The sequence below is a fragment of the Oryctolagus cuniculus genome, chromosome 4 (assembly GCF_964237555.1).
Source record: "Oryctolagus cuniculus chromosome 4, mOryCun1.1, whole genome shotgun sequence".
Taxonomy (NCBI): domain Eukaryota; kingdom Metazoa; phylum Chordata; class Mammalia; order Lagomorpha; family Leporidae; genus Oryctolagus; species Oryctolagus cuniculus.
The window spans coordinates 65889358-65995904 of record NC_091435.1 but is presented as its reverse complement, the minus strand read 5'-3'; the positions used below and the strand labels follow the sequence as shown (position 1 = coordinate 65995904).

The 106547-nt window shown below is 37.0% G+C and overlaps 1 long non-coding RNA gene across 1 annotated transcript; it reads left to right on the top strand.

Moving 5' to 3' along the window:
- The first annotated feature begins 47557 nt into the window (after positions 1-47557).
- Positions 47558-105478, top strand: LOC138849488 (uncharacterized). Its single transcript, XR_011388357.1, has 3 exons — positions 47558-49102; positions 53565-53632; positions 103424-105478. It is a non-coding gene; the product is annotated as an uncharacterized lncRNA (long non-coding RNA).
- Positions 105479-106547: the final 1069 nt, after the last annotated feature.

Here is a 106547-nt window from a genome sequence, read left to right as displayed (position 1 = left end):
TAGAGTTTCTGATGAGAAGTCAGCTGTGAATCTGATTGGAGATCCTCTGAGAGTAATCTGATGTTTCTCTCTTGCACATTTTAGGATCTTTTCTTTATGTTTCACTGTGGAGAGTTTAATTACAACGTGTCGTGGTGAGGGTCTCTTTTGGTTGTGTTTATTAGGGGTTCTGTGAGCTTCCTGTACTAGGATTTCTCTGTCCTTCTCCAAACCTGGGAAATTTTCTGCTAATATCTCACTAAAATGCCTTCCAATCCTTTCTCCCTCTCCATGCCTTCAGGAACTCCTAGAACCTGAATGTTGGGTTTTTTAATAGTATCCTGCAGATTCCCGACAATATGTTTTAGATTTCTAATTTCCTCTTCTTTTCTTTGGTCTGATTGTATCCTTTCCTGTTCTCTGTCTTCTAAGTCCGATATTCTCTCTTCTGCTTCTCCCATTCTGTTTGTAAGGCTCTCTATTGTGTTTTTCATTTGATCTATTGAATTCTTCACTTCAGTCACTATCACAGTTTCCTGTTGTACTAGTTGTTTCGTTTCATTTTGATTCCTCCTTAATATTTCATTTTCACGAGAGAGATTTTCTATCTTGTCCATTAAGGATTTCTGTAGTTCAAGAATTTGTTTTTGAGAACTTCTTAATGTTCTTATCAATTTTTTGAGATCTGCTTCTTGCATTTCTTCTATGTCATCATCTTCATAATCTTGAATTGGGGTGTCTTTTTCATTTGAGGGCGTCATGGTGACTTCCTTGTTTTTATTACCTCGGTTTTTGCATTTGTTATTTGGCATATTAGAGATATTTGGTTTCTTCACTGTGGTGCATTTTCTTGTTATACTATGACTCTAGATTAAGTGGACTGTCTGTTTTTGATGGAGCCTTAGGGCTTGAGATGGGTGTGGCCTGAGAGCTCTGTTTGGTGTGCCAAAGGTGACACTCCCAGGTTAGGCATGGTAGATCTCTCTCTCTCTCTCCCTTTCTTTTTTTGATTCAAAAGGGAAGTAATTCCGCACAGCTGAATGAAGTTGGAGGTAGTTAGCAGGCAAATGATATACCCACAGGAGCCAGAGATCAGAAGCTCTTTCCCAAGGACCACACAGGGAATCTGTTCAGCCCTCAGAGTGGGTTCAAATTCTCCTTCAGTCTCCCATTGGGTTGCCAAAGTTACGGAATTGTAGCATCTCTGGAGAGTACTCACGTGAATTCTGTGAGTTCTCTCCCCCACCGTCTATTTTTTCACAGTCTCAGTTCAGTAGCACCACAAATTTACTAGGTCCTAATCTCCTGTTAATTCACCCTGCCCAGAGTCAGGTTTTACTGCTAGGCTCAGGGCCGGTGCAGACCTGAGGTCGCTCTGCTTATGAGGTATGTCCAATATGGCGCCTGCTCTTTGTCTTGCTTGCCCTTGAGAGGTGAGCAGAGAGAGAGAAATCCGTGTCCGTATCAGTCACTTTTTTTTCTCTCTCTCTCTCTTCCAGTTAGCCTGGTGAACTTTTCCCCCCGGGGTCGTTCCTTCTAGTCTCTTCTTTCCGCTTGCCTGCTGGTGTCTCAGGCTATTGAGGTTTGGCTCACCTCGCGTTCCAGCGCTGGTGTGTTGAGTCTGACGCTGGTGTCCCGAACTGTGGGCTCCCATGCTTTCCACGCAGGTCCACTGTGAATATCTCGTTCCGGAAGAGTTTCTTCTGCTGTTTCTTCCCCTAATCTTCCTTGAACCTGCAGTATCTCCACTTTTATTAAACTGTCTCTTCCTGGACTATCAGTGTGCTCCCTTCCTATTCTGCCATCTTGCCCTCCTCCCTTGTTCCAGGTTTTTAACATTTCTCCATTCAGTGTGATATTGACATTTAGTTTGAAATTAAGAGCTTTTATAATTTTATGGTATGTTCATCTACACCTAATTTTTGGAGGTAGCTTTATCATTAGGGGATGTTCAATCTTACAAATACTTTTTCCTCATCTATTGAGATGGCAATGTGATTTTTGTTCTTTCTGGTGATATGACTTGTGACATTTGACTTATTAATGTTGAGCCACACTTAGAATCTGTGATAAATCCCATATGACTATGCTGTACAACATTTTTGTTGAATTTGGCTTGCTAGCATCTTGCTGAGAATTATTGCATCTATTTTCATCAAGGATATAGGTCTGTATTTCTCTTTATGTTGTGTTTTTGTTCACTTTTGGGTCAGATTGATAAAGTGACACTGAACTCATGAAAATTGTTTAGCAGAATCCCATATTAATAAATATTTTGGAGTAATTTGAAAACTATTGAAATTGGTTCTTTTAAAGACATGGTCCTGGACCTTTCTTTGATGGAAAGCTCTTTTTTTTAAGATTTGTTTATTTGAATGTCTGGGTTACAGAAAGAGAAGAAGAAACAGAGACAGGCAGACACATACACACACACACACACACACACCGAGAGAGAGAGAGAGAGAGAGAGAGAGAGAGAATCTTTCTGCTTATTCATTCCCCAGATGACCACAATGGCCAGCAGTGGAACAGGCCAAAGTGAGAAGCTTCATTCAGATATCCCACATGTGTGGCTGGGACCCAAATACTGGGATCATCTGCTGCTATTTTTCCAGGCCATTAGCAAGGAGCTGGCTTGTAAGTAGAGCAGCTGGGACATGGGCTGCCATTCATATGGGAAGCTGGCACAGTGGGTGATAGCCACAATGCCAGACCTGATATAAGACTTTTAATTACTGATTCAATATTCTGACTTATGGAGCTGTTTCAATATTCTGTATCTTCTTCATTTCTGTATCTTCTTGCTAGGTTATATGTATCCATGAATTTATCCATTTTCTCTGGGGTTTCCAGTTTGTTAGCATAGCTTTTCAAAGTAATTTCTTATGATCCTTTGTATTTCAGTGGCATCCATTGTAACATCTACTTTTTCACCTCTGATTTTATTTATTAGAGTTCATTCTCTTTTTTTCTGTTATTCTGGCAAAAGCTTTGTCTATTTTGCTTTGTTCTCAAAATGCACACTTCAAATTTTGTTTATTTTTTTTGTATTTCTTTTTAGCTTCAATTGTTTTGAATATGATATGTTCCTGTTTTATACATCTTCCATATTCATCTTTAGATCTTTCATTTGAGACTTTTTTCTTTTTTAATGTATGCACTTAATGCTATTAAGTTTTCTAATACTGCTTTAGCTGTATCTCACCTGCTTTGATATTCATTTATTTCAAGAAAAATATTTCCTTCTTATTTTCATCATGACACATTGGTCATTAGGTAGGATGTTGTTTAATTTCCATATATTTGTGGTTTTTCTATTGTTCCACTGTTGATTTCTATTTTTATTTCTTTGTTGTCATGGAAGTTACATGTTATGATTTCAATCTTAAATTCACTGAGTTTTTTTTTCTTTTTTTCAAGATTTATTTATTTATATAAAAGGCAGAGTTACAGAGGGAGAGAGAGAGAAAAATCTTCCATCTGTGGTTCACTCTTCCTAGTTCTCATGAGGCATGCAAGGATGTTGATGGGGTTTGTGCCTGGTGGTGCAAAACCATGAGGTAGGAACTGTGAGGGGACCTTCTTCAGGTGGGGTTTGACCTCTAGTGTTGCTAGCAGCTGGTAATACTAAGAAGCTGAGGGGAACCCCTCTAGACTATGTGGAGTGAGCAAGCACATCTCGAGATATTAGGGCCAGCACTCCCATAGTTGCAGAATACAGAGGATCTGTTCTCTGCCGCTCAAGTTTCCCTGACCCAGGCTCTGAATGATTTGTGGTACCAGAAGAACAGAGACCAGCCAGCCATGGGACTCGACACAGCCAATGAAGTTTCAAGCTCTGCAGAGTTGGAGGCAATGTGGCTTTCCTTCTCAGAGTCAACCATTTGCTCAGACCCCTGTCATCTCCCCAGTCTGGAGTTAAAGTTAGTGGGGGTCTGCGGAATTCTTCCTTAGCTAAAAACTGCCAGTGGTAAGGCTTGCAGCATCTTCTTCATACCTTGAGTTAGGAAGATGACAGCTCCCAGCTGGCAGCTGTTTCTGCTGTGTGGACCACCTCAGCACCATCTCTGACCTCTTTCCTCACTGTCCCTTTGGGTCTCTGTTCTGTAACTTCTCCACAGAAAATGTAAGTCAATCTCCTGGAAACATGGGTTTTTTTGTTTTTCTCATACCCTTCTGTGACTGAAGTCAATTCGTCTTCACATTCTTCGGCAATCTGAGGTCTCTAGTTATTTATGTTTTTATTCAAGGAGGCTATTCAAATTTCACCAAGAATCCCACATATCTTTGACTTTGATTTACAATGAAATTGTAATTTTAACACAATAAATACAAACATAAACTCCAGATCACTTTTTCCAGTGCAAATTTTTTTTTTTGACAGGCAGAATTAGACAGAGACAGAGAGACAGAGAGAAAGGTCTTCCTTTCGTTGGTTCCCCCCCCCAAAATGGCCACTATGGCCAGCGCTGTGCCAATCCAAAGCCAGGAGCCAGGTGCTTCCTCCTGATCTCCCATGTGGGTGCAGGGCCCATGCACTTGGGCCATCCTCCACTGCCTTCCCAGGCCACAACAGAGAGCTGGACTGGAATAGGAGCAACTGGGACAGAATCCGGCGCCCCAACTGCTACTAGAACCCGGAGTGCCGTCGCCACAAGCAAGAGGATTAGCCAAGTGAGCCATGGTGCCGTCCTGCAGTGCATATTAAAGAACTATTAAACACTGTAACACATATATTGGTGGAATAGACTGCCAAGAAATTTAAATTAGAACAAATGTCTGTTTTCAGTCTATGAAAATTTCAGAATGTGGGTACAATTTATTTGTTGAATTAATTTGAAGGTTGAGTTTATATGAAATTTTTGCAAAATTAATGAATATAAGTTGCAATTCACAAGCCAAATTGTACATTAGAATCAACTAAGATATTTTTAATAATTATACATAAAAATATCATACCAATTAACTGAAACCTTTAATTAGGACCTGAGCACCTATATAAAATAATTGCAGTGACTCTAAAATACAATCAAGGTGAGAATGACTGATGTAGATATTTCAGTTTTTCTAATTTTGAACACATTTTTACTTTATGTTCATTAGGGGACTATATGAAAGATACGCTACACTACTGTTCAAGACACTTAACATGTACAGTTCCAGAAAATGAGTTTCACATAGATATAAGTAGTTTGACCAAATCAGTTGAAATTTATATTTTTGGTACAAAACGAAATCACGGAAAAATTTTGAAGCAGGAGTGGTTGCTATTTTAGAATGTGGCTGATCAGAAATTATGCATAACTACTGGTTGTTAAAATGATGCAATGATTTTTATAATGGTGTTGATAATTATTGAAGACAAATCACCAATCAACAAAAATTTTCAATATATTTGTAATGTAAAGGGAATAGAATTTACAAATTTATTTGCTGCTCCAAGGTATAGGCTTGAATATCAAGATAAGATAAGGAATACATCATTTTAATTGACTTTATTTTGCATATTGTAAATAAACAGTATTTACAAATGCTTGCCTGTGTGAAATAGGTTTGTGAAGATTTCATGTAACTGGACCAACATATTGAAATAATGAGATATCAAAGCTATTGCCAAGTTTAAAACCATCACTATAAGTATTCTAAGTACTCTAAACCAGTGCTATCCAAAGGTATTAATCAACTGACCATAATTTCAAGGCACAGATCTAAAATATCCACCTACCTTATTAAGGCTGAAAGAGAAGTTGGTGATTAAAACTTTATTCTGTATTTATAAGATGCAGCTCAATAAAGAACAACTTAAAAAGTCATTAAAACCACCATAATTGGGGACTGGCATTGTGGCATAGGGGGCAAATCCAATGCTTGCAATGCTGGCATCCCATATGGACTACAGCTCCCATTATGGTGATTTTAATGAATTTTAAAGTCATGTTTAATTGAGTTGCACATCATAAGTGGAAAATAACTTTATTATACTCATCAGAGGTTCTCCAGAGAAACAGAATGTATAGGTTGTATGTTCTTACATAGAAAGAGAGGGGGAGGGCAATGTTGTAGTGCAATAGGTTAAACTGGTGTCTCCAATGACAGCACCCCATATGGGTGCTGGCTGGAGTCCTGACTGTATCACACATCATTGCCCTTCTGGCTGCTCACATATCAGAGCAGCCAGAAGGGCAACGATGTAACTCCTTGATAATGGCCTAGGAAAAGCAACAGAAGAGAGCCCAAATGTCTGGATCCCTGCCACCTATGTGGGAGACCTGGGTGAAGCTCCTGGCTCCTGATTTCAGTCTGACCCAGTCGTGGCTGTTGTGATTATATCAAGGATGAACAAGCAAATCTCTCTCTCTCCCTCTCCCTCCCTCCCTCTCTGTGTAGCTCTTTCAAATAAATAAATAAATCATAAAAAAGAAAAAGAAAAACAAAACAAAAACACCATACTGTGCCTTTTCAGAAAGCACATTGCAAGGATCAGCCTTGTGGCACAGCAGGTAAAGCTAAGGCCTAAAAGGCAGCATCACATAAGAGTGCTGGTTAGTGTCCCTGAATGCTCCACTTCTGATCCAGCTCCCTGCTAACAGCACGGGAAAGCAGCAGAGGTGGCCCAAGTACTCGGCTCCCTGCCGCCCATGTATGCTATTCAGATGAAACTCCTGGTCCTTGGCTTCAGCCTGGCCCAGCCCTGGCTTTTGTGGCCACTTGTGGAGTGAGCTAGTGGATGGAAAATCTCTCTCTCTCTCTTACTTTCAAATAAATAAATAAATGTTAAAAATAATAGGAAGCGGTGAGAGCCAAGATGGCGGAATAGTGAGGGCGCGCACCGATAGTCCGGGAAAATTTAGTTTAATAAAAGGGGAGTTACGGTAGCCTCAGAAAAAAGAACCAGGAAAATATTGCAGACAAAACTCTTCTGGATCCAGTGGGCGTGAATCGGAGGACCTACTGGGAGAACAAGGTCGCCCACCGCGCGCGAAAGCCGAGCCGCAGGACCGAGCCGCGGGACTGAGCCGCGGAAGCCGAGCCGCGGGACTGAGCTGCGCAAGCTGCAGGGTCTGCGCGCAAGTGCTCGAAGGAGAGTGCAACAGCGGGGAGACTTGGGACGTCCAGGGCTCCGAGTCCACACATCGGCGCTGGAAGTGGAGCAGACCTGCGTGGAGAGCGTGGGAGCCCACAGTTCGGGACACCAGCGGCAGACTCAACACATCAGCGCTGGAACGCGAGGTGAGCCGAACCTCAATAACCCGAGACACCGGCAGGCAAGCGGAGAGAGGAGACTAGAGGGAACGACCCCCGGGGCGGGGGGGACTTCACCAAGCTAACTGGAAGAGAGAGAGAGGGAAAAATAAAAAGGTGACTGGTACGGACACGGGTTTCTCTCTCTCTGCTCACCTCTCAAGGGCGAGCAAGACAAAGAGCAGGCGCCATCTTGGACATACCTCATAAGCAGAGCGACCTCAGGTCTGCACCGGCCCTGAGCCTAGCAGTAAAACCTGACTCTGGGTGGGGCGAATTAACAGGAGATTAGGACCTAGTAAATTTATGGCGCTACTGAACTGAGACTGTGAAAAAAGAGACGGTGGGGGAGAGAACTCACGGAATTCACGTGAGCACTCTCCAGAGATGCTACAATTCCGCAACTTTGGCAACCCAGTGGGAGACTGAAGGAGAATTTGAGCCCACTCTAAGGGCCGAACAGATTCCCTGTGTGGTCCTTGGGAAAGAGCTTCTGATCTCTGGCTCCTGTGGGTATATCATTTGCCTGCTAACTACCTCTAACTTCGTTCAGCTGTGCAGAATAACTTCCCTTTTGAATCAAAAAAAGAGAGAGAGAGAGAGAGAGAGAGAGAGAGAGGTTTACCACGCATAACCTGGGAGTGTCACCTTTGGCACACCAAACAGAGCTCTCAGGCCACACCCATCTCAAGCCCTAAGGCTCCATCAAAAACAGATAGTCCACTTAATCTAGAGTCATAGTATAACAAGAAAAAGCACCACAGTGAAGAAACCAAATATCTCCAATATGACAAATAACAAACGCAAAAACCAAGGTAATAAAAACAAGGAAGTCACAATGAAGCCCTCAAATGAAAAAGACACCCCAATTCAAGATTATGAGGATGATGACATAGAAGAAATGCAAGAAGCAGATCTCAAAAAATTGATAAGAACATTAAGAAGTTCTCAAAAACAAATTCTTGAACTACACAAATCCTTAATGGACAAGATAGAAAATCTCTCTCGTGAAAATGAAATATTAAGGAGGAATCAAAGTGAAACGAAACAACTAGTACAACAGGAAACTGTGATACTGACTGAAGTGAAGAATTCAATAGATCAAATGAAAAACACAATAGAGAGCCTTACAAACAGAATGGGTGAAGCAGAAGAGAGAATATCGGACTTAGAAGACAGAGAACAGGAAAGGATACAGTCAGACCAAAGAAAAGAAGAGGAAATTAGAAATCTAAAACATATTGTCGGGAATCTTCAGGATACTATTAAAAAACCCAACATTCGGGTTCTAGGAGTTCCTGAAGGCATGGAGAGGGAGAAAGGATTAGAAGGCCTTTTTAGTGAGATATTAGCAGAAAATTTCCCAGGTTTGGAGAAGGACAGAGAAATCCTAGTACAGGAAGCTCACAGAACCCCTAATAAACACGACCAAAAGAGACCCTCACCACGACACGTTGTAATTAAACTCTCCACAGTGAAACATAAAGAAAAGATCCTAAAATGTGCAAGAGAGAAACATCAGATTACTCTCAGAGGATCTCCAATCAGACTCACAGCTGACTTCTCATCAGAAACCCTACAAGCTAGGAGAGAATGGCGAGATGTAGCCCAGGTACTAAGAGAGAACAACTGCCAGCCCAGAATATTATATCCTGCAAAGCTATCATTTGTGAATGAAGGTGAAATAAAGACTTTTCATAGCAAACAGAAATTGAAAGAATTTGTTGCCACTCGTCCAGCCCTGCAAAAGATGCTTAAAGATGTGTTACACACAGAAACAAAGAAACACGGTCATCAATATGAAAGAAGGTAAAGGAAGGAAACCAAGGAAGGATAGCTCACAGCAAAAGATCACAGGGAATTCAAAGCATATATTAGAACTTATCTTTGGCAAATGGCAGGGCAAAGTTACCACTTATCATTAGTCACATTGAACGTGAATGGCCTGAACTGTCCAGTTAAAAGACACCGATTGGCTGATTGGGTTAAGGAACAAAACCCATCTATTTGCTGCTTACAAGAAACCCATCTTTGCAACAAAGATGCATACAGACTGAAAGTGAAAGGCTGGAAAAAGATATACCATGCCAACAGAAATGAAAAAACAGTGGGCGTATCCACCTTAATATTGGACAACATAAATTTTAAACAAAAACTGTTAAGACAGACAAAGAGGGGCACTATATAATGATTAAGGGATCAATTCAACAGGAAGATCTAACAATTATCAATGTATATGCACCTAACTACAGGGCACCAGTTTATCTAAAAGATTTGTTAAGGGACTTAAAGGAGAGTTAGACCCCAATACAACAGTACTGGGGGACTTCAATGCTCCACTCTCAGAAATAGACAGATCAACAGGACAGAAGATCAACAATGAGACAATAGATTTAAAAAACACTATAGCCCAAATGGATCTAACAGATATATACAGAACTTTCAACCCTACAGCTAAAGATTTTACATTCTTCTCAGCAGTACATGGAACCTTCTCTAGGACTGATCACATACTAGGCCATAAAGCAAATCTCAGCAAATTCAAAAGAATTAGAATCATACCATGCAGCTTCTCAGACAATAAAGGAATGAAGTTGGAAATTAGCAACTAAGGAGTCCCTAGAGCAAACGCAAACATATGGAGATTGAACAACATGCCCCTGAATGAACAATGGGTCATAGAAGAAATTAAAACAGAAATCAAAAATTTTCTGGAAGTAAATGAGGATAACAGTACAACATACCAAAACTTATGGGATGCAGCAAAAGCGGTGTTAAGAGGAAAGTTTATATCAATAGGTGCCTACATCAAGAAATTGGAAAGGCACCACATAGATAAACTTTCAATTCACCTCAAGGATCTAGAAAACCTACAGCAAACCAGACCCAAATCTAGTAGGAGAAGAGAAATAATTAAAATCAGAGAAGAAATCAACAGGACTGAATAAAAAAAAAAAAAAAAACATTACAAAAAATCAGCCAAACGAGGAGCTGGTTTTTTGAAAAAAAAAGAAAAAACAAAATTGACACCCCATTGGCCCAACTAATTAAAAAAAGAAAAGACCCAAATCAATAAAATCAGAGATGAAAAAGGAAACGTAACAACAGACACCACAGAAATAAAAAGAATCATCAGAAATTACTACAAGGACTTGTATGCCAGCAAACAGGAAAATCTATCAGAAATGGATAGATTCCTGAACACATGCAACCTACCTAAATTGAACCAGGAAGACATCGAAAACCTAAACAGACCCATAACTGAGACAGAAATTGAAACAGTAATAAAGGCCCTCCCAACAAAGAAAAGCCAAGGACCTGATGGATTCACTGCTGAATTCTACCAGACATTTAAAGAAGAACTGACTCCAATTCTTCTCAAACTATTCAGAACAATCAAAAAAGAGGGAATCCTCCCAAATTCTTTCTATGAAGCCAGCATCACCTTAATTCCTAAGCCGGAAAAAGATGCAGCATTGAAAGAGAATTACAGACCAATATCCCTGATGAACATAGATGCAAAAATCCTCAATAAAATTCTTGCCAATAGAATGCAACAACACATTAGAAAGATTATCCACCAGAACAAGTGAGATTTATCCCTGGTATGCAGGGATGGTTTAATGTGCGCAAAACAATCAATGTGATACACCACATTAACAGACTGCAGAAGAAAAACCATATGATTATCTCAATAGAACGAGAAAGCATTTGATAAAATACAACACCCATTCATGATGAAAACTCTAAACAAACTGGCTTTGGAAGGAACATTCCTCAATACAATCAAAGCAATTTATGAAAAACCCACAGCCAACATCCTATTGAATGGGGAAAAGTTGGAAGCATTTCCACTGAGATCTGGTACCAGACAGGGATGCCCACTCTCACCACTGCTATTCAATATAGTTCTGGAAGTTCTAGCCAGAGCTATTAGGCAAGAAAAAGAAATTAAAGGGATACAAATTGGGAAGGAAGAACTCAAACTATCCCTCTTTGCAGATGATATGATTCTTTATTTAGGGGACCCAAAGAACTCTACTAAGAGATTATTGGAACTCATAGAAGAGTTTGGCAAAGTAGCAGGGTATAAAATCAATGCACAAAAATGAACAGCCTTTGTATACACAGACAATGCCACGGCTGAGGAAGAACTTCTAAGATCAATCCCATTCACAATAGCTACAAAAACAATCAAATACCTTGGAATAAACTTAACCAAGGACGTTAAAGAACTCTACGATGAGAATTACAAAATCTGAAAGAAAGAAATAGAAGAGGATACCAAGAAATGGAAAAATCTTCCATGCTCATGGATTGGAAGAATCAATATCATCAAAATGTCCATTCTCCCAAAAGCAATTTATAGATTCAATGCAATACCAATCAAGATACCAAAGACCTTCTTCTCAGATCTGGAAAAAATGAAGCTGAAATTTATATGGAGACACAGGAGACCTCGAATAGCTAAAGCAATCTTGTACAACAAAAAACAAAGCCGGAAGAATCACAATACCAGATTTCAGGACATACTACAGGGCAGTTGTAATCAAAACAGCATGGTACTGATACAGAAACAGATGGATAGACCAATGGGACAGAATTGAAACACCAGAAATCAATCCAAACATCTACAGCCAACTCATATTTGATCAAGGATCCAAAACCAATCCCTGGAGTAAGGACAGTCTATTCAATAAATGATGCTGGGAAAATTGGATTTCCACGTACTGAATCATGAAGCAAGACCCCTACCTTTCACCTTACACAAAAATCCACTCAACATGGGTTAAAGACTTAAATCTACTACCTGACACCATCAAATTATATGAGAGCATTGGAAAAACCCTTCAAGATATAGGTACCGGCAATGACTTCTTGGAAAACACCCCAGAAGCACAGGCAGTCAAAGCCAAAATTAACATTTGGGATTGCATCAAATTGAGAAGTTTCTGTACTGCAAAAGAAATAGTTAGGAAAGTGAAGAGATAACCCACAGAATGGGAAAATATATTTGCAAACTATGCAACTGATAAAGGGTTGATAACCAGAATCTACAAAGAGATCAAGAAACTCCACAACATCAAAACAAACAACCCATTTAAGAGATGGGCCAATGACCTCAATAGACATTTTTCAAAAGAGGAAATCCAAATGGCCAACAGGCACATGAAAAAATGTTCAGGATCACTAGCAATCAGAGAAATGCAAATCAAAACCACAATGAGGTTCCACCTCACCCCAGTTAGAATGGCTCACATTCAGAAATCTACCAACAATAGATTCTGGCAAGGATGTGGGGAAAAGGGACACTAACCCACTGTTGGTGGGAATGCAAACTGGTTACACCACTATGGAAGTGAGTCTGGAGATTCCTCAGAAACCTGAAGATAACCCTACCATTCAACCCAGCCATCCCACTCCTTGGAATTTACCCAAAGGAAATTAAATTGGCAAACAAAAAAGCAGTCTGCACATTAATGTTTATTGCAGCTCAATTCACAATAGCTAAGACCTGGAACCAACCCAAATGCCCATCAACAGTAGACTGGATAAAGAAATTAGGAGACATGTACTCTATAGAATACTATACAGAAGTCAAAAACAACGAAACCCAGTCATTTGCAACAAGATGGAGGAATTTGGAAAACATCATGCTGAGTGAATTAAGCCAGTCCCAAAGGGACAAATATCATATGTTCTCCATGATTGGCAACAACTAACCGAGCACCAAAGGGGGGAAATTTGCTGAAGTGAAATGGACACTATGAGAAACAGTGACTTGATCATTTCTTAGCGTGACGGTTGATGTACAATGTAATACTTTATCCATTTTAGTATTTTTTTTGTTCTAGTACCATTGGTTGAACTCTGTAATTAACACACAATTATTCTTAGGTGTTTAAATTTTAACTGAAAAGTGATCCCTGTTAGGAATTTGGAAAACATTATGTTGAGTGAAATAAACCAATCCCAAAGGGACAAATACCACTTGTTCTCCTTGATAGGTGACAACTAACTGAGCACCAAAAAGGAAACCTGTTAAAGTGAAATGAACACTATGAGAAATAGTGATTGATCAGCCCTCACCCTGACTGTTGATGAGCAGCTTAATATGTTATCCCTCTTAGTATTTTTTTTGTTTGTTCTACTTAATACTTTTGGTTGAATACTGTAATCAATACACAATTCTTCTTAAGTGCTAAGTAGTATTTCATTGTATGACCATATCAGTGCACATCTGAGTAATGTGGGTAAAGTTGTTATAAACATTCTTGTGCAATATTTTTATAAGAATGTGTTTTAATTTCTGTTAGATAAATCTCCCAAAATAATTGCCAGACATAAAGCATGCAAATCATTAATTTTTAAAGAAATAATGGAAGCATTTTGAAAGTGATTGTACTATTTTATGTTTGACCTTGCAGTGTAGGAGAGCTATGTTCACCTCACTGTTTTCACCAAGATTTGAGGTTTTATTGTATTTCATTTTAGCCATTTAATAAGTATGAGTGAGATCTAATGATTGTTTTAATTCGCATTTCTCTTAGCCTAATAATGTTAGGCGCATGTTTTTGTGTTTACTGTTTTATAAATTATTTTTTAAGTTTTCTATTCAAATTTTTTATCCATTTATTTTGGAGATTACATGTGTTTCTATTACTGATTCACAGCACAGTTCTTCTTTATATATTCTGAAAATGGTTCCTGTTAGATATTTGTATCTGGAATATGTCTACAGTGTTTTAGCTTGTTTTTCTGTTAACTTTTTATGGTGTTTTTTATCAGCCCAACTTTCGGTTATGACCAATTTTTCATTTAACCTTCTATTGACAGTAAGTAGTAGATAGGAAGACTACGTTTGTCAGCCTAATTTATAATGATATCATAATCTGAGATATGAAAGATGAGAAACTTATGTTTTTTATTGTGTGATGTTTCCAAGAATACATGCAGATGTAATATAATGAATTCTTCAAAAATTATTACTTGAAGTGTCAGTGTAATTCAATTATTCTGTTTATCTGAGATGAAAAGTTTTTGAAAGTAAGATTTATCATTTCTTTTCAAAGGTAGCTTTCTAAAATCACTCTCTTTATGATTTCCTTTACGTAAGAGTATGCTGGTTGAGATTTAAAAAAGGAAATCTCCAGGAAGATATTATTTTGAAATTAAAGAACACATATAAAGTAAACTTAAAGTAAAAGATCAAGGATTATAATAAATTTTTTCCAAAAGATGGATATTTGTATGCATGCGCATATGCATATGTTGTGTGTTGATATTTTAGCAACATCTTGGCACTATCCTTCCTTTCAAATTATCATCAAATAATAGAGAACCTGCATGCCTCTTTGAAAATCAACACTTAAAGGGAGACACTAAAGAGGAAAAAATCTTCAGTTCAAATGTGGATTTGTCACTTTTCATGATTATGCACTTATCTTAATCAGGCTACGATCTCCTGTGGTTTTATTTCATGAATAAGAATGCACAAATGATTGTGCATGAACTTGAGTTAGGAAAAGGTTATCACCTTGGAGCAAAATTCTAATAGTCTAGCTCTAATAACATCAAGTTAGGCTTGTAATTCACAAATAATTATTTTATTGATGTTTTAAATGGTTTTCATCTTCATTACTTCATAGGATTAAAAGCCTGCAATTGATAAGTTGTTCCAGTATTAATGTCTGAACAAAGGTGAGGAAGAAAACAAGACCCAAGCAAAGAGCTAACAGCAAGTACCACTGGCATGTTTAGTGGAAATATTCAAATTTGATCTGATTTATAAATGCATTAAATGGCTTATCTGCATTTTCTATTGAGTGTCAAAGAAGCATATAATTAAGAAAATTTGTTTGTAATTGTAGAGCACCCTATCATTGCTTAATTATCTTTTTATGCTTTGTTTAATGTTTAAAATGTTTCTTTCTGTGGATGGGTCATGCCCTCTTTCAAAGATGACTAACTGTATCCAAGCACAAATTTCAAAATTATAGGGGTTGGTTTTATGTTGATTCTATACATTAGTAAATACCTACCAGATGGTTATCTAATAAAAGGACGGTAGGTTAGAATAATCTATGCAACTGCAGGAAGAGAACACTGTGAAGGAAAAAACAAAGTAAAATATATATTTTTTTATGTTTCATTTGTAACATATCAGGCTGCTGGGGGCAGCTTTTCGTCTGTATTTGAACTTAAAGTTAGAGGAAACACATGAAGCAGTTATAAAAAAAAATTAAAATAGGATGATGAAAGGATGACTTTAATTTCACATTGGAGATACTATTGTGGACTGACCTCACCTTCACCATCACCCCAATTCCCCATGCTGTAGTCCAGTATGAAAGTATTTGGAGATAGGGCCTTTAAGGATATAATTTCGCTTACGTTATGTCATAATAGTGAGGGTTCAATCAAATAGGACTGATGTACATACGAAGAGGAAGAGACATCAAGAGTGTGTAGATCTACACAGAAGGTGGCCATCCCCAGAGGGAAAGGAGGCCTCGCCTGAATCAACTCTACCAACAGCTTGGTATTAGACTTCCAGCTTTAGATCATAAGAAAATACAGTTCTGTTGTTTAAGACACCTAGTCTATGGTGTTATCTCAGGCCAACCTGAGAAGACTAATAAGAGAGCTGAGTAGAATCTTGCCCCAGGAATTTCTATATCATTTCTTTACCTTAGTGCAAATTAAATCTGTATTAGCTGGACACAGCCATCCTGTTTACATTTATACTCAAAGGTACTATTATGTTACTCAAATGTTTTATGCTTAAAAGAACTATTAACATGAAATAATTTTGAGCTTCTAAAATATTGTCACATTCATTAATTCATTTACTATAAAATGTGATATTTTTAAATAAATTTGGAATAAATTAACGTGAGCACAAATAGAAATCTCTGATAAAGAATTAGCCTATTTAACATAGTTTTATAGCTCAGAGGCAATAGGAAGAAAGATGACTTATAAATAGATTATAAATTTGCTGAAAGTGTGGGCCACAGGTCTGCAGCATTCATATCAAATGCAAGTTTGTCAGAAAGAGTTCTACTGAATCTTGTAGAGTCCTAACAAGATCGTAAATTGCAAAGTTTGTAAAGCACTTACTTAGGTCACACAGTAATAAGTCAATCTGGTACAAGAACTAAAATGGTGAGCAGATGAACTAAGGATAGAATGTTAGGTATGCATTATAATGGGCCTCTGTGTTGCAGGTAAGTTTTTTTTTTGACTGCAGAAATGTGTGTTTTGTTCCAACAGAAGGGATTGGGTTTACAGTGAGAGGAGCATGAGTGATGTCACTTTTGTAGTTGGAGAATATATACTAAAGGAGGATATCTAACAATTCATTATGGTATTCAGAATTAAATTTATAAAACAGTGCCAGTTAGGAGAGCAATAGGAAGAAAAAACAAGTGCCCACTTTGTCCCATTTACTTGATGATGATCTATCTGCACACTGGAAAGACATGTATTATTACTTTCACAGTTAATCAAATTATAATGATTTAGGTGTGAGGTATGAGGTAACAATTTACTTACTGTTTCTCTAATTGTTAGTAAAGTATCCCAATACAGCTTATCAAATAATGCATATTTTAATTAATTTAAAGAAAACATTAAGTACATACTAAATTATCTTTTCTTGTACCTTAAAAATTTTAATCTGTAAATCTTTTCCAGCACCCATGCCACACTGTTCAACTTTCTGAAGCTATGGAAGTTTTAATACCCTTTAATGTCAATTTTCCATCACTAGTATTTTTCAAATGTAAAAAGCAATCTCCTCACTTGGTTTATCTTTAAGTGAGATTAACATTATTTCAGCATGTTTCAATAAACCCTGTTTGTGTTCAATAGAATTGCATTTAATATACTTATAATGCAAGGATAATTAATATCTTCTCTGTATTCAGAAACATAGTATTATCCTTAATTTGTTCTTATATTTTACAGCCATCAGACAGTTTAGTAGTAAGTTTGAAAAAATATATTATTCAGCTAATTGGTTGAGAATAGTTCCTTTAATAAAATAGATGCTCATAACCTGTTTACCATTTGACATTACTCATTACACAAATACTTAAGATTTCTTAAACAATTTAAATATTACTTAATTGTATAACTCAATTTTCAGAAATGTAGGATATAATATTATATTGTATATATTATGAAGTAGGTTGATGTGACCAACTCTGAGAATATTTTAAAACATTCTCCTAAGAAGGGAGTTTTAGTAAATATGTCTTTTTCCAGTTACTACTGATTGAAGCTCTGAGATAAATACCTTTCTGTTACACTTAAAAAATATTGCAGGGGGGCCAGGCACTGTGGCATAGCAGTTAAGCTGCCACTTTGGACAACTTCAGACCATATCAGAGTGTGGGTCCAAGAACTGGCTGCTCCAATCTAGATCCAACCGCTGATATTGTGCCTGGGAAGCAGCAGATGATAGCTAAAGTACTTGAGTTGCTGCTACACACATGGTTACCTGAATGGTTGTACTTGCTTTTTTTTTTTTTTTTTTTTGACAGGCAGAGTGTGTGGACAGTGAGAGAGAGAGACAGAGAGAAAGGTCTTCCTTTTTCCATTGGTTCACCCCACAATGGCCGCTGCGGCCGACGCTGATCCGAAGCCAGGAGCCAGGTGTTTCCTCCTGGTCTCCCATGAGGGTGCAGGGCCCAAGCACTTGGGCCATCCTTCACTGCCTTCTCAGGCCACAGCAGAGAGCTGGACTGGAAGAGGAGCAACTGGGACAGAATCCGGTGTCCCGACCGGGACTAGAACCCGGGGTGCTGGCACCGCAGGAGGAGGATTAGCCAAGTGAGCTGTGGCGCTGGCCGTTGTACTTGTCTTCACCCTAGATTGGTGCTGGCTGTTGTGGCCATTTAGGAGAATTAGTGGATGGAAACCCCCTCCCCTCTTTCCCCATACTCCATCTCTCCCTCTCTCTCACAATTTTCCTTTCAAATAAAAATGGATCTTTTTTGCAAAAAAATCCCAGGGTAAACGTTTTATTTCTCAAAATCAGTTAATGTATCACATCATATTAAGAAAGGACAGCACATCACTATTATTTTAACTAAATTAGAAAAGGATTTAACAAAATCCAATTCCCCTTCATGATAAAATCGCTCATCAAACCAGCAACAGAAGAGAAATACTTTAAATTGAATAATTGTCCATGAAAAACTCATAATTAACATCTCTATTGTGAAAGACTGAATGGTTTTCCCTTAAGGACAGGAAATAGACAAGGGTGTCCATTTCTGTCACTTCTGTTAACCATTTCCCTGGAGTTTCTAGCCAAAATAATTAAGCAAGAAAATTAAATCAAATGTATCTAAACTACAAATGAGGAACTAAAATGATCTCTACTTCCAGGTGAAATGCTCTTAAACAGAAAATCTGAAGGACTTCACATCACCAGAAAGTCTATTGGATCTGACAAGCAGTCATCAAGGTCATACTGTAAAAGGTAAAGATGTAAAGCTCAATTTTGTTTCTGTACACTAGCAAAGGACAATCTGAAAATAAAATTACAATAGCATCATAAGCAACATATTTTTGAATAAATTTAGTAAAAGAAGTATGGTAATTCCTTACATAATATATAAAATAACTCATAATACATGAGATAACTCAAAGTGGATTATAGATCTATGCATGAGTTGAAAATAGGATGTTAGGGAGGGGATTTAGGAGGAGTGGAAGAGTGAAGGAAGTATGATTTTGTTCTTGGAACTGTATCTATGGAATGCATGAAATCTGTTCTTTTTATATTAATGAAAATATTATATTATAAATATTAAGTTTCATTGTTTAAAAAATTCTCTTAAGCTAAAAATACAACTTGCATAATGGAAAATATTTGGAATTAACATCTAAAAAGGAGTTTTATGTAGATATATTATGGTCTCTTAGAAGTCATTGATAAATAGATGAGTAACCTATTTAAAATATGGACAATAGTATTTCTCCTAAGAAGATATACAAATGGTTAGTAAGCACATGAAAAATACCCAATATCATTAACAATCAGGGAAGTAAAAGAGCCGCGGTGAGATACGATTATGCTCTAAAAATGGCTATTCTAATAACTTGAAAACACAACAATATGTAAACAAGATTGTAGTTATGGGGGTTGCAACCCTCAAACATTGCTGGTAAGGAATGTAGAATGGTAAAGTCACTTTTGAAAGCAGTCTGGCAATTTCTCAAAAGAATAAACAAAGAATTGCTGCTCCACCAGGAAACTCCTTGCCTAGAGCCTAGTTACAAGAAATGAAACATATCTTCATGCAAAAACTCAACATAAATCCTCATAGTAGTGTTACTAAATAATCAAAAAGGCGAAACCTTCCAAACTTTCATTCATAGATGAATGGATAAATAAAATGTCACATATTCATATAGTACAATATACTAATTAAATAAAAAAACAAATATTTATACATGTGAAAACATAGCTAACTCAAAACTGGTGGGAATGGGGCTATCTCAGGACAAAGGATAGCTGAGTGTGGACAGAAGTCATGTTCCTGCTGCCAGGCTTGGCCATTAAACTTTCCCATGGTCCTGATGCTACCTCCACCTTTGCTCGACAGCATCCCAGGCTCTAGGCCAGAAATTCTGCCTTAAACTAAACTCAAAAGTATTTTTCTAAAAAGAAGTCAATTAGAAAATACTACATATTGTATGATTTCCTGTGTATGACACACCCATAATGTACAAAATTATAGGGACAGAAAGTAGATGCCCTAAGGCCCGCAGTTGTAGCTTAAGAGGGAAGGGGAAGTGACAATGGGCCAGTACAGGATTTCATTTTAGAGTCTCAAAAATGTTTTAAAAGTTAATGAGGTTATAGTTATACAAAACTATAAATATATTAAAAATATTAAAGTGTAAGTTTTAAATTGATGAATTGTATACTATGTGAATTAGGTCTCAAAAAACTGTTGTTATATAAAAAAATACCCAAATCCACAGTGTTTTTGTTCTTCATCATAGATTAACAAACATAATTCTACTCAGGAAATAAAGAGCAAGGGCAGTAGTTGTCGATACTGTTTCTTTTAACAGGTGATCTATCAACTGTGTTTTATTTACTTCTGTGTCATTTTTGCCTATGCCATAATTTCTTCAATTATGTGTTATATATAAATTTTTCTCTACTTTCTATATGTTTTAAATTTATTGGAAATATTTATTATTACTTTATTATTACATATATATTATTATATACATATAATATATATTATTACATATATATATATATATACACACATGACTTATGGGCTTTATAAGAGATAAAATTAAAGGCTAAAATATTTTCTAGACCAGTATCCAAATTCTTATTTGACACTCGGAAATAATGAGAAAAGTATAATTTCACAAAATCAAAGAGGAAGAATTTACAGAAGCTATAGTTTCATACCTAGGCAACAAGAACAAATATCTTGAAAATGAATTAGGTATCCTATTGGAGCCTTAAGCCTTCAACCATAATGTTAATTAAAAATATAAAATTTCAAAAATTAAGAAAGAAAGAAACGGAAGTATCATATTTTAAAAATTGTAACTATGAGCTACATGAATTCTGTTCTCTTTGTGTTAATATCACATCAACATGAGAATTGTGTTGTAGCAATGATCATGCATTTACTGTGATCCTGAAAATCTAATGTATTAATAAATTTCTTAACAATAAAAAATGAAGGTTTTAAAGATAACTTTGGTTGTAATTTTGGTGCCTACACCATATAAAAAATTCCATCTACAATATATTTGTAAGTGAATTGATCCCTGAAAAGAGTCAAAACGATGAGACATCTCAGAGGTGCAGGCACTCTGATTTCGTTCTCCAGGCAATGTCTATATATCCCTTACAATGTCATTGCATTTGAAGAATATAGTTCTTGCACTATGGCAGGGTAAATCATGTGGAATTGTGAATTCATTTACACTGTCTGACATTAAAGTTTTTTTTTTTTAAGATGTATCCCCTCTATGAGAGAACTCAACATGAATGCTTCATCATTTTAAGTATCAATTTGACCTGTTCAGAATTTAAAGTGAAACAATGAGAAAAAAACTAATCATTTGATTAATTCTAAAAGGAACAACTTGTAAAAATAGAGATAACAAAAATAAAATGAAGGGGAGGGAAGAGGAGGGAAGTGAAGAGGAGGGGGGGAGGAGAGGTAAGAGGAGGGGAGAGGTAAGGAAAGAAAGCAGGAAGGCAGAAAGAAAGAGGGGGAGGGAGGGAGGAAGAAAGCAGAGAGACACAGTGCCAGCCAATACACTACCCTTGTTCAAATTGCTACAGTTTCTGTGGCCAGGAATTTGTTATATTCCATTTATAGGGCAGTATTTTTTCCTTCAGTATGAAGCTCTGACACTGTGCCAAGTTGTTGAATGAGCTCTCATGTTCCCAAATGGAATGAATTGAGAACATCATGACTGATAATTTGGATCCCTGGATACCATTGCTTCAATGATTTAACAGCATGCTTGGCTTATTGATCAGTAGTGTCTAACTAGCTACTGGATTGCTTGTCTTTTGTTATCAGGGAGAAAATTTCAGTTATCTCAGTGAGAAAATTTGTGTATCCATTTACAACATTGTTTAAACCTAATTACCTTTGATTTTTTTGAAAATACAGATTTCAATCTGAGTTATTAACTCACCTAGAGAGAATTGTCAGGTACAACATATAACTTGGAAGTGTGCTTCTCCTTTATCCTAGGAAGACTAAGGCACCATATAAGATGTGTTATCTCCAAGTTTTTGTTTAGATAGATTTGTGTGCAATTCTAGGCTGTTAGCATGATATCAGAAACCCCTCAGAGAAGGTAGGGTAGTAAAAGTTGTTATTTCATCTCAGGCTTCACAGGGATGCATTAAGTCTAGCATTTATGTTGTTATTTTTTTTTATTTTTTATTTTTTACAGGCAGAGTGGACAGTGAGAGAGAGAGAAAGAGAGAGAGAGAGAGAAAGGTCTTCCTTTTGCCGTTGGTTCACCCTCCAATGGCAGCCGCGGCCTGCACGCTGTGGCCGGCGCGCTGTGACCGGCGCACCACGCCTATCCGAAGGCAGGAGCCAGGAGCCAGGTGCTTCTCCTGGTCTCCCATGGGGTGCAGGGCCCAAGCACTTGGGCCATCCTCCACTGCACTCCCTGGCCACAGCAGAGAGCTGGCCTGGAAGAGGGGCAACCGGGACAGAATCCGGCGCCCCGACAGGGACTAGAACCCGGTGTGCCGGCGCTACTAGGCGGAGGATTAGCCTAGTGAGCCGCGGCGCCAGCGTATTATGTAGTTTTCCTAATTGGAGCTTAGGGAACATAATTTTATCTCACAGAGAGTAAGAATATTTTACAAGGCCAATGATGTTTTAAAAGTAATAAGAATGTGTGACACTTAATTGACTTACATAGTTAATCAATTGTTAGAGCTATGGTATTCTGGGACAGAGATACTTTTTTACAAATAATCATTCCTTGCTATTTCTTTCACTTTGACCCTGGAAGGGGCTCTGGTATTCATGTGCACAGAGATAAAGCTATGAAAACTTAAATGTTTTATAAATCAGAGTTGGGTTGAATTCCAGTTCTGCTTTAGATTGTTTCTGTTGAACATTTAATATTGCCTCTCTAAACTCAAATTCTTCATCTAGTCCTAGTTACCTCTTAGTGCACTAGTAAGGATACAATGGGACAGCACAGATTTAGCAACCAACAAATGTAAAAATGCTCAATACATATGGATTTTATCTGGAATCCACACGATATTTCTCAACTTTACTTTTTCCCACCCGTCACAAGGAGGGGACAGGGGCTGGATTTTACTCTTACTGCAGTGCCTATAGCTCAGAACTACATCTTTTAATCAAAAGTGGGGTCTGTGCTGAATCTTTCAGCACGTGCCTTCCTGTCTCCTATTCACAGCAAACTCTTCTTGCTCTTGAAGTGAAGTTCCAGATGAGTTACGGTGACTTATTTTCTGATCAGGCTTACACAGGAAATATTTATATAAGAAGCTAAAGGATGGATGTCTACTGTGCAGGGTTCTAAAATATTCTGTCTAGTAAGATGCATACAAATTTTTCTCTCTTATTTTCTGGCTGTATTTTTGTCCTAGATTCCAAGCAAGATAATGAGTACATACACAAAAGAGTGTGCTCATGTCATACATGCCACTTTATGTTAATTAAAAGATTATATAAACTGAAATGAACTGCCATAAATCACCATAATTATGTACACTTTTTTGTGTCCATCAAGGGCTGAATTAAACTAACCTAGAATTTTCCATGACCTTTCATCACATTACTAATAATTCTCCACTGCTATCTGCTTCTTTCTTTTCCAATGATTTTAAAGCTTCTGTAAAAACTGAACTGTGCAAATCTTCTAATCTTCCTTCCTTCTGACATTCTTCAAATTTTGCCAGCTATTTCTATTCTCTTTGTCCCTGACTATACCCATTATATCACAAAGTTGTAGTAATGCTCTTCTAAAAAGTCCTTCATCTTAAATTCTTAATGATTACCTGTTTATTTTTAAGTCTTAAGTTGCCCCTGAAACCTACACTTGTATACCAAACTATTTACAGAGCAGCTCAAAATCTTCAAATATAAAATCAAACTTACCTTCTAACTTTATCATCTTGATTTCTAGTCTCTCTTTCCTCTAACATTCGGAAAAAGGATGATTTATTTTTTCTCTTTTTATTCTCCTATTTTTTAATAGCCCTAGTTGAGAACTGAAAAATCTAGAATTTCCCTCTTTCATATTCATTTTTGATTCTTTTTGAAACACTTTCATAAGATTAAAGACACCTGGATTTTTAAAGGCAAACTACCATATTTATCTGTTCATGAACTGTGTTCGTTGGAGTGTATTTAGCAATTGTGGTTTACACAACTAATCCAGTTTTTTTTTTAATATCATTTTTATTGTCTGTCTTTGTTTACATTCATGTTCTCCAAAGCTGGATGCTAAATTCTTAAGTGTTATTGTTTATGACTTATGAACTGAGATTCCTAAATCTAGTGGTAACTTACATTCAGAGCATAGACCTTAGCTGCTGCTTTTAAAATATGCAAGATAGCTATGTCAATTTTATATTTTTGAGTCTGGGCTGATCTCAAATATAATTAGTAAATAGTTAATCTCTTTATACTATGTTATTGATTAACTCAGTTCAGTTCTGTGGCTACTTTAGTGTCTGTTACTTCAGATATTTTGTATATTTTGTATAAAAATCAATTTTATGTATTTTCCTGTTTTATATAACTTACATGCTAATCATTAAGAATTAAATGTCATTCCTAGATAATTATGTCATTTTGTGATATGTGGCAGAAAAGGGCCCTCTAGCATGAAATTCAGTTGCCAAAGTGATACTTGGGAACTACGCTATCTGGTTGGTTAGTTCGGTTCCTGTTCAGTTCCTAATGAGAACATAACACAATGTGCCTATTTTCTTATTATACTATCTTTCACAATACTGACATAATAGGAACTCCATCAAAGCATATTGAATAAATGAGTAAATGAGTGAATAAACTCAAATTGATTTCAAAAAAAATTCAGAGTAAGCATAATTGATGTACTTTAACAAATTGATTTAACAACATGCTAATTTTTCCACTTGTGGGTTAGTTCTGGAGTTTAATTCAATCAGAAAGAGAAATTATGTTCACTTGAGAATAGATGAACTTGTCTCACTTATGTTGGTATGAATTTTCATACTAAATAGACACTATGATCCACTACAAAACCTGTAAGTAGATGGTGTCATAATGTATTTTAAAACTATGGCAGTCAATTTTTTGGAGGAATTCTCTCCTACTGTATGATATTCAATAATATGAATTCACTAATATGAATTCCACTACCTACAATTGCACAAAGCTTAATAATAGAGCCACAGACTATACTATGCAATATTTTTTTTATTGTCCAGCTGACTTGCAACATATATCTCTTTTAAAAAATATTTATTTGGAAATTTAGAGTTACAGAGATAAGGGGCAGACAGAGAGGGAGGTCTATCATATACTGGTTCACTCTCCAAGTGGCCATAATGGCCAGGGCTGACCCAGTTCTAAGCCAAGACATGGGAGCTTCATCAGGGTTACCCAGGTGGGTGGCTGGGGCCCAAACACTTGGGCCATTTTTCTCTTCTTTCCCCAAGCCTTTACAAGGGAGCTGGATCAGAAGTGGAGCAGTTGAGATATGAACTGGCACCCACGCGGGTTGCTGGATTCACAGGTATTCTAAGTCTCGATATTGGCCAAAAAGATAAAGATTTTCAAATCATTGACTTTCTTTAGTAGTTTGACATATTTGATGTGTTTTTCCGAGCGTTAAATAGTGAGAGTCACTATCTCTTTGTATTTTGTTGTGCAGAATATCTGGAAAAGGTACAAAATGAACCATGAGAGTGACACATGAGACTAGATCTCAGGGAATAGCAAAGTTATTGTAAAGTAAAACCAATTATTCCTCAGTTTTTGTTGATATTTACACCATGAGCTAGATAAAGGGATAAGACATCTTGCTATTTGTATCTCATAGTGGATGCAGTGAGAGTGTTTCTGAAAATCTATTCTGGGAGAAATGTAGAAGCTTTGTAAACTTTTCTCCCTGAAAATCATCTTCAGAAATCGCACATGCTATCCTTCTGTCTCCTGGAAGAACACAGCTTCCTTCAGATGAAGTTGGGATTTTATTTGTCTTCTAATATCAATCATCACATATAGTGAGGGGGAACTGTTTGGAAGAAGAGTAAACAAATCATTGATACCAGGTTTTGATTAGCAATGTCCTTCTGCCATTCAGTTCCCTTGGAACTGAATGTATGGAAGGCAAATATAATTGTGATTACCTGAGTGCATGTTGGTATAATTTACAGGACGGTTTGGTCATTATGATTTTTCTTTTCTTTTTTTTTTTTTTTTTTTTTTTGACAGGCAGAGTGGACAGTGAGAGAGAGAGACAGAGAGAAAGGTCTTCCTTTTTGCCGTTGGTTCACCCTCCAATGGCCGCCGCCGGCGCGCTGTGGCCGGTGCACCATGCTGATCCGAAGGCAGAAACCAGGTGCTTCTCCTGGTCTCCCATGGGGTGCAGGGCCCAAGCACTTGGGCCATCCTCCACTGCACTCCCTGGCCATAGCAGAGAGCTGGCCTGGAAGAGGGGCAACCGGGACAGAATCCAGTGCCCCGACCGGGACTAGAACCTGGTGTGCCAGCACTGCTAGGCAGAGGATTAGCCTAGTGAGCCGCAGCGCCGGCCATCATTATAATTTTTCAAATAATTTCCTTCAAATGACCTTAGTTAACTGATTCTGTGCAAAGGGCTATTCAATGAATAAATATCCATCATGATTCTTAAGCAACCTGATAGCGACATACTAGTTATAAATCTTTCTCAAAAATTAAAATCATAACTGACTCCCACTCACTTGTCTGGAAGCACAGTTTAAAAGTGTGAGATTCCTTTTTGGACTTAACAAATTGATAAAACCTTATCATTTCTTGAATTAAAGTAACAGTGCTAAAGTGTTTTTAATGAGAGAATAAGAGCATAAATGGACACTGTGAGAAACAGTGACTTGATCAGCTCTTGTCCAAACGGTTGATGTACAATGTAATACTTTATCCATTTTAGTATTTTTTTTTTGTTCTAGTACCATTGGTTGAACTCTGTAATTAATACACAATTGTTCTTAGGTGTTTAAATTTTACTGAAAAGTGATCCCTGTTACGAATTTGGAAAACATTATGTTGAGTGAAATAAGCCAATCCCAAAGGGAGAAATACCACTTGTTCTCCTTGATAGGTGACAACTAACTGAGCACCAGAAAGGAAACCTGTTAAAGTGAAATGAACACTAAGAGAAACGGTGACTTGATCAGCCCTCACCCTGACTGTTGATGAGCAGCTTAATATGTTATCCCTCTTAGTATTTTTTTTGTTTGTTCTACTTAATACTTTTGGTTGAATACTGTAATCAATACACAATTATTCTTAAGTGCTAAAATTTAACTGAAAAGTGATCTCTGTTAAATGTAAGAGTGGGAATAAGAGAGGGAGGAGATGTACAATTTAGGACATGCTCAAGCTGAATTGACTCAAATGGTGGAGTTAGAAACATACCAGGGGATTCGAATTCAATCCCATCGAGGTGGCATGTACCAATGCCATCTCACTAGTCCCAGTGATCAATTTCTGTTCACAACTGATCATAATGATAGGACTAAGAACCAAAGGGATCACATAAACAAGAATAGTGTCTGCAAATACTAGCTGATAGAATAAAAAAGGGAGAGAATGATGCAACATGGGAAGTGAGATACACAGCAGACCCATAGAATGGCAGATGTCCTAAACAGCACTCTGGCCTCAGAATCAGCCCTTAAGGCATGCGGATCTGGCTGAAATGCCCATGAGATTATATCAGGCATGGAAAGCCAAGACACTCTGGGGGGAAAAAAAAACCTAAATGAAAGATCTCTGTGAGTGAGATCCCAGTGGAAAGAATGGGTCATCAAAGAAGGAGGTAGCTTTCTCTGAAGGGAGGAGAGAACTTCCACTTTGACCATGGCCTTGTCTAAATATGATCAGAGTCGGTGAACTCAAAAAGCTTCCATAGCCTTGGCAGCTCATGACAAGAGCCTCGGGTGATTACTGATGCCATAAACAAGAGTGTCAATTTGTTAAGTCAACAACAGGAGTCACTGTGCACTTACTCCTCATGTAGGATCTCTGTCCTTAGTGTGCTGTACATTGAGATTTAATGCTATAACTAGTATTCAAACAGTATTTTTCACTTTATGTTTTTGTGTGGGAGCAAACTGTTGAAATCTTTACTTAATGTATACTAAACTGATCTTCTGTATATAAAGAGAATTGAAAATGAATCTTGATGTGAATGGAATGGGAGAGGGAGCGGGAGATGGCAGGGTTGCGGTTGGGAGGGAAGTTATGGGGGGGAAGACCAATGTAATCCAAAAGCTGTACTTTGGAAATTTATATTTGTTAAATAAAAGTTTTTTAAAAAAGAGAGCATAATAATGAAGTGTGTCTATGCATGTGTCTTAGTATGTGTGTATGTATGTGTGTATGTGTAAATATATATGTGTGTGTATACAATGTGTTCTCTCTTTTAAAATGGCCCAAGAGGGGAAGGTTAATGGTGAGACAACTAACGCACCACTCAGGATTCCTGCTTTCTATATTGGAGTGCCTACATTTGAGCCCAGCTCCACTGTTTATTCAAGAAGTTTCCTGCTAATGTATACCCTGGGGGGCAGTAGGTGATACTTCAAGTACTTGGGTCTCTGCCACTCATGTGGGAGAACGAAACTGCATTTTCTGCTACTGGTTTCAGCCTCAGTCCTGCAATTGAGGAGTGAATGAGCAGATGCAGGTTAGCACTCTCTCCATCTCCATCTCATTCTCCATCTCATTCTCCAGCTGCATCTCTATCTCTATCTATTCCTCTCTCCTCTCTTCTCTGTCTCCCTTTCAAGTATCTTCTCTGTCCCTCTGGCTTTAAATAATCAACACACATTTTTAAAAAGTTACTATTAAAAAACTTCTCAAGAAATATTAGTCATTTTAATAACATGCAAAGAACAAAATAATCTCAGACAAAATGTATAGTTTTCTTTTCTAGAACGTTAAAGTCAGTGTGTGGAAATGGGGCTTGTGAATAGAATTGCATTATCTAACAGAATTATGGCATAATTGCAGGGAGGCCATAATATATTTTATGCTGCTGTGTTAGAACTTCTACTTTCTGTTTTTTAATCATTTAAAAGGTTTTACTTCCCTGAATTCAGAACAGAGTTCACAGTCCACTCATCCAACAAATAAATAAGTACAAAAGTAATAATCATAAATGAAAATGTTTGTAACTGCATTCCATGGAGTAATGTACTACCAACCTCAACCATTGCTTGAGTTATTCTACTCTATCACCTAACTCATTCAAGATTCAATTAAATGGGAAATTGAGTCATATACAGAAGAAAGCTACCAACAGAAACTCTTTTCAGTTGTAGATCTTTAGAATCTCTTCTGTATTTCCTTAATCTTTTTTAGTGGAAGCAAATACACTTATTCAGTCTGCATATTTGGAGCAGAAGTATGCTTAGTATTAAAATAAAATCATTATATATGTAAGGCGAAATATATTCCAAAAGTCTTTTGCCATCCACTAACAAAAAGGAAATGCTGTATGTGTAAGTAAAGACTTCAGTATAAAACCAAGACACTAGTGATAAAAATGGTTAATATTGGTTAAAATTTAAATATCTACTTCAATACCCAAATGTCTATCTGAAAAATAATCTATGTACTCATTTTTTTTTCCTGATCAAGGCTCGTTTATTCAACAAGTCCAGTAGTATTTAATCATGACCAGTTGTATACAAGAAGGCACACAAAAGATTTACATATCCAAAAGACTTGTGGGGTTGCAAAGAGTTCCTGATGAGGTTCTTCCTGCCTCTTCCTGAAATCTCCTTAGCCTAATTGTCTGTGCCAGGATGTCTCCATTCATATGTTTAAGTGTAAACAAAAGGGGTGACTGCCTGTGGCTACCCACATTTCCCCATTTTTTTATTTTTTGAGGCATTGTTCCTGTCTTAGGTTGCCTGAGTCTCTTCTTGTCCTTACCTGTCATTGGACACCCCAGACATTTTCTGAGGCTCCTGTCTTAGGTTGGTACAAGGAGACCCAGTCTTACCCGTCATTGGAATTCAATGCCATCCTTTTTGGCTCGGGGGTGAAGCTGTGAACGCAACTTTAAAATCTCAGACCAAATGGCACCAAATGACACAGAGAGGCATTGGAATATACAGGGGAGGCACAGACAAAAAGGCAGGAGCAGCAAAAAAGGACCCAGCAACATCAAAAGCCAGTGGGTCCATTGAGATCCACCAACAGAAAAGGGATTAGTTAGAAACATATGCTGAAGTTCACCTTTTAGCTGCTGTACTATTTTATGTAAGGAACATTATTTTAGATATTAAACAGCAACCTCCAGGAATCAAGTCACGGCTTATACGATCTTTCAGTAGTAAGTAGTCAATGGCAGCCTGGTTGAGCAACACACCTGTCCGGACCTGATCAAGTTCCTCAGCGATATTGGCTAAAGCAGCAGCAGTCATATTTACAGTTTTGGTAACAATACATGCTAGTTCTCTTAAACCTTGATTATTAACATAGGCAAGACCTGGAACATTATCCTATACATAGGAATAGAAATAGTCTGATTCTGAACTACTTATGTTGGAAATTTAAACTTAAGTGGGGGGAAGGTTTTATGGTATATACTACATAAGAAAACTCTTGCATTTTGGAATTATTAAACTTCATACTGTCACTTTCTGATTTTGGAAATTCTTGATTTCCTTTATTTTCTAGTTTTTGTTACTATGTCATATGAATTTATTAAATGAGTTAGTAGCAAAATTTATTCTCATATTCTAATAATATTTAAAACTAAAATAAGGGGCCATCGTGGTGGCTCACTTAGTTAATCCCCCGACTGCAGTGCTGGCATCCCATGAGTACTAGGTTCTATTCCCGGTTGCTCCTCTTCCTGTCCAGCTCTCTGCTGTGGCCTGGGAGGGCAGTGGAGGATGGTCCAAGTGCTTGGGCACCTGCACCTGCAAGGGAGACCAGGAAGAAGCACCTGGCTCCTGGCTTTGGATCGGTGCAGTGCCAGCCGTGGCAGCCATTTGGGCAGTGAACCAACGGAAGGAAAACCTTTATCTTTGTCTCTCTCTCACTGTCTATAACTCTACTTGTCAAATAAAAAATAAATAATTAAATAAAAAACTAATGTTTAAACTGCATTGTTATTTATACTTTTGTATGGAGTAAGGAAAACATCAGAATTAATTTTAAACCACATGTAAAATTGGACAAAAATTGAATGATTCTAACACAACTTGATAATTATTAATACTTCAAATTTATCAATGAGTATATATGAATACTATTAATTATGGTTTTACAAAGTAGTGTAAAATATATAGTTTATAAAAGTCAATAAGTAAAGTTTGAGATGCTGATAGAATAAAAAAGGGAGAGAATGATCCAACATGGGAAGTGAGATACACAGCAGACCCATAGAATGGCAGATGTCCTAAACAGCACTCTGGCCTCAGAATCAGCCCTTAAGGCATGCGGATCTGGCTGAAATGCCCATGAGAGTATATCAGGCATGGAAAGCCAAGACACTCTGGGGGGGAAAAAAAAACCTAAATGAAAGATCTCTGTGAGTGAGATCCCAGTGGAAAGAATGGGTCATCAAAGAAGGAGGTAGCTTTCTCTGAAGGGAGGAGAGAACTTCCACTTTGACCATGGCCTTGTCTAAAAATGATCAGAGTCGGTGAACTCAAGAAGCTTCCATAGCCTTGGCAACTCATGACAAGAGCCTAGGGTGATTACTGAGGCCATCAACAAGAGTGTCAATTTATTAAGTCAACAACAGGAGTCACTGTGCACTTACTCCTCATGTAGGATCTTTGTCCTTAGTGTGCTGTACATTGAGATTTAATGCTATAACTAGTATTCAAACAGTATTTTCACTTTATGTTTCTGTGTTGGAGCAAACTGTTGAAATCTTTACTTAATGTATGCTAAACTGATCTTCTGTATATAAAGAGAATCGAAAATGAATCTTGATGTGAATGGAAGGGGAGAGGGAGTGAGAAAGGGGAGGGTTGCGGTTGGGAGGGACGTTATGGGGGGGAAGCCATTGTAATCCATAAGCTGTATTTTGGAAATTTATATTTATTAAACAAAAGTAAAAAAAAAAAGTATAAAAAGATAAAAAAAAAGACATGACTAGAAACCTGTATGACAGGAATTTCATTTTTGAAATGAGCCATCAGAACAGCCCAGATCACTACTATGGTTACCATCAACTATATTTAAAGACATAGGGAGATTATACTACAAAATCTTATCAGATCTAAAGGTAAGCACTCTACCAAACCAGCACCAGAGGGGAATCTTCAGGAATAGAACTTTCAATCAATGAAAATCACATTTTAGAAGTGATAGAAACAACAGAGCTCCACATGCACAAAAAGTTAATGTCATAAAACAAGAAATACGAAGAAGCAAAGAAGGATGAGTCCCAAAAAAGAACACAATATTAATATTGGACTATGATGAATGGGAGGTTGAAGAAATGCCTGAAGAACTCAAAAGAATGATTGCTAGGCTACTCAAAAATATAGAGAATCAATTAAACAAAATTAGGAAATCAATTCATGGCATGGTTGAAAAAATCAGTGAAGAGCTAGAAATATTGAAAAATAATCCAATGAATACAATAGACTTGAAGTGCTCTTTAAATCAAATAAAAAATTCAGTAGAAAGTCATAACAACAGACTAGATGAGAGGAAAGAAAAATAACTGATCTAAAAGACAGACCTTTTGAAATATGTATAGCAGGAACATATCTCACTGCAATTAAGGCAACATATGAAAAGGTCAGAGGCAGCATCAAATTGAATGTAAAATTTGAAGGTATTTTCACTATGATACAAAACCACAGATGTTCTCTTCACTGCTGTTATTCTATGTAGTTCTGAAAGTTCTAGCCAGAGCCAGTAGGAAAGGAAAAGAAGTCAAAGGGATATCAATTGGGAAGAAGGAAGTCTAATTACCACTGTTTGCAGATGACAAAAATCTCTTAGGGAGGGGCTGGCACCATGGATCACTTGGTTAATCCTCTGCCTTCAGTGCCGGCATCCCATATGGGCGGTTGCTCCTCTTCCAGTCCAGCTCTCTGCTGTGTCCCAGGAGGGCAGTGGAGGATGGCCCAAGTGCTTGGACCCCCATGCCTACATGGGAGACCAGGAGGAAGCACCTGGCTCCTGGCTTTGGATCGGTGTAGCTCTGGCCGTAGCGGCCATTTGCGGGGTGAACCAATGGAAGGAAGACCTTTCTCTCTGTCTCTCTGTCTCTCTCTCACTGTCTATAATTCTACCTGTCAAATAAATAGAAAAGAAAAAAAAATCTTTTAGGGAAACTAAAGCAGTCTACCAAGAGAAGTCATAAGAAATTTCAGCAAAGTTGCAATATAAAAAAATCAACACACAAAAATCAATAGTGTCTTTATATAACAACACAACAATGCCTGAGAAAGGAGTTATAATATCAATCTCATTCCCAATAACTACAAAAATATTAAATAACTAGGGAAAAGTTTAATGAAACATATTAAATATTTCTACAAAGAAAATTATAAAACATTAATGAATTAAATAGAAGACCTCTAAAAATAGAAACATGATCCAAATTCACATGGATTGGAGGAATTAATATTATGAAAATGTCCATACTTCCCCAAACAATTTGCAGATCCAGTGCAATCACAATAAAAATTCTGAGGACATTCCACATAATACTAGTAAAAACAATCCTAGTACCCATATGGAGACACAAAAGATCCTGAATAGCCTAAGTCATTCTAGACAGTTTTTTAAAGGCTGAAGACATCTCAGTACCAAATTTCAAGACATACAACAGGGTCATTATAATAAACAGCATCCTATTGTTATAATAATAGACACGGGGCCAAATGGAACAGATTAGAAACCCTAGAAATAAAAGTACACAACTACAACCAACAAATATTTGATAAATTAACTAAAACCTTTTTTTTTTTTACAAAATAATAGTGTCTTAAAAAAAAAAAAACAATGCTGTGATAATTGGATTTCCTCAGCAAAATTTTAAAACCAGATCCTTACCATATCCAGATACCATATATAAAAATCAAGTCACAGTGGATCAAGAAGCTGCACTTAAATGGGAAGCACTAGAGGAAAACAAAGGGGAAACATTGCAAGTTACTGGCCTAGGCAAAATCTTCTTAAATAAGATGTGAAAAGCACAGGAAATCAAAGCAAAACAGGCAAAGGGTTACATCAAGGCAAGAAGCTTCCGGGTGGAAAAGGAAACAATTAACAAATCCAAGAGACAGCCAATAGAATAGGAGAAAATATTTGCAAACTCTGAGTCTGATAAATGGTTTGCATCTAGAATATACAAGGAACTCAAGAAATTCAAAAACAAAAGATTATACAGGTAAGAAACCAATGTGAATATGCAAGATACATTTTTCAAACGAAGAAATACAAATGGACAACATACATATGAAAACATGCTCAGGATCACTAGCCATCAAGGAGCTGCAAATAAAAACCATAATGAGGTATCACCTCACCCCAATTAGAAAGGCTATTATTCAAAAATAAAAACAAATAAAACAAATCCTGGCAATTGTAGAGAAAATTGTTCCCCAAAACACTCTTGCTGGGAATGCAAGTTGGTCCAACCATTATGCAACACAGTATGCATATTATTTTTTGACAAATATATCAAAAGACCTGTCTTCCAGATCAGACATTCTTCTTCTGCTTCACCAGTGTGTATTTAAGGCTTTTCACTTATTTAATGCTTCATTTCTAATACCATTTTTTTCAATATTCCTGTAGAATTTCTCATTCATAACATGTATAGATTTGTTTATTTCATGTAACTGTGTGTTTTAGTAATTTTGCAATCATTTTTTTCAGTCATTTCATCAATCACCCCTACTTCATAATTCAGTAATCGTATATTATTGTGTTCCTTTGTGGGAGTCTTATTGCCTTCTTTATTTATGTTCCTTGTGTTGATGCATTGATTTTTATGCATCCGATGGGTCTGTTGTTACTAATTCTTCTGGAGATTTTTTTTTTTAATTGAAGGCTTTATTACTGACAATGTGTCTCTGTGGTTCAGTGGAGTGCCTAAAGCCTACATTTGAGTTCCATGGGTGTGTGCTCTGTGGGATCTGAGAACTCAGGACTATAATTGTGGGTGAAACAAGAGTCCAGAGTAACACCCAAGGTGGATGGGGTGGAGCAGCTCGGGCTATCGTCAGTTTGGGGTGGGGATGATGGAGCTGGCTAGAGTGTTCACAGTACCATCCCTTGTCTGTGCCAAGGTGAAGCAACTGCCTCACAGCCCGGAGTGAGCTCACAGTGCCTGCACACCATGGGTACCCAGAGATTGTACTGTGTGGAGCACCAACACACTGCACAGTGAATCCCCCAACCCCACTGTGAGATCTGTCCCCAAGGTGCAGGGAGCTTAAAATCATTACAGGCAGGCAACGTTGGTGCATGGGAACCCAGTGTCCAACCCGTGACCCTTTCAGCTCTGTGGTCTACGTCCAGAACTCCCGCAGTCACAGGTGTAAAAGCTCCACTCTCTTGCAAGCAACCCAGGGCATGTGCTCTGCAGCCTCTAGTAGTAGCAGGGCTGAGGGCTGCCCCCCCACCCCCACCGCGTTCCTTGAGTCAGGACAGAGTTCAGCGCTGACTCCGCCACAGCAAATTGATTCTGGCATTTTGGTGGAGGGAGATGAGAGAGGATCCTTTCTCCACTGAAAATTCCACTCGATTAGTCCCTTTGGAATACGGCCCTTCCTTTGTTTTTCTGGCACGTTCCTGTGGCTGAGGTCAGTGTAACTTCTCACTATTCAGTCATTTTGGATCCATTTTGTGCTTGTAAAAATTCTTTAACTTATAAATGGCTAAATGTCACTAATTATAAAAAATGAGAAGAACCATAACATTTATTTCATAGGGTTGTTGTGGTGCAAAATGAGAAAATATTTGTAAATTATGTAAAATTATTCAGTGTTGATGCTATAAAGAATTAATCAATGTTCATGTTCATTTTTTTCCTTTATTCTCATTTATATATGGTTTCTCACTATGTAGATCCTCCCACTCAAGTCTCAATCCCTCTTACCTCATGCAATCTGTTTTTTTTTTTTAAGAGTTATTTTTACTTGAAAGGCAGTTACAGAGATGCAGAGAGAGCGAAGAGGTTTTCCATCTGCTGTTTCACTCTAGAAATGGCTGCAAAGCCAGAGCTGCGCCGATCTGAAGCCAGGAGATTCTTCTGGGTCTCCCACGCGGGTGCAAGGACCCAAGAACTTGGGCCATCTTCTACTGCTTTCCCAGGCCATAGCAGAGACCTGGATTGAAAGTGGAGCAGCCGGGACTCTAATCAGCACCCATATGGGATGCCGGCACTGCAGGCAGCAGCTTTACTTGCTACGCTGCAGTGTCGGCCCCATATCTGTTTCCAATAACAAATACAATTGTGCCAAAAATTAAGGGGAAAAAAACCTGAAGTGAGAGCAAATATCAAAACCTCATGCTAGATGTTGCAGTATTCAGAGAGGGGACAAAATAGCTATTGTCAATGTAAGGTTGCTAAGAGATCTAATGGGGCCGGTGCCGCGGCTCACTAGGCTAATCCTCCGCCTTGTGGCGCCGGCACACCGGGTTGTAGTCCCGGGCGGGGTGCCAGATTCTGTCCTGGTTGCCCCTCTTCCAGGCCAGCTCTCTGCTGTGGCCAGGGAGTGCAGTGGAGGATGGCCCAAGTGCTTGGGCCCTGCACCCCATGGGAGACCAGGATAAGTACCTGGCTCCTGGCTTTGGATCAGCATGGTGCACTGGCCGCAGCACGCCAGCCGTGGTGGCCATTGGAGGGTGAACCAACGGCAAAGGAAGACCTTTCTCTGTCTCTCTCTCTCTCACTGTCCACTCTGCCTGTCAAAAAAAAAAAAAAAAAAAAAAAAGATCTAATGGAAAAGGTGCACAGAATGTAAAAACAAATAAGTAATAATAGAAAGGTAGAAATGGTAAGAAAAAAAAGGAAATGGCATATATAACAAGCTTTTTTACAACAGTATAGCCTATTATTGATGTGTTCATAAACTGTGCTTGGTCACAGAAAGATCTGTGAGTTATGAGATAATTTAATAGACACTCTTCAAATTGAAAAACAAAGTAAAAACAAAATAAGTAAGTGGAACAGGACATCCAAGATTCGTGGAACAGTTTTTAAAAACTAACATATGAGTTTACCTCAAAAAGTTAATGGAAAATGGTATTAAAATAGAGGCTTATTTTGGTGCAAAATTTTAAAATTCATGCATAATTTTTTCAGAATCATTTTCAGTGTACTTTATGAAGATGCTTCATTTGCATGGATTCCAGTTTTTCTGCACCAAAATACTTAATTTTTAATTCCCTTTTTTCCACAAACTTTTGAACCTTCTTTAATTGAAACACCAATAGATGGGTGAAAAACAGAAGAAATATTTCAAATAGTAATGGCCGAGCACTTTCCAAAATGACACATATGGAATCTGTGCGAAGAATAGAGATTTTTTCTAGGGCAGTGATACAATTCTATATGACGCCATAGTTTTGGATAAATGACAATATACAATTGTAAAAAACCCACATAAACTTAATCTATTCCAATGTTTAAAGAACCATGATAAATCGGTAGAATCCCAGAGTGGAATGCAGACAGTGAAAGAGCACTCTAACCATATTATAATTGTATGAAAGGAGAGGACAATGGTGCAGACTGAAGAAGTTTTGGAAATTGACAGAATATAAGAATGATGGCAAAGGAAGTTCTACATATAACACTGTCCTCTAGTTGATAAAGTGACTTATGATGGAAATATAGATGAGAAGCCTTGATGTTTTCATCCATATATTAAGTAATAAGTAAATGCATAGAGCATGAAAGAGCTAGATTTTTCACATGTAGAGTATCAGATTATAAATAATCAAAGGGATGTAGTTATAATCATCTACATGGTATTGGATTAGAGTTGGAGACATTGAAATGAAATCATAATTAACTAAATATTGGCATAGGTGATTAAACATAGGAATATATAGCTATATAGTTGGTATATGCACATATACTTAGGGATCCTCAAAAATTCATAGAAAATGTGTATTATGAGAAAATTATGTATGGGTTTCAAAAATTTGTTACACAAAAATGAACTTCTCTTTTAATTCCAAAAAAAAATTTTAAATTTTTTAAATGGTATACAAATTTGCAAGAGAACCCACAAGAAATGAATTTTAGATGTCAGTAAAACCATGGAATTAGAGAAAAGAAACTTTAAGTCTCAGCTGAATGCTTGTGAAGGTCTGGGGTTCTTCAAATAACTTGCTTGCTATTCATCCCCTAGGTATACATGCTACAAATACATTCATATTTTTAGGAAGGAAACACTGATTTAGCGAATGGATCAAAATAGAGAGATCTGTGCATAGGAGTACATTATCCTGGGTATACACAGAAGCTGCCTTTAATTTTTTCCTCTCTTGGGGATGCAAAGGAAGTCTGTGGATATTCCGCACAAGATACTTTACAATTCCCATATCTGTGGTTAATTGAAATTCCCAGGAATCAGGATTTCCTAATAGTTGCTGCAATTTTAGTGAATAAATAATAGAATTCTGTCTTGTTTTAGTAGAATAAGTAGACTATGAAGCTGATGATACATGGAATCTGACCTAAGATTCATCTGGTTCAACGAATATATTGTGGTAAGAGATTCTAATCATCATATATCTTCTCAAAAGAAATAAAATGATCATTTCAAATCATTAAAATGTTATGTTTTGTTTATTAAAAGTATGATTTTCTGGATGGGCAAAAATTTATAGGTACTATAAGATAGAGAAATACTGATTTATGGAAATGGGAATATAGATCTGTAACATTCTAACTGAGGTATGTAACATCCAGGGAGATTTTAGAGTTCTCATTGTAACTGTGAGAATAAAAGCTCCAGGGATTTACAGGAAGTTATTAATCTATTTATTTATGTATGTATTGAAATTATTAGCATTCTAAAATAATCAATTATTGAAACAAATCTATAATAAATGTGTTATTTTCCCTATATTGCAATGACAAAACCAAGGATGAAAGGAATATGGTAATTTCAGGTCATATATTAGGCAGGTGATAATAGTCAGGAATTCAACACAGGAAATCCAGTCCGCACACTAACCAATATAACCTGCTACATCTGTGAATAATAATCACTGGATAAATGAATCAACCGTATCTCTAAATTAGCCTCCTGTTTCTGTTCCTCAACTCTAACTTTCTTGTTTTCATCTCATTACATTTTTTGCTCTAGGTAAATAAAACATGCTCATCAAATTTTGCCAAAATTTTATGTTCATTTAAATTTCAAGTATTTTCACAATTCCTCTCTAAAAATTCCTTCATCGAGTTTCTTTTTCAAACTTATCCTCCAACTTAAAAAAAACACAGCCAGATATTTTATTTATAAAATAATTTTATATTATGAAATATTATTTAGCTATATGTAAGGTTGAAAATCCCCTGGATATTGTGTGGTTTTTTTTTTGTTTGTTTGTTTGTTTTGTTTTTTTGTTTTTTAAAGATTTATTTGAAACACAGAATTGCAGAGAGAGGTAGAGACAGAGAGAAGTCTTCCATCCACTGGCTCTCTCTCCAGATGGCTGCAACAGCCAGAGCTGCGCCCATCCGAAGCCAGGAGCCAGGAGCTTCCTGCAGGTCTCCCATGCAGGAGCAGGAGCCCAAGAACGTGGGCCATCTTCTACTGCTATCCCAAGCCATAGCAGAGAGCTGGATCGGAAAAGGAACAGCCGGGACTAGAACTGGTGCCTATATGGGATGCCGGCTCTTCAGGCTAGGGCCTTAATCTTTGTAGATATTATGTCTTTAGCTTTAACAAAAACATTTATTTGAAAGACAGAAAGAGAGAGAGGGAGAGAGGGAAAGATGAGAGAGAGAGAGAGAGAGAGAGAGAGAGAGTTCTCATCTGCTGGACTACTCTCAAATGTTCACCATGGCTTGGTCAGAACCAGACTCAATCCAGGTCTCTCCCAGAGGTGGCTGCAATCCTACTACTTAAGCTATCACATTTTGCCTCCCAAGTGCATACACATTATAGGAAGCTGGAATTGGGAGCAAAACCAGGACACAAATTCAGGCACTCCAATATGGAATGCAGGCATCTCAAGTGTTGTCTTTTATTATTATTATTATTTTGACAGGCAGAGTGGACAGTGATAGAGAGAGACAGAGAGAATGGTCTTCCTTTTCCATTGGTTCACCCTCCAATGGCCACTGCAGCCGGCGCATCGCGCTGATCCGATGGTAGGAGCCAGGTGCTTCTCCTGGTCTCCCATGGGGTGCAGGGCCCAAGGACCTGGGTCATCCTCCACTGCACTCCCGGGCCACAGCAGAGAGCTGGACAGGAAGAGAAGCGACCGGGACAGAATCCGGCGCCCCTCAAGTGTTGTCTTTTTAGCTTTTTAACAGTTGGAGTGGAGAGCAAGAATCCCAGCATAGTACCATGGTGCAAAGCCTGCAGTGGAACACTCACAGGTTTAGGAATATCAGCTAAATAACAGGTCTTCAGTATTATGTCAGTATTATGTCAGTATTATTTCATTTTTTTTATTTGACAGAGTTAGAAAATGAGAGAGAGAGAGAGAGAGAGAGAGAGAGAGAAAGGTCTTCCTTCCATTGGTTCACCCCCCAAAATGGCCGCTAAGGCAGGCGCTGAGCCAATCCAAAGCCAGGAGCCAGGTGCTTCCTCCTGGTCTGCCATGTGGGTGCAGGGCCCAAGTACTTGGGCCATCCTCCACTGCCTTCCCGGGCTACAGAAGAGAGCTGGACTGGAAGAGGAGCAACCAGGACTAGAACTGGCGCCCATATGGGATGCCTGCGCCACAGGCGGAAGATTAACCAAGTGAGCCACGCCACTTGCTCCATAGTATTTCATTTAACAACTGTCATGAACACATTACTATGTACTGATTAAGAACATCTTTGGTTGTACTGTTTTTTGGTTAGAGCTTCCCATTCGCGTGTGTCTTCTAAATAATTTTAATTAGTTTTAACTCATTATAGTAAAATACGGAAATTTCATAAAATGTAATGGCTAGACTTGAATTAAATAAAGGGTCTAGAAATTTTAAGGCCTGAATTATAGAGTATCATAATACAAATCAGAAAATGGAAGAATAACCCAAGGTAAGTATATGATTTCCCAAGATAAAAACAGTTCAATGTTTTACAGAACTGTTTTTTTTAACTGTGCTAAATGAACAGGAAAAGTGGATGTAAATGTTTAATTGCTTTATGGAATAGAAAAAATTACAAATTGGTGAAGTAAAATATAATAAAATAATAATTCAAACTGATTACTTAAAATTTTTGAGAGTCTCAACATTCTGGCTTGTATAGTTTCAATAAATATATCTGTGTTAGAGATAGACTGAGTGAGAGTAGATTATTGTGAAAATTAAAGAAAGGAATGAGAAAAGAAGGAGTAGGGAGCATGGGAGGAAGGATGGGGGGGAGGGTAGGATAGGAAGTGTTACTATGCTTCTAAATCTGTATTCATGAAATACATGAAATTGTTCATCTTAAAAAATTAAAAAAAAATAATAGATTCTTTCCAGTCATGGTTACTAAATTACTATTAACTTTAATGGCCACAAAAGCTTGTCTTTCCTGTGACTTCTATTAGAGCAATGCTGTATTGTATTCAACTAAAAACTATAATGCCAAGGCTGGTGCTGTGGTGTAGTGGATAAAGTCACTGCCTGCAGTGCCAGCATCCCATATAGGCGCTTGTTTGAGTTCCTGCTGCTCCACTTCTGATCCAGTTTTCTGCTATGCCCTGTGAAAGCAGTAGAAGATGGCCCAAGTCCTTGGGCTACTGCACCCATGTGGCGGACCCAGAGGAAGCTCCTGGCTTCTGACTTTGGATTGGCTCAGCTCCGGCTCTGCCTCTGCCTCTCTGTACCTCTGCCTTTCAAATAAGCAAATACACCTTAAAAAAAAAAAAAAAAAAAAAAAAAGCATAGTGCCTTTTCTTAGTCTAGAGAAACAGTTCCTCATTTTATGGCTCTAAAGAACCTCTAAGAAAACAGGCAAAATTTACAAAACAGTACTGAAAGTCTTTGTATGTATTTAGTTATTCTTGAATCACAGAAAATAAGTTACTAACAAGGTGCCCCATCATTTGGGAGCATTTTGAAATGCATTTCTTACAAACAGAATTTTCTCTTTCATAACCACACTTTATAGCCATCAAATCATGAACTTGATATATGCTATTATCTAATAAGCAGACCCACTCAAGATAAAAAAAAAAGAGCTTTGTAACAAAAGTATCCAACTAATGATCACATGTTACATTATTTGTCATGCTTTTGTTTTTTAAAGGGGTCCCCCATGTGATGGCAGGGATGCAAATACTTGGATCATCTTAGCTGTTTTTCCCAGGCCATTAGCTGGGAACTGAATTGGATGTGGAGCAGCTGTGGCTGGGACCCATACCATATTGAATGCTGGCATCACAAGCGGTGTCTTGACCTGCTATGCCACAACACCGGCCCCTTGTCATGCTTCTTTAGATTCTTCTAGTAATTCTTTAGAATGTTCCTAATGTTGTATGTTTTCTCATGGTTAGAAGAAGAGTATGCCCTGTATGAAGGAATATTTAGAATATGATGCTTTGTTTTTTACTATATCTTATCAGGTAGCATACAATATGTTTAGCTTGATCTCTTGGTTATGCTGATATTCAACACGCTTCTTCACCTTAAATCCCTGATTCTTTCATTTGTATTCAGTAAGCATTCTGGGGGAGAGATGCATAGAAGCTATCTATATATCACATTTTTCATTAGATGTTCACCCACTAATCTTAACAACTACTGATATTACTTGATTGAATTAATTATTCCACAGAATAGTTCCAAAGGGTGATTTATTTAAGTGAATTATTCCTTCCATGCTTAGTCATTGATATTCTACTGTGTGTTATGGTCTCTCTATTCTTAATTAACTAATTGGGATCAGTAAGGGGTGCTGGAGTCCCATTTAATGACTTAAATTTAGCAATTATTGATATTTATTTAGCTACATATTTTACATTAAAATGAACTTTTAGAATATAATTTACTATAATAAAATGAAACCACATTAAGTGTATTCTGCATTTTTACAAATGCATGTATCTGCAACTATTCCATCAATTAAGATATAGAACATTTCTGTCACTTTAAAATGTTCTGTCATGGCAGCCATTTGGCTTGGTGATCAAGACATTAGTTGGGACATTCACACTCTATATCAGAATACCTGGCTCTGCCCCTTATTCTACCTTCTTGCTAATGTACACCTTGGGAGACATATGTGATAACTCAAGTGCTTGTATCCTTCTCGCCTAAGTGGGGCACCTGAGTTGAGTTCTGGTCACAGGACATTTGAGAAATGAGCCAGCAGTTAATCTGTCTCTCTTTCTTTCTCTCTCTCTCAAATAAAACGCATCATTAGAATTTTTAAAGTGTTCCTTCATTTACCTTTGAAATTAGCCTGTCCATTCACGTCATATGTTTCCAGGTATCTACTGTTTCTGGTAGTCACTAAAATGCAAGTTTTGCCTACCATGGAATTTCATGTAAATGCAACCCCTCTATCTATACTCTTTTGTATCTGGATTGTTTTGTTCACTCTGGAGTCTTCATATTTATTTTTATACTTGACTATATCAGCCATTAATTCCTCATATGGCCATGTGGTATTCTGTTTATATCTCAAAATTTGTTTAACCATTCATTGATTGATGAACATTTTGATTATCTTCAGGTTGGGGATTAAGCAGCCTTAGACATTCAGATAGAAGTCATTTGGTAGACTGAATTTTGTTTTTCTTTTGGGCAAATACTTATGATTAGTGTTGATATCTTACTGTAAAAAAATTTATAACTTCATAATAAATTGCCCAACTATTTTTCAAAGTAGCTATGCCATTTAATATGCCCAAAAGTGGCAGGGGAAGGTTCAGATGCTCCCCATTCTCATAAGTACTTAGGATCATAAGTCATCAATTTTAGCCACTATACTTGTTATGCAGTGGTATTTATTTGTGGTTTCAATTTGCATTTTCTAACGAGTAAGTATTCTTTGTGCTTAGTGGTTATTCATATATCTTCTTCTGTGAAATGTCTATTCAAAATAATTTATAATTTTTCAAATATGTGATCTCTTTCTTGCTGAGATTTTAGAATTATTCTTTTATTTGGACTTAAAGTCCTTCATCAGGTATCTGTACTGTAAGAATTTTCTCTCAGGGCCAGTGCTGTGGCCTCGTAGGTTAAGCCTCTACCTGTGGCACCAGCACCCATTATGGGTGTAAGTTCGTGTCTCAGTGGCTCCAGTTCTGATCCAGCTCCCTGCAAATGGCCTGGGAAGGCAGTGGAAGACGACAGAAGTGCTACAACCCCTGTACCCATGTGTACACACAGAAGAAGCTTCTGGTGCCTAACTTTGGATCGGCCCAGCTTGTAGCAATTTGGAGAGTGAACCAGAGGGTGGAAGACCTCTCCCTCTGTCTTTCCCTCTCTCTCTCTCTGTAGCTCTGCCTCTCAAATAAATAAATAAACAAATAGATCTTAAAAAAGAATCCCCTCATTCTGAGGACTGTCTTAACTTTTCTTAAGGTTGCTTTTGGAAAACCAGGAGATTTTACTTTCATAGAGCCCAAGTCAATTTTTGTTTTTATGTTTCAAGATTTTGTTGTCCTTACTAATCTGTGTTAACATAGAAAGGTGTTTTAATTCCAAGAAGTGGTATGGCTGGGTTGTATGGTAGGGTTCTATTCAGATTTCTGAGGAATCTCCAGACTGACTTCCAAAGTGGCTGTACCAGTTTGCATTCCCACCAACAGTGCGTTAGTGTCCCTTTTGCCCCACATCCTCGCCAGCATCTGTTGTTGGTAGATTTCTGAATGTGAGCCATTCTAACTGGGGTGAGGTGGAACCTCATTGTGGTTTTGATTTACATTTCCCTGATTGCTAGTGATCTTGAAGATTTTTTCATGTGTCTGTTGGCCCTTTGGATTTCCACTTTGAAAAATGTCTATTGAGGTCCTTGGCCCATCTCTTAAGTGGGTTGTTTGTTTTGTTGTTGTGGAGTTTCTTGATCTCTTTGTAGATTCTGGTTATTAATCCTTTATATGTAGCATAGTTTGCAAATATATTTTCCCATTCTATCAGTTGCCTCTTCACTCGCCTGACTTTCTTTTGCAGTACAGAAACTTCTCAATTTGTTGCAATCCCAATCGTTGATTTTGGCTTTAACTGCCTGCACCTCTAGTGTCTTTTCCAGGAAGTCTTTGCCGGTGCCAATATCTTGCAGGGTTTCTCCAATGTTCTCTAATAATTTGATCTGTTGGGTCGTAGATTTAGGTCTTTAATCCATGTTGAGTGGATTTTTTGTGTAAGGTGTAAGGTAGGGGTCTTGCTTCATGCTTCTGCATGTGGAGATCCAGTTTTCCCAGCACCATTTATTGAATAGACTGTCCTTGCTCCAGTTGGTTTTGGATCCTTGATCAAATATAAGTTGGCTGTAGAAGTTTGGGTTGATTTCTGTTGTTTCTATTCTGTTCCATTGGTCTATCCATCTGTTTCTCTACCAGTACAATGCTGTTTTGATTACAACTGCCCTGTAGTATGTCCTGAAATCTGGTATTGTGATTCCTCCGGCTTTGTTTTTTGTTGTACAAGATTGCTTTAGCTATTCAAGGTCTCCTGTGTCTCCATATGAATTTCAGCATCATTTTTTCCAGATCTGAGAAGAAGGTCTTTGGTATCTTGATTGGTAACGCATTGAATCTATAAATTGCTTTTGGGAGAATGGACATTTTGATGATGTTGATTTTCCAATCCATGAGCATGGAAGATTTTTTCATTTTTTGGTATCCTCTTCTATTTCTTTAAGATTTTGTAATTCTCATCGTAGAGTTCTTTAACGTCCTTGGTTAAGTTTATTCCAAGGTATTTGATTGTTTTTGTAGCTATTGTGAATGGGATTGATCTTAGCAGTTCTTTCTTAGCCTTGGAATTTACCCAAAGGATATTAAATTGGTAAACAAAAAAGCTGTCTGCACCTTAATGTTTATTGCAGCTCAATTCGCAATAGCTAAGACCTGAAATCAACCTAAATGCCCATCAACAATAGACTGGATAAAGAAATTATGGGATATGTACTCTACAGAATACTATTCAGCAGTAAAAAAACAATGCAATCCGGTCATTTACAAAAAATGGAGGAATCTGGAAAACATCATACTGAGTGAAATAAGCCAGTCCCAAAGGGACAAATATCATATGTTCTCCCTGATTGGTGACAACTAACCGAGCACCCAAAAGGAAACCTGTTAAAGTGAAATGAACACTATGAGAAACGGTGACTTGATCAGTCCTTGCCCTGACTGTTGATGAACAAATTAATACTTTATCCCTCCTAGTATTTTTGTTTGTTTGTTCTACTTAATACTATTGGTTGAATTCTGTAACCAATACATAGTTATTCTTAAGTGCTGAAACTTAACTGAAAAGTGATCGCTGTTAAATATAAAAGTAGGAATAAGAGAGGGGAGAGATGTACAATTTGGGACATGCTCAAGCTGACTTGCCCCAAATGGTAGAGTTAGAAACATACCAGGAGATTCCAAGTCAATCCCATCAAGGTGGCATATACCAATGCCATCTCACTAGTCCCAGTGATCAATTGCTGTTCACAATTGATCATAATGATAGGACTAAGAGCCAAAGGGATCACATAAACAAGACTAGTGTCTGAAAATACTAACCGATAGAATCAAAAAGGGAGAGAACTATCCAACATGGGAAGCGGGAAACACAGCAGACTTACAGAATGGCAGATGTCCTAAACAGCACTCTGGCCTCAGAATCAGCCCTAAAGGCATTTGGATCTGGCTGAAGAGCCCATGAGAGTATTCCGGGCATGGAAAGCCAAGACACTCTGGCAAAAAAAAAAAATAAAATAAAATAAAAATAAAATAAAATAAAATCAATCTCCGCGAGTGAGATCCCAGGGAAAGAACAGGTCATCAAAGAAGGAGGTAGCTTTCTCTGAAGGGAGGAGAGAACTTCCACTTATGACTAAGACCTTGTCTATATATGATCAGAGTAGGTGAACTCAAAAGGCTTCCATAGCCTTGGCAACTCATGACAAGAGCCTAGGGTGATTACTGAGGCCATAAATAAGAGTGTCAATTTAATGTTAAGTCAACAACAGGAGTCACTGTGCACTTATTTCCCATGTAGGATCTCTGTCCTAAATGTGCTGTACATTGTGATTTAATGCTATAACTAGTACTCAAACAGTATTTTTCACTTTGTGTTTCTATGTGGGTGGAAACTGTTGAAATCTTTACTTAATATATACTAAACTGATCTTCTGTATATAAAGAGAATCGAAAATGAATCTTGATGTGAATGGAAGGGGAGAGGGAGTGGGAAAGGGGAGGGTTGTGGGTGGGAGGGAAGTTATGGGTGGGAAGCCATTGTAATCCATAAGCCGTACTTTGGAAATTTATATTCATTAAATAAAAGTTAAAAAAAAGGAAAAGGTCTTTTAAAAAAATGGAAAATGAAATTTACAGCTAAGTTTATTTTGATGAAAACAAATTTGAAGTGCATGTAGCTTTTTGATATAATATACACTTTCATAAAATTTATGGAGATTCCTTAAATTGAACAATGCCCCATGAGATTCTTATGTAGATTTCTGGACATTTTTATGATGTTTTCTGCCTTGTACTGCTCTGTCTTCCCAAAATGTAATCTCTGTGCATTCAGTTTTTGTTTTGTTTGTTTTTAATTCTGGAATCAGTTGAGAGTAAACTACTAGCAATGTGCTCCCATCGATTCTGAATACCCCAGTGTATTCATTCTGAGACTTCACTGCTCTAATTTGATTCCCTTATTCTGTAATTCAGACCAGAGATATCTCCAACAAAAGTCTGAGTGAATTTAGGACTCAGCTATTGAATTTTCTTTCTCTGGGAAAACAGTCAGCCCTGCCTATTGCCATTTGTGTCAAAACATTGGTTTTGTAGGTTTTATGCATTTTGGAATTGTTTCTGGTGAGTGAGTCTCTAAGTCATCATGTTTGTCCAGTCACTGTCCATTTATAGTTAGACCTCTGAGAGTAGCTTTTCTCAACCTAGAATTTATTATCAACATCAGCTGGGATCCAGGAATACAATCCAGGTCTTTTCCACGGGTAGGAGAAACCTGTTCACTTCAGCCATCACCAATGCCTTCTTGAGTCTTCATGATCCAGAAGTTGGAGTCCAGCGGAGCCAGAGCCTGGAATTGAACTTGGATATTCATTGCTCCAAAGTATATAGGATCTTTAAAAGATTGATAAGTATTATACTCATAAAACGAAATTTATAGAGTTGCTTTATGTTCACAGATCAGATTTGGACCAATTTCTCCACTGTATTATTAAGTTGCAGCTTCTCAAACATTTGGGTGTCTGAGAACCACCTGGAATGTGAGTCTTCCAACAGATTTTCTAAGAGTTTGCATTTCTCAGAAGTTGCCAGGTGATGTTGATGCTATTTGGAGAAGCACTGTAACTCAAGAAACTGCAGTATCACAACAGAACCATTTTCTTGTTTATTTGTTTTGTTTTGCCTTAGGCAGAGTATTCCAAAAATAGTAAATAAATTCACTAAGTTGGCTAACTGACTGTCCTTGAAAGGCAACTATAAATATCTCTTCTACATTATGTCTAAATATTTAATTCTTGCATTTCAAAGCTCAATTGCTTTAACATATTTAATTAGAATTATATACTAACTTAGATTTCTTCTGTTCTATAAAGTATTTCCTCATTGTTTTCTCCCTCCTAACACATATATGCATGTATGAGCACACACAACACTTAATATTTATGCATGTGCACACACTATGCATTACTCTATATGAAAATGTTAATGGATTTTGTGTACTAATTTGTGTTATTAATGTCACGTGCAGGACATTCTCTATCATTTACATGAAGAAATGAGATGAAGCATCAAAATCTCCCATATCATACAAAGGTAATAAGCATAGGTTAGATATCACTATTACATTGAAATTAACTCAGCATGAAGAATATAAATAATACAGTGTCAATCACTTTCAGAAACAATAGACATACAAAAATATGAATTTGATTCTCTATTTCCAATGGAAGTCTTACGGAATACGATTTCATGTCTATTTTTATCCTCTAAAATTGACTATATTAATGTATGTTATCAGTTAAATCATTTTAGAATAGAGGAACCAAGGTAGAGTCAAAAATTGGATACTAAATCTCAGTTTAAAAATGACCCATTTTGTTTAGTTTCATGGATCAATAGTTTCAAAAATATGGGAAAGGAATTCCTTCAGCAAATTGTAGAATGTATCTCCCAATTTTCAGATAAGAAGCTGATTTTTAGAGAATCTAAATAGCATGTCCCATACATGCAGTTTGTCAGAGTCTGGATTACAACTAACGTGTAATTTCTTTAAGAATTTTTTTTTTTTTTTTTGGACAGGCAGAGTGGATAGTGAGAGAGAGAGACAGAGAGAAAGGTCTTCCTTTTGCCATTGGTTCACCCTCCAATGGCCGCCATGGCTGTCGCGCTGCAGCCAGCGCACCACGCTGATCCGAAGGCAGGAGCCAGGTGCTTCTCCTGGTCTCCCGTGGGGTGCAGGGCCCAAGCACTTGGGCCATCCTCCACTGCACTCCCTGGCCACAGCAGAGAGCTGGCCTGGAAGAGGGGCAACCGGGAAAGAATCTGGCACCCCAACCGGCCCTAGAACCCGGTGCGCCAGAGCCGCAAGGTGGAGGATTAGCCTAGTGAGCCGCGGTGCCAGCTAACGTGTAATTTCTAACACCATGATCTTTCTAATCCACATAGCTGGAGAGTAACTTCAAAAGAATAGTGATTTCTAGGGAAATGATCTGACTTCTTTTTGGAAAACAATATCAAAGATGTTCCTTTGCTTTTATCAATAGCCTCCACTCCTTAACTTTCTCTTTTTATGCTTACCATGTGAATATGTAATATCTTAAAGGGAGCTATCCACATCAATCAGTTCAGGAATGGTGAGAATAGCATGTAATAATGTATTATTAAGGTATCATGGTGGGTCCAACAAGAATATGAAAAATTTATAGTAAAGAAGTTTCAACTGATTACATCTCCTTTCAACCTAAGAAATCATATATTATTTAGTATGTCAAATATTTTAATGGATTCATATTATTCTAGATAAATAACTCAAAAATATAATTTATTATAGAATAATGCTTGCATGAACAATTGAAATATCTGTTTTGTTTTAGAAATCAATCTACAGAAAAAGTCAATCTATGAAATGCTACCTTAATATATTGTTCTCAAAACTGAAAAACCAAAATCTAGATAATCAAGTAAGGCTAGAAGAGCAGCATGATTTGAAGCAGCACCACAAATATTTAATCAAAGTAAAATTATTCCTAGAATCTGGCAAATAGCCTTTGCTCTGCATCCAACAACAACCCTATGCAGGAAGAAAATATTTTTTGAAGGCTTCACATCTGAAGTTGACACTTTCATAAAACTTCCATGATGTTGCTCTCTTCTTAAGCATTTGTGAGATTAGGATGTTAACACTGCAATAATTATGTGAGTTCATGTAGATCAATGTTCACTTTATAGATGAATAAACCAAGGTTCAGAGAAAAGCATGACTTTGAAAAGGCTTCCTAGTGATTTCTAAGGAGAACTGGATATGGACTTCTGACCATGTCTTCTAAACCATCACATTCTGCACAATTATTTGGTCAAAACAATGAATTGCTGGTGTTGTGGGCTCTAAGATTACCTATTCTGTGTTTGTTCCTCTCAGTCACTCTGTCACTCATGATTCACAATAAGTCAAATACTTTGAGCCTCAAACCCAGGAGGTTTAGATTTTTCAGTTAGTTTCAGCTCAAAGGAAGCTTTACCTTATCAGTTATAGCAACAATTCTGAAGAGAAACTTTCTTTAATTAAAAAAAAAAAGTCATGAATATGATTGTTCAGTTTGGATTGTTAAAGAAAGTGAATAAATTGCTATCTATAAAAAGCTTCTTGTTGGTTTAACACAAAGAGTGAACTTTGCAGAAGTCTATAATTAAAATCTAAATTCTCACTTAGTTTTAATATTAGGAAGCCAAGATCTCCACTTTTAAAAGAATGACTTTTAAAAACAATGACCAAATTTGTCCTATTCAGTCCAAATCCTCTTTATTCCTTTTTCCATAAAGCCACTGACATTACATTTTCAAGTTACTAATTCGGACCTTGGGACACTGCCATATTGTGAAGCATAGGATGGAAAAGCAACTCATAATGATCCAAATGTCAACATTTGAATCAGAAAATTGAGCACAGTTAAAAAGTACATTTCTTTAACTAAGAAAGTACCAGTGAACAGAACCATGCATTTTAGGAAAGTGAAAAAATCGCACATGATTCGTTATTATTCACATTTCAAAAGGGAGGTAGATAGAAACTGGAGGAAGTTATAGACATGGAGCAAGAAAACCCAGACTTAAATGATCAACTGTTAGTGTCAGGGTGACCAGGTGAGGTCTTAACACTCTCTGAACCTCAGTTTACTTGTATAGAAAATGGAGACAATGATAATCAGATTTCACTATCTACTTAAACATGTACACATACAGTTATTGATTATTCAATATGATGATAAATTTGAAAGTACTTAGAATATATAATATGCAGTTGCTAAAATGTACTTACACAGCAGGTAGGAGATATTAATGATAGATTCTCATACCAGGATATTGCATAGTAATTATTCCGAATATTTCCATTTTATAATAAAAATATCTGTATTAATTCATGGAGAGAATACCTCTTAGATTATGGCCAAAGAGTTTAACATACGTTGACTAAATAACCATTTTCAGCAACTGACACAGGTGTTTAAGGATATAGATGTATCTTCGAAAGAAAAGGCAAAATAAAAATATCTATCATTTATAACTTTTTCACATTGGTATCTATGAATTTAAAGATATATTTCCAAGATGGAACAATGGCTTTAGGATCTAATAAACATCAGACAAAGGAAAAACTATTTTTAAAAGGCACTCAATGTACTGTGTTTCACAGTGAACAGTGCCAGTTCCAGAACAGACAATATACTCTGAGAGAAGAGGCCCTGTGGCCAATTTTGACATCATCCTATGACAGAGCTGAGCCACCAGGAGCCAAGTTCAGATAATGATGTCATTATGTAACTGAAAATTCCATCTGTGGGCCTAACTATAGAACTATGATTTCATAGAAAAGGAAATGATGAGATGAGAATGGATCATCTTTTCTCTATGACATTGATGGTTTAAATAATGTCAGGTGTCAACTGATGGGGAGTGAATATCATTTTCCTTGAATATTTCAGTCTGTCAGCAAAGTACTCACTGATAGTGTGAATATGAATTTTTAAGAAACATTTACTTATTTTCTTCTTAATTTTCTCTATAATGATAGTGAAGCTTTGATAAAGTACAGTATTATGAACTGCATATATAAAGATTATATTGTGATAGTTCAGAAATGCTTAATATTTTTTCCAGTTAGTGTGTGGCTTGGGCACTCGTGGTCTAATATGTGCTGTATAGCATTGAACCTTTCAAAATACATGGATCTAATGGATATAAGTTTATTGTTAGGAAGTAACAAATATGAACAATAGTATGTAACTGATTGATGATACTTATATTCAAGCATTGAGTTAAGCTATAGAATATATATGAATGAAGTGGTTTTCGTAGAAGGATCTTTAAGAAGCTTATGAAAATTGTGCATTATAAAAATGTAAACTTTTATTTAAAAAATTTGCATCAAAATAAACTTACCTTATAATTCCATTTACCCATGGACTTTTCAAGGATCCTTTGTCTCAGAGTGTCCATTATATTTCAGCCCTTACACCCATTTCATTTATTCCTCACTGAGAAATCCTGTGTTTCATTCTATAGCAGGTGAAAAAGTATTTTAAGGTTTTGCCTTTTCTTGTGACCTTTAATATGTAATTCTGGTTATTAAACATCAACTTGGAAGTGACTGATATCAAAATTTTGTAAGAGGCCATTCTATTTGTTCATTTAAAAATGCATTTATCATGCATTTATTGAGGTTCTACTATGTGCCAAGTGCTAGACAGATGAAGGTCCTTTATGAGTAACACTCTTCTGGAGGAAACTAGAAAATCAGCTCCTCTTAATGGAAAGACAACTTATTATTCTAAAGGGGGCACTATTAATAACTTTACACAATTAATCAGAAATCTTAAAACATTAAGGGAAGGCTACCTAAAAGAATTTTAAATCATAAAATTACAACTTGGATACTAAATGAGGTAAAATTCTGTAAATAGGCTTGAAATCTAGTTACATCTAGGACACAATCCTCATCTCCATTTTTTCTTATTTGCTACTGAACTGTATTATTTTGTTTCATTGTTCTTTAACACAGACTAGCTGGCTGAGAACACTTGGCGATGGAGGAATAAAAATGAATAGACTAACAGTGCAAGGTTGTGAGTAAGTAAATTATGCAAGTTCTGGAATCATTATAGACCCAGGTCCAAAGCAAAATGCCAAATTCTTATTTTGACTTTAGATATTCACATAAAAACATTTTTAAACAATCCAGAAACAAATTACAGACAACCCATCAACTAAAGTGACATATTGATTTAGTTTATGAAACCTATGGGCTTACTTTCTCACTTATTAAATGTCAATAACACATTACACAGTACCAAATATTTAAAAAAGAATAAACAAATACAAATTTCTGTCACTTTGGTGTCAAAACTCAATCAGAAGCAAAATAATTCATAGTCTTTACTTACGCCGTGTATCATAATAATAAGGTAGATATGTTTTGTATTGAAGTACTATTCTGTTTAACTATTACCAAATCATTCTATGTATGTTTTAAAACATAAATAAGAAGCAAAAAGCTGTCACATTATAAATTATAAATGTTTGAAATTGTTATTCATGTAAGAAAACTGAGGAAGACTCAAAATAGCCACAGTATTTCTGGAGACAAAACGTGTAACATACTAATTAAAATAATTAACTCTGGAGACAGACTAAGTGGTTCATATTCTCATCCATGCCACTCACTGTGTGGTCCTGGAGATGTCCCTTTCCTCTGTATGCCTCAATTTCTTCATCTGTGAACTGAGAAAAAAAAAGAAATTACCTTAGAAGATTATTTCAAGCATTAAATGAATCAATATTTACAAAGGACCTAGGATAAAACCTGTAACAAAATAATCTATATGCCATGGCTGAGAAAGAACTTCTTTTTTTTTTTATTTATTTTTTGACAGGCAGAGTGGACAGTGAGAGAGAGAGAGACAGAGAGAAAGGTCTTCCTTTGCCATTGGTTCACCCTCCAATGGCCGCCAAGGCCTGCGCACTGTGGCCAGCGCACCATGCAGACCGATGGCAGGAGCCAGGTACTTATCCTGGTCTCCCATGGGGTGCAGGGCCCAAGGACTTGGGCTATCCTACACTGCACTCCCTGGCCACAGCAGAGAGCTGGCCTGGAAGAGGGGCAACAGGGACAGAATCCAGCGCCCTGACCGGGACTAGAACCCGGTGTGCCGGTGCCGCAAGGTGGAGGATTAGCCTAGTGAGCTGCGGCGCCGGCCTGAGAAAGGACTTCTAAGATCAATCCCATTCACAATAGCTCCAAAAACATAAAATACCTTGGAATAAACTTAACCAAGGTTGTCAAAGATCTGTACAATGAGAATTACAAAACATTAAAGAAGGGAATAGAAAAAGATATAAAAAACTGGGAAAATTTTCCATGTTCATTGATTGAAAAGAATCAACATCATAAAAATGTCCATTCTTCCAAAAACAATTTACAGATTCAATGTGATGATAATCAAAATACCAAAGACATTCATCTCATATCTAGAAAAATGATATTGAAATGTGGAGGCACAGGAGACTTTGAATAGCAAAAGCAATTTGTACAACAAAAGCAAAGCTGGAGACATCACAATATCAGATATCAAGACATACTGTACTTTGGAAATCTGTATTCATTAAATAAAAGTTAAAACAATAAATATATCAATTTTTTCAATATATTATAATAAAATATGATACTAGGGAAAAAAAGACATACTACAGGGCAGTTATAATCAAAACAGCCTGGTACTGATACAAAAAGAGTTGGATAGACCAATGGAACACAATAGAAACACCAAAAATCAACCTAAATATCTACAGCCAACATATATTTGATCAAGGACCTAAAACCAATCCCTGGAGCAAAGACAGTCTATTCAACAAACAGTGTTGGGAAAACTGGATTTCCACATGCAGAAGTATGAAACAAGAGCCCTACCTTACACCTTACAAAAAAATCCACTCAACATGGAATAAAAATTTAAATGTATAGTGCAATACCATCAAATTATTTGAGAACACTGGAGAAACCCTGCAAGATATAGGCAAAGGCAAACCTTCTTGAAAGAGACCCCAGAGGCAAAGGCAGTCAAAGCTAAAATTAACCTGGATTCAATCAAATTGAATTTGATTTAACTTAAATCAAATTGAAAAGTTTCTGTTTGGCAAAAGAAACAGTGAGGAAACAGAAGAGGCAACCAACAGAATGGGAGAAACTATTGCAAATTATGGACCTGATAAAGGATTAATAACCAGAATCTACAAAGAGATCAAGAAACTCCACAACAACAAAACATACAACTCACTTAAGAGATGGGCCAAGGACTTAAACAGACATTTCTCAAAAGAGGAAATCCAAATGGCCAATAGACACATGAAAAAATGGTCAGGATCACTAGCCATCAGGGAAATGAAAATCAAAACCACAATGAGGTTTCACCTCACCCCAGTTAGAATAACTTTCATAAAACATCAACAAACAACAAATGCTGAGGACAATGTGGGAAAAAAGGTTCCCTAATTCACTGTTGGTGGGAACATAAACTGGTAAAGCCACTATGGAAGATATTTTGGAGATACCTCAGAAATATGAATATAGCCTACCACACAACCCAGCCATCCCAATCCTTGGAATTTACCCAAGGGAAATGAATTCAGCAAATAAAACAGCAATCTGCATCTCCATGTTTATTGTAGATTGATTCAAAATAGCTAAGTCATGGAATCAACCTAAATGCCCATCATGGAAGACTGGATAAACAAATTATGGGATATATACTATATGGAATACTACACAGTAGTAAAAAAAAAAACGAAATCTGGTCATTTGCAACAAAATGGAGAAATCTGGAAAACACCATGCTGTGTGAAATAAGCTAGCGCCAAAGGGACAAATATCATACGTTCTCCTTGAGTGGTAACAACTAACTGAGGACCTAACAGGAAAGCTGTAGAAATGAAATGGACACTATGAGAAGCAATGACTTCATCAGCCCTGTCCTGACTGTTGAGAAACAGCTTATTATTTTATTTTATTACTATTTTCTTTTTCTACTTAATACTGTTAGTTGAACTCTTAACATAGAATTATTCATAGGTGTTTGAATCCAATTGAAAATTGATCCCAGTAAAAAATAAGAGTGGGAATAAGAGAGGGATGAGGGTTCCACATGGACTTCCCCTAAGAGTAAAGCTAAAATCTTGCCATGGGATACCAAATCCCATTAAGCTGGGTTGTAATAATTGCATCTTACTAGTTAAAGTGATCATTTTAAGTATGTAACTGATCATATGGATAGGAATAATTGTCAAAGGGGTCACATAAATAAGTCCAAGTGCCTGCTAATAACAATAGATAGAATTAAAAAAAGGAAAGAATGATCCAACATGGGAAACAGGCCACAAAGCAGACTCATAGAATGACAAATGCCCTAAACAGCTCTCTGGCCTCAGATTCAGCCCTTAAGGCATTCGGATCTGGCTAAAAAGCCCATGAGAACATTTTAGGCATGGAAAGTCACGACACTGAGGCAAACGTGACCTATATGAAGGAACTCTGAGAGATCCCAGTGGGGCCATCAAAGAAGGAGGTACCTTTCTCTGAAGGCAGGAGAGAAATTCCACTTTGCTTATGGCCCTGTCTAGATACTGATGGAGTTTGTGGAATCAAAAGGCTTCCACAGCCTTGGCAGCTCATGACAAGAGCCTCAGGTGATTGTTGACATCACAAATAAAAGTATCGATTGTTAAATCAACAAGAGTCACTGTGCACTTTCTTTCCATGAAGGACCTCAGTCTTTAATGAGTCGTACTATGAGAATTAAAGTTAAAACTTGCCTTCAAACAGCACTTTATGCTTTGTATGTCTGTGTGGGTGCGAACTGTTGAAATCTTTCCTTAGTAGAGTTAGTCTTCCATATATAAAGATAATTAAAAATAAATTTTAATGAAGAATGGGATGGGAGAGGGGGTAGGTGGTAGGATGGAAGTGGGGTGGGAGGATGGGTATGCGGGGAAGAACTACAATATTCTTAAAGCTATACCTATGAAACTTATATTTATTAAGTAAAAGCTTTCTAAAAAAGAAAAAAAAAGAAAGTAGAATTTTGATATAAAATATACTTTCTGCTGCTTTATGTGGCATTAATGTGTATCTAAAGCAAAAGCACTGTTTTGTTTATTAAAAATATAAAACAGGGGCCAGAACTGTGGTATAGTAGGTTAATCATCTGCCTGTGGGGCTGGCATCCCATATGGGTCACAGATCAATTCCTGGCTGTATCTCTTCCAATCCAGCTCTCTGCTGTGGCCTGGGAAAGCAGTAGAAGAGTGCCCAAGTCCTTGGGCTCTTGCATTCCCATGGGAAACCTGGGACAAGCTCCTGGCTCCTAGCTACATATTGGCCCAAATCTGGTTCTTGCAGTCATTTAGGGAGTGAATCAGCAGATAGAAGACCTTTCTCTGTGTCTCCCTCTCTCTGCCTGTAACTCTGTCTCTCAAGCAATAAATAAATCTTTAAAAAATAAAAATAGAACATAGATCAAAAGATGTTAATTAACATTGTTATGATTAGAAAAATACTATAGGCATATATACAGTGAGTCTATAAATTTAAATGATATAGAAAGTTAAATATAATATTGGCTATACATGAATATAAGTATTCTAAAAGATGTTGATAGCAAACAAACAAATGAAAAATTAACTTTACAAAAAAGAATACCAATAAAGAGCAAATGGGATTCCATTTCCAGGACTCACAAATAAAATTTAAAAAGTCTTCTGATGCAGCCAAGTTTGGTAGAGGACATGGGTCACCGATTGTTGACAAGAATATAAAATAATTCAGCCATTTTGAAAAATGCTTTTTAATAAAGTGGAACATTCCTGAATAATCATCATTCTAAGAGATATACATGAGAAAAATCTTTCACTAGTATCCTGGGAGACATAATGAGAATGCCAATTGTGGCACTGTTCTTAATAACAAAAAACTAGTGGCCGGTGCCATGGCTCACTTGGCTAATCCTCCGTCTACGGCGCCAGGACCCCGGGTTCTAGTCCTGGTCAGGTGCCAGATTCTGTCCCTGTTGCTCCTATTCCAGCCCAGCTCTCTGCTGTGGCCCAGGAAGGCAGTGGAGGATGGCCTAGGTGCTTCTGCCCTGCACCCGCATGGGAGACCAGGAGGAAGCGCCTGGCTCCTGGCTTCTGATCAGCGCAGCATGCCGGCCATAGTGGCCATTTTGGGAGTGGACCAATGGAAAAGGAAGACCTTTCTCTCTTTCTCTCTCTCTCTCTCTCATTGTCTAAGTCTGACTGTCAAAAAAAAAAAAAAAAAAAAAAACTAGCAATAAAAAAGCATCCATAAATAGTGGGATACATAAATGTTTTGTGGAATTTTCATAAAGTGAATATCAAGCAGCAATAAAATGATCTGTAATTAGATAAAATATCACCATTGGATCACATCATCGTAAAAGAGCAAGTCTTAGAAGACTACATAAGATATAACACCTGTTTTAAAAAGTTCAAAAACAGCAAAAGTCAAACAATATAATGCATGTGTATGCATATATGTGACATAAAGCTACTGAAAACAGATACCAGCAAACAAAATCCCATGCAATAGTCAGAATTTCTTCTTCCATTTACCAAACAGAAATACCCTTAAATTCTTAGGCCTTTTTTAATCTTTATTTTTAAAATAAGCATCAAATATTACTTTAATACAGATATTATCAGTATGAACATTTTGAATTTTTTAATTCTATGATTTGTGAAATATCACACTGATATCATTTTTATAAGCAGAAGAGTGGACTCTACAGAAAAGGCATCTATTTTTAATCAATTTTTATCATTGTATAAAATGATAGCATTTATGGCAATAAGGCCACACAGCTTAGAAGAAGATCTAAGGTTTAGAGTCAAATCCTATCACTCCAGTTCTTCTACTGTTAATGCTCAAACTGTAATTCAAAAGCCCAGGGTTCATGTAGATACTTTAATCTCAACGTTTAATGACAACTGTATGTTATTGTTTTTAGCACTTGAAATTAAAGCATTCTGTTGCCTCACTTCTTTCTTAATTATAGCCACCACTATGCAGGTTTTAAAACATATTTATGAATGGAAAATCATAGGCATAACACGGCTACTAGATGGAAAATTACATTGAGAAAATAATAAAATGTAGAGGCAACTGGCAGAATTTGAGAAATTATTTGCAAATTATGCATCTGATAGAGGATTAATATCCAGAATGTATAGGGACTCAAGAAACTCATCAACAACAAAACAAATAATATAGTAAGAAATGAACCGAGGACATGAATAGGCACTTTACAAAGGATGAAATACAAATGGCCAACAGACACATGAAAAAATGTTCAGAATCACTAGCCATCATGGAAGTTTAAGAAAAAACCGCAATGAGGTTTCACTTCATCCCAGTTAGAGTGGCTCTCATACAGAAATAATAATGAATTCTGGCAAGGATATGGGGGAAAATGTACCCTAACCCACTTTTGGGAATGTGTGCTAGGGCAGCCAATGTAGAAGACAGTATGGAAATTCCTCTGAAATCTGAAAACAGATCTACCTTTGACCCAGAAATCCTACTCCAAGGAATTTACTCAAATGAAATGAAATCGGCATATAAATAAGACATTTGTACCCCCATGTTTATTGCAGTTAAATTCACAATAGTGAAGATATGGAATTATCCCAGATGTCCACCATATGATGACTGGATAAAGGAAATGTGATTTTTTTTTATACATGATGGAATATTACTCAGCCATAAAAAGAGTGAAATACTACCTTTTGCAACAAAATGGATGTAACTGCAGACAATTATGATTAGTAAAATAAGCCAGACCAAGAAAAACACATATCTTTTAATTTCTCTCACTTGTGGTAGTTAATAAAAAAATTCTGAATGTGTTAGAGTAAAATTGACATCCTATGATTTGATTATTTTATAGCCCTTTTCTATATTCCCTTGGGACAGTGGTATTTCTATTATTTTAATTGTTGAAAACTCTATTTATTTGAGCATTAAGCCTATGATTACAAAAGAAAAATTGAAAATCTGTTATTGCAAAAATTAAAAAAAAAGGAAAGAGAAGGAAAGGAAGGAGAAAGAAGGGAAGTATCATGTTCGTAGTATTCTATGAAATGCACGAAATGTTCTCTTTATAGTAACAATAAAAATTTTAAAATGTGAAATTGCAGCAAATTTAGACTTGGCATCAAGCAATGCATATATTAACCATTCCTAATTACAACAAACATGATTTGTTATGGTTCTTAATCAATTTGTCTTTCTTTTCCTCAAGAAAGGTTTAATATTTCTTCCTCTGTATTTGATCTATAGGTATAAGTATTGAATAAACCTGATGGATTACTTAGCAAAAACAAGTTCTTGCAAAAGCACATGGCTTTCAACTTGCTGAACAAGCTCAAAAGTCTCAGGTTTAAATGTGTCATGAACCCTGATTTATCTTCTCAAAGACATTATTCATATAACTTAGAGATTTTCAGGCTATTCCTTCCCCTTTAAATTTTTTCAGAAAATATATGTGAAAGACAGAGAGGGTCAGGGCCATGGCTCAATAGGCTAATCCACTGCCTGCAGCACCAACACCCCTGGTTCTAGTGCCGGTCGGGGCGCCGGATTCTGTCCCGGTTGCTCCTCTTCCAGTCCAGCTCTCTGTTGTGGCACGGGAGAGCAGTGGAGGATGGCCCACATCCTTGGTCCCTGCACCCACATGGGAGACCAGGAGAAGCACCTGGCACCTAGGTTTTGGCTTCGGATCAGTGCGGTGCACTGGCCGCAGCGGCCATTGGGTGGTGAACCAACGGAAAAAGGAAGACCTTTCTCTCTGTCTCTCTCTCTCTCACTGTCCATTCTGCCTGTCAAAAATAAAATAAAATAAAAAAAAGAAATACAGAGAGAAAGAGTGAAGTTCCATCCACTGGTTCACTCCCCAAATGACAATAGCCAGGGTTGGGTCAGGCCGAATCCAAGAGCCAAGACTTCAAATCATGCCTTTTGCATTGGGAACAGGGACTCACGTCCTTGAGCAATCACCTGCTGCTTCTGAAGTCAAGCATGAGCAGAAGACTGGAATCAGAAGCAGACCTAGGACTCAAACATAGGCACCCTGATGTAGAATGAAAGCATCCTAAGTAGCGTCCTAACTGCTGATCCATATGCCTGCCCCTTATCCCCCCCTTACTACTACAAGTGATATTTTAAGATTATGGAAAATATTCTGCAAGTGAGATGGGATAAGGAACCTTGTATTGATCTTTGAGACTAATGACATCAGCAAACCAAACTGAGGAAGAGTGTCTTTGCATTAATATCTGTGGTTTTTGGGCAAATAAAAAATGTTATAATAATCATTAGGCATATATTTTATCATGATATTAAATAAAACATGTAACTAAGAAATGCAGTGTAAATTTATGCTGTCAGACACAAATCCTATACACACACCAAAATTAAATAATTCTCCATGGTCATTAGGAAAGTTAATAGCTCTGTCTGCTATCTTTTGATGATTGCAGACATTGAATTCTGACTAGTCTGCCATCTGAGATTTTAAAGGATGAAAAGAAAATCAATGAGAGATTTTGATTCTTATTTTAAAGATTAATTCATTAATTAATTTGAAAGACAGTGAGAGAGAGAGAGAGAGAGAGAGAGAGGTATCTTAGATCTTCCATCTGCTGGTTCATCGCCCAAATGCCCACAACATCCAGGCCTATTGCATGTCAAAACTAGAAGCCAGGAACTTCATTCAGGTCTCCTACATGGGTGGCAGGAACCCAAGTGCTTAAGCCATCATTTGCTGGGTGTACATTATTAAGAAGCTGGACCTGAGGCAGAGTAGCTAGGACTTGAACCAGACATTCCAATAAGGAGCACAGATGTCACAAGTGGAGACTTAACCCACTGGGTCACAATGCTCATCCCAATAATTGGAATCTTAAATTCTCTCATGTGAATCTGTGTCACCTTTTTAAAAATTTTAAGTAATTTATAAAAATTGTACATGGTTATTGGGTAGTAGGTGATTTTTCAATACATGTATACACTGTGTAATATCCAAATCAGGATAAACATAAGCATTGCCTCTAATATCTATCATGTCCTTATGGTAAAATCTTCAACATTCTTTCATCTAGCTTTTTTCTCAGAAATTTTTTTCTTCTTCTATCACATTTTCTATCCTTTTTTCCCCTAAATATACTAAAAACGTTTCATTTTAAATGATTTTCCCTACCACTTCCCTACAATTAAGCATTATGAATTCCGTGAGCCCAGAAAGTCATGAGTTTAAGTACCTATGATTGGATCTTTCATCAGTACGCGATTTTATCTTATGCCTACTTCATAAATAAAAAATGCTCATTTAGCGACAGTCCCTGGTGTCAGATTGTCTCTACTTAGATAGTAGTTGTGATACTTGTAAGCTGTGGAACTCTAGAAAACTTACTCTACTTTTCTAAGTAAAAATCTCTCAGTTGAGAAAGATTATTTTAATGCTTTTGAGGTCCCTGTATTTTTGTGAGAATTAAATGAGACAATATTTCTCAGCTTTTTCTTGTTACATATTAAGGGTAAAATAGAAAGATATGAATACTACTAATAAACACACAATTGTTTTGTAGTAAAGGTAGGATGGATAGTTTGTAAACTGGTTACATACATAGTCAAATCATTCTGCAAATTCTGGTTAACACACATGCATCTTGGGTAAAGATTGGCTATAATACTTTGTTCTAATCAGTCCTGTAGGTAAATTGAAAACTTCCTGTGCCTAAAAATATAAGAATTCTGCTAAAATTTTCAATGAAGAATTCCACAAGAGACTCCTTTCATCACTCTTATAGCTTCCTTTTACTATAATATTCCAGCAGTGACATGCAGTTGATGGTTTTATGTAAAAATATTCTTCTTTGAAAAATGTTATGTATAACATAACATGTTATGTTATGCATAGCTTAATTATTGAATTTTCCCTATTATAATTATTTTGGAAGGAAGGGGAAAAGAAAGTGAGTGGGAATGGCAAGAACAGGTCCAGAAACAGCTCACATTTTTTTCTGGAATCTGTTGTGAATGTTAAGAAATCTTCTGCTCAACATAGAATATTTATGTTTTTAAAATTAAATGCAAATATTTAGCAATTTTTGGATTTCTATTAAGACTTCCATTCATTCCAGAAATAAATGTGGACATTATTCATAATTTTTGAAGCTATTGTGAATTAAAATCTTATTAGATATTGATAACTCTTGCCTAATGAAATAGTAACAATATTTGTATCTCTTTAAAGGATGTTATTTGTTGTGCTATATTACAAATAATAATTAATCATTTCAAGTAAGCTAAATGTGTATAATTTAAGCAAACTTGGCAGTGGCCAAGAGCCCCACTTAGAGACAGAAATAGAACACGCAATTAATATTCAGAAAAAAAAATCTGTCATTCATAATAGACTATCGAGAAAGAAAAGGTGACACACAATTCTGCTATAGTTTACACAAAGCTAGCTAACTGTATTTTGTGAGATGCCTTCTAAAATCTTTGGATTTTGTTTTTTAAATATAGAGTTTCTCTAAAAATCCACCCATATTTCTGTCCCAAAAACATTGCTTCTGCTGTGGAACATAGCATTTGAAAAATAAAGTATTATCTCCACCCAAGAAAGTACTCAAATGTATTTCATTAAAATGCCATTTCCTGCTAGAGAGAAGACTTCTTTATCAATAAAAAAATACAAACATAGTAGAGTACAACAATAAAAGATACTTAGGAAAATTTCATTTCAATTTGCCTTTTTTTCAATGGAAAAAATGAGACTCAAAATTTTTTACCACTTTGATTGCCAAGTTAATTTGGTATCTGCCAGATCATATCACTGTAAATTTGCTATCTTTCTATTTATATCAAATACAAACCAGTATTATGGATAATATGCTTTGAGACTACACAACTATTTTGTTTCTTGTCAAAGTTTATACCATAATTTTGATATATATTTATTGATATTATATACAACAATCATTACTATGTATCACCAGTGGAAACTACTTAAATACTATGTGACAAGATGAAATTTAGAACATTAACTTTAATATAATTATATTTTATCATTTAATTCATAAAAATGCTTTGAGATAAATTCAATGTCATAACGATTTTCAAATGAGAGATTTTACTTAAGGAGGTAGCTGCACAGTTTACATGAATTGGAATTGATGTGTGAGTGGAGACTATTTGACTCTAAAGTCTGCCCTTCTAATTAACATAATCTTTAGATACCAAAAAGGAAGTCACATCATTTTTGTATGTTTTATTGTTTTGTTGACCAGAATATTCATACATCACTTTTATTTAGGAGAAAACATGAAACAAAACTAAATTGAGGGTCACTGTATAAATAACTGATGAGTACTCTTCAAAAGTGTCACAGTCATGAAAGAAAAGCAAAGAGCTCAGGTCACACATGGGAGGAGGGTAAAGGAAATAACAGGTGACTTTTGAAGTTCAAGAGAGAATTCTTGATCAGAAAATATACAACGAAAAGTAAAAAGGCAAAATAAAAGACACTGTGAAAAAGAAGACAGTTGAATAAAACCTGTGGTGTGGCCAATAATATTTTATTCATGCTGATTTTCCAGCTTCTACATTCATGAATGGTTAAATATGAGACTAATATTAAAAAAAAAACTGAGTAAATGACATATAGGAATTTTCTTTATTACTCCACAACTTTTCTATCAGTGAAATTAGAAATAAAAAATTAAAAATCAGTTTAGTAAATTGTCTCACTTTCATAACTTGATTATTACAAATGTTTTATTTATTAATTTATGCATTCATTTTCAATTGATTCATAGTTTTTATATATTTATTTGAAAGATAGTACACCAGAGAGAAAAAAAAAAAAAACAGGGAAATATTCCATCAACTGGTTCATAACCCAAATGCCTGAGGAAGCCAGAACCAGACCAGGCCAGAGTCAGTAGACTAAAACTCCCTGGGTCACCTACATGGGTGGCAGGGACCCAGGCATTTCAGCCTTCCCCTGCCACTTCCCAGTATGTGCATTAGCAGGAAGCCAGATTGGAAACATTAGAGGAAATCAATTCCAAGCACTTTGATGTAAGATGTCGGCATCCTAAGTGGCAGCTTAACCCACTGCTTCACAATTTTTACACACTGATTTGAGAAATAGAGATTCAGACAGCCTCCCACCCCCTTCCACACCTCTACAGAGTTTTCATCCACTAGATCACTCTCCATGTTCACAAGGGTCAGAGCTAATCCAGAGCCCAAGCCGGGAGCCAAGAACGTAACCCAAGTCTCCCTTGTGTGTAACAGAAACCTAATTACTTGGGCTCTCACCATCATATAAAATGGTCTTTTTTAGCAGGAAGCTGGAATCAAGAATCAAAACTGGGTGCAGAACTCACTTATTCCAAAGAGGAATGCAGGCTTCTGAAATACTACGTTGAACATGTACTCCAATAAAAATGTTTTGAGTGGATCCAACATCCCTATTTTCTTTCCTGGGTGTAATACTACATCTTGACCGAAATGGACATTTTCTTTTTTTTTTCTTTTTTTATTTATTTTATTTTTTTGACAGGCAGAGTGGACAGGGAGAGAGAGAGACAGAGAGAAAGGTCTTCCTTTTTCCATAGGTTCACCCCACAGTGGCCAATGCGTCCAGCGCGCTGCGGCTGCGCAGCACGATGATCTGAAGCCAGGAGCCAGGTGCTTCTCCTGGTCTCCCATGCGGGTGCAGGGCCCAAGGACTTGAGCCATCCTCCAGTGTACTCCTGGGCCACAGCAGAGAGCTGGACTGGAAAAGGTGCAACCGGGACAGAACCGGCGCCCCAACCGAGACTAGAACCTGTTGTGCCGGTGCCACAGGTGGAAGATTAGCCTATTGAGCTGTGGCGCCGGCCTAAAATGGACATTTTCTAGCTTAGTAAACCAAGGAAATAATTTGCTGGTATTTAATATTATTTTAAAACATTGGTAACCTCCTTAAATAGAAGTCTTGATGTTAATACAGAAAAAATACATGTGGATCCTAAGCAGAAATCCCCAGCAAGTAACTTACTAAAGTTAATCAGCCAATTCTGATTGTTCTTTAAAAATATTACCAGGTGTAGCAGGTATTTAACCTAGCAGTTAAGATGCTGGTTAAGGTGCCCTTGTCTCATATTAAAGAACCTGGGCTTGACACCTGCCCTTGACTCCTGACTACATCTTTCTGCTAAGACATACTTTAGGAGGCAATGTTTTTGCTTCAAGTGATTATGCTCCTGCCACACCTCTAGCAGACCAGGTATGTACTCCTGAATTCTGGTCTTGTGTCCTTCCAAATGCTGGCTGTTGCAGACATTGAGGGAGTGAACTGCCAGACAACAGTGTGCTCTCTTGTCTCTCTGGTTCTCTCTCTTTTTCTTTCTCTCTCAAATAAATTAAAAATAAAAGACGTATTAGAATGCAGAACAGTCTAATTAGCAACCAAAGTCACATATAAATTTATGTTAGATATTTCCAGTAAGAAATAATCACTGACCATATTCTAACAACATAATAGGAAACATTTGGTGTTAAAATTTTATTTCAAATAGTCACAGTTAATCTATTGTGATTTATCAAGCCTAACTTGCGACAGTTAGAGGGGAGAAAGTGTGGGGAAATGTACAATTCCATCCAATCTATTTATAAATCCATGGATTAAGATGAAAGTACACATGGAAAGAAAGGCTCTCTGAAAGAAAAGTCTACATGAGACATAGCCTGAGGCTCAGAAACTTCTACATAGAGGATCTTATGTCAGCCAGAAAATAAAATATTTCCTAAGTAAGAGGTAGACAAATTAATAACAGAACACAAAAGACTACTGGGACATGAATTTGGGCTAAAGTCTATCCACAAATAATCTGGTCTATAAATATTTTTGAAACCTATTATGAGACATTTTTTCTCAATATTATCACATCCACCCCAGCAATAATGGGCAATTAATTACTTAATTCTACTAATACCCCAAAATGAAATATTTTTGATATTATCATTATTTTATGTAATAGGGAAATTTGATGAATAAATAATTTCTATGTAGGAATACCTTAATTTCTTGAAAGGCGAGTCATTTTTTAAAATCATTATTCTAAATGGAAAGATTTTTTTGGTTTATTGAAGGGGAAATCAAAAAATAAGATGTAACCATTACTTTTGAGCTTTCAGAAATATTGTTTACCAGGAAAGAGAAAATTACAATACTCTTCAGGACAACAGATTGGAAGGTTGAGTTTCCTTATATATTTCTTCTTATCAAATAAGGATATAATAAGTGGGATATAGAGTTCAGGATTCTCTACTCAAAATTCTTGTCTTTGTTCTGAGATATATATTACACATAAAATGGCTAAGCAGAAACCACTAGCAAGCTGTTGGAACTGGGCCAATCCGAAGCCGGGAGCCAGGAGCTTTTTCTAGGTTGCCCACACAGATGCAGTGGCTCAGGTACTTGGGATATCTACTGCTTTCCCAGGCCATAGCAGAGAGCTGGATCAGAAGTGGAGCAGCTGGGACTCGAACCAGTGCCCATATGGGATCTTGACACTGCAGGTGGTGGCTTTATCCACTATCCCACAGCAACAGCCCCAAGAGGATTGTTTTTAAATTTTTATTTATTGATTTGAATTTCAGAGTTAGATAGAGAACGGGTGGCAGGGTATCTTCCTGAATTATGCCAAAGCTAGGAGCCAGGAGCTTCTTCTGGTCTCCCAAGTGGGTGGCACAGGCCCAAACTCATAGGCCATTGGCTACGGCATTTCCTAGGCCAAAAGGAGAGAACTGGACAAGAAGTGGAGCAGCTGGAATACAAACCAGCATCTACATGGGATGCTGGCATCGCAGGCAACATTTTTATCCATAATGCTGGCCCCCAGTAGAAAGGCTGTTTTAACAAAGAGGCTTATTTCACTCAGGATCTACTCTGTTGTCATGTTTTTCTCTCTAAGGAGGAAGCTGATCATGTCAGAGTAAGGCAGAACAAAACAGAAATTTCTTGCCCAATCATTTTTTCAACAGATTAAATCTCTACTCAGAAAAATGCCGAATCACAGCCTAAGTGAGTGCATATGCTGGAGTAGAATAAATACGTCCCCGAATCCCAGAAATGTATATCTTTCTATTAAGTTCCACAAATGACAGTTACCGGTTCTGGACAGAGAAGCTTATTTTCTAACTTCACAAAAACAGCACGTCCAGAATTTCCTAGTGTTAAATGCTAGGCAAGCTCATCAGTGGTCCGTTTTTCTCTACTCTTAGAGTCATGCTCATGCGCTCCTATGCTGTCACAGGATATAAGAAAGATCCCTCTGCCACCGCACTCTCAATGAGCACACGCTCCTCCTGGACACAGGGTGTGACCACAGGAACTGATTGAGGATAATAGATAACCTATTAACAAGAAAAACAGTGAGTTCTCCTGGACATGCAGCAGCTTTCCCAGACTTGCTTATCTTGCAAACCAAGTCACAAGGTGCCCCACCAATGTCTCAACAATCATGTTCTAAAGATTATCAAGTAAAGTTACAAGCAACCTTGGAGTTCTATGAGCAGGCACACGTGCTGAACAAATGTCTGCTATAATTCTTGTCAATAAAAAAAGCAGGCTGGGAAGTTTCTGATCACTCCAGCTGCATTCTTCAGGGGAAGAGTTCCTGTATCCTGTTTCTCCTTTGGCTTGCAACACTCTCCAACACCTCATCAAAACACCTTTGGTGGGATAGCAGAAGGACAGCATGCACCAACTTGGGAGAGAAACATGTTACACTTCTGCAGGAGCCAGCAGCTATTCAGTGAGGACTAAGATCAGCTCAGTTCGCTTAACACATTAGTGGGCTTTCTGTGTCTCTAATCCAGACCTAAATTCTGTGTGCAAATGAAAATCCAAGGAGCAGATCTACAGGAAATCACTCAAATCATTCACAACGTCAGTTGTTCCAAAGAATTTATTTTCTGGATACAAACTAAGTTTTGGTCATTTTTCTTGTATTGGAAATGTGCTCTCACTGTAACAATGGGTTGACCTTAGATTCATTTTGCATTATCTTATTATTATTAGAAATATTTGCATACAAAGCAAGGAGAACATGACAGAAAGCTTTTTTTTTTTTTAGAAAATATTCAATACAACATTGTTCTCAAACAGGCAAGCATTAACTCCCCCCATTTCTCCCTCACCCCCATGTTTATTACCTAGCTCTAATTTTGTATGGGTCTGACTGGAACTACTTCATCTCAGTATCAGCAATTTTTTTAAAGATTTATTTATTTATTTGAAAGGCTGAGTTGGCAGGAGAGCGAGAGAGAGAGAGAGAGAGAGAGGAAAAGAGAGAATGAGAGAGAGAGAAAGAGAGAGAGAGAATGTCTTCCATCTGTTGGTTCACTCTCCAATTGGCCACAATGGCCAGAGCTGTACTGATCCAAAGCCAGGAGCCAGGAGCTTCTTCCAGGTTTCCTATACAGGTACAGGGGCCCAAGGCCTTGAGCCATCTTCTACTGCTTTTCAAGGCCATAGCAGAGAGCTAGATAGAAAGTGGATCAGTCGGGACTCGAACTGGCGCCCTTATGGAATGCTGGCACTGCAGGTGGCATCCTTACCTGCTAAGCCACAGTACAGGCCCCTCAGCAGCTTTCATGTATGCGTATATATGCGTTCACATATGGACATCTGTATTGACCCATGTTGATAATTTAGGAATATAACAGCATTACAACTTAAAAAATTATGACTCCAATTATATGTATACAAATATTATTTTAAATCTCATAAAAGTAAAAATTTTTCAGGGATTTCCTTCTGTCAGAAACATCTCTATTTACAGATTACATTTTTCTTTTCTGTATAAATTATGGACACAGAGTAAATTACATCCTTTATTTTATGCCATCATTTAGTTAATGGAATATTAAACAAAAGAAAATGCAGACTAAGTAAACACGGTCTGTATTCTTTTAAGGCAATAATCATGTCTCAAAGTATGAATTAAATACAAGAAATAAGGCAGTAAATAAAGCTGGATTCTGAATAAATTATTTAGAATAAAGATGCTGAAGTATAATTCTTACTTCATTAGATCATGGTAATGAAATTTCTTTTCCATTAAGTCCTCATCTAGTGTAATTCTTATGAATTCCTGGGTCTCTTTCCCTAATATGGTCCTAATTTTTGGTGTCCTTGATTACCATTATTTTTCACCTCTTCCATGTGAATTCATAAGGTGGTATTTCAAGGTATAATTACTACTGACTCTGCTACTGCTCTCAACTAAAATTAAACAAGGCCTCGGTGCTGGGACTAGACACTTTCTTCTCTCTTTGTATGAATCCAACTCTTGATTCTTCTGAGGAGGGAGAGGACTTTTCTGCTCAGTAGGTTCACCTTACTTTTAGTCTCCCAAATGAATGACAATAGTGCAGTCTTTTGAGCCTTCTGTTAAGAAATTTGAAGATTTGAGACACTAAGCAAAAGCATTCAGTCAACAAATATATATACAATGTCCCAAAATATCTATAATTTTATTTAGGTCACTTTTGGAATATGTACGTCAACAAGAACAGAGTTTCTGCTCTAAAGGAGAAAAGCAACGAACATTTAAAGTGACAGATGAAATGCTGGCAGTTGGTAACAAAAATTAGAGGAAAATATATAAAAGGAGTTATGACGGATAGAAAGTAGAAGTGGGAGATTATATAGGTTGGATTGATGATTGAAAGTAGCCTGAGGAGGTGGTGAGGTTTGAAGTGAGACCTTAAGAGTGAGCATTGGTGCCGGCGCCATGGTGCAGTAGGTTAATCCTCCGTCTGTGCACTGGCATCCCATATGGGCACCGGTTCTAGTCCTGGCCACTCCTCTTCCAATCCAGCTCTCTGCTAATGGCCTGGGGACGCAGTAGAAGATGCCCAAGCCCTTGGGTCCCTGCACCCGCGTGGGAGCCGTTGTGGCATCTCTGGGGAGTGAACCAGTAGAAGGAAGACCTTTCTCTCTGTCTCTCCTTCTCACTGTCTGTAACTGTACTTCTCAAATAAATAAAAATAAAAATCTTTAAAAAAAAAGAGTGAGTATAGTCAAGCTAGTCAAAATATTTAAAGTAGAGTGAGTCTAGTGTATTTGAGGTACAAGAACCAGAGTAGTGGGAATGGAACATATAGAATTAGAGAAAAGGAATAAATATGAGATTTAAAATATAGGCACAATCATACATAATTAAAATATAGGCCTATCATACATAATTTTAAAGACAATAGAAAACTTTAATTAAAAAGCACCAGGATTCGCCAAAAGGTTTAAAGGAGAAAGGGTGTACTTTAGGGGCCAGCTTTGTGGTGCAATAGATTAAGCCACCTGCAATGCCAACATCTTATGTAAGTGGTGGTTCAAGTACTAGCTGCTCCATTTCTGATCAATCTCCTTGCTGAGGGACTTGGGAAGATCTAGGTACTTGGGCCCCTTCCTCCTATCTGGGAGACAAAGATGGAATTTCAGACTCCAGGCTTCAGTCTGATCTAGCCTTGGCCATTGTGGCCATTTGGGGAGTGAACCAGTGAAAGGAAGATTTCTGTCTGTCTTTAGACCTTGGCTGCTGCAAGCATTTGGAAAGTGAACCAACAGATGAAAAATGTCTCTCTGCCTTTGAAATAAAAATAAACAAATAAATAAATAAAATCATTAATGAGATAGCTAAACCTATGAAGTTTCCTTGTAGCTGGGTTTGAGGATATCTGCTTGATGTCTTCATAGCATAACTGTCCAGTCAATATTACTCCCTCAGAAAGAGTTCCTACCTGTTGCCTCTAACCTCTGAGAGACTGGAAATGACTTTATCTTCTCTATTTATTATTTCCCACATCTTAGCATCCTTTCTCCTAGTACGTACAACTATCTGTGGTAACTTGAAAAGTATATTGGTTGAGACATTTTTTAAGATGTTTATTTTACAAGATATTCCAGAAAAGTTGCTTTAAAATATATGACAAATATTTCAGAAACTTAACATTGCAGTGTATTTTTGGTTCCGTTGATAACATCCAGAAAAAAGATGCTATACATCTCTCTCTCTCATATTGAGTTCTTCATCTTTACTGATGCATTGGTTTCAGATTAAAGGAATAGCTGTGTGCTTAAGGCCAGTGGTCTCTGAATAAGTTCTAAGTTGCAGAGAAGGGTGAGAAAAATATTGTGAAAAAGTGATGTGAGATTAGGTGAATTTTGGCTTTCTGAGGCACCAGAAAGTGGGAGATTACTGACGCCATAAATAAGAGTGTCAAATTGTTAAGTCAACAACAGGAGTCACTGTGTACTTACTCCTCATGTGGGATCTCTGTCCTTAATGTGTTAGCCAATGTGAATTAATGCTATAACTAGTACTGAAACAGTATTTTACATTTTATGTTCTGTGTGGGTGCAAACTGATGAAATCTTTACTTATTATATACTAAATTGATCTTCTGTATATAAAAAGAATTGAAAATGAATCTTGTTGTGAATGGAATGGGAGAGGGATCGGGAGATGGGAGGGGTTGCGAGTGGGAGGGAAGTTTTGGGGGGAAAGCCATTGTAATCCATAAATTGTACTTTGGAAATTTATATTTACTAAATAAAAGTTAAAAAAAAAGTAAAAAAGGGATGTAATGAAAAAATAAATAAATAAAAATAATCAAAGAGAGTGTCAGAATCCTTTCCTCTATGTACAGTTTGATTTGACTGTCTTTACTTCTAAGCTTTCATTTACCAGTCATAATTTCTTCTATTTTTGCACATTTGATATTAAGGATTTTCTTAATTACTTGTATTACTTCTAAAGTTAAGCCCATATAAACAAATATATGACATATCATTAATTAGTGATAATTTCCTACAAATGATGATTAAGTTCTTCCTGATTATGACATAAATAAATCACATGTGACATTGTCAACAATCAGAATCGATGACTTTATATATATACATAAATGCCTATGTATGTGTACACTACTCTATAATTACAGTACTGGAGCACTTTCTCATTCTCTTAAAATTTGGTTGATTGCTTTTTGTTTAGTGTTTTTAGAGGGAATATATGATCCTGGAAGATTTTTTCTTATAAAGAAGAGGCTAATTCATGCATTTCTTGCACAAAATGGACTTGGATCCTTTGATGAGTCACTCTTGATGCATGAATCTGATAAGAATTTCATTCAAGTTCCTGTAATCTGTTTCTAGATCTACTAGAGTTTATAAGGTTGAGAACTGCATTTTCCAAGTTTATGATTGAAAAATGCAATAATCAGATTATTATTTAATAAATATCATTAATAATTTTTTCATGATCTGTATGAGACATGAGGATTTATATGGGGACTCAGGTTTCTGTTAGAAGAATTACATCATAAGGGAAGAGTCAAAAAAATGAACATGACTCCTAAAAAAATCTTGATTTCTATTGTAGTGATAGTCATTCACATTTGTGGCCAGAGTGGATTTACATTTTAGATCAAACATGCCTCATAATTAGCAACTGATGGAAACCTAAGGGTAGATCACTCGCTGATGCCTGGCGGTTTGAATTATCAGTCAATTGGCAGAAGTCAAGTGGAGCAGCCAGGACATGAACCAGCCCCCAGAATGCTATGTTGGCATTATAGGTGGTGGCTTTACTAGCTATGCCACAACTCCAACCCCTCGTCTGCCCCTTTAACTTTCCAACTGCGTGTTAGTAAGATGTTGTCTCACCAAGAATTCATAGGAAAAGTATGTCAAAATCCTCTTTTGAAAGGAACATGGAGATGCATTTTTGAATCCTCTTTTCTGTATTTTTCCCAGGAGATGGAGACTCTGAAGCATTTCTGCACGCTTATTCAACCACTGCTTTTTTCTTCTGTTGTTTAGAAGGGCTAATCTCTCCCTATCCCTGCCACTGAAGAGTTGGTGAATTAAAAGCCAATTTATGAAAAAAAATTAGCATTATATTTGAGGTCCATGTCTTCTTCTCCACAGGGGAAGCTGGATATCAGAGAGATCTTTCTCAATGGATGATGCAATGTCCAGAGTTGGGGTTTCATTTTTCTGATCTGTGCAAGTTTTCTCAATTTTCTGGTAAATTGGAATCTAGTCTCGACTTTCTCTGAGAAGGAAGTGATCCATGAATATGTTTATTTAGTTCATTGGTGGGTGGAGGGTTATACCTTATTCTCGGCTATGTTGGCTCATATCCTCTACCAGAATTCTATCAAATAATTTGAAAATTACATTTTTCTTCACTCCTTATATTAAATCCTACCATAAAATGGGAACCTAACAGGCTTAAAAGATCAACCAAAGACAGATACTGTATCAGAAAGCTGCCTATGGGGGAAAACATCAGAGTTCTCTGAAGAAAAAAGGAGGGAAAGAGAGAGAGAGAGAGAGAGAGAGAGAGAGAGAGAGAAGAAATGGAGACTTACAATCCTTAAAAGAATAAATCACCATTTATTTTGATTAAAACCAATCCTGGAGAATCAATGCAGAGATACTTAATATCCTTGGTTAATTTTGTCCCAGGGTATTTAAATATTTTTGTAACTATTGTGACTGGGACTGATTTTACAAGTTTTTTTCTCAGCCATGTATTGTTTCTGTGTACAAATGCTATTGATTTTTTGTGTGTTGATTATATATTATGAAGCTTTGGTTTTCCTATATATAGGATCATGTCATTTGAAATAAGAATAATTTGATTCCCTCATTTCCAAATTGCATCCCATTGGTTTCTTTTTCTTGCTGGATGGCTCTGGCAAATACATCCAAAACTATGCTGAATGGTAATGGTGATATTATGTATTCTTTTCTGGTTCTAGACCTTAGTGGAAATGCTTCTAGCTTTCTCCCATTCAACATGATGTTTGCTGTAGTTTGTCATATATTGTCTTGATTGTGTTATGTTCCTTCTATACCCAATATGCTTAAGATTTTCATCATGAAAGAATGTGTTTTATCAAATGCCTTCTCTACATCCATTGAGATAATAATGTGGTTTTTATTCTTTAATTTGTTAATGTGATGCTTTATATTTGATTTGCATATGCAAAAGTAATCAACACTCATTACCACCAATACCTTTCTTCTCTTAATTTCTCTAGCATAAAGATGCCATTCATACTTACCAAAGATCATCATATTCGTAAATCCAATAAGTATTGCTCCATAATAATCTTACTTAAATTTTCAGTAAATAACACTTTCCAATGTTGTACTCTTTTCTCACTTTGTAACACAAATTCATACTTTTTCCCATTATGCTTTCAGGTCCTAACTTCATTCCTTTTGCTTAAACTTCAGAATAATCCAGGACTTGGTCATTCAACCTTTTTATTAGTTTTTATTAGAACAGTCTACGTCATTTCATGACTAAATAGTTTTGATATTATTCAGATGCTGATTACTTCATGTATTTTAATGGTTCATTCATAGTCATTCCTTTTTAGTTCTAAAAATATCCCATTGTATAGATATCACTGTTTATCCATTCATCTAAAGAACATCTTGCTTACTTCCAAGTGTTGAAATAGTGAATAAAATAGCCATAAACACCTGTGTTCACATTCTTATTTGGATGAACATTTTCTGATTTCTAATATCAAAGGTTCAATCATTAAATCCTATGGTAAAAGTACGTTTCATATTGTTAAAATATGCAAATATGTTTAAAATAGTTGCACTAACTTGTATTCACACAAACAATGAATAAAGGCCACTTTTTTCTGCATCCTTGATGGCATTTGCTGTTTTCATTGTTCTGCATTTTGGCCAACTATTAGGATGATAGTGGTGTCTAGTATTGATTCAATTTGCATTTCCCTAATGAAAAAGATGAATGAAACAGCTTTGCATATACTTTTTTTGTCATCTATGTAGGCTCATATGACTGTTTGTATGTATTTGAGAGACTGAGAGACATATAGGCAGAGATAGGGAGTTGTCACTTACTAATTCACTCCCCAAATATCTGCAGCAATGAAGACGGGACTGGAGCAAAATCTGAGAACTAGAACTGAAATCATGGTTTCCCATGTAGAAGGAACATAATTCTTTAAGCCATCGCTGCCATCATCAGGATCTGCATTAGACGAAAGCTAGAGTCAAGAGCTAGATACATAAATTGAACCCAGATACTCTAATGTGGGACGTTAACTGCTAGGTTAAATGCCTGTCCTTTATGTATTCTTTGATGAGTACCTGTTTTGGTCTTTGATTTACATGAATTATAATCATGTAATGTTTATTTATTGTTGATACCTAAAAGCTCTTGGCATATTTTTGATGAATTCTTTATCAGAAAAATATATTGCAAGTATCTTTACCCACTGTATCTTTTATTAACTTTGCAATATACGTTGTAGAGCATAAATTTTTAATATTAAAGAAATTTAGCTTATCAATTCTTTTTTTGTAAATTATGCCTTTGTTCTTAAATCTAAAGAGTTATGTCGTCTAAGATTCTTCAGATTTTTCTCCTATGTTAAGTTATATAAATTTCATACCTTTGCATTTCATACATAGGTATATAAAATGTTTTGGGTAAAGTCTATATCAAAAGTCATCTTTTATATGTTGATGTCCATTGATTCAGTATATTTGTTTGAAATATTATCTTTGTTCCAGAAAAGTTTTGCTTCATTAATCCTTGTTCCTTTGACAAGGTCAGTTGACCTATTTATGAGGATCTATTTCGGGGCTCTGTAATTTGTTCTACTGATCTATCTGGCTATTTTATCACTCATGTCATGCTGTCCTAATGATACTAGATTTATTGTAAATGTTGAAATTAATGTCAGTTATCCAATTTAATTCTTCTCTTCAATTTTGTGGTGGGTATTCTGTGCCTCTTGTATCTCCACATAAACTTAAGAATCCGTTTATCTACTTTCACAGCTGTGATCTTGCTGGGATTGCATTGATTCTATAGAGCAGGTGGGAAAGAAATGACATCTTGCCAATAGAGAGTTTCCCACACCAGAATGATCAATTTAGGAAGCTGAAATTTGTTACCATGTTTTTGACATGAATAACACTGTTTTCCTTCTATGACTCTTTTCCTATGTAATGAATATTTCATATCCTTATGACTTCCCTAAAGATGGAATTTCGAATTTTTATTATTAACCTCTAATAAACAGGCAAACTGTAAAAACTGGAGATTGCTATTTAGAAATGGGTAAGAGGGGCTAGCACTATGGAATGGTAGGTTTAACTTCTGCCTGGGGTGCCAGCATCCCATACGGGCACCGGTTACTGCTATGACTGCTCTTTTGAGAAAGCGGTTGAAGATGGTCCAAGTGCTTGGGGTCCTGCACCCACATGGGAGACTCAGACGAAGCTCTTGGCTCCTGGCTTTTTGGTTTTGATTGGCCCAGCTCTGACACTTGTGGACATTTAGAGAGTGAGCCAGTGAAAGGAAGATCATTCTCTCTGCCTCTATGCTTCTTAATGTAACTCTTACTGTAACTCAGTCTCTCAAACAAATAAATAAATCTTATTAAAAAAGAATTGGATAGGAAACTCGTAACTTTTATCATACTATATTGTTTAGATGGTTATGACATTAGTTTAGTTGAGTTTTGATTGTAGAATGTGATTGTATTTTCCAGTACATTCATTTTCTCAAAGTGAAGAAAATAGGAATTATAGCTTTCTTTTCCCAAAGCCAAATTCACAATTGCATTAAAAGGGTTTTAATTAACCATGACCATATTTTTGATCAGATTTATTACAAAATACGTTTTATTTTTAAAAATGAAGCTTCTTAAAAATGACCCATGTTTAATAGAATTCTTTCACATTAAATTTGACTAATTAGGACCAACACAAAAACTAGCATCAAAAAAGAATGTGATTGAATTTCAAACCCTGAGATATCTTGTTAGTCAAATTATCAACAGTGTCAAAAGAAAGAATTAATTTACTATATACATGGAAATCCTGATTGCTGGGATTTGTATAATATTGACTAACGTAATTCTCACAAAATGTCACTACTTGCTTCATAATTTTATGTATTGCCTAACATTTCAATTTTAAAAATATATAAAAGATCTTGAACATCTTATAACCTTAGTCAACAGAATACATTTAAATTATCTTTATAATTATAAACCTCTATAACTCTATAACACATAAAAAATCCCTGAATGTTTCTAATCCTTCAAAATCAAGTATGTTCATGGAATTTCTGAATATCACTGTCATTCCCCAAGCCTATATTTTTTTCATTAAAAGGGATAGCTTTCCTTGGCTCAACATAGTATAAATGCTTTTCACTTGAATGTGAATAGCTCACGTATCTGAGTGTTTTAGTGTCAATGTCCTATAATTACATTTTAATTAAATAATGACACAAGGCAATATGCCCATAAAAATATCAAAAAGACTGAATGCACAAATGAGTTATGGGACTACAATAACTGAAACATTTTCTAGAGTATATGTGGAAGAAATGTAATATCACAGAAAACTGAAGCACTTTTTCAAATTCTGTACTTTTTAAGATAACCAATACTAGCTTAAAAAGAGACATCACAATGATACCACAAAAATATAAATGATTCTATGAAACTACTGTGAACAGCTTGATGCTAACAAATTGTAAAACTTTGAAGAGATGAATAAATTGTAGATACAAAGATTAAATCAACAAGATAAAGAAAATCTAAGTAAAGAGATTGAAGCATTAATTTAAAGTCTACCATCAAAGAAAAGCACAGGACCTAACAACTTTACAACTGAATTCCTTAAAACGTTTAATATGTTCTAACTCTGAGTTCTAACTCTGACATTTCCCAGATTTTTCCAAAATATTGAAGATGATGGAACTCTGTCAACTCTTTTTATGAGGCCAGTAAACCAAATAAGGACACATTACAAAAAGAAAGCTACAAACCCATATCAATGATGAACACAGTAGCTAAAGGTCTCAACAAAATATTAACAAACCAAATTCAACAATACATCAAAAGGACACTAAGTCACAATCAAGTGGAATTTATTCAAAGGATGAAAGGATGGTTCAACATTCACACAGCAATAAACATCATAAATCACATCAACATAATGAAAACAAAAACCTATAATCATCTAGATAGAAGCAGAAAAAGCATTTCAGGCCGGGCTTTAACCCGCTGTGCCACAGTGCTGGCCCCAGAACATAAGATATTCTCCATCTTCCTCCTTCCTTACCTCCCAACCATCCTCCTTCTCTCTACCCTTAGTTCTGCTTTTTCTTTTTTTTTAAAAGTTTTTGAGATAATATATTTTAAATTTACAGTAAGAAGTTTTAATGCTTCACTTAATAAGGATTTTAACAAGTAAACAGCATAAAGACCTTAGTTTAGTGGGAATATAGACAATGGCCTTAAACAATCATTGAATGCACAAATAAGTTTATACATGGAAAAGGCTCAAAACTAAACAGAAAAGCTGTTAGAACTTATTAACCAATTCAGTAAATTTGTAAGATATAAAAACCAGTAGCATTTCTTTTTAAATTAATTTTAAGGGCAGAGTTATATAGAGAGAAGATGAGAGAGAGAGAGCGCGTCCTCCTTTTGCTGGTTCATGGCTGCCAGAGTTGGAGATGGGCCAGCCAGAAGCTGGGGCCAGGAGCTTCCCATGGTTCTCCCACATGGGTGCGGGGGCCCAAACATACAGGTCATTTTTCTCTCCCCTCCCAAAGACAACAGCAGGGAACTGGATTGGCAGAAGAGCAGCTGGGACATGAACCAATGCTCATATGGATATTGACGCCAGCCGGTAGCTTCACCCACTATGCCACAGGGCTAGTTCCAGCCAGTAGCATGTATATACATGGGTAATGATCTTGCACAAAGGGAAATCAAGGAAGGAATGTCAAGAAAGCTACTCATAGAATCTACAAAAAGTTTTAAATATTTAAGAAACAATTTACTCTAAGAAATGGAAGATGTCTATAATTATAATTTTATATATATTTGTTAAAAACCTCAATGAAAGAAATCATTTAAGATACAAAATATTAATTGTTAACGGATTGGACGAATCAATATCATTAAAATGCCCATTAAACCTAAAGGAATCCACAACTTCAATGTAATTCCTACAAAGGTACCAATGGCATTTTTGAAAGATACAAAAAAGTAAAAATCATTTGGAACCACAAATTAGCCAAAGTAATTCTGCATAAGGTAAAATAAAGCTGGAGACATCACAATAATAGATTGCAAAACTTAGTACAAATTTGTGGTAATTGAAACTTTATGGTACTGTCATAAAAATGAATACATAGATCAATATAAATGAAGAGAAAAAAGATTAATTCATGTACATACACCCAAGTGGTTTCTGATAAAGATGACAAGGATATGCACTGGAGAAAAAGGGTAGTATTTTCAATAAATGATGCCAGTCAAACTGGATATACATATGCAGAGGAATAAAACTACATCTCTTCCTTTTATCCTATATAAAAATTAAGTCAAGATGGATCAAAAACTTATATCTAAGATCTGAAGCTATGAAATTAGCAGAAGAGGGGCCAGCCTCGTGGCTCACTTGGTTAATCCTCCGCCTGCAGTGCCGGCATCCCATATGGGTGCCAGGTTCTAGTCCCGGTTGCTCTTCTTCCAGTCCAGCTCTCTCCTGTGGCCCGGGAGGGCTGTGGAGGATGGCCCAAGTGCTTGGGCCCCTGCACCCGCATAGGAGACCAGGAAGAAGCTCCTGGCTCCTGGCTTTGGATCGGCGCAGCACCGGCTGTAGCAGCCATTTGGGGAGTGAACCAGCGGAAGGAAGACCTTTCTCTTTGTCTCTCACTCTCACTGTCTATAACTCTACCTGTCCAAAAAAAAAAAAAAAAAAGAAATTATCAGAAGAGAGCATTGGTAAAAGACATAAGACATTGAGGTAGAAAGTAATTTTCCAAAGGAGACCCCAAAAGTGCAGACACTAAAACCAAAAACAGACAAATAGTATTATCAAGCTCAGGCAGTTATGAACATGAATAGGTATCCAAGAGAATGGGGGAAAATATTTGCAAGCTTCCTATCCAAATGGTAAACTTAGGAAAAAATAATGCTCAATAGCACTAACTATCAGAGAAATGCAAATGAAAACCATAATATAGTATCACCTCATCCATATTAGTGTAGCTATTGTAGGCAGATGGGTGCTGAGAAAGCTCTGGAAACCACCTCCTCCTAACACCATGTGAACAAGTCTACACAAATTACATCACTTTCTAAAGAGCTACAGAAGCCAATAGAGACCACTGTATCTCATCTTATTATAGTAAGATGATGTGTGGGGCCTTTGCTGTGGCACAGTGGGTTAAGCTGCTACCTGTGAATATCAGTTCTAGTCATGGCTTCTGCACTTACATATAGCTACCTGATAATGTTCCTGGTAAAGTACCAGGCAATGGCCCAGATGCTCGGGTCACTGTCAACCACGTGGGAGATACAGATGGGGTTCTAGGCTACTGACTTTATCATCTGTTGCCCTTTGGTGAGTGAGCTAGTGGATGGAAGATCTCTCCCCCGATCCCCTGCAATGTGTGTCTGTCTCTCATTCTAAAAAAATTTTTAAAAACTCTAATTTGAATTAAAACAAAGAGAGAGTTTCCTATGTCACCCCTTACTGAATGTAGACATACCTTTCATTTAAGAGAGGGAGAGAAAATTGAATCTCAATTCTGGGCCCTCTGTGAATAAATTCAGTTAGGTTGTGTCACAGACCCCTGCCATCAGGTCCTGACCTAATGTTTAGAAGTTCCTCAGCCAGATGACGTCCATCCCCTCTCTCTCAACCACTGGCAGAAAGTGAAATCCAGCCATTCCGTATCCTGGAGAGGAATCTTAATACAGAGCCTTGGGAGTTCAGCGTTGGGCAACACCCAGAATGTGATAAAGCTCAAATGCCTCTGCCTCCCAGCTGATTCTCACAGACTGAGCTTCTAACTTCCCTGTTGTCAGGCAGACACCTGCATTCCATTGAGTCAGACCCATATGTACACATGTCACCACCAGCCTCAGGTTGTCCTAGGTTGTCACCCTGGAACTTTGTGTGGCACAGGGATTGTGGGACTCAAGTGTGACTAATCATGGGACAGTTTAGCTGGCATGTACTGCCTTTATCAATCACCCCCTTAAGCAGAGACCATATTTTGTATTTTGTAAATGGTTCTTCCCTGGTAAAGGAAAATGCTGGGTAGATTCTAACAGCTTCCATCTCTAAGTTATTGCCAGTGGATAGTCTCTGGGTTTGCCCCCCAATATCAAGTAGTTATGTTCACTCTGGCTGACAGATTTGTTTTAGTGAGTAGCACTATCACCCTCTCATAGGCATGGTGTGCATCCCCCAAGATTGCACAATAACCATAAGATCCAGGAATGTCCCACCTAGGGCCTGCCTGAGTAGTTGGGAAGTTGCCTCATTCACTTTTCATGCCACCTTGGACATATTGAAAGCAATCAAGGTCTGTTTTGGAACTCAGCATCAGGCTAAGAAAATCCAGCACTGAGCAGATTCTGTCTCTTTCACCAGGTCAGTGTAGGCAAACAGACTATCTGGACGTGCTTCAGTGCCCAGCTGAGGTCCAATGTCCTGGTTGAGTAGTCTTATATCCTAGCCAACATCATCAGTAGCTGATAGGTGCAAATTGGGCAGTGAGACAAACAGAACTCACAGACTATAGCTCACTTCAGCAGCAGAAAAAAGAGCTTACAACTTCCAGGGCAGCCACAAAACTATTACTAGCAAGAAATTCTTCAATGAGTAGAAGACATAATGGGCCAGCACTGTGGTTCCTATGCTCACACGGGAGACCCGAGGAAGCACCTGGCTCCTGGCTTCGGATTGGTGCAGCTCCGGCCTTTGCGGCCAATTGGGGAATGAGTCAGTGTATGAAAGACCTCTCTTTCTCTGCCTCTCCTTCTTCTCTGCATAACTCCGATTTTCAAATAAATGAATAAAATCTATTTTTTTAAAAAAGAGAAGACATTATTTTACAAAAAGAATCAGAAACTCGACTTCACCTGAAAAGCACAAGGTGCACAAACCAGCCATTAAGGAACTGAGGCTTCTGAATTATTGAATGAAAGCTTAAAATATCTATTTTAAAGGAACTCAATAAGTTGTAGGAGAACACAAAGAAATAATTCAATATTCTAATAAAGAAATTTGATAGGGTAATGGAATTCATTAAATAAAATGAAGCATAAATCCTTAAACTGAAAAAAAAATACACTAGTGAAAAATAAACATCATAGAAGGCATTGATAACATAATGGATCAATCAGGAAAAGGATTCAGTGATTTTGAAGACTGGTTACTTGAAAATACACAGTTTTAGGTGAAAAAAATGAAAAATAAATAGGAATGAATAAAGCTGTGGGAAATATGAGGTAGCATAAAAGGAGTAAATACTTGATTTATTAAGATTCAATATGGATTTAAGAATGCCAATGTTATAGAAACCATATTCAGAGAGATGCTGACAGAAACTTCTCAAACTTAGAGAAAAATATAGTCATCCAGATAGAGGAAGGTTAAATGTCAGCATGTATGCTCAACTCAACACATCTACCCCAAGACATAGCATCAAACTCTCCAAGAGTAAAGACAAAAACAGAAAAGGATGAAATAGCACATACACAAATCTCAGTACCCTTAACTGCAGACTTTACACCATAGACCAAGTCCAAGAGGCAATGAGATTGGACTTTGAAAGTACTTGAAGAAAAAAATGAGAAGTCATTAATATCATATCCAGTAAAATCTATCCTTAAATTGTGAAGGAGAGACAATGACATTCCCAAATAAAAACTGATAATTGCTCACACCAGGTCAGTTTCCAGTGTTATAAGAAATATTAAAATGAGTTCTTCCTGATGAAAGAAAGCAATGCTAATAAGTAAGAAGAAAGTATCAGAAGCTAGAAAACTCTGATATATATATATACACACACACACACACACACACATATACATATTTAATCAGAAAATGCAGAATGCGTTGATATTATAAAGATGTTGGGTAAAATATATCATTTATTTAATGAGTACAAATTTGCTAAGTACAACTTTAGGAATATAATGATTGTTCCCATCATACCCATCCTCCCACCCCCATTCCTACCCCCCCCCTCCACCTTCTTCCATTCCCAGACCCATTCTCCATTAAGAAAAAAACAAAAACCTGTACCTCACGAGTCAAGACAAGGACTGTTCAAGTCATTGCTTCTCAAAGTGTCAATTTTACTTCAATTTCCTTTTAGGTGCTCCACTAGTTATCATAGATCAGGGAGAACATATGGTATTTGTCCTTTAGGGACTGGCTTATTTCACTGAGCATGATGTTTTCCAGATTCATCCATTTTGGTGCAAATAAATGGATTTAATTTATTTTTACCACTGTGTAGTATTTCCTAGAGTACATATCGCATAATTTCTTTATCTAGTCAGTCCTTGAAAGACATTTAGACTGATTCCATATTTTAGCAATTATGAATGGAGCAGCAATAAACATTGGGGATGCAGATAGCTATTTTCTTTGCTAATTTCATTTCCCTTGGGTAAATTTCCAGGAGTAGGATGGTTGGGTCATATGGTAGGTTTATATTCAGATTTCTGAGGTATCACCAAACTGTTTTCCATAGTGGCTTTACCAGATTATATTCCTACCAACAATGGATTAGGCTTTTTCTCCACATCCTTACCAGCACTTATTGTTTGTTGATTTCTGTATGAAAGTCATTCTAACTGGGGTGAGGTGAAACCTCATTGTTGTTAGACCAATGGAACAGAATAGAAATGCCAGAAACCACTCCAAGCATCTACAGCCAACTTATATTTAACCAAGGAGCTAAAACTAATCCCTAGAGAAAAGACAGTCTCTTCAAGAAATGGTGCTAGAAAACTGGATCTCCACATGTAGCAGTATGAAGCAGGACCCCTTCCTTATTTATATCTTACAAGAAAATACATTCAAAATGGATTAAAGACCTAAATCTACAATCTGGTACCATCAAATCACTAGAGAACGTTGGGTAAACTCTGCAAGACATTGGCACAGGCAAAGATTTCTTAGGAAAGACTACAGAGGCACAGGCAATCAAAGCAAAAATCAACAAATGGGATTGTATCAAATTGAGATGTTTCTGTACTCCAAAAGAAAGACTCAGGAATGCGAAGAAGCCACTGACAGGTTGGGAGAAATTATTTGCAAACAATGCAGCTGATAAAGGATTAATAACCAGAATATATAAAGAGATCAAGAAACACCACAATAACAAAACAACCCAGTTGGAAAATGGTCCTCCAATAACTTAAACAGACATCTTTCAAAAGAGGAAATACAAATGGCCAACAGACATATGAAAAAAATGCTCAGAATCACTAGCCATCAGGGAAATGCAAATGAAAATCATTTATATTTTTAGTGTGAAGCCGCAGGGGTAGACCGAAGTGGAGACATAAGCTAGGTTGGGATTCGTCAAGTCAGCCCAGGGAGCAAAAGACGGGAAGCCAAACAGAGAAGCGGAGACGTAAGCTAGGTTGGAATTCATCAGGTTAGCCTGGGGAACTTAGACTGAAAACCGGTAGTGGAAATGTGAGCTAGGCCGTGATTCGCGGAAGCCACCGTGCGCAGAAAGCGCAAGGGGCACTAGCGGAGAGAGCACACGGGGTGCGAGTAGATAGGAGAGCACGAGGCTGGTGCGGAGGCCGTTGTGCGGGTGCAAAGGGCTCGGAGACCGCGGAGCGAGCGCGAAGCCGGGAAGCCGCGCAGATGAGAGAAACGCGGGCTGAAGCCGCGCAGAGCTGGGAAGCTGCCGCGGGGCGAGGCACCAAGAAGCCGCCTCGGGGCAGGCGCCGGGAAGTCGCCGGGATAAGAGAAACAGAAGTTTAGAAGTAAAATCAGAGAAATAGGAATGCTGGAAGATAGAAGTAAAATAGGAGAAATAGGAATTCCCGGAGATAGAGAAATAGAGAAAAATAAGGCCTCCCCACAACATGGCAATGAGAGGGCTTGGATTCGGTCTGCCTGATTAAGGTGATAAGCACTTGCAGGCAGCTCGAGCACAGCATGCACTGCAGGGCACCGAACACAGGCACGCATCAGCGCCTAAAACCTCCTCACAACATGGTGAAGAGAGGACCCGGATTCGGTTTGCCTGATTGGTAGGGCTTGTAAGCACCTGTGAGCAACTCCAGCAAGCACAGCAGAGTGTGTGCCGCGGGGCACCGAAGATAGGCGCTTATCAATGCCAAAAAATAAAAAGAAAGGGGGAACTGTGGGGAGCAACTCGGACTATACTAAGTTACTGGAATTAAGACTTATTCTATGCATCTGCTCTCCCACAATATGGCGCTGGGAGAGGAGTAAACAACTTTTACACAGCTGCCTCTCGCCAACTTGACTGATGAGCTACAGGAGCTGATCCTGCTCCTGATTGGAGGAGAGCAGCGTGCTCGGCATGTGGTTAGCAGAGCACGGATTGGTGGAGAGGACTATAAAGGAAGAGGGAGACAACATGCACCAGGAACATCTGAGGGAACATCTGGATAACATCTGAGCAGCCCCCAAGAGAGCTGGCCGGTGGTGTGCTGCTCCCCCGTGGAAGTGGGGAAAGTGGCAGGGGGAGCCGCCCTTCCACAGAGGTGGAAGGATCGGCAGCCAACCTGGGAAGAACCAGCAGCAAACCCGGGAAGGGCCGAGCAGACAAAAGAACAGCGCAGGGTTTAGTGTCGTTCCTCCTTGAAAAGGGGGAGCGACAGCGTGTGTGTACCTTATGGTTTGGCTTAAACTAATAGATTGTATTGAATAGCAATAGTGAAAGTGGGCATCCTTGTGTGGTTTCCCTCTATTTTTAAGATTTTTTTAAATTTATTTATTTGAGAAGTAGAGTGTTTATTCATTTGAAAAGTACAGATAGTGAGAGGGAGAAACAGAGAAAGGTCTTCCATTCGCTGGTTCACTCTCCAAATGGCTGCAACGGCTGGAGCCGCACTGATCCGAATCCAGGAGCCAGGAGCCAGGAGCCAGGAGCTTCTTCCAAGTCTCCCACGTGGGTACAGGGGCCCAATGACTTGGGCCATCTTCTGCTTTCCCAGGCCATAGCAGAGAGCTGGATTGGAAGAGGAGCAAATGCTGGTGCCGCAGGTGGAGGATTAACCTTCTGAGCCACAGCGCTGGCCCCTTAAATTTCCCTCTTAAGATTGCTTTTCTGTATCCCATTTTTTTGAGTTGTGGTGTTGTCATCTCCATTCATTTCCAGCAATTAATTTATTTCTCTTCTAATCTTTTCTGTGATCCATTGTCATTCAGGGACATATTTTCCAGTCTCCATTTTTGCATGTTTTTATATTTTCTAGTGTTTCTTAAATTGTTATTTTCGAGCTTCATTCCATTGTGGTCAGCAAAGATATATGGTATGATTTAAATTTTTATTTGATTTACTTTGATTTGCTTTATGGCCTAGCATATTGTCTATCCTTGAGAAAGTTCCATGCACTGATGAAAAGAATGTGTATTCTGCTACTGTGGGATGGAATGTCCCATAGATATCAGTTAGGTGCATTTGGTCCATAGTGTAGATTAGTTCTGTTGTTAGTTGATTTTCTAAGTAGTTGATCTTTCTATTGATGAAAGTGAGGTGTTGAAGTTCCCCATTACAATTTTATTGGAGTCTATGTCTCCCTTTAGATCCAATAATATTTGTTTAAAATAATCAGAGGGGCTGGCATTGGATGCAAATATATGCACAGTAGTCACTTCTTTCTGTTGAATTGGTCTTTTCATCATTACATAATGCCCTTCTTTAACTCATATGGTAGTTTTTATGTTAAAGTCTATTTGTCTGATATTATGATGTCTACTCCTACTCATATTTGGTTTCTGTTAGCATAGAATATCTTTCTCTATTCTTTCACTTTTAGTATGTGTGCATCTTTGTTGATGAGGTGCATTTCTTCTAGGCAGCAAATAGATGGGTCTTGTTTTTTAATCCATTCAGCCAGTCTGTGTCTTCTAATTGGATAATTTTGGGCATTTACTTCCAAGGTTATTATTGATAAGTATTGACTTTGTCCTACCATTTTCTATAAATATCTCTATTGTTTGTTTTTCATTTCCTTTGTGCTTTTACTAGGAGATTTTCTGTCTTCACATTTTGTTATAATGATTACAGTAATTATCTGCTTCTGTGTGTAGCACAATCTTAAGAATTGTTTGTAAGGCTGGACAAACTTTGAATTTCCCTTACTTAATTCTCAAGTAAATAAATGATTCAACAGGTATTAAGTAGGAAGACTATGGTTCTTCAGGAGTGTAGATAAGGGCTATAAACAATACTCAAATGTCAGTAAGTCAATTTCACTCATATATATTACAATTTTTGTACTCTAATATTTATAGGTACCACATATCAGAGAAAACATGATATTTTCACTTTGGGGACTGGCTTATTTTGCTAATTATAATGATCTTTAGTTACATCTATTTTGTAACAAAAGCCATTATTTCATTCTTTTTAGGACTGAGCAGTAGTCCATAATTTACATATACCACATAGTTTCCTTACAGTTAAGCCTGACATGAATACATTTTGAACATCTAGATGAGGCATACTAGCATATGTCATATATGAACACTGAACAAGATTTAAATTGCAGTGTATTGATAACATAATAAATGTCATGCCTCTTTTATTTGCTTTAAGTTTATTATTGGTATATTCAAAATATATCTTCAAGCTACTTATTGTCATGTCTGTTTATAGTCAGTAAAACTGAGGCTTACAGGTTAATACAGTATTTTGATTTTCAAAGACTCTTAAGAATGTCTTTATTGTCCTTTCTACATAAAAACACCATCATAGTTTTATTATCATTAATTATGTTATTAAAACTTCGTTTGGACTTGAATATTTTGTCTTAGTTTTTTAATTTTTATTTTCTGGCATAGTTTGTGTTAAAGGGAAATAAATTCTATGCACTTCAGTAAACTTGCAGGAAGATGAAATTAAATTATGCATATAAATAGATGTGTAAATTATGATTCACAGTAATAGTTCACAGTATTCTTAGAAGATTCAATTTATTTATTTGAAAGGCAGAGTTACAGAGAGAGAGGAAGAGAAAGAGAGAGAAAAAGATCTTCCACCTGCTGTTCACTCCCCAAGTGGCCACAATGGCCAGGGCTGAGCCAGACCAAAGCCAGGAGCCAGGAGTTTCTTCTTGGTCTCTCATGTGGGTGCAGGAGTCCAAAGACTTCAGCTGTCTTCTACTGCCTTCTCAGGTACATCAACACGGAGCTGGACAGGAAGTGGAACAATTGGGACTTGAACTGACACCCATAGTGGATGCAGGTGCTGCAGAGAGCAGTTTCACTCGCTACACCACAACACTTGACCCACTTAATAGTATTAACTAACACTATAAATGTTTTGAATATCAATAATATTTTTGACTCTAGTGATCAGGACAGTTAAACTAAGGAAGGTGATGCATAAATACATTCAGCACAAATCTTGACAAAACATGGTACAAAGCTATTAAATGTAGATTTATCTGATTTAAATTATCTTTTACTTAGTGTAGGGTTAACTATATGATCGTTAACTAAAAATAGATTTTTGTAAAAAAAAAAAAAGAATGGAAATCCAAGGGGTAGGGGAAAGAAAAGTTGGAGCATAAGAAGGAGGGAGGATAGAGGGGAATGCCCTTATGTTCCTAAATTTGCATATATGAAATACGTGAAACCAGTATAACTTAAATAAAATTTTAAAAAATACTCTATATTTAGAAACACATTTCCAGAAAATAGTTTAACAGCATTGGCACAGAAAAGTTAAAAATTGAGAACTACAATAGTTAAGAAACACTGAAGACAACTCAAATTCTTTGTGCAATGGACAAAATTGCTCTCAGCTTTGTTGAAATGCACAATTTTGTCTCACAAGCTAGAATGAGATCAGAGTTAGCCATGCTAACCACAAGTTATATGCCACTCTAACCTTAATCCAGCTTCCAGACAACAAACAGCTATTGAAAGAAGAAAGCTAGCATTGCCCCTAGGGATTGCATTCTGCTTGAAGCTATAGAGTACTCAGTCTAGAATACATTGCTCTTACTTTAACTTTTGTACATGTTTCCCAACTATCACAAAGGAGTCAATTTGTATAGATAGACATGTTGCAAAGCGGACTTTGGTAATTTTGTTCCTCTCAAACTCATAATTCATACATCGCAGGTGAATCTATATATCAAGCACCTTTTGGAGTGATGATTTACCTCTACTGATCTTATTTTACATATCTAAATGTGTATTATATATACATATGTATGTATTATATATGCATGCATATATAACATAGGAATATATATGTGTATATATTTATATCAAACAGGAAATACATACAAAATGTGTAATTTAGTAAATAAACTTGAAAGTGCTTTTAAATTAGTCATTATCAATCACTGTTTAAAAAGTTTCTCATTAAAACTCAATAATAAATTTTCTTTTTTTTTCTTTTAATGAACAACACAAAATATTTCACAATTCAGAAACAGCCAAATGACTTTTATAGTTTAATGTATCATTATCCTTTGTTACTTTATTTGGAAATAAATACATAAAAATTTAAATTAAGTTTGAGTTATTTCACTGAGAATCTATTTTTAAATCAATAAGAATATTAGAAAAAATGTATATTTGGAATAGTATGGCCTATATATAAAACATAATTTTACATTATGCTATTTATGAGTAATTCACAATCATTTCCCATCATAATATACTTTAAAAGCTTTTATGCTTATGCTTAAGTTTTAAAATACAGATTGGGGGGGGGGGCAATGCCATGGTGCAGTAGGTTAATCCTCCGCCTCCGGTGCTGGCATCCCATATGGGTGCTGATTCTAGTCCCAGTTGCTCCTCTGCAGTCCTGCTCTCTGCTATGGCCTGGCAGAGTTGTGGAGGATGGCCCAAGTGCTTGGGCCCCTGCACTTGCATGGGAAACCAGGAAGAGGCTCCTGGCTCCTGGCTTCTGATTGGTGCAGCTCCAGCCATTGCGGCCATCTGGGGAGTGAACCAACGGAAGGAAGACCTTTCTCTCTGTCTCTCTCTCTCACTGTTTGCAATTCTACCCATCAAATAAATAAATAAAAATGCAAAAAAATATAGATTTTTTAAATATTTATTTATTTGTTTGAAAGTCAGAGTTACACAGAGAGAGAAGGAGGCAGAGAGAGATAGAGGTCTTTAATCTGCTGTTTCACTCCCCAAATGGCAGCAATGGCTGGAGCTGAACCAATCCAAAGTCAAGAGCCAGGAATTTCTTCTGGGTTTCCCATGCAGGTGCAGTGGCCCAAGCACTTGGGCCATCATCCACTGCTTTTTCAGGCCATAGCAGAGCTAGATCGGAAGTACAGCAGCCAGGACTAGAACTGGCCCCCAAATGGCATGTAGGCACTGCAGGCTGCAGCTTTATCCACTATGCCACAGTGCCAGCCCCATAAAATATAGATTTTTATCAAAAATAAATATACTTAAAAAGAAATCTTGAAAATTCCTAAGTATTTATACACTATAAATTTACTGAAAGTTATACTGAAAACTGAGTCACTCAAATTATCCTTTCAGCTTTGTAGAATATTGAAACCCCAAAGCTTCTGGTGCTTGATTTCAGACAATATCTTGAGGTTCTTTTTAAAAGATGTATTTATTTATTTTAAAGGCATAGTTACAAAGAGGTGGAGGCAGAGAGAGAGAGAGAGAGCTCTTCCATCTGCTGGTTCATTTCCAGTTGGTTGCAATAGCTGGGCTCAGTGAGACCGAAGTCAGGAGCCAGGAGCTTCTTCCATGTCTCCTATGTGGGAGCAGGGGCCCAAGAACTTGGGCCATCTTCCACTGATTTACCAGACACATAATCAGTGAGTTGGATCACAAGTGGAGCAGTCAGGACTTGAACTGGAGCCCATATCGATTGCTGACACTTCAGGCAGTGGGTTTTCCCGCTATACCATAGCACTGGTCCCAGTATCTTGAGTTTTTAAAGATGCATTTTAGAAATACACATAAGGCAGAAGAAACAAACAGGTAAGCACACATGCTTGGTGTATGGCAGTTAAGTTAGATATGATTGAAACAATTTTTTTTGACAGTCAGAGTGCACAGTGAGAGAGAGAGAGACAGAGAGAAAGGTCTTCCTTCCGTTGGTTCACCCTCCAATGGCCGCTGCGGCCGGCGCACCGCGCTGATCTGAAGCCAGGAGCCAGGTACTAATCCTGGTCTCCCATGCGGGTGCAGGGCACAAGGACTTGGGCCATCCTCCACTGCACTCCCGGGCCATAGCAGAGAGCTGGCCTGGAAGAGGGGCAACCGGGACAGAATCCAGCGCCCCGACCGGGACTAGAACCTGGTGTGCCTGTGCTGCAGGCGGAGGATTAGCCTATTGAGCTGATTGAAACAATTTAAGTCAAATCCTATTTAGAATCAGGTGGACATAAGTTGACAAACATCTGTACATAGAGCTGTACTTATTTCATAGTTTAGTAATCAAAGGTTTTTAAATTTTAATAGGCATATAAAAAGTATACATACTTACAGGGTACCACGTGATGTTTCAAAACATGTATAAAATGTGCAATAGTAAATCAGGGTATATATATCTCCCTTCAAAAAGCTTTATCTTTTGTTTATGCTAAAACATCCAAAATTCTATCTTTTATATTCTCTATTTAAATAAATATATAGTACAGTACATTCTCTATAATTATCCAAATGTGCAATACAGCCCCAGAACTTCTTACTGCTAACTATACACTAACATTAATCAACCTGTCCTCATCTCCCTCTCCTCCTTTCTTCCCTCTGATAACAATCATATACGTTTTTTAGATTACACATGTGATTGAGATCACGTGATATTCACCTATCCATATTGAGCCTATTTCAACTGATGTAATGATCTTCAGTGTGATCCATACTTTTGTAAACAACAAAATCCCATCCTTTGTATGGCTGAGTGCCATTTCATTGTGTACAAATACCATATTTCCCCCATCTATTCCTTGCGAATGGACAGGTACATTTAATTTCCCTTAGATATATATCCAGTCATGGGATTGCTGTATTACATGTTAATTCTATTTTTAGTTTTTTTGAAGAAGTTCCACACCGTTTTCCACAAAAGTTGTACTAATTTTAATTCTCACTCAACAATGCGCAAGGATTCCATTTTCTCCATATCATTGCCAGAACTTGTTAAAGCTTGTCTTTTTGATAAACAGCCTATCTAACAGGAGTGAAGTGAAATCTCATTGTAGGTTTGAGTTACATTTCTCTGAATTTCTCTGTTGATTTGTGAAGTTGATAGACCTGTTGGCCATTTGTGTGTCTTCCTTTGACAAATGTCTGGTTGTAGGTACTTGATCATAATGAAAGGACTAAGAGTCAAAGGGAGCACATAAACAAGTCTAGTACCTGCTAACACTAACTGATAGAATAAATAAAGGGGAGATGATCCAACATGGGAAGTGAGATACTCAGCAGACTCATAGAATGGCAGATGTCCTAAATAGCACTCTGGCCTCAGAATCAGCCCTAAAGGCATTTGGATCTGGCTGAAAAGCCCATGAGAGTATTTCAGGCATGGAAAGCCAAGACACTCTGGCAAAAGATCTCTGTGAGTGAGATCCCAGTGGAAAGAACAGGTCTTCAAAGAAGGAGGTACCTTTCTCTGAAGGGAGGAGAGAACCTCCACTTTGACTATGACCTTGTCTAAACAAGATAAGAGTCGGAGAACTCAGAGGGCTTCCATAGCCTTGGAAAGGTACTGCCCATTTTTAAGAATACACAAAAAAGAGCAAAAGAGAGAAAAAGATTTTCGATACCCTGGTTCATTCCACAGTTGAATTAAATGGTTTGGTTTTTTTTTTTTTTTTTTGCTATTGACTTGTCTTTCCTATATATTCTAGGTGATAACCCTTGTCAGATGTATAATTTATGAAATTTCCCCATTCTATAGATCGTTTGTACACTTAGTCAGTTGTTTCCTTTTCTGTGAAGGAACTCTTCAGTTAATGAATCCCATTGGTCTATTTTTGCATTGCTTCTCCTGTGATTTTGTTTTAACAACATTTTCTTCTAGAAGATTCAAAGATTCAGGTCTTACATTTAGGTCTTTAATTCACTTGAGTTAATTATACCTATCTGGTGACACACAGGAATATAATTTCATGATTCTACATGTGGATATCTAATTTTCCCAGCATCATCTATTGAGGAGACTATCCATTTTCCAGTGCATGTTCTTAGCATCTTTGACAAAAATCTTTTGGTTTTAGAAGCATGAATGATTTGGAAATTTATATTCATTAAATAAAAGTAAAAAAAGAAGCTCAAAATAAAAAGAAGCATGAATGATCTTAATTCTAGGGCCTTTATTTTTTTCCTTTGGCATGAGAACCTGTATCTTTTCACACTGTTTTACTTGCTGTAGCTTTGTAATATATGTTAAAGTCAGGAAGTATTATGCCTCTTGTTTTTTTCTTCTTGCTCAGGACTGTTTGGAATATTCAGGCTCGTATTTTTTTTTTTTTAATCAGAGTTAATAATGCCTTTTCTAGTACTGTGAAAAGTATCATTGCAATTTTGGTACAGATTGTATTGAAACTGAAAATCACTGTAAGTAGTATATACATTATTTTTTTAACTTTTATTTAATGAATATAAATTTCCAAAGTACAGCTTATGGATTACAATGGCTTCCCCCCCATAACGTCCCTCCAACCCGCAACCCTCCCCTTTCCCACTCCCTCTCCCCTTCCATTCACATCAAGATTCATTTTCGATTCTCTTTATATACAGAAGATCAGTTTAGCATACATTAAGTAAAGATTTCAACAGTTTGCTCCCACACAGAAACATAAAGTGAAAAATACTGTTTGAGTACTAGTTATAGCATTAAATCTCAATGTACAGCACACTAAGGACAGAGATCCTACATGAGGAGTAAGTGCACAATGAATCCTGTTGTTGACTTAACAAGTTGACACTCTTGTTTATGGCATCAGTAATCACCCTAGGCTCTTATCAGGAGCTGCCAAGGCTACGGAAGCCCCCTGGGTTCACCAACTCTGATCATATTTAGACACGGTCGTAGTCAGAGTGGAAGTTCTCTCCTCCCTTCAGAGAAAGTTACCTCCTTCTTTGATGACCCATTCTTTCCACTGGGATCTCACTCGCAGAGATCTTTCATGTAGGGTTTTTTTTTTTTCTTTTTTTTTGCCAGAGTATCTTGGCTTTCCATGCCTGAAATACTCTCATGGGCATTTCAGCTGGATCCGCATGCCTTAAGGGCTGATTCTGAGGCCAGAGTGCTGTTTAGGATATCTGTCTGCTGTGTATCTCACTTCCCATGTTGGATCATTCTCTCCCTTTTTTATTCTATCAGTATTTGCAGTCAGTAGTCTTGTTTATGTGATCCCTTTGGTTCTTAGTCCTATCATTATGATCAATTGTGAACAGAAAGTGATCACTGGGACTAGTGAGATGGCATTGGTACATGCCGCCTTGATGGGATTGAATTGGAATCCCCTGGTATGTTTCTAACTCTACCGTTTGAGGTAAGTCAACTTGAGCATGTCCCGAATTGCACATCTCTTCCCTCTCTTATTCCCACTCTTATATTTAACAGCGATCACTTTTCAGTTAAGTTTCAGCACTTAAGAATTATTGTGTATTGATTACAGTATTCAACCAAAATTATTAAGTAGAACAAACCAAAAAAATACTAAGAGGAATAACATATTAAGTTGTTCATCAACAGTCAGGGTGAGGGCTGATCAAGTCACCGTTTCTCATAGTGTTCATTTCACTTTAACAGGTTTCCTTTTTGGTGCTCAGTTAGTTGTCACCTATCAGGGAGAACAAGTGGTATTTGTCCCTTTGGGATTGGCTTATTTCACTCAGCATAATGTTTTCCAAATTCCTAACAGGGATCACTTTTCAGTTAAAATTTAAACACCTAAGTATAATTGTGTGTTAATTACAGAGTTCAACCAATGGAACTAGAACAAAAAAAATACTAAAATGGATAAAGTATTACATTGTACATCAACCGTCAGGACAAGAGCTGATCAAGTCACTGTTTCTCACATTTTAACAATATTGAACATTCTAATCCATGAAGATGGGATGTCTTTTTATTGCTTTGTGTCTTCTATAATCTCTATTTTCAGTGATTTATAGTTTTCATTATAGAAATGGTTAACTTAATTGATTACATTATCATTATATATTTATTTTTATAAATTTGTGTTTAGTTTATTGGGAAAGGAACACATTGACATGTGCACATGCATGTGCACACACACAGAGAAAGAGAGACAGAGACAGAGACAGAGAGTAGAACGAAACAAAAATGTAAAAGAAAGAAATCTCTTTAATCCACTGGTGTATTCCTGAAATGCCTACAACATTTAAGAAAGGGTCAAGCTGAAACCAGGAGCCTGTGAATCTATTCAGGTATCCCAAATGAATGGCAGAAGCTTTCCAAATACTTGAGCTATCTTCTCCACCTTTCCAGTGTGCACATTAGCAAGAAGCTGGATTGGAATTTAGGACTTCAAACCTGGAACTCTAATATGGGATTCAATTATCCCAAATAGCAAGTTAGCTGGTGTAACACAATGTTCACCCTGGTATTTTACATTTTTGTAACTATTTGAAATGCCTTCTTGATTTCTTTTCCAGAATATTTACTATTGGTTTATAACAATGTTATTGATTTTTATGTATTGATTGTGTATGTTACAACTTTTCTGAATTTCTTTATTAGTTCCTTTTTTTTTTTTTTTGGACAGGCAGAGTGGACAGTGAGAGAGAGACAGAGAGAAAGGTCTTCCTTTTTCCATTGGTTCACCCCTCAATGACCGCTGCGGCTGGTGCACTTTGGCGGTGCACAGCGCTGATCTGAAGCCAGGAGCCAGGTGCTTCCCCTGGTCTCCCATGCGGGTGCAGGGCCCAAGGACTTGGGCCATCCTCCACTGCACTTCCGGGCCACAGCAGAGAGCTGGACTGGAAGAGGAGCAACCAGGACAAAATTTGGCGTCCTGAACAGGACTAGAATCCGGGGTGCCGGGGCCGCAGGCGGAGGATTAGCCTAATGAGCCGCGGCGCCGACCTATTAGTTCCTTTTTGATGTTTTCCTTGATTCATTGGTTGATTAGGAATTTTTAGAATTTCTATTTATTTATGTATTTTTCCAAATTTTTCTTGCTTTTGATTTCCACTTTTATTGCACAGTGTTCAGAAAACATACACAGTAAGATTTCTGTCCTTTTACATTTCTTGAAACTTGTTATGTGACTTACTGTATAATTTTCCTTGAAGAATACTTCATGTGCTGCTGAGAAGTGTATTCATTCTGCAGCTGTTGGATAGAAAGCTCTGTAGTTGACTATTAAGTCCAATTGATCGAAGGGTACAATTAAACTCTGATGTTTCTTTTATGATTTTCTGTCTGGATGGTTTGTTAATTTCTGAAAGTGTTTTGTTAAAATTCCCTAATATTTTTGTATTATAATCTCTCTCTTTCTTCAGATCTACAAATGCCTGCTTTATACACTTAGGTGTTCCTATCCTGGGTGCATATGTTTTCAATAATCACCTCTCGCTGGATTGAATCACTTACCATTATACTGTGACCACTCCTTCACTCCCTATACATGCAACATCCAGGACTGGGCCAAGCCAAAGCTGGAAGCCAAGGATTCAATTCAAGTTTCCCATGTGGGTGTTCTATGCAAACACTCAGGACATCACATGCTGGTGCACATTAGCAGTAAAGTGGAATATAGGGTGAAGCTGAGTCTCAAGCCTTGGGTACTCCAGTACAGGATGTGGGCATCTCAAGCAGTGTCTTAAGGACCGTGCCAACAGCAGATTGCATTTAGTTCTAGGTTGTTTTTAATTAATTCTTTGAAATAGACAAGGTCTCGTACCAACCTGCCTGGAGTACAACTTGATTGACCTTGTTCATTTTAATCCCAAATATACAAAGAATTCTGAGGCAGGAAATTTGGGAAAATTCCCACTTCCCAATAAATACATTGGTAGTTTCAGATAGAAACCAACTTCCTGACCAGGGTCCTTTATTGCATTCATAGTGTATATGTGTATTTTCAGCTATTAATTTGTCTTAGCAAGCAATATATCCTGAATTTCAGCTAGAACTCTGAAAACAATGCAATATAGGACAAGCCAATGTCTTCTTTCAGGCTTCTGTCTCTGAATCCACATTATCCGAACATCTGTTTCTCAGGGCCAGCTCTGTGTTGTAACAGGTGGAGCCGCCGCCTACAGTCCTGGCATCCCATGTGGATGCCAGTTTGAGTCCTGGCTGCTCTACTCTGATCCAGCTTGCTTTTATGGCCTTGGAAAGCAGTGGAGGATGGTCCAAGTACTTTGACTCTGTGCTTGTGTGGGGGACCCAGAGGAAGCTCCTGGCTCCTGGTTTTGGATCCACGTAACTCCAGCCATTTTGGCCATCTGGAGAGTGAGCCTGCAGACGGAGGATATCTTTCTCCCTCTCTCTCTTTCAGCCTCCGCCTCTCTGTAGCTCTGCCTTTCAAATAAATCAATAAATCTTTAAAAAAAGAACATACATTTCTCTGTATTCCTGAAAAATTGAGCATCTTGTGACATTATGCATTGTCATACTACTAGAGTGAGAAGGTATACCTTAAAGTATCTCATTGATTCTGAAGAGTTAAAGCATATTAAGATGCTGGATTCTGTTTTTTTTTTTTTTTTAATTATTTATTTGTTCTTATTTAAGAGAGAGATAGAGATAGGGGAGAGAGAGAGAAAGAGAGAGATCTTCAAACTTCTGGTTCATTCCCCTAAATGTTCAAATGACAGCAGTAGCCAGAAGGTAAGAGCCTGGAGCCTCAGTCAGGTGCATCACATTTGTGTCAGTAACACAGTAACTTGGGCCACCATCTTCCGCTTGCCAGGTATGTTATCAGGAAACTGGATCTAAAGTAGGGGAACAGGAAGTCAGATTCAAAGCAGCACTTGGATATGGAATGCACGTGTCCCAAGTGGTGTCTTAGCTGCTTCATGGAGTATTGTTATTGTAATAAATGATGTACTTATCGAAAATTGTAATTAAGTGCAATTGCTATTACTGTTACTACTGAAGCTACTATTGCAGCTATAATAATAATAAGCAACAGAATGTTTTGCTAATAGATTAAATGCATTGCTGTATTAAATGTATTATATTTCTAAGAAAATTTGTTTATTTAATCTTTATATTTTTTTACCCATTACTGCCAAGAAATTCATAATACCCACTCACATAGGTTCTCTCTCAGCTTGAGTTTTTCTAAAAATAAGAATTAATTCTACAACAAATAGTTAATTATGTGGGGAGAGTATAAGGAACGCTAGGAAAGTGGCTGGCGCTGTAGCATAGCATATAAAGTCACCGCCTGCACCATATGGGTGCCAGTTCGAGTCCTGGCTGCTCCACTTCTGATCAAGCTCTCTGCTATGACCTGGGAAAGCAGTGGAAGATGGCCCAACTTCTTGGGCCCCTGGACACACGTGGGAGACCCAGAGGAAGCTCCTGGCTTCTGGCTTCAGTCGGCCAATTGGGGAATGAGCCAGTGGATGGAAGACCTCTCTCTCTTTTCTCTCTCTCTCTCTCTCTCTCTCTTTCTCTCTCTCTGCCTCTCATCCTCTCTGTGTGTAACTCTCACTTTCAAATAAATAAATAAATCTTTTAAAAGAAAAAGGAACACCAGAAGAGAAGTAAGGAAATTATATCAGGAAGGAAGGGTTGTTAAGAAATACTGAATTACTAAAACAGGTAATACAGTGGGAAACTCGTGCTTAATAATTCAAGGAAATGTTGGTAATCATATGACAGAAACAGAGATAGGAAGAAATCTTTTGAATTAATGAATTTTTGTTTTAAAACTGAGTTCCCATCTCAAATGAAGATTACAATTATCTCACATTTCCTGCAGATTTATGTAGTCCCTAAATATCTTATTTCTGAGAATTCTAGGTCTTTGTTTTATTTTCACATTAATTACTTCACCCCAAAAAATATCACTCAAGACAAAAAAAAAGTAGGAAGTACATTGTTAAGTAGGAAGTACCCTATTAAGAAGCTATTGTCACTAGTGACACAATAATCACTGTCACTACTAGGTGCCACTGGGTAATAGATACGAAAATAATCTAATTAACAGAATTATTTAAAAAGTTCTGTATATATAAATCACATTTTTATCATATCATCAGTTTATGAATTTCTAAGTTGATTCTATTAATTGTATATATGTAGTATATATAAAATTTATCCATGTATCATCTGTCATTTAGGATTGAATATTAGTCAGCCACAAAAAAAGAATGAAATCCTTACATTTGCAACAAAATAGATGCAACTGGAAATCATTATACTAAGTGAAATAAGAAAGGCCCTGAAGTACACATATCATATTTTTTATTTGTGGAAGTTAATATATTAAGAGTATAAAAATTGTGTGGAAGTCATTTTATTTGGGATTTAGTTATAATGAGAGTTTCTCTGAATCATACTATGAAAATGACAATATATTATTCTTTCCCACATTATAATCATTGTCATGAATACCTTACTCTGTGATGTTAATGTTATTATTTTCAAGAAAAATAGTATATATATACATATATATAATAGTATATATATATAATGTCTAAATTTAAAATGAATGTGGCATACTATTAAAAATGTAAAATAAAAAAAATACGGAACATCTGTAAAACGTAGTGGTTCCTCCGTGGGATGTATGTATGTTTATTAATTAGAAGAAATCCTAGCTGCTTCCAGCAGTCAGCCTAGCAAAATGCAACAAGGTACATAGTTTATTCATCTTTTTTTCCACAACATTTATAACCTCTACAAAGCAGAGAACAGCTGTTACACTGGCAATTGGCAGTATATTTTGGGCAAGTAGGGCAGCAGGGTGACTAATGTGCTCTGTAACAGCATTATAAGTGACTCACTGGAGTGTAATTATCAGTACAGTTGCCACATGCTTGGTTTATGATTAGGTTAATTGGTTCCTTAGATGATTTCACTCTGTGTCTTCTTCTGGTACACTTGAACACTTTTTTCTCTTGCCTGGAGAACCTAATCATATAATTTATTTGAGATGGTCTTCTGGTTGATTTTTGTTTCACTTTTGCTGAGCGTTTCTATTTCCTACAATTTTTTTAGTCATTCAATTACTCTGAGAGAAAATGGTATTATTTTTTATAGTAGAATGGACATCTCATAGACAACTTATGGTGTTCCTGAACCTGCAAATGTCTAGAGAAGAGTGATTTTGGAACATCTTATGTATGAGTTCTATGGCTTAACTTTAGAAAGCAAGTCAATAGCTTCAAATTCAATTTGATTCTTCTTCCTATTTCTATTTGGAAATAAGTGAATTTTTCCTCTCTTCAGTACAACTCTTGGTCACTTCATGCCTGTACTCAAAAATCCACAAGAGATTTATATTGTTACAGAGTTAATTTTTGTTTTATTAATATGACAACTGGCAGACAGATCCCATCTGGATTTCCCCACTGAGTATCCATGCTTTGCTTTACTCTTCTAAGATAAGAGACAGAATCTGTGATTTGCTCCTACCCAGTAGACTATGTCAAAGGTGATGGAGTATTGTTTGCTTGTTATGTCATGTGTCTAGAGAATTTGTGATCCTTTGCTCAAGCGTCCATAACAGAGAATCTCCCATGGCAAGGAACTCTGGTATCCCTGGGAGCTTGAGGGCAAGTCAGCAGTCAACAAATAAACTGCTGTTCAGTGCTCTACGTGCAGGAAATTGATGACTGTCACCAATTCTTAGCAAGGGAGTGAATTCTTCTAGGGTTGAGTTTCCAGATAATTGTGCAGCTACTTACATCTTTTTTTTTTTTAATTTGACAGGTAGAGTTATGACAGTGAGAGAGACAGAGAGAAAGGTCTTCCCTCCCTTGGTTCACTGCCCCAAACGGCCACTATGGCCATTGCTGCATCGATCTGAAGCCAGAAGCCAGGTGCTTTTTCCTGGTCTCCCATGCGGATGCAGGGGCCCAAGCACCTGGGCCATCCTCCACTGTACTCCTGGGCCACAGCAGAGAGCTGGACAGGAAGAAGAGCAACCGGGACTAGAACCTGGTGCCCATATGGGATGCCGCCGGCGTCGCAGGCGGATGATTAAAGTGAGCCAGTGTGCTGGCCCCCAGCTACTTACATCTTAACAATAGCCACTGAGACCCTGTAAGAGACCTCAATTAAAACTCTTGATGCATAGAAATTGGAAATTAATAAGTATGTGTTGTTTTAAGCACTGAAGTTATGGTTATTTATAATACAACCATAGAAAATTGATATAGTAATCAATGACTTGTATATAAAAAGTTGTCTTTTCTGCTTCTTCTTACATTCATGTATATATCATAAATTCTTATCACTCAAGACTATTCTTTAAATGGTCAGGCTTCTTATCTCCACCTTGAAAGTATAAAGTAACTCATGAATATGTAATATCTTTACTATAATGGGTTTAATGAAACTTTGAAAAGCTTTTTGTTGTTATCCAATAATATTATTATAAATACATACATATCTGAAGTCCATGATAGGAACCAGCCTTGTGGTGCAATGTGTTGGGCTGCTGCTTGTGATGCCTGCATCTCATATCATTTCCTTGGTTAACTTCTGTCTGCTCTACTTCTGATCCAGTTTGTTGCAATATGCCTGGGAGAGCAACAGAAGATGACCCAGGTACTTGGGCCCTTGCCACCTATGTGGGAGATCCGGATGGAGTTACATGCTCCTGGATTTGGAATGGACTAGCCTCAGCCGTTGGAGCCATTTGAAGAGTGAATGAACCAGATGATGGAAGATCTCTCAATTTCATTCTGCCTGTCAAAAAAATGAATAAATAAATCAATCTTGAAAAAAGTACAAAATCCATGAAGGCCCTCCTCATGATTATGCTAAATCTATATTGGTTTATTTCATGTGATTTACATAACTTTTTGGTTCTATAAAACAGGAAAAGTCAAGCTTGTTCATTATATTCTATCTGGAAGAAAAATAATATCACTTACAGGATTAAAATGCCTCATCGAAGGAAATTCTGGTCCTTTCTTCTTTTTCAAACCCCTTTCATACCTACCTGTAGCTTAGAATGTGATATGGCGTTGATGTCTGAAATCATAGTAAACATTTTTCCTTCATCCTGCCTATGTACTCAGCTAGTAGTTTTTCACTAGATTCTTATAACTTATAGTAAAGTAGTAATTTCATTAATATAGATTAGCTTTGGAGAGAAAATGAATATCTTTATTTTATAATTTTTTGATTACTAACTTTCAGAATCATATTTTATTTTGTTTAGATAATTTCCCTTCTGCACCATCTGTTGCATATAGACTGAGTGCAGTTATTATATAAATTTTGCACACGTGCAAACAATACATTGAGTGGCTGTATAGTAGTGACAGGTGAGCAAATTTTTTATTGCATGTTCTATTATCTTAGGGGCATTCTCAGATGGTGTCAAGATTCTGTTTCCTGTACTCTGGTTATTTATCTCCTATTCTTTTGTAAATGTACAAATGGCTTAAGCACATTATTTTTATAAGTGTTATTCTGATTTTTAACTGCTTCGGTGATGACTTGTCTGTTTGCATTTGTATCATAAAATATGAACATGATTCAAATATTAATAAAAGAGAAAAAGAAAGCCTAAGTCCAATTCAAAGAGAAATACAATATATAGTCAAGTTAAGTTAAATATCATCATTGTCCTTGATGTATAGTCATAACGAATTTGTGGGTTGAAACCAATCAATAGGAGAAATTACAAGATTCCCTTTGCTATCTAAGAAAGGATCAGTGCTCATTACGTAGGAGGTGTGATTTCATTCTGAATTAATCTATAGAACTTTTGGAACACATTTAAAATTAAATGTTATTAGAGCTATCTCTGCACAGAAAGCATACATAATAAACTGATCTTTATGTTTCTTAACAATCTATGTTAGTCAAGAAAAAATTTGTCCTTAAGAATTTAGTGGTAACAAGATCCTTTTCTGAATTTTAATTGAAGTACTGCAGTTTTCAGTTGGATCATCCATTGCCAATTATTCCTATTTAACTCCAACTATTGCCTAGAAGGCAAAATGAACTAGAATATCAAATCCGAAATACCAGAAGTTTTTATACGTCATATCTTTTGATACTAAAGAGAAGTTAAGTTTTACTGTAAGAAAATTCATAAAGCTATTGACTATAAAATCTTAGTATGTGAGAGAAATCCACAGTTTAAAAGACCACATTGAGAAGGAATATTTCAGAGAATGAAAAACTGAAAATAGGCTGCCTTATGTCTTCTTATGTTTTTCATACTGTCTTAAAATCTTTCAACATCTGAAAATAAGGAAAACTTGTATTTTGTGTGTTCTAAAAAAGCAAAAGTAGGACCAGTGGAAAAAATAGATAAATTTTACTATATTTTGCAGATTTACCCAAGGGTGGCCATCAGTAAGCATGAAGAACCATTTTGAAAGAGATGTCATAGAGGGGACACATGTGCCACATGGGAGTTCCATGCCCTATGATCCTCCACTGATTGGATGATTGATATGGTTTTCAATGAAAATATTATCAATATCATAAGAAAATAAATGTATAGCCCAATATGGAAGATATATGATGCTTCCATTTAGCTTTAAAATCTGCTTCTTTCCCAAGAGGAATGTTAATGTTTTCCCTGTCTTTAATATTTATTTTTGCCATATGCTTCCTATTATTATTTTTTTTTGAATTTTTATTTTTTTATTTCTTTTTTTTATTTCTTTTTTTTTTTTGTTACTTTTTTTTTTAACTTTTATTTAATGAATATAAGTTTCCAAAGTACGAATAATGGATTACTATGGCTTCCCCCCCATACCGTCCCTCCCACCCACAACCCTCCCCTTTCCCACTCCCTCTCCCCTTCCATTCACATCAAGATTCATTTTCGATTATCTTAATATACAGAAGATCAGCTTAGTATACATTAAGTAAGGATTTCAACAGTTTGCTCCCACACAGAAACATAAAGTGAAAAATAATAGATGATTTTTTTTAATGATGATGAAATCAGATCAGACCTATTGTCATGTTTAATCCCAGTGAGAGTCAAGTTGGGAGTTGATAGTTTCTTTTCTTTTCTTTTCTTTTCTTTTCTTTTCTTTTTTTTTTTTTTTTTTTTTTTTTACAGAGGATCAGTTTAGTATGCATTAAGTAAAGATTTCAACAGTTTGCACCCCCATAGAAACACAAAGTGAAATATATTATTTGAGTACTCGTTATAGCATTAAATCTAAATGCACAGCACATTAAGGACAGAGATCCTACATGAGGAGTAAGTGCACAGTGACTCCTGTTGTTGACTTTACCAATTGACACTCCTGTCTATGGCATCAGTAATCTCCCTATGCTCCAGTCATGAGTTTCCAAGGCTATGGAAGCCCTCTGAGTTCTCCGACTCTGATCTTGTTTAGACAAGGTCATAGTCAAAGTGGAGGTTCTCTCCTCCCTTCAGAGAAAGGTACCTCCTTCTTTGAAGACCTGTTCTTTCCACTGAGATCTCACTCACAGAGATCTTTTGCCAGAGTGTCTTGGCTTTCCATGCCTGAAATACTCTCATGGGCTTTTCAGCCAGATCTGAATGCCTTTAGGGCTGATTCTGAGGCCAGAGTGCTATTTAGGACATCTGCCATTCTATGAGTCTGCTGAGTATCTCACTTCCCATGTTGGATCACTCTCCCCTTTATTTATTCTATCGGTTAGTGTTAGCAGGTACTAGACTTGC